General features: G+C 36.1%; 1 protein-coding gene and 1 long non-coding RNA gene across 5 annotated transcripts; both read right to left on the bottom strand.

Annotated features, from left to right (window-relative positions):
* Nucleotides 1-7,356: 7,356 nt before the first annotated feature.
* Nucleotides 7,357-8,327, bottom strand: LOC149418129 (uncharacterized). Its single transcript, XR_016303130.1, has 3 exons — nucleotides 8,231-8,327; nucleotides 8,072-8,143; nucleotides 7,357-7,733 (listed from the first exon to the last, which is right to left on the bottom strand). It is a non-coding gene; the product is annotated as an uncharacterized LOC149418129 (long non-coding RNA).
* A 32,822-nt stretch (nucleotides 8,328-41,149) lies between these two features.
* On the bottom strand, nucleotides 41,150-141,844 carry Mekk1 (mitogen-activated protein kinase kinase kinase 4). 4 transcript variants are annotated; one of them, XM_089639666.1, is made up of 29 exons: nucleotides 141,563-141,844; nucleotides 99,877-100,003; nucleotides 80,408-80,517; nucleotides 79,353-79,495; nucleotides 77,261-77,548; nucleotides 75,759-75,919; nucleotides 75,251-75,369; nucleotides 70,390-70,580; nucleotides 69,714-69,856; nucleotides 68,909-69,457; nucleotides 68,695-68,809; nucleotides 67,315-67,490; nucleotides 66,683-66,842; nucleotides 64,986-65,153; nucleotides 61,752-61,888; nucleotides 59,296-59,454; nucleotides 58,121-58,268; nucleotides 55,909-56,070; nucleotides 54,220-54,815; nucleotides 53,217-53,298; nucleotides 51,253-51,399; nucleotides 50,173-50,269; nucleotides 49,725-49,909; nucleotides 48,950-49,117; nucleotides 47,319-47,502; nucleotides 46,275-46,397; nucleotides 45,696-45,796; nucleotides 44,998-45,177; nucleotides 41,150-41,897 (listed from the first exon to the last, which is right to left on the bottom strand). In XM_089639666.1, exons 1-29 carry the CDS (start codon nucleotides 141,567-141,569, stop codon nucleotides 41,874-41,876), a joined length of 4,950 nt encoding a protein of 1,649 aa, XP_089495792.1. In that variant the 5' UTR covers nucleotides 141,570-141,844; the 3' UTR covers nucleotides 41,150-41,873. The 4 variants fall into 4 exon arrangements, with proteins under 4 accessions (XP_089495792.1, XP_089495789.1, XP_089495791.1 ...); XM_089639663.1 differs by having other exon boundaries at nucleotides 41,151-41,897; nucleotides 99,877-99,990; XM_089639665.1 differs by having other exon boundaries at nucleotides 41,151-41,897; nucleotides 77,267-77,548; nucleotides 99,877-99,990.
* Between the last annotated feature and the right edge of the window lie 2,335 nt (nucleotides 141,845-144,179).

Below are 144,179 nucleotides of genomic sequence, written 5' to 3'. Positions count from 1 at the left end.
TTCATTTATATAGAATTACCAAAAATAATCCATTACAGTTTGAATTATAATATACCTTACTTTGTCAGATAGAGGCTTGTTTCAACTCCCGTCCTTTAACTTCCTTGTCTGATGACGTCAACGACCTACTCCCCCTCACCCCCAACCACTTCCTTATGGGCACTGAGGCTTCTATCATCCCTGAATTAGACGTCCGCGAGCTACCAGAGAACAGACTAAGCCAATATCAAAAATTAAATGCCTTAATTCAAACTTTCTGGTGTAGATGGAAACGAGATTACCTTGCTGAACTACAAAAACGGACCAAATGGCAGGCCAGCAGCCAAGAAGTCATAAAAAAGGACGATCTGGTCATCTTGAAGGAGGACAATCTGCCTCCTGCATTATGGAGGATGGCGCGCATAACAGCAACTCATCCAGGACCTGATGGCGTAGTGAGGGTGGTTACCCTCAAGACGTCCCAAGGCATTTTTGTGCGACCTATCACAAAAATATGTTTGATGCCAATAGAATCAAACCAGGATCTGCATCTCCCGACCAGGAAAACTACAGACCTTCCCAAGGTCACAGCCTAATGTAACCAGGGCTGAACCTATGCGACCACACAGGACTACTGACCATAGAGCATCGCTGTGGTTAACCGACCTTATATCCAGAAGCCACTGGGGCTTCCAGTCAACAAGGACCAGGGGTATTCGCTGCCTACCAGGACAGGGCACCTTTAATATGAGACTCAACCCCCTGAGTTAACATGTACCACCCTTGACAGGATGATCACCACTGGACCGAATTCAGAGTGAACGGTCTACACAGTGCAGTGATTACAGTGTTTTTGTGTTCTAAAAAAAAAAAAAGAGTCAAATATGATCTCATATAAAAAAAACAGGCTTCAGTTTTTGAACTGCTCTATACGGGAGCTAGAATATTAGTTAATTAAGTGATCTATATGTGTAAATGTTATTAAATTTATCAATTTTATGATTTAATAGGTTATGGGTTTATTAATTTTATGGAATAATGTGATTAATTTTACGGATTATGTATTTGTATGAGGGTTATTATATTTTTGATTGTTGTAAGTTATATTCCCGATCCCTTCAGGTTTAGGTAGTTTAGTTTTAATGAACTATTTTAATATTTGTTGAAAGTTTTTTGTATTGATATCAAAAAAAAACACAAGTTTTATTTTATCTCGGCGGTGGCAATATGTTAAAAATGTACAAGCTATTAGCTGAGTTCACAACCAGTTATTTTACAGGCTCCTGCCTAGCACCTAGCGGTCAGAAGTAAAACTAGGGCCTATAGATAAAACAGGTGTTTTAATTACCAATTGGCCTTTCTTTGACAGTGTTTTGTTTTGATAATTAGCTTGTCAGTGTGTGTTATTTGATTAGGTTATAAAAAGCCTCGCCGAGTGGATTTCTCACTTCTTCTCTCCAAAAAATAGTAACAGTCAGTCATTATGGTCAACTGACCGTTATTAAAAGCGTTTTACCCGGGTCGGGAATATTTTTTAACTCGTAACATTAAATAAAGTACAAATGCAGTTTTGTGCAACAAAAACTATGCGTCTGTTATTTTGAAGACTTCATCAAGCCCCAAACAATTCTCGTCAGACAGTTTTAGACAGTTTTTCACGTTTTGCCACAATTTATCACAAAAAAAAGGTTTTTCTATATTTCTTCATGTTTGAACACAGTTATAAGAATTTTCTAAAACTTTTCGGGTATAACGACGATTATACACAAAATATAGTTTTTTTGCAATTTTTGAGGTATTATGACGTTTTTACACATTTTTCATGGTTTTTCAAAAATTTTCAGTGTTTTACGACGATTTACGATGTTTTAGACAGTTTTTCACGTTTTGCCACAATTTATCAAAAACATAAGGTTTTTCTTTATTTTTTCATGTTTTAACACAGAATTAAGAATTTTCTATAATTTATCAGGTATAACGACGATTATACACAAAAATTAGTTTTTTTTGCAATTTTTGGGGTTTTATGACGTTTTTACACATTTTTCATGGTTTTTCAAAAACCTGCATTGATTTACGACGGTTAACTATTTTTCAGACAGTTTTTCATGTTATGCCACAATTTATCACAAAAACAAGGATTTTCTATATTTCTTCATGTTTTTACACAACACTAAGGATTTTCTACAATTTTTCAGGTTTAACGACGATTATTCACAAAAATTCGTTTTTTTTGCAATTTTTGAGGTTTAATGAAGTTTTTATACATTTTTCATGGTTTTTCAAAAAAATTCAGTGTTTTACGACGATTTACGATGTTTTAGACAGCTTTTCACGTTTTGCCACAATTTATCACAAAAACAAGGTTTTTCTATATTTTTTCATGTTTTAACACAGAAATAAGAATTTTCTATAAATTTACAGGTAAAACGACGATTATACACAAAAATTAGTTTTTTTTGCAATTTTTCGGAGTTTTATGACATTTTTAAACTTTTTTCATGGTTTTTCAAAAACCTTCAGTGTTTTACGACAGTTAACGATTTTTAAGACAGTTTTTCATGTTTTGCCACAATTTATCACCAAAACAAGGTTTCTCTATATTTTTTCATGTTTTAACACAAAACTAAGGATTTTTTACATTTTTCCATGTTAAAACTCAATTCAACACAAAAATCAGGATTTTTTACAATTTTTCAGGTTTAACGACGATTATTCAGAAAAATTCGTTTTTTCTGCAATTTTTGAGGTTTTATGAGGTTTTTATACATCTTTCATGGTTTTTCAAAAACATTCAGTGTTTTACGACGATTTATGATTTTTTAGACAGCTTTTCACGTTTTGCCACAATTTATCACAAAAACAAGGTTTTTCTATATTTTTTCATGTTTTAACACAGAAATAAGAATTTTCTATAAATTTTCAGGTTAAACGACGATTATACACAAAAATTTGTTTTTTTTTGCAATTTTTTAGGTTTTATGACGTTTTTACACCTTTTTCATAGTTTTTCAAAAACCTTCAGTGTTTTGCGACGGTTAACGATTTTTCAGACAGTTTTTCAAAAATTTTCATTGTTTTACGACGATTAACGATGTTTTACCAAATATTCATGTTTTACCACAATTTAACAGAAAACTAAGGTTTTTCTACAATTTTTCAGGTTTAACGACGATTATACAGATAAATACGGTTTTTATAAAGTTTTGACGTTTAAAGAACATTTAACACATTCATTAGGTTTTCTTCAATTTTTGAGGGTTTTATTACTTTTTTACACATTTTGCATGGCTTTTCATTAACTTTCAGTGTTTTACCACGATTTAAGATGTTTTAGATAATTTTTAATTTTTTGCCACAATTTAACACAAAAATAAGTTTTTTCTAAAATTTTTCGGTTTTAACCAATACTATCTACATTTTTACGGTTTTTACAAATTTTTTGAGGTTTAAGGAAGATTTAACACATTTATAAGGTTTATGTACAATTTTTGAGGTTTTATTACATTTTGCATGGTTTTTCAAAAAATTCTATGTTTTACGACGATTTACAATGTTTTAGATAATTTTGCATGTTTTGTCACAATTTAACACAGAAATAATGTTTTTTTTACATTTTTTCATGATTTGCCTCAATTTAACCTAAAAATAAGGTTTTTCTACAATTTTTCAGGTTTAACGACGATTATCTACATAAATACGGTTTTTATAAATTTTTTGAGGTTTAAGGAAGATTTAACATATTTATAAGGTTTTTGAACAATTTTTGAGGTTTTATTACATTTTTACACATTTTGCATGGTTTTTCAATAACTCTCAGTGTTTTACGACGATTTACAATTTTTTAGACAATTTTTCATGTTTTACCAGAATTTAACACAAAAATAAGATATTCTACAATTTTTCAGGTTTATATTATTTATACGACGATTATACAGATAAAAACAGTTTTTATAAAAATTTTGAGGTTTTATGTTATTTTTACACATTTTGCATGGTTCTACAATAACTTTCAATGTTTTACGCGTGTAATCGCAAGGCGAATCAAGAATGGACTGTAAAATTAATTGTGAACTTGAAGTTGACACAACGATGGTTAGAGATGGTGAACAGGGAATAAGGAAGGAATCCGACTTACCCCTTTTATGTTCGTCAACGATGTTGATGTTGGTTCACTCACAGGAGATGATCACAAAGAGATGTTCATCACACTGGCTTCATCAATAAACTGATTTGACAGTTAAGTTTATTGTTGTAAATGTCACACAAACGTGGGTATTGTCGGATAATGACAGGTACTTGTAGGTAATAGGATGGGAAAATATCAAGGACAATTTTAAAGGAAGATTGTTGCGTCAACATTTCCGCCCACCTAATTTTGGAACAAAATTAACAAACAAAAAATAGCCCCGGTACTGCATATGAGATCAATCAAAATATAATAAAAATTAGAAGACGCAAGCACACCGGCTGTCTTTTGGGTACAAATAGTCACGGACTATGTTATCAATCAAAAAAATAAAGAATACTATTATGAGACGCAAGCATATTGGCTATTCTCTGTGTATTTATCAAAAAAAATTAAAATAATTATAAAAATGAAAAAAAAAAACATATTAATAGAGCAACCTAGTACTTATGGCTCTATGATAAAAATGTTGCTGAGTATTGAAGTAAAATGAGTTATTCTATGGGCAAGGGACATAATTTAACCGCTGGACGGACAAGGCTGCCCTTATTTGTTTTGAGTGTGGCAACTCGAACAATATCATCCTTCCCCGGATGAACTGCGATAATTCGCCCTAAAGTCCATCGCATGGGAGGAAGTCGTTCGTCCTTGACTAGCACTAATTGGCCAATCTTTAAATTGGGTCGGTCGTTCAACCATTTTGTACGTTGTTGTAGAGTATTAAGGTACTCTACATTCCAACGTCGCCAAAAGTGCTGAGACATCTTTTGTATGTGTTGCCAACGACTTAATCGGTTTGACTCAGTATCGGACAGGTCATATTCGGGAAGTCCCAAAAGGAATCCTCCTATCAGAAAATGGCCGGGTGTAAGGGCATCGACATTTTCTGGATCGACCGATAAGGGGCAGACAGGGCGTGAATTAAGAATAGCTTCGATGGTAGTAAGAAGCGTGGTAAACTCCTCAAATGTTAGGGAAGTATCACCGACAACTCTTACTAAATGATGTTTTACCGATTTGATTCCGGATTCCCACAGCCCACCAAAGTGCGGACTGGCGGGAGGATTAAATGTCCACAGAATGCCCTTTTGGGCAAGGTAGTCTGAAATTACTTCACGTTGAGGTGAAGAATGAAAATATTTGAATACCCCAGTTAGGTATCGTTTTGCTCCTACAAAATTTGTGCCGCAGTCACTGTAGACCTCGGAACACAAACCCCGTCGATTAGTAAGTCGGGTTAAGGATGCGATGAAAGCATCAGTGGAGAGATCTGACACGACCTCAAGGTGCAATGCCTTGGTAGCCATGCAGATAAATAGGCATAAATAAGCCTTGGTGGTTTTGGCTCCACGACGTTTATGATCCTTTAGCAGAAAAGGTCCACCGAAATCGACGCCTACACGAGAGAAGGGACGACTAGGTTGGACACGAAAGGATGGCAGATCCGCCATCATAGGTGGATGTGCGGTGGCCCTAAACTTGTAGCAAGTGACACATTTTGATAACTGGGATCGAATGACGGTACGACCGGACATAATCCAATATTTGCGTTGAATAAGAAATTGGAGAGTACGCGGTCCGACATGAAGATATGCGCGGTGATAGTAATCAATTAACAACCTGGTCAAATGACTAGATTTAGGTAGTAAAATGGGATGTTTGATTTCGGATGGAAGTGCAGAATTTGTTAGCCTACCGCCCACCCTGAAAATACCATGGTAGTCAATCAAAGGTTTCAATTTTTGAAGACCAGAAGAACACATTTGATTAGAACTTAATAGAATAAGATCGTTGTGAAAAAAGACTTCCTGTTCGAGTTTAATCATCTTCATGAGTGCATTGTCAAGTTCTTCAATAGTAAGTACCGCATGATTCAGGCTCTTTTTCGCCGTTTGGGAAACGTCAGATAGACAATTTGTTTTGAACCTAAGTATCCAAGCAATGACTTTCTTTAATTTTGATAATGAGGAATACATCGCTATAATAGAAGATGATTTTAATTCTACACTAAAAACGGTAGGTTTCGGGGGTTGAATTTTCGGTAATTCACTTACTGGAATAGATGGTGGCCTCGCCATAGGCCAATCCTCGAATGGATTACGGGGCCATGACGGACCTGAAAGCCAAGATTGATGTTCTATAAAATGAACGGGAAGGGTACCTCGGGACCCATAGTCAGCACTGTTATCCTCTGAATTAAGGGCCCGCTTTCCGCGTGAAGAATTTAGATTTGGGCAACACCCTCAAAATAAACAATATTTAGTGTTAAAAGAATCCGACAGAGGTGTCTGAATTCGTATTAGGAATAATTTTGGGGATTATAATTTAAATAACGAAATTAAATTACCGACATCTATTGCAATTTTAGAAAAACAGAACCATTTTTAGTTAGCACCGAGCGAATTATAACGATGTCGAAATGAAGATGGTTCTCAAAATATGAGTTTTATTACGGATTTAATTAATTATTATTTTTTTTTTAATTTTACAAAAAACATTTACGAAAGTTATTTGAATAGGTATAAAAATTACTTTACTATACTAAAATACTATTATCACTTTTATAAAAGTAATTTATAACTTTTATAAAATCAATAAATATATTTTTACATCAATAAGGTTTTTCTTATATGGTTATCTTTATAGGGTGTCCGGGGGTAAAGTGCTCAAACTTCAGGAGGTTATTCTAAATGCTAGAAGAAGTAAAAATGAAATGGAAATTATTCGAATTTCCAAATTTTTTCCACAAAAATTTATTTTCCGTAGAAGAAATTGTTTTTTTTTCTAAAAAAATTAAACTTTTTTACTCGAAAACTATCTTAAAACGTTGGAATTCCAAAAAAAGTTTTTTTTTCTTTTTTACTTGTACTATCAATTAGAATCACCTCCCGAAGTTTGTGCACTTTACCCCCGACATCTTGTATAATATGCGCAATATAATATTTATACACGTGTAATATCTACTTTTGTACATTTATATCAATTATATACACGTTTACATTTTTATGCTCATCAAATTTATTATATTATAAAGATAGATAGAAAGATCCTTAGTGCTTCCCGAGGACTTACAAATCAGAAGACTTTTTTGTAAGTATTTATTTATTCATTTAAACAATTCAATAATTATAAAGAGTAATAAAACATGTAAGCAACATAAAATTACATTCTAAAATGTGAAAGGGGCTCTATTTATTTACATTTTTATGAAATTACTACTTTTAATAGTTTAAGCTTTCAGTGAACTTTCAATTTCATTTTTAACTTCTCTAAATATTATTTGTTTAAATTGTCAAATATAATTTAATCACAAACACAAGATTCACTCAAAATGAAAGATTGGTGGTTCTGAAATGTTCCCATAAATACGGTGAAAGAACCCTAAACTATAAACTTATTACCCTAAACATGCTTCGAGCGAAATGCGGATCTGGAAACCTTATCGTCAATCTGAGCAAAACATACCATGAACGTCAATATAGCAACAGCCTTTGTTCTGCTGCAGTTTCATTAAATGCCGAGAGATCCGTTTACAGTCTCCAAAAAGCAATACTGGGGCACAACCCTAGAAGCAAAGCAAAATGATTGGAATACAGAAAGATAAAAACACACCATTGTCAAAAATATCTTGGCCGTTAATGATTAAATAAAATTAGATTTATTCAGGAAGGCAAGCATTACGGTGATCGATGTTAAAAATCTAACATAGCCCTAGAATAACTCCAGTATCTTTAAGAAACCTTTCTCTTAAAGCTCAGAAAAAAACTTTCCATGACAGTTAGATATACCACTCTACAACAAGACCGCGTACGGTAAAACTGTAAAAAAAAAATAAAGTAATAAATAACAAAATAAATATTTCACAACACAATCATTTCATCGAAAATCTTAAATCCGTTTCACCTTTCTACATTTTCTATATTCTCCTTAAGAGTATAATCCTTAGATAATGCCTTTTCAGATTATTCGTGGAAGCTAGAAAAAAATAAAATCATTGATTATAACTGCACTTCAAGTGACCTTTTAAATAACAGTAAAGGGCTCAAATGATTTTATTATTACCTCCGTGCCTTTGCATCTTTACAAGACTTGGGCAAAACATTCTGTAGCGGAGTATAGATTTCACATCTGAAACATAATTAAAGAGTTTATTGAAAATAGAACACCAAGGTACGGTTAGTCAAAAAACGTACAATTAAGTTAATTCTGGGTAGAAATTGTACAGTTGACATTCAGGACAGGTTCACTCCCTCCTCCTCAAAAAGACCCTCTATACAGCATTCTCAAAGATGACACAGGCTCTGAGAGAAATTATTTTCTTCAGGGCCTCCTTCCGACATGAAAAATAACATCACTGAACTTAATTATATTATTGTAGAAAGCAATCACTTTGTGGTTTGACATATTTAATAAAATAAAATACTTTTTTGTTTTAAAACCACGATATTTATTAATTTAAGAACCGACCGGTTTCGCTTTACTTAAGCATCATCAGGTTACAAATTAATACTAAACAAGAAGTACATAATGTGTGCATATATATAACAAAATATAGAGGGAGACAACATGATACAAATATATTATAGAGGGAGACAACATGATACAAATATAAGCAACACAAAGACGGTCATAAAATACATTAACATAAGTGTACAAGTAATGGAAAACCGCTAGATAATTATGTAGACTAATGGGTTATACGAATAAATCGGGAAAAACAAAACATCAATAAAACCTCAATAATAACGGTTTTTTCCGAATTTGCAAATCATTTGATCGATAAAGATCATACATTCTGTCATAGCACCGGTGCTAACATCTTACATAAAAACGGGCATGGTAACAGACTAAACAATTTAGAGGCACTAGAAATTAAAAAAGCTGTAAAAACCAAAAGTCAGATACTTAATAATCAATTAGACATATCAAGTAGTCCAATATTAAGTCTGTTTCCAATAAACCCATAAAAAATTCCCAGTTCTCCTTACCTCCTTACCACCTTGCCAGTTGATGTTTTGTTTCTCCCAATTTATTCGTATAACCCATTAGTCTACATAATTATCTAGCGGTTTTTCCATTACTTGTGCACTTATGTTAATGTATTTTATGACCGTCTTTGTGTTGCTTATATTTGTATCATGTTGTCTCCCTCTATATTTTGTTATATATATGCACACATTATGTACTTCTTGTTTAGTATTAATTTGTACCCTGATGATGCTTAAGTAAAGCGAAACCGGTCGGTTCTTAAATTAATAAATATCGTGGTTTTAAAACAAAAAAGTATTTTATTTTATTAAATTATATTCCCCACAGTTTCAGAACTTTCAATAGCTTTTTTCGCTGGCCCGTTCATTATTTTTCTGGATTCCATGTTCGAGTATTGTTATTTGAAACAGGTGGCCCTTATTATTATTACATATTATATTATATTTCGGACATCGTTGCATTGTGAATCATTAGAGCAGATCTTAGAGTAATATTACTCTAAGGAGCAGATGTAAAGTGACGTGTGTATTTGTGTACGTAGAAAGTTAATTCGCAAATAAATCACGATCGTATAGGAACAAGAAAAGAGACAAGACAACAAGAAAACTAAATTAATAAAAATTTACCCCGTAATTTCTAATGCATTGGAATTAGTTTTATTTCCCAAAGTACCTATTCTGAAAAAAAAATAATAACTTTTTACTACACAATACATAAATAAAAATATGAATTATTAATTTTTATAGTAAATTATCGTTTATAATAATTATAAGCTTATAAATCAAAAATTGTATTTTTTTCTTCTCACCTATTAGATAGGATATAATTTTATGAGATAACATTTTTTCTTTGAAATACGGGATATCTTTCGTGTATTTCCCATCTTTAAAAAAACAATATTTATTAACTCATAAACTTTACACGCGTAAAAATTATCTTTATAAATTCAAATATTTGCACGTAATCGCACGTCTGTAGATCATAGAACGATGAACGACACGTCTGCCCCCAAAGCCCTCGAGTTGGCGAATGAACTTTTCAAATAAAGATAGGTTAATCTTCAAGTCGGAGCGAGCGCGCTATAATAAATATGATTTAAAAGCAATAGGCGTAAGCGACAGTTGTGAAAATGTTTAATAAATCACGGCGTATTTCAAAAATAGCAAAAATTACTTTTGGGGTCTATTGAGTAGCATTAAAAGAAGCATTGTGATTTTTTTCATACATATAACTTGTAAAATAACAGAAATAAAAGTGTTAATAATATTTTTCGGAGCATACTTTGCGATTTATTTCTATCGAGGGAATTTCAAATAATTACCGTTTCGGCTTTTGGAACAAATAGATACTATCTTAAAGAATAACATATATTTTTTTAAGAGCTTAAAAACTTCAAACTTTTAAGAAAAATATCTCGGAAATTGGATGAAATTCGAATAGTGGGCCCTTAACGTGGTTCCAAATTGCTCTTGGTGTATTGTCAAGGATCTGAACAACACGGTTCGCGACGAAAGTTTTTAATAAATGTGGTGGCGTCTTGAGCCAGGATAAGACAATCGTCGAGTCAGTAAAGAGAATAACATTTTTAATTTGCGTGGCAAAATGTACTGACGACAATATAAATTTGATAAGTTTTGATAGCAGCACAGCTGCACATAACTCTAGTCTAGGGATTGTTAATGACTTTAAAGGTGCGACCTTGGATTTGGCCATCAACAAGTGGCTGGAGTTATCGTTTTTAACAACTAAATATGTCACAGCGGCATAACCTAGTTGGGATGCATCGCAAAATCTTACGAGAATACAATGACTATCTAGGTTCGTATGGTAATGACGTGGGATTCGTAAATGTTGTAGCAATGGAAGTTGTTCCACAAAGCTTCTCCACGTAGAAAGGATGTGGAGTGGAACTTCGGAATCCCAGCCCACATTCAACTTCCACAATTCCTGCATAATCCTTTTTGCCGTGAAGATTACAGGAGACAACCACCCTAGCGGATCGTATATCCGAGCAAGGGTTGACAATATATTCCGTTTCGAATATACTGCCGAATTTGGTATTGAAATGTGATAAGAGAAATAATCAACTTCGGGATTCCAATACACGCCTAATATTTTAACATTCGATTGAGTTTTGTTGAAATTCATTAATGGTTGTTGAGTTTCAGAATCATGCTCGAGTAATTCTGAACAATTGCTTGCCCATTTGCTGAGCTCTAGTTTGGCTGATTTTAAAATGGCTACAATTTCATCCTTGAGGTGGCGAGCCGATTCAATGGAGTCCGCACCAGTCGCCAAATCATCAACATAAAAATTCTCCAACAGTGCCCTCGAAGCGGCAGGATAGCTTTTCCTCTCATCTCTTGCCAATTGACATAGAATCGAAATGGCCAAAAACGGAGAAGATGTTAAACCGTAGGTTACAGTTAGAAGTTCATAATCTTTCATCGGTTCATGCGGTGAATTGCGCCAAAGGATGTGCTGATATTTACGGTGATCAGGAATAATCAAAATTTGCCGGTACATTTTACAAATGTCGGCAGTAAAGACGTACTTATGAAATCTAAAATTTAATATCATGTATGGTATTTCTGTTTGTAGTTTTGGACCGCTATACAGCATGTCGTTTAATGACACATCGGAGGCCTTCGCAGACCCGTCAAAAACCACGCGAATTTTACCTTTTTCATTAATTACAGCGTGATGGGGTAGATAATTTGCCCCAGAGTGGGGTGTTACACATTTCATGTGACCTAGACTTTCATATTCATCAAGAAAATCCGCATAATTTGACGCCAATGTCGCATCCCGGTTAAAACGCTTTTCCAACTTGCGCATTCGTGATTCAGCCAAGCTGTAGGTATTCTGCGGTAAATGACTGTCCGATTTTAAAAGAATCGGAACCACATATCTTCCATCTGTCTGTCTGTAATGCTCCTTCTGAAATATTTCTTCCGCTTTGGTATTATCGGGGTTCAATTCAGAAATGACCGGAGCTTCTTCAATTTCCCAGAAATTTTTCATTGTATCATTTAATGACATGTCGGACAATGTCAAAAGTGACATTGGCGATGAATCGGTTGATTGACATTCAACTTTCCCGAGAATAATGTAGCCAAAAACTGTATTTAAAGCACTAGGGTTACCCCGAACGATATGCGATTGATCATCCAAAATATTTGGATACAGATCGGCGCCGAGTAGAAAATCTATTTGACCCGGCTGATCAAAACTTGGATCGGCCAACGTTAAATTGAGAAATCGCGATTTCACACTTTTATCCAGTGCAACAAATGGCATCCATGAAGTAATTTCCTGAATCACTATGGGTGTCGCGGATAACGTAAGTGCTTGCTGATTAACAGGTTTGATAACACATGATGTTATACCTGTGCATGAGTTGACAGCTGTCTGTCCTAATCCATTTAATGGAATATTATATTTTCGTATAGATAAACCTAGCCTCTTGGCACAACCCTAAGTTATAAGAGAGACTTGGCTCCCGTTATCGATAATAATTCGAATAGGTACATACTTTCCGAATTTATTTTGCATGTGAACAACTGCTGTGCTCAATAGTACAGTGTGTGCTTTATTCACATGTCCGTTTGACCTTGTGACTGCAGTCAATGACGTAGTAGTCACATTTTCACCCTTTGAGGGTGTTTCAAAATGCAACATAGAATGGTGTCGTTTGTTGCAAATTTTACAGTTAGACTGTGTTTTACATTCACCGAATCTATGCAACTTTAAACAGTTAAAACATCGATTTAACTCTTTAATCCGATTTTTCCTTTCAATTGGAGACATTTCATGAAATTTAGTACATTTATAAATGGAGTGATTTTCTCTGCATATAGCGCACAAGTCAGAGCTAGGACTTGCAGTCAATAAGGACTTTCTCGCAACCGACGCCTTTAGTTTAGGTATGTTCGTAGTGATTGGGTTTGATGCTTCAAGAATTCTAATTTGTTTTATTTTATAAATTTAATTTAGATTAAATTTGATAATATTATTATTAAGTTCTGCAAGTGTGTAAGTTTTTTATTATTGTGACAGCTGTTTCGGCTTACAAGGCCATTTCAAACTGTGGTTAGTCCACATTGAGACTACGTATTTATACTATTTCAAATGTAAATTTTGAAGGTGCATACATTGATTTATTACTGGTTACACCGATGACATGATCTATTGTTGGTTAAACCAATCTATGTTTTCCCCTCAGTACATGGTAATGGGTTCTTAATTATTTACTAATGACTTTATTGCTATGAATTATTTGGGTGCATTATAGCAAAACACTAACACTAATTAATAAAGTACGGAAAATAATTTACTCACCACTTCTCAGTATTTTCACAAAACCCCAGCAGTATAATGCACCCAAATAATTCATAGCAATAAAGTCATTAGTAAATAATTAAGAAGCCATTACCATGTACTGAGGGGAAAACATAGATTGGTTTAACCAACAATAGATCATGTCATCGTTGTAACCAGTAATAAATCAATGTATGTACCTTCAAAATTTACATTTGAAATAGTATAAATACGTCGTCTCAATGTGGACTAACCACAGTTTGAAAATGGCCTTGTAAGCCGAAACAGCTGTCACAATAATAAAAAACTAAAACACTTGCAGAACTTAATAATAATATCATCAAATTTAATCTAAATTAAATTTATTAAAAAAAATTAAATGGAGTTCTACGAATTAAACACAAAAACAATAAATAATTCTAATTTGATTGTGTAAAAATTCAAATAATTGAGATGTCTCCGGTAATTGTGTTCGCATAAGTGAAGTTTCGAATTGTCGTCTGGTGTCTTGATCCAGACATCGTACAATTATGTGGGCAACAAATTTACTAAATAAGTTTTCATGTTTCATTGCATTCAAGGCAGATAAATTCTCTTGAAAAGTATTTAAGAGATGTGTTAATCCGTTTATCGATTCATTAGGTAACGGTTTAAAATTCATCATCTCGTCTACATAAAATGTAAATAATAATCTACTATCTTCATACTTCTGCAGTAGAATATTCCAAGCTATTGGATAATTTTCGGCAATTAAAGGTAATGTTTTTACTAAATTCAATTCGGTTCCACGCAGTAACGATATTAAATGGTGGAATTTTTCAATGTCTGTGTACATCGCATTATTGTGTACCAAGCTCGCAAATAATGCATGAAAACTATGCCAATTTTTAATATTGGAATCAAAAGGTGTGATTTGAATTGCGGGTAGTTTTAAGTTGTTAATATTATTTGCAGAACTTGATTCTAATTTAATGTTTAAATTCTTACGGCTTTCTTTTTCAGATAAAATTTCAAAATACAAGACATCCAATTCCCCGGAAACTGTGGTAATCTCCGAACAATCGTCTGCTTTGTCTGATTCGATTAATATAGCTTCGATTTCATTATGTAATGACTCTATATCTTCTATCCATTCAGACACTTTGTTACAACGGCTTAAAAAGATTTCCCTTTTCTTCTCATCTTGGTCTAAAAAAGGAATCAATTGATGTGTAATTTGAATTCTTGCTAACATACGATCTCTACGAGCCTTCAATATAGCGACCTTCTTATCTGCCATTTTGCTCATTAATTTGTAAGAATAATGATTTTACACAGAAAACAGCCAATACGCAACGACAATAATAATTTTGAATCTAATGAATTTAATTTCTAATTCAATCCTGCTCGAAATGGACCAAATAATGTAATCGCAAGGCGAATCAAGAATGGACTGTAAAATTAATTGTGAACTTGAAGTTGACACAACGATGGTTAGAGATGGTGAACAGGGAATAAGGAAGGAATCCGATTTACCCCTTTTATGTTCGTCAACGATTTTGATGTTGGTTCACTCACAGGAGATGATCACAAAGAGATGTTCATCACACTGGCTTTGTAGCAGTGCGTACTTCTGGACGGGCAGTTCCTACCCGATATGAATAAACATTGGTCAACATTCTTCGATTGGCACTACTGCTTCGAGCTATTGGTGCGGAGCGCACTTCATCGACCTCAGTTGCTTGCTGGACTCGGGAGACTACGGTGTGTTCGTGCGACGCTGGAACAATGAGGGTCTACTTTGCAAATCACGAAAGGTCTTTTTCACTTATAACTTTTTAACAATGTACTTATAATTCAAATAGGGATTACTTATTTTAACTTCTTGCGAAGTTATTTTATAACTCGCTGGCGCCCGCTCAGACATTCCTTACAAGATTTAAATGTTTTAAATTCATTAATGTTACATGTTCGTTAGTCAAAATTTTATCAAGATGGCGTTAAACTCACGTACATTCTTGACACGCCCGGAGATAAGTTGTTTGTTAGAGTCTCATGTTCATTTTATTTGATTAAGTGTTTTAATAATTGTTTTTAATAAATTAGCGTCTGTTGATATTTAAAAAATTCTATTATTTAATCTTCCTTATCAGTTATCATCACTACCTACCTACATTGCGTTAGTGCGTGTGCGTAGATGACTAGATTATTGTATTTGGTAATTACCAATTAATGTCACAATCGATAGATCCATCATTAATTTATACAATTAATCTTTTCATCACCCATCCATTAGCAACAATGTTACAGCTTCATCAATAAACTGATTTGACAGTTAAGTTTATTGTTGTAAATGTCACACAAACGTGGGTATTGTCGGATAATGACAGGTACTTGTAGGTAATAGGATGGGAAAATATCAAGGATAATTTTAAAGGAAGATTGTTGCGTCAACAACGCGATTTACGATGTTTTAGACATTTTTTCATGTTTTGCAACAATTCAATACAAAAATAAGGTTTTTCTACAATTTTTCAGGTTTAACGACGATTATACAGATAAATACGGTTTTTATAAAGTTTTGACGTTTAAAGAACATTTAACACATTCATTAGGTTTTCTTCAATTTTTGAGGTTTTATGACATTTTTACACATTTTGCATGGTTTTTCAATAACTTTCAGTTGTTTACGACGATTTACGATATCTTAGACCATTTTTCATGTTTTGCAACAATTTATCACAAGAATTAGGTTCTTCTACAATTTAACAAGTTTTATGAGGATTTGACAAAATTTGCATAGTTTTTCATTAATTTTCAGTGTATTACGACGATTAACGATGTTTTAGAAAATTTTGCCAAATCGTCATAAAACCTTTGACATTGTAGAAAAACCTTTGATACGGTAGATCATGAAATACTTCTACAAAAAATGGAACATTTGGGGATAGTCGGGTAATCCTTAAATTTGCTCCGAAGTTACTTAGCTGATAGATTTTGCCTTGTCGATAACGGAGGGAACCTAAACGGCGTTGGAAAAATCACATGTGGAGTGCCACAGGGCTCGATTCTTGGACCTCTACTTTTCTTGATTTTAAATAAGACATCAACCGATGAAAATGCCCTTGCCGACATTATCAATCAATGTGCCAGTGAAACAGATAATATACTCACCTTAAACCCGACCAACTACTATGAAATTTCTCAAACTATTAGACAATTGCCCTCTCATTCGTGCAATCATGACAAAATTTCCTCTACTATACTAAAAACTGTTGAACCCTTTATAATCCATCCATTAGTACATATCATTAACCTCAGTCTCACTAAAGGTGAATTCCCAAACAAACTCAAACTTGCCCTAGTTCAACCAATTTTTAAGTCCGGAAATCCTTCTGACATAACAAACTACAGACCAATTTCTATATTATTATCACTATCAAAAATTATGGAAAAAATAGTAAAAAAAAGACTTATCGACCATCTTACAAAATATAACATACTCTCGTCAAACCAGTATGGCTTTAGAGAAGGACTAAATACAGATTCAGCTATTTTAGAACTAACATCACATTTAACACAAGCCTTAGACAAAGGTGATAAATGTTTAGCAGTATTTCTGGATTTAGCTAAGGCATTTGATACAGTATCTCATCCAATCCTTCTAGCCAAGCTCAAAAAATCGGAATAAAGAATAAGGCATTTGATTGGTTCAAATCGTACCTCACAGACAGAAAGCAATGTGTTGAGCTACCATCGCATAAACCATCCCACTCAACTAGCATTAACTTTGGTGTGCCACAGGGCAGTGTACTCGGTCCCACACTTTTTCTCATTAATATCAATGACTTATGTAAACTATCTATTATTGATGGCAATTTAATCACTTTCGCCGATGACACTGCCCTAGTACTAAAAAGTAAGACATGGGAAGAAACATATTATAGTGCGGATCTAACATTGCAAATTATTAGACAGTGGTTGGATGATAATCTACTCACCCTAAACATAACTAAAACGAAATACATAACGTTTAGTCTTAATATTCCGAGTCAGCCTTCAATCAATCGTACACTAAAAATACATTCTTGTAGAGATAACTCTAGTTGTCTGTGCAATCCACTAGAACGAGTAGATTCCATTAAATATTTGGGTGTAATAATTGACAATAAACTACGATGGGAAGATCACGTAATAAATGTTACAAACCGTATACGGAAACTGGCATATATCTTCAGGTCATTACGAAATATTCTAAATAAAAATACACTAAAAACGGTATACTTTTCTTTATGCCAATCAATTATATCTTACGGTATAGTAGTCTGGGGAGGATGCTCTAACACGATATTAGATCCATTAATTAAAGCTCAAAATTTGATAATGCGGACTATTTACAAAGTATACTATATTCACCCCACGAAGGACTTATTTAACGACCTCAAAGTACTCAACATAAAATCCTTATACGTCAAAAACATATCCTCCTACTATAAATTCAAACATACGAAAAAAAATATTTTTGAATCGACCCATAATACAAGATATTCCAACAAATCCAATTATACTATTCCCCCAATAAAAACCTCAATGGCACAAAGACAATTTAACTTTCTCGCTCCAAAAATATTCAATAATTTAACGTTAGAAATAAAATCAATAGCCAAATACGACAGTTTCAGGAAAGCGCTCGGGGATTTTTTGATGTGTGATTGTTATAGTGTTAGTAGCCTATTCCAAGTACTCAGATAGAGGTGTATATATTGTTTATATGCGTGAGGATGCGTCATATGGGTGTATGTATTTTTTTTTTATTTTATTTTTTTATATTTACTCCACACAGGAGGCCCTGAAGAAAATAATTTCCCTCAGGGCCTATGTCATCTTTGGGGATGCTGTGTGGAGGGTCTTTTTGTGGAGAGGAAGGAGTGAACATGGGTCTTGAAGAGTCCCATGTTGTAGGAGGGAGGAAACACAGAGGCCGGCAGTTCGTTCCACAGCCGAGCTGTTGAACTTAAGAACGAATCGTAGAAGCGACCCGTTCTCATGTGACAAGTGTCAACTGTGTACAAATGTTGGGCGCGCGTTTGGCGTGTATCCCTACTACGCACCGGTGCCGAAGGGATCAATGACGCTAGTTCCTCAGAGCATCTTCCATTGTAATACCGATAGAACAAGGACAGCATACCTACCTGACGCCTGTGCTCTAAAGATTGCAGTCCGTTTGTTAAGATTGGGGAATCTATCAAACGGACCGCCCGTTTCTGCACAGAGTCAAGGGTTTTTTTCAGGTATTTCGGGGCTCCAGACCAGAGATGGCTGCCAAATTCGACAGTAGGGCGCACTTGCGATTTGTACAGGGTGAGCAGTTGTGTACTATTAAAGTATCTGCGGGCCCTGTACAGTACGCCCAGCTTCTGAGAGGCCAACTTTACTCTGGCTTCGATGGAGCCCCCGTACCTGAGCTGGTCACTTATAGTTACACCAAGCATATCAATGGAAGGCCTGTTCGGAAGATTTCTTCCGTTGAAGGAGACTAGATTATCATTGGGATCCCTTTTAGACGTAATCAGACAGGATTGGGTCTTTGAAACATTAAATTCGACGAGATTATTTTTACCCCAGGAGGAAATACTCTCGAGATTGAAACCGTCCATTCTCTGCTTCAAAGCCCTCCGAGCCGTTGGAGTTTGTGTGCCCTTTGGGGGCTTGTCAAACAAAAAGCTATCATGAACTGTACTGTCATCCGCGTAACAATGAATCGGTGCACATGTCAAAAGGTCATTGATGTGCAACAAAAACAAAGTCGGAGACAGAACCGATCCCTGTGGGACGCCAGCATTTATGGAGTGCGAGGAAGAGGTGAAACCGTCAGCAACCGCCTGAATCGACCTATCCCTTAAAAAGTAAGCAATCCACGTACACAGGGATGCGGGAAGTCCGTAAGAATGCAATTTGTTGACAAGTCCTCGGTGCCAGACCCGGTCAAAGGCCTTGGATATGTCTAGTGCGACCGTTTGGGTCTCACCGTGACGTTCCAGGCACCGCCCCCAAACATGCGTCACATACGCGAGAAGATCACCGCACGAGCGGTTCCGCCGGTACCCGTATTGACGGTCGTTGATAATTTTGTTCTTCTCGAGGTATGTGAGCAGTTTGTCGTTGATCACACGTTCCATCACTTTGGACAGAACTGATGTGATCGCTATGGGGCGGTAGTTGGCCGGGTTGGAGCGGTCACCTTTCTTGGGAATAGGGTGAATTACCGCTTTTTTCCAACCAGAGGGCACAGTGCCACACTTCAGGGACATTTTGAAGAGCTTCGTCAAAACTGGAACTATTTCCGCAGCACACCTCTGCAATACCAGGGCAGGTATTCCATCAGGTCCACTAGCTTTGTTAACATCGAGCCCCCGTATGACGTGGAGTACATCCCGATGCCGGATCCTCAGCTTTTTCATAAAGAAGCCGCAGTGAGGAACCGACGGCGGAACAGCACCCCCGTCGTCGAGGGTCGAGTTTTCCGCAAACATTTTCCCTAAAAGGTTTGCCTTTTCGGTGGCGGTGTTTGCTAGTGATCCGTCAGGTCTGGTAAGAGGTGGCAAACTGGGTTTGCAAAAATTTCGACCTATTGAGCCCGCAAGCGACCAGAATGCTCTGAATCGAACACGACCTGCAGATCAGCTTTTTGCTGATCTGCAGGTCGTGTTCGAATTTTGACCTATTGATGATTTTCTTGCATTCCTTTGCCGATTTGTTGTATGCTGATCTGCTTTCGGGCGTTCGAGATGTGTTGTAGGCTCGGTAAGCCGCGTTTTTTCGTCGAACTGCTTCGGAGCATTGTCGACTGAACCACGGCTTTGAGCCCACACCAGTTTCTTTAGTAGTCGATTGTATGAAGCCATCCATCGCCGAATTGATGACTTCACCAATCTCCTGGGCACATCTTGAAGGGTCCGAAGTCCGAATACAAACAGCTGACCACGGAAAAGCATTGAAATGGGCCCGCATACCGAACCAATCTGCTGACCTATAGTGCCACACTTTTCTCCTCAGCCTCTCATTGGTTGGTCTGAGGCTAACGGGGATTTATGTCGTCACTAGGCAGTGGTCAGATGATCCCAGAGGCGCTGTGACGTCAATCTTATAACCGTGTGGCACAGTAGTTAAGAATAGGTCTAACAGATTGGTGCGGTGAGTCTGGACATCAGGAATCCTTGTAGGCTCCTGAACCAATTGCTCTAATCCGTAACAAATGGCAAAGGATTCCGCCTGTCGGCCAGCCGAGAACTTCAACCATGGTTCGTTATGAACGTTGAAGTCCCCCAGAACAACAAACTCGGCCGAAGGGTAGCGGGGCAAGAGATCATCAATAGTATCGCTCAAATGTTTGAAGAGCTCGGAAGTGTCTGATTCGCTATGGTTCGGTGAGCGGTATAGACATGCGTAGAATCTTGCCGTACTGGCAAGATTGACGCGCACCCACATTACGTCGAATCTGGAGTTTTCCAGACTCAATAGTCGCACACAGTTGACGTCAGCTCGACTATAGAGGCAGACTCCTCCTTTCAGTCGGAATTTGCTTGCGAGGGTAAAGCCCGGGCAGTCCAGATAGGAGGAGTCTGGCGGCTCGGCTATCTGAGTTTCGGATAGGAAAAGAAGGTTGGGACGTTCGGACAAAAGATGGTGATGGACGGAATTTAAATTTGTGTGCAGGCCGCGAATGTTGGCAAAATTTACCAACAGTTTTGGCCCGCACCGGGGACGCCTGCTACTCGCCGCTGTAAAGATGTTAAGTTTGTTTTTATGTATATTCATGATTTTAATTTTTTTTGTTTTTTTTGTTTTTAAGGGTATGAAGTGAAAGGAAGGTCTGGAATGGAAAGGTATGAGGGGTGGGTAGGAATATGGGGTTCAGGCTGTCCAGGAGCGATGAGCGTTTGGTTCCAGCCCACCCACTGCGGTGCTAGGCGATAGGCTGGGAGAGTCCGGCTGGAGAGGGCATCCAATGCGCCCCAAACGCTGCTGCTGGGTCCCCTCCGGTCACGAACCGGCACAACAGCAGTGGCGGGGTTTTTTCACTCGGTGATGGGGCAGCCCACCCTTAGTCGTGAGCCTGAGGGTCGGGCCCCTGTACTATCGAGCGGCCCGGACAGCGGTAACCGGTTGTAAAGGGTCTCCCTCAACCAGCATCTCCCAACCGGCCCGCCACGCAGAAGGTGGGCCGTCGCACCCGCCACCAAGACCCGGGCAAACCTTAACCCATGAACCCGGGCACCCCTGCTAAGTCACCAAACGTAGCGAACCACTTGGGGTGACCTGTGGCAGAGGTGTTGGTCATCCAATAAATGGTTCCCAGGGCGGCGGTACCCATTCCCGCCTACCAAATTAAAAATGTATACATGTGTTGTTATATGTATATAGGTATGTCTGCTGCTATATACACATGTGTGCTTGCATGCACACATATTAAAAATTATATATATAATTATGTACATTTTTACAATCTAATGCTAATTTACTTCTTTCTCCCTTCTAATTTCTATCTTCTACTTTTTATTACAATTTTTCCAAAATTTTAGCTTCATCTATAGTTACTAATTTCATATGTTTACACTAGATTTCATATTTCATACAAAGTAATTACACTCAATTGGTCACCATGAAACAGGCAGCCGCCTAGTATGGTGATTCATTATATCTACTTTATGTAAATTTCAAAACAATGTAACATGTATTAAATAAATAAATAAATAAAATAAAAATGTTAAAAAAACCCATTACCTTACTTTCGGAAAAAAAGATAACATGGGTATGAATATCATTCTTGGAAACGAAAAACTACAACATGTTAAAGTAACGAAATATTTGGGGTTACTCATAGACTCTAACCTTTCGTGGAACTCCCATGTTGAGTATGTAAAATCCAAAATTTCCCCGATAACCGGTGTACTTTATCGACTCCAAGGTGTGCTCCCCACATTTTTACTACGTGCAACATATTATTATTCTATGATCCACTCCCACCTGAGTTATCTAGTTAGTATCTGGGGAACCATTACCAAAAAAAAGTTCCGAAATACAAGTAATTCAAAATAGAGCCGTACGTAATATATATAATCTTCCATGGGATACACATGTCAAAGATATATACTCACAGACACAAATACTTCCTTTTACAGTCCTGCTAAAGTATAACATCACAACTGCCATTCTACAAATAATTCAACACTCCTCACACACCAACACTAAACCAGTCTTTAATTCTGACATACACCAGCACAAAACACGATCACAAAATCAAATACATTTATCGTCATCTACTTACACGACCAAATTCGGAATTAACTCCTTACTCCTCACTGCACATAAACAATATAACGCATTACCTAGTAATTTAAAACTTCCGGAAACGAACAAAAAAACATTGACAAAATCTCTTAAAAGCTATTTCCTTAGCAGTTTCATTAATGACTAACACAATCTTTCTCTGGAACTCCATAATAACATCTGCGTTTATTTATTTTAATGTATTTTATTTATTTGCCTTGTCCTTTCTAATGTTGTCTTTCCCGAAATGAGTTTTATAAATTGATTTTTGGAATAATACATTATTACTTTGTTATCATTTTGTAATGTATTATCTTGTAATAAAATAAAAAATCAAAAAAAAATAATGTTTGTGTTAAATTCTGGCAAAACATGAAAAATTTTCTAAAAACATCGTTAATCGTCGTAAAACACTAAAATTTATTCTAAAACCATACAAAATGTGTAAAAATAACATTAAACCTCAAAATTTTTATAAAAACCGTATTTATCTGTATAATCGTCGTTAAACCTGAAAAATTGGAGAAAAATCTTTTTTTTTGTTAAATTCTGGTAAAACATGAAAAATTTTCTAAAAAATCGTAAATCTTCGAAATACAAATATGGTTTAAGATTTTCACGGCCAAAAGTATTTTTGCTATTTGTTTTTGGGGTGTTATGCCGTGTTGCGCTAACTCCTTCTTTAGCCAACGTTTCGGACAGCATTCCAAGAACTATTGAGCTTAGCTCCATCGTCTCTTTTAATGGTTACGGGATTTTTATGAATTTCAATGGCCTCCGTAATCAGCCGTGCTCTATCAGTTTTGGGTCTCCCCAGGATTTCAGGAACAAATCCAAAGTAATGCCCGGTGTCAATCAAATGCTCGGCAATTGCCGATTTGTCAGGGTGGCCGAGTTTAATATGGCCATCGAAATACACTTAAAATAATTGAAAATTTATGCTTATTTTGTCGAATCGTCATAAAACCTGTAAAATTGTAGAAAAACCTTATTTTTGTGTTTAATTGTGGCAAAACATGAAAATTATCTAAAACATCGTAAATCGTCATAAAACATTGAAAGTTATTGTAAAACCATGCAAAATGTGTAAAAATAATATAAAACCTCAAAAATTTTAAATCGTCGTAATACACGAAAATTATTGAAAAACTATGCAAATTTTTTTCGTGATCATAATCGTCGTCCAAACTGAAATCAGTCATGAAATCTGCATTAAAGTGTCATTTTTTGAAAATTCATCATTTTTATGGGCGTTATTTGAGACTTGGGTTCGAACTTTAAAAGCCATTTTCTCAGACTGTTTGGTGACGATGGGGATGAAATTTTGGAATCGTGATCAGAATCATCGTCCAAACCGAAATCAGTCCTTAAGTCTGCAAAAAGTGTCATTTTTGAAACACATCATTTTTATGGGCGTTATTTGAAACTCGGGTTCGAACTTTAAAAGCCATTTTCGCAGACTGTTGACAGTGACAATGGGGATGAAATTTTGGAATCGTGATCAGAATCGTGGTCCAAATTGAAATCAGTTAGAAAATCTGCATAAAGAGTTTTTTTTTTAAATCATTTTCTTTAAGGGTGTAATTTGGGACTTGGATTCGAACTTTAAAAGCCACTTTCTCAAACTGTTAATAGTTTAATAGGCATTTTTTCAGACTATTTGGTGACAATGGGGATGAAATTTGAGAATCAAGATTACAATCCTGGTTCAAACTGAAATCAGTCAGAAAATCTGCATTAAGTGTTTTTTTGAAAAATCATCATTTTTAAGAGCCTAATTTGAGACATGGGTTCAAACTTTAAAAAACACTTTTTAAGACTCTATGGCGCCCATCATGCTGAAATTTTGGAATCGTCATCAGAATCGTGTTCCAAACTGAAATCAGTCACAAATTCTGCATAAAGTGTCTGCCAAGTGCCAAGTCTGGCACTATTGCAAGACTTGGGTTCGAACTTTAAAAGCCATATTCTCAGACTGTTTGGTGACAATGGGGATGAGATTTTGGAATCGTGATCAGAATCGTCGACCAAACTGAAATCTGTCCTGAAGTCTGCAAAAAGTGTCATCTTTTAAAAACTCATAATTTTTATGGGCGTTATTTGAGACATGGGTTCGAACATTAAAAGCCATCTTTTCACGCTATATGGCGCCCATCATGTTTAAATTTTGGAATAGTGATGAGAATCATCGTCCAAACTGAAATCAGTCAGAAAATCTGCAAAAAGTGTCATTTTTCGAAAAATCATCATTTTTATGGGCGTTATTTGAGACATGGGTTCGAACTTTAAAAACCATTTTCTCAGACTGTTTGGTGACAATGGGGATGAAATTTGGGAATCGTCGTCCAAACAGAAATCAGTCCTTAAATCTGTATAAAGTGTCATTTTTTGAAAAATCATCATTTTTATGGGCGTTATTTGAGACATGGGTTCAAATTTTACAAGCCATTTTTTCACGCTCTATGGCGCCCATCATGCTGAAATTTAGGAATCGTGGTTCAAACTGAAATCAGTCAGAAAATCTGCATAAAGTTTTTTTTGAAAAATCATCATTTTTAAAGGTGTAATTTGAGACTACGGTTAGAACGTTAATATATATTTTTTAATACTCTACGGCGCCCATCATGCTGAAATTTTGGAATCGTGTTCCAACCTGAAATCATTGAAGATTCACCCACCCTGTCCCACCCCGGTATAGGTGACTTAATGTCACCTCTTCGGAGCTCTCGCAAGAATCTAATTTTTTTTGTGAACGACTCTACATAATATGAAAAAGAATTTAAGAACCTTCAATGTCCCCGCATACAGTGTTAGGGGGCGGTATGCGAGCGCTTACAGGTAAATAACAACAAATATAAACTATATAAAAAAATAGTACCGCAGAACAGAGAAGACGTGTAACAGATCACCTGTAAGCATAAGATAAAGAAAGAAAAGAAATGTGGTTCAGCGCCTCACAGCTGGCAGTCCAGTGGGGGGAATTAGTGGTGGTTGGGAAGACTGAAACGGGTCCGGATGCTGCGCCTCTAAGCCGACCGACCCGGTGGTGCCCCGAAGAAGTGTGTGGGATGGTAGGGATTATACCCTAAAGACCTTAGGTAAGAAAAGCGTCGGGTAGTCGGAGGCAGGGCGGAAGGCACCAAGACTCGCATAGACGTCCCTCTGACCACCGTCCCTCCTCCGGGGTGGCGCAGATGTTTGGCGAGGTCCCACGACAGTAGAACTCCAGTAAAAGCGGTCGCGGCGACAAAGGCCCTTGATCCAACCCCGTAATGGGGAAAAGAAAAAAATAACACAAAACAAACAACGGAGTTCAGTAATCACCTGAAATACATTGCTGTAACTGAGGAAAAAGAAACAAAAGGTAATACAATACATAACTAAAAAATTAAGAAAGTAAAACGGGAAAAAAAAGAAAGTGTAAACCATGTTAGGCATATAATAAAAATTTGCAACAGTAGAATATTCAAACAGGAAAGAAGTAGCTGGATTGACTTTTAAAGCTGGCAACTAATAAGAGACAAAAACGGTTGGTGGCATAGTTAGAAATAAATCAGAACGAAAACATTTTCCTGAAAACAAGAAATTCAAAGAAAAAGAATAAAGTAAATCAGAGAAAAAGACAAAGAAAAAATAATTAAAAGTCCTGAAAACAGGAAAAGCATATAAGAACAAAAGAAAAAAAAAACAATAGAGAAAGGAAAATGTAAAAATGTAAAACGTAAAAGAAAATGAAAAGCATGATAATAGTCCTGAAAATAGGGAAAGTGTATAAGTACAAAAGAGAAAAATAATGGAGAAAAAGTAAACGAGAAGAAAAAAAAAAAAAAAAAAAAAATAGAGCAAAAAAAGTATAAAACATGTTTGTATAAGTAGAAACGTAAAGAATGTCCGTAGAAGAGGTCATACAGGGGGCAGTACACTTGGGTATCTGAGTCTGCAATTAATCAGCGACTCTAAGCTCGGACCATCTCTCGACCCAGATTCTTGTAAACTTCCTCAGGCACTCTAAATTCACCTTATTAGCGACAAGATCGGTGTTCCACACCGGTCTCATGATGACATCCAAACCATCGAGCATTTCCTCTCTTGCATCCATCATGATCTCACAGTGCCACAGAATGTGCTCAGCCGACTGGTACGTGTTCCCACAGGTACAATTTGGATGGTTAGACAGGGCGAGGCTGTAAAGCCTCCTCCTGAATTCTCCATGTCCTGAGAGAAGCTGGATTAGGTGATGGTCCAGATTAAGAAAGCCCCCTTCCATTCTGCTTTTAACTGAAGGGAAAAAGGAGAAAGTCCATCTTCCCGTACTTGACCTATCCCAACGGACCTGCTACTCTTTGAGCGACAGATCCCTCATCGTTCGGAGCAGTCCAGGGAGAGTTCCTGGTCCACCCGGTGTCAGGACGACACCAAGGTGGTTTGCCGGGGATCCTCGGATTAATCGCTGCTTCGCTAACACTTCCCTAATCTCTAGATCAATTGGTAGTACACCAGCCAAAATTGGCAAAGCGTCCGAGGCGACGGTTCGATATGCCCCAGATAGTGCCAGCAGGGGAGTGCGTTGACCCCTATTGAGAGCTAGAAGTATTAAGCAGTTATACAGGCGGTGCTCCCAAACAGAGGCAGCATATGAGACTTGCGCAACATATACCCCCCTGTAGAGAGCGTGCAGAGCCGGTCTGCGAAGTCCCCACTCAGCCGTGGAGATTCTTCTTAGCTTCAGGAAAAGCGCCTGAGCCCTGCTGGATACATCTTTGACATGAGCCAGAAAGGAGGACGATCGATTTAGAGTGACACCTAAGTATTTGACGTTATCCACAAATTTGATATTAGTGTCTCCCATACGGATGGTAGGGTTTCTTTCCTTACTGAAAGAACCCTTCATCAGGAGACCCATTGTCTTCTGGGGAGCGAAGGTCATTTTATTCCTCTCCCCTCATTTAAGGAGGGTGTCCAAACCTTCACCAGCCTTACGTTCAACTTCTCTTCTACTGTCCCCAGAGACAAGAAACATTTTATCGTCCGCATAGTCGATCTTTTTTTTATTTTATTTATTTATTCGAGACACAAACAGGATATTTATAAAACCATTAATTATGGTTTACAAAATAAAAAAAGTACAATTATAAATATCCCTAGACTAATGTGTCTGCAGCAATCACATTTGCACATTCTCATAAGCAAACATGTAAAACAATAACAGTATTTATTATACAAAACATAAAACTTAATTACAAATATTGAAGCACATAATAAGTAGAAAAGTTTAAAGAGTACATATTAAAATAAAATTCTAAACCACTAAACAAGTTTTTTATTTATTTATTTTCCTTTTTTTTTAAGTACAGAAATCGTGGAGATATTTCTTGAAACACGTTATATTATTTGCAAAAATATCTATGACAGTGTGTATTTTAGCAAGATCATTGTATGATCGAGACATTCTAGACATAGGATTAAAATATCCAGTGTTATTGGCAAAAATTTCGGTCCAAAATATGTTCATATTTCTAGTGCATTTGGGCCTGACGTAAAAAGTGATTTGATTGACTAAGTTACTATTAACACGATTATTATTGAGCATGATACATCCTTCAGGCAAGGGTAACCTAGAGGAGTCATCGAAGGTTATATTCCAAAATTCAGGACATAGGTTGGAGCCTTGAGGGCACCCCATATTGGCTTCGCGTTCAATAACGGTGTCGCCATGAAATATAATGATGGTGCGGCCCGATAAGTAATTGTCCACCGATTTAAATAAAAGTTTTGGGCAGTTCCTATTTTTAACCTTGATGCGTATCATGTCCCACCACGCGTAGGCACCAGTGATATTTACTTCGCGTTCTATAGTAAAATCACCGTGGGTTATCGAAACGGTTCGTCCCGACAGGTAGTTGTCAACCGATTTGAACAGGCGTTTTGGACAATTCCTACTTTTAACCTTTGTGCGTATCATGTCCCACCACGCGAAGTCGAAGGCACCAGTTATATCTAAGAAGATTGCAACTACATACCTCTTAGTACAAACCTTCACCCAATTAAGCGCAAACGACATGGCGTACACGGTGAATCTACAGGGGACGAAGCCAAATTGAAGATCGCTGGACGGGGAGAGTGATTGTCGTAGTCTATGCCGGATAAGTTTTTCCAGGATCTTGCCAAGCACTGGAAGTAAGGTAATGGGCCGATAGGCCTTGAAATCAGTTAGTGGCTTGCCGTCCCCCTTAGGTATGACCCTGAGCACGCCTCTCTTCCATTTAGAAGGGAAAACTCCTCTTCTCAAACACGTTTCCATCACTTGGAAGAGTTCCTCCCTAGCGTGGATCTAGACTTGCTTCGCTATCACACCATTAAGTTTGTCATGCCCTGGTGCCTTCCTAGGACCCAAACCCTTAATTATAGAATCAATTTCTGCTCTAGTGACTGGAATGACTCTATCCTCTTAGGCGAGGTCTCTAGGTGGAAGCCGTGCCAGGTGTCTTACCTGTTTATGGTGGTCACTTTCCCCAATTACTGATTCTACAGGAACTAACTTGCCCAAAAGTGTGTTGAGAGTAGAGGCCACGTCTATCGTCTCAGCGTTCCTACCTTCTGTGATCCCAATGAGACTAGACAAATACCGATCCGATCCATTTCCGGATTTTTCAATTGCGCTGTGGATTTCCCACGGGTTGGCGTTGCCCACATTATTAACCCAATTATTCCAGGCAGCTCGTTTCGCAGAAAGTACAGCGTGTTTAAAGGTTGCCCTGGACTTTCTGAGTTCGGCCCAGAGAGGGGCTGTCTCCTCCTCCGTGCAACCACCCCTCCTGGACAAACCCAGTGCTCTATAAGCTCTCTTATAAACCCCTTTAAGCGAAGTCAGCTCAGGTGACCACCACGTCGTCCGGATAATTGTCTTTGGGTTTGTTCTGCCCAGAGATGAGTTGGCCGCTGATACTACAGCCGAGTTGAAAAAATTCCCCAAATTGTCCGGATCGGTAGCTGCTACGTGGTGAAAATCCTTTAATGTATCTCGTAGAGCTTCCCCAAAGTTATCCCAGTTCGCCCTAGAGGTGTTGAAATTCCAGGAGGATCTTGGAGCTTCGGTTTTCTTGACACCAATCGTAAATGTGATAAGTCTGTGATCCGAATTTATTGCGCATTCGTGGACCATCCATTTTGATATCCTGGCCGCAACTGATTCAGAGCAAAAAGTTAAATCAATGTTGCTCTCTCCCATATGGTTTAAAAAAGTGAAAAACGAACTCCGTTCGTTGACGATACAAAGGCCTTGCGCAGCAATCAGTTCTTCGACGGCATCAGTCCGTGATCGTACTGAATGAATTTTATTATTGTCAAACCATAGTGGAGAGCGAGTATTAAAGTCACCTCCGATAACTATGTTACGAACTTTAAGCGCGTTTAGGGCGCGTGTCAGACTCAGGATATGTGGTCCTACCGGGTTCCCCCATTTAAAAAAAACTGAGATCAAATAGATCTCAGTATCAGCAAATGTAATACATACACAGGTTTGGTACTCATTGGATAGCCCGGCCAGAAGGAGGGGGCTAATCAACGAAGTGTTGACCAGAACACCCGCCCCCGGTAAAGAGCCGACCTCGAGTACCACCCCCGGAAAGTCAATAGGAGTCTTACCTTCCCAAGTGTACTGTTCCTGTATAAGCATGATGTCGATGTTTAGGTCAGACATGACCCGCAGCACCTCCAGTGTGGCCATCCGGGAACGTTGTAAGTTAATCTGACCTAGGGAGAGGAGATTAGCAGGAGCCATAGTCAGTCATTCTGACTTGTGCGTTGATTGCAGCCAGCTGTGCCGGACAGTCCCTATCCCCAGTAGGGTGATCAGCTACCTTCCTGAAACGAGTACAGGTAGCACAGACAGCGGGAAGTGCCTTCTTGGGGCAATCCTCATGACTGTGTCCCACAACGGCGCAGTGGCGACATGTTTCTTTATCCTGAGAGCAGGACTTACTGATATGGCCGTACTGTTGACACTTGAAGCATCTTGTGGCTCCTGTATAATCGCGAGTGCGACAGGCATTCCACCCAAGGAAGCACATTCCGCTATCTAGTAAGACCTTGCGAGCGGCTGGATGATAAGTCACCACCATATTCATGGTGGGAGTATCTCGTTTAGCGAAAAGCGAAACTCGTAGCATGGTCCGAAGGTGATCCTCCAAAGACAGAGAAGTCTGGCCAGATAAATTGTTCGCAAAAATCTCGGAAAAGAGCTCCTGATCTGCGGATTGTTCTCCTTTAGGCACATTATAAATTACAATTTTCGGAAGTCGGCCCAGAGGGTTGATCATCTTCAGACCACTTGCCGCGAGTTTTGCTTCGGCTTTCTTAATGTTCTCCAGGCCCTTTTTATCTTTGACTTGAAAAGCCATACCGGCGCCTTTGATCTTCCTAGATCGGACAATTTGGAAGCCATCCTTTCATCCCCAGTCAGAAAATCTGCATAAAGTGTCATTTTTCGAAAAATCATCATTTTTATGGGCGTTATTTGAGACATGGGTTCGAACTTTAAAAACTATTTTCTCAGACTGATTGTGATTAGAATCTTGGTCCAAACTGAAATCAGTCCTGAAGTCTGCAAAAAGTGTCATTTTTTTTAAAACTCATAATTTTTGTGGGCGTTATTTGAGATATGGGTTCAAATTTTACCACCCGTTCATCATGCTGAAATTTTGAAATCGTGGTCCAAACTGAAATCAGTCTTAAAATCTGCATAGTGTGTTTTTTGAAAAATCATCATTTTCAAGGGCGTAATTTGAGACTTCGGTTCGAACTTTAAAAGACATTTTTTAAGACTCTATGCCGCCCATCATGCTGAAATTTTGGAATCGTGTTCCAACCTGAAATCAGTCAGAAAATCTGCAAAAAGTGTCATTTTTCGAAAAATCATCATTTCTATGCGCGCTATTTGAGCCATGGGTTTGAACATTATAAGCCATTTTACACGCTCTATGGCGCCTATCATGCTGAAATTTTGGAATCGTGATGAAAATCTTGGTCCAAACTGAAATCAGTCAGAAAATCTGCATAAAGTGTCATTTTTCGAAAAATCATCATTTTTATGGGCGTTATTTGAGACATGGGTTCGAACTTTAAAAACTATTTTCTCAGACTGATTGTGATTAGAATCTTGGTCCAAACTGAAATCAGTCCTGAAGTCTGCAAAAAGTGTCATTTTTTTTAAAACTCATAATTTTTATGGGCGTTATTTGAGATATGGGTTCAAATTTTACCACCCGTTCATCATGCTGAAATTTTGAAATCGTGGTCCGAACTGAAATCAGTCTTAAAATCTGCATAGTGTGTTTTTTGAAAAATCATCATTTTCAAGGGCGTAATTTGAGACTTCGGTTCGAACTTTAAAAGACATTTTTTAAGACTCTATGCCGCCCATCATGCTGAAATTTTGGAATCGTGTTCCAACCTGAAATCAGTCAGAAAATCTGCAAAAAGTGTCATTTTTCGAAAAATCATCATTTCTATGCGCGCTATTTGAGCCATGGGTTTGAACATTATAAGCCATTTTACACGCTCTATGGCGCCTATCATGCTGAAATTTTGGAATCGTGATGAAAATCTTGGTCCAAACTGAAATCAGTCAGAAAATCTGCATTAAGTGTCATGTTTTGAAAAATCATCCTTTTTTGGGTGTTATTTGAGACTTGGGTTCGAACTTTAAAAGCCATTTTCTTAGACTGTTTGGTGACAATTGCGATGGAATTTCGGAATCGTGATCAGAATCGTGGTCAGAATCAGAAAATCTGCATAAAGTGTCATTTTTTAAAAATTCATCATTTTTATGGGCGTTATTTGAGAATGGGTTCGAACTTTAATAGGCATTTTTAAAGGCTCTATTTCGCAGATCGTGCTGAAATTTTGGAAAAAAGAAAAGAATCACAGCCTTTGGCGAAATCAGTTATAAAATCGGCATAAAGTTGCATTTGCAGAAAAATCATCAAAATAACGGGCACTATTGCAAGACTTGGGTTCGAACTTTAAAAGCCATTTTCTCAGACTGTTTGGTGACAATGGGGATGAGATTTTGGAATCGTGAACAGAATCGTCGTCCAAACTGAAATCAGTCAGAAAATCTGCATAAAGTGTCATTTTTTGAAAATTTATCATTTTTTTGGGCGTTATTTGAGACTTGGGATCGAACTTTAAAAGCCATTTTTTCAGACTCAATGGTGCCGTTCAGTTTGAAATTTTGGAACAGTTATAAGAATCACAGTCTCAAGCGAATTTTTTTTTTTTTTTTTACTTAGGTTTGTCAACAGTGATTCATATCAAAGCTCTCGAAACACAATTACATTAATTAAACTTGGTTGATACTATCACTAATTGCAGACAAACACAACATTTATGAATACAACACTGTAAGTAAAGAATAATGTACATGTATGCACCTACATGCATACATGTATACACACATACATACACTTACATATACATTTCATAACAGCAACAGTAATTATTTTTTAGATCAACACGATAGGTAGCTTTAAGTCTTGTTTACGTTTGATTTGAAGGTGGCCAATGATGACATTGACAAATCAATGGAATGACTTTTATATGTCTCGTTAAAATGACGGCACATTCTCGGTAAAGGTGAGTCATACCCCAGCTTAGTTTTATATTTTTTAATATGTAAAGGAATATAATGTATAAGTCGGGAACCAATTCTAGGAACGTTGAACATAATTTGATAGAGTAAAAAAGGGCAGTTTATTAGAGCATTAACAATTTTGAAAAGAAAATTTAAATCAATATTTAGTCTTCTTTGTTCAAGGGTACATTTGTACATTGTAGAAATTTAGTCTATCGGTGTAGTGAGGAAGTGATCGAGCTCGCTTATCACAATACGCTAGGTGGTACATAAAATGTTTTTGAACCCGCTCTATTCGCTGAATATGAACTTTGTAGGTTGGACTCCATATAGAACTTGCGTACTCCAACACGTTGCGGGTGAAGGAATTGTACAGCGTTATTTTTGATTTGGGATTCTGAAAATTTTTACTATTTCGTTTGATAAATCCTAGCATTTTCAGGGATCTAGAAATAATGCTGTCGATATGAGGTGTGAAAGTTAGTTATTTATCAAATATTACGCCTAGGTCCCGAATGGTTGCGACTTCCTGGAGTTTAGTACCGTCGATAAAATATTGAGTTGAGATAGAGTTGCGTTTCCGTGTAAAAGTTATGTGGACACATTTTAAAGAATTTAGAAACATTCTATTGTCAATGCACCACTTAGAAACTCTGTTGATATCATTTTGAAGAAGTATTGAATCAAGTAATGTGTAGATAATTTTAAAAATTTTACAATCATCGGCGAACAATAAAATTTCAGAATCCAAAATAACGTCGCACAAGTCATTTATAAAAACAAGGAACAAGATCGGGCCCAAATGGGACCCTTGAGGTACTCCAGACGGCACATCTAATCCTCTTGACTCATAGCCATCAAATACTACTCTTTGTTCACGGTCAGTTAGATAGGAGTAAAACCAGTTTAGCAAGGTACCATGAACACCCATGCGTTTTAGTTTATGTATTAATAATCTGTGATTTACCTTATCAAAAGCCTTGCTAAAGTCAGTGTAGATGCTGTCTATCTGTTGTCCTTTATCGACAGCTTCGGTTAAGGTAGTGACATAGCAAAGTAAATTAGAGGATGTAGATTTCTGGGAGAGAAATCCATGCTGTTTTGGAGTAATAAGATTTTTGAGATGATAATTCAGACTTGGACAAATTATTTTTTCGAAAATTTTAGCAAATGAACAGAGAATGGAGATGGGTCTAAAGTTTGTGACTTCAGTGAAATCAGTTTTATAATCTGCATAAAGTTGCATTTGTAGACAAATCATCAAAATAACGGGCATTATTGCAAGACTTTACATTTTCTAAGACCATATGGTCCCAAAGGGGATGAAATTTTTGTATCGTGTTCAGAAACATGGTCCAAACCGAAATCAATTTTCCTGTAGGGAAGATTTAACCCATCCGGATTACCCATCCATAAAGTCGAAAAAAAAAGACTTTGAATGTCATCTAAATGTTTTTGTTATTTGTTTTTGGGGTGTTATGCCGAGTTGCCCCAACTCCTCCTTTAGCCAACGTGTTGGGTAAAGGAGGAGGTATTTATTTTGATCGAGTTGTTTATTACCACCTTTTTTGTCTCGGTTGAGCCTTTCAAACTTTTGTTTCTGTCTTTTTTTATATTAACTCCACACAGGAGGCCCTGAAGAAAATAATTTCCCTGAGGGCCTATGTCATCTTTGGGGATGCTGTGTGGAGGGTCTTTTTGTGGAGAGGAAGGAGTGAACATGGGTCTTGAGGAGTCCCATGTTGTAGGAGGGAGGAAACACAGAGGCCGGCAGTTCGTTCCACAGCCGAGCTGTTGAACTTAAGAACGAATCGTAGAAGCGACCCGTTCTCATGTGACAAATGTCAACCGTGTACAAATGTTGGGCGCGCGTTTGGCGTGTATCCCGACTACGCACCGGTGCCGAAGGGATCAATGACGCTAGTTCCTCAGAGCATCTTCCATTGTAATACCGATAGAACAAGGACAGCATACCTACCTGACGCCTGTGCTCTAAAGATTGCAGTCCGTTTGTTAAGATTGGGGAATCTATCAAACGGACCGCCCGTTTCTGCACAGAGTCAAGGGTTTTTTTCAGGTATTTAGGGGCTCCGGACCAGAGATGGCTGCCAAATTCGACAGTAGGGCGCACTTGCGATTTGTACAAGGTCAGCAGTTGTGTACTATTAAAGTATCTGCGGGCCCTGTACAGTACGCCCAGCTTCTGAGAGGCCAGCTTTACTCTGGCTTCGATGGAGCCCCCATACCTGAGCTGGTCACTTATAGTTACACCAAGCATATCAATGGAAGGCCTGTTCGGAAGATTTCTTCCGTTGAAGGAGACTAGGTTATCATTTAGATCCCTTTTAGACGTAATCAGACAGGATTGGGTCTTTGAAACATTAAATTCGACGAAATTATTTTTACCCCAGGAGGAAATACTCTCGAGATAACCGTCCATTCTCTGCTTCAAAGCCCTCCGAGCCGTTTGAGTTTGTGTGCCCTTTGGGGGCTTGTCAAACAAAAAGCTATCATGAACTGTACTGTTATCCGCGTAACAATGAATCGGTGCATATGTCAAAAGGTCATTGATGTGCAACAAAAACAAAGTCGGAGACAGAACCGATCCCTGTGGGACGCCAGCATTTATAGAGTGTGAGGATGAGGTGAAACCGTCAGCAACTGCCTGAATCGACCTATCCCTTAAAAAGTCAGCAATCCACGTACACAGGGATGCGGGAAGTCCGTAAGAAGGCAATTTGTTGACAAGTCCTCGGTGCCAGACCCGGTCAAAGGCCTTGGATATGTCTAGTGCGACCGTTTGTGTCTCACCGTGACGTTCCAGGCACCGCCCCCAAACATGCGACACATACGCGAGAAGATCACCGCACGAGCGGTTCCGCTGGAATCCGTATTGACGGTCCTTGATAATTTTGTTCTTCTCGAGGTATGTGAGCAGTTTGTCGTTGATCACACGTTCAATTACTTTGGACAGAACTGATGTGATCGCTATGGGGCGGTAGTTGGCCGGGTTGGAGCGGTCACCTTTCTTGGGGATAAGGTGAATGACCGCTTTTTTCCAACCAGAGGGCACAGTGCCACACTTCAGGGACATTTTGAAGAGCTTTGTCAAAACTGGAACTATTTCCGCAGCACACCTCTGCAATACCAGGGCAGGTATTCCATCAGGTCCACTAGCTTTGTTAACATCGAGCCCCCGTATAACGTGGAGTACATCCCGATGCCGGATCCTCAGCTTTTTCATATAGAAGCCGCAGTGAGTAACCGACGGCGGAACAGCACCTCCGTCATCGAGGGTCGAGTTTTCCGCAAACATTTTCCCTAATAAGTTAGCCTTTTCGGTGGCGGTGTTTGCTAGTGAGCCGTCAGGTCTGGTAAGAGGTGGCAAACTGGGTTTGCAAAAATTCCGACCTATTGAGCCCGCAAGGGACCAGAATGCTCTGCTGCCATGCGGGTAGGCAGCCAGCTTTTTGATGATTTGCAGGTCGTGTTCGAATTTTGACCTATTAATGATTCTCTTGCATTCCTTTGCCGATTTTTTGTATGCTGATCTGCTTTCGGGCGTTCGAGATGTGTTGTAGGCTCGGTAAGCCGCGTTTTTTCGTCGAACTGCTTCGGAGCATTGTCGACTGAACCACGGCTTTGAGCCCACACCAGTTTCTTTAGTAGTCGATTGTATGAAGCCATCCATCGCCGATTTTATGACTTCACCAATCTTCTGGGCACATCTTGAAGGGTCCGAAGTCCGAAAACAAACAGCTGACCACGGAAAAGCGTTGAAATGGGCCCGCATACCGAACCAATCTGCTGACCTATAGTGCCACACTTTTCTCCTCAGCCTCTCATTGGTTGGTCTGAGGCTAACGGGGATTGATGTCGTCACTAGGCAGTGGTCAGATGATCCCAGAGGCGCTGCGACGTCAATCTTATAACCGTGTGGCACAGTAGTTAAGAATAGGTCTAACAGATTGGAACGGTGAGTCTGGACATCAGGAACCCTTGTAGGCTCCTGAACCAGTTGCTCTAATCCGTAGCAAATGGCAAAGGATTCCGCCTGTCGGCCAGCCGAGTCCGTTGGGCCTGAGAACTTCAACCATGGTTCGTTATGAACATTGAAGTCCCCCAGAACAATAAACTCGGCCGAAGGGTAGCGGGGCAATAGATCATCAATAGTATCTCTCAAATGTTTGAAGAGCTCGGAAGTGTCTGATTCGCCATGGTTCGGTGAGCGGTATAGACATGCGTAGAATCTTGCCGTACTGGCAAGATTGACGCATCTGTCTTGCATCTGTTGACTGCTTAGATCTCACTGCTTGTTAGTAAGTCATGTTGTCAACTTTTCTCCTGTCTTCTTCGGTAAGGGTTGCACTTAGGTGCAGATGTAGAGCGAAAAGGTCCCGAGATACTCCATCCAGCTCGCCTCGCACATTGTGGATCCTCCTCCTTATTAGCGCAGCCTCCGCTCTTTGGAATACTCTATCTGCTTTCCGGGATGTGATGTGTCTTTTTATTTGGATGTGTACTGGTACAATCTATTCTTCTTTACACCTCTTGAGAAAAGCAAGGCTGCCCAATAGATGGTTCCTTCTCTTTCTCAGATTCTCCAATCGTCGTACCAGTGTGTTTACTTTCTCCCGATAGAGGTTCGTCAAATATGATTTAAGATTTTCACGGCTTAAAGTATTTTTGTTTATTGTTTTTGGGGTGAACTGGAAAACAAAGATAAATTCCTGCCTTTTCTTGATGTGGAGGTGATGCGAAAACACGATGGTAGTCTAGGGCATACCGTATATAGGAAACCAACCCATACGAATCTGTACTTACACGCTGATTCGCTGACACCACCCAGCGCATAAGAGAGGACGTTGCTTTGACTTTGTTGAGGAGTATCCATATGTTGGTGACCCGGGCGACCAGAATATGTGAAGAACATAAAATCTTATGTGCACAATTTGACAGACAGAATTGCCAGGCTATTGAGAAAGGAAAGCATCAAGACTGTCTTCGGAACCACGACCAAGATACAAGACTTACTGAGGTCTGCAAAGACAAAGTTTCCTTTGGAAACGGATGGAGTGTATAAACTCAGCTGTTCCGGATGTGACAAGGTCTATGTAGGCCATACAGAACGGACTATTTCCAAAAGGATTTCAGAACACTTCAGAGCTCATAAACTCGGCCACCCTGACAAATCGGCAATTGCCGAGCATTTGATTGACACCGGGCATTACTTTGGATTTGTTCCTGAAGTTCTGGGGAGACCCAAAACTTATAGAGCATGGCTGATTACGGAGGCCATTGAAATTCATAAAAATCCGTAAATTTTAATAGAGCTAAGCTCAATAGTTCTTGGTATCCGGTAATTGACGGCTACACCAGAGCTAAACGAAGACAACCACTTTAAAAATTATATGTTAATGTTAGCTCAGAGGGTTGGAGCTGGCAACACGGTATCACATCCTCATACATAAGCTCACATTTCACCACAACCTTAGATAACACATCTGCCCTGAAGATGGACACTGCAATGCTGTCCGAAACGTTGGCTGAAGAAGAAATTAGCAACACGGCATAACACCCCAAAAACAAATAACAAAAATACTTTTGGCCGTGAAAATCTTAAATCATATTTGTCATCTAAATAAATAAAAATGTTTGTTTGTTCAAAAACTTAAATATCTGAAAGTTCTTCAATGATTGCTTTAAAATTTTGACATAATGTTCCATTCGAATAGGCATTTCTTTTTATTTACATATATTATATAGATGTCACCTGTGACAGGTATTTTTTTTTATTATAGGAGACGGTTGACGTAAGGTTTCCCCGTGAGAACTCAGGCCATAGGCCCATTGTGATATCTCCCATTTTAAAACGGGTCCCTTTTATAAAGTTCACCAGGGTTTTCATTGTCATGTGACAGGTAAAACCAAGTTCTTTTTTTAAAAACAGCGCTATCTGTTAGACGTAAAAGTAACACGCTCTAATGTTTCTCTATCTGCACAAGACTTGAGCCATAGAAAAGCGTGGCGGGGTACAGCTAGTTTTTAGTAAAAACTGGACTGGAGTTCCTTATTGAATGTTCCTTGGTTGTAAGTATACATTCGATCAGTACCATTGAGTTTGGGCGAGTGCACTGGTTTTTAAGCATTACTACATATTACTACTATTTATTCAAATTTTTACACTGTGTTTCAAAACTTTAAGGGATTCCATTTTTCTTCATATTTTCGGTGAGAATGTTAAATATAATAATAATAAAAATCGATTATTCATTAAAATATTTTTTTATTTCTCAATTATCTATGAATCATTTTACATTCGGTATATAATTTATTTATTCACTTGGAGTGAATAGCAAAACATAAAATCGCTTTTATGTGTGGGAGGTAGATTTGAGTGGCTCAATCTAATAAAAAGGTAAGTACTTTTTGTTCTCTTGACAGGTTTTTAAAGAGTATATACTTTGGAGGATAAGTCATTATTTCATTACTTTGTAGATATACCTTCCATACAACTCCTTACGTTCATACACACAATATGGCACTTATATTTAAATTTCTTTCATAATTCAATTGATAAAATATTGTAGACATTCAAAAAGTAAAAACCAAGCTTTTTTTACTATATTACATCTTATTTTCGAACTAGTCAGTAGACAATTTTAAAGATTTTGTTTATGGTTTTACTGAGGATATAACCTTCCTCCACAGGGATTGGATCTTAAACTATTGTAAACTTTTAAAATGTCCGTCTTTTAAAACATAAAAAATTTTGGTTTGACTGAGGATTGAACCATCCTTCCCAGTGACTGGAATCAACCTCGATAACAACTACGCCAAATGGGTATGGGTGGGTTAATTTCCACTTCCATGACTTACATTCATACAATTGGGTTTATCCCTGAAATTTAAGAATGCTCACATTTCTATGCAAAAATAGGCACGGGCGCCTTCAGAAAATCGGATCGGTAACACCAGGGCGATGTTTTCGAGTTGGACGCCGATCCAATAACGGATCAGAATCTATCGGGTGTGTGGACTATTTCAACATATTTATGGCACGAATGCCTCCCGATAGTCGATTGGTAACAAAATCGGCGACACCAGGGTGATGTGTCCGAGCCAGATGCCGATCCAATAGTCGGAACAGAATCGATCGGGTGTATAGATTATTTCAACAGATTTATGGCGCGAACGCCTTCCGATAGTTAGATCTGCCGTTATTATCAACACAAAAAATAAAAGTTCTTTTACATGCAAAACAATAATTTACAAGAAACAAAATAATGAAATTGTGTTAAAAAAGATGCCAGAGATGAGTATTATATAATTAATGTGTATGTAATTTAAATTTCATAATGGTAAAACAAATATTTCTATAAGATGTCCATTTGTGTTCAGAAATTTAATAAAAAAATGCTTAGATAAAATTAACACTTATTGAATACTGACAATATAACATTTTATATTTGAACAAAATATGCCATGTATACCAATAAAATTTCATAACTTCATTCACACAACATTAAAACCTTTTATTAATTTTTAAATTTAATTTTCTTTATAACAAAAATATTATTTCCATCAATCATACACAAAATATATCTCCATAGATAAAATGAATAGAAACATCAACACATTTAATAATAATTATATATTAAAATATCCTATAAACTAACAAATGCATTTTAAAATTCATTATTATAAATACAAAAATCATTACAAATGGAAATACACACAAGGAAATATTTAAATAAATACATAATAAAATATATGGATTATTTGAAAGCAGTCATAAAGTAAATATTATATCTAATTGAAATTGTCAAAGAACATATTATGTACCTACATTTTAAGTATTTATCTTGTATATTATTTGATTTTAAAACAGAACTGTCACAAATAAATTATATAAATGTCAAATTTCATTTTAATTGACTTCAATATATCCTAAAATAAATAAAAATCTGACATAACCAAAAGATTTTCCACAAAGAATGTAAAATTTTTATGAAATTGTAATTTGTAATATCGTCGGTGTAAGTACAATAATACCACAGAAAAACCATTTGTTAAAATATTCAAGGACAAAAAACTATCTAGGAATATACGCGCACTTGCTTGCTTATGTAATGGGGATGGTTCATTAGCGGTATTGACTTTAGCCGAGTACAAGCAGTCTATTGGTCAATTTCAAAATTTGAAAGCACCAATCACTGAGGTGCTGTTCAAATGAAAGTGATAAAAAAAAGAATTTTGAAATTGTTGATTATTATGCGGATCGAACTTACATAGACGATATATTTTTTACAGATAGCAGAAATATCAGAAGATGCTGCCAACTAGAGAAATTTTAAAAGCTGCTCAGTGAATCTCTTAGTTTCATATCATTCAAACATAATTTCTTATTCATTGGTACACACAAATAAAATACAGCAGAATTCAAATTTTCATCTAGTAGTCTTCGTGTTGATTTATCTGTAAAAAAATGAAAATAGACAATAGCTCATCAAGTATATTAATTATTTGTTATTACAAAATAATATTAATACCTCAGCCTAATTTGTTCACTTTTAGGAACAGCTCACAGGTCTCATTGAAATCATTGAATCTCCCTTACTATGGTGAGAAATTTGGTCTAAACAGTGTTAGAAAGAGAAAACACCACGCTTTATATTCAAATCTATAAGTTAAGGCGATGCACTACGTCGTGTAATATTTTAAATCGAGCCGCTATCAATAACACCCCTTACGTAGATGACGATAAGGTTTAAATTCCTGTTTAACACCATCCGCCTGTTTTGATTTATGCAAGAAAAATGGCCAAAAAGTAGTGCCTTTTATTTTATTTTGTGGATGTTCAGACATAAATATTTAATTTTTTTCCGATCATATTATAAATAACTTAATTTGCCACATTATAAAATAAATTCATAACCGAAAATGGGTTCGTAAGTAGGAGATTTTGAACTTTAAAACAGTTTTCATAGGCCTTATGCATTATTTTTTCTGGGCTTATAAAAAGACTTATCTAAAAAACACGCGATTATTTCAAAGGCCAAGATGAATTCTATATGCAGTATTTAATTAAAGTATCTGAAACATTTCTAGGCGACCAAATTTTCAAACCAAAAACACATGGTTTTACATTACTACGTAGTGCATCGCCTTAACCATAGAAAATTAAAATGTGCACCTCTATGAAATCAATGTTTCTGACTGCAATTTGAGAAAAATTTATGAAACTCTGTTAATTTTGAAACGACAAAAAAGAGGTGACATAATATATTTGTCTAATAAAATGTGTTTTTTTTTCTTTAGGAATAACTTTAGTTAGAAAAAATGTAGGTGAGCCATTTTTAAAACTTCTTTATGTTTGCATTCAAAATTTTAACATTCCAAAATATATATTTTTATTTCTAATAATAAAAATTTGAAAGCGTATTTTATCATCTTTAAAAAACAGTTTTAAGTTTTCAGATACATTCAAAAACATGCCATTTTTTTGGATTTTATTGCAAAGCTGAAATTTTCTGACCTGGCAGAATATACCCGAGGCCTGAGGGATTAAGAACGAGATATGGGAGAAACTGTAACCCAAGCAAATAGAACAATAAAAAACAGAACAGTGAAGAATAAAATCATTGAACGAGACGATAAGTATTAGTAAATCTCAATAAAACAGAAAGGACACAGAAAATAAAAAGGTGAGGGTTGCAACTGGGAATCGAACTCAGAACCTCTTTCTTACCGGGACAACACTACCAGTGATTTATTTTGATTAAGTCTTTTCTAATGAGGACATTCCAGATGGTTTTGAAAAAAAATTATTAAAATAATGAATATGTTCAGTCAATTTTTAATTTTGATCAAGTAAGTAATACAGTAGAACCCCGTTAATTCGAACCCCGATAATTCGAAAAAACGCGTAATTCGAAATTTTCGCAAAAAAAATTTCCGCTGAAAAATTTTTTCATACAAAATTTTTTTTAATTCGAAATTCGTTAATTCGTAATTCGAAATTTATTTTTGTCCCGCGCACGAAAATTTGTTCGTGTAATTCGAAAAAATTTGATTTTTGCGAAAATAAATCATAATATTTCGTAAATCTGAATCTAAAAGTCAGCCGTGGCGGTAAATCGCCGAAAAATGTATTTTTACGTGGTTATACATCGTCCTAATTAGTATTATTATGTTGTAAATCTGAATCTATTTACACTGAAATGTCATATTTTTTCAAATTTATTTCGAATATCCGAGTTTAAAGGGCCGAGAAAATACATTTTACGCGGATATATGTCGTAGTTTTACGAGTTTACGCCAAATATCTGAATTTAAAGGGTCGGCCACGACGAAACTCTGCCGCGTAATTTCGATTTACGCGTAAATATATCGTATTTCATCACCGCGACGGAAATCGGACGCGAAATTTCAATTTACGCGGAAATATATCGTATTTTTACTAACTTTACTTCGAATATCCGAGTTGAAAAAATACGGCGCGACGGAAATCGGCCGAAAAATTTCGATCCATGCCGAAATATGACATATTTTTACGAATTTACTTCAAATAGCTGAACTTAAAAGGCCGGCCGCGACGAAAAACTGCCGACAAAATTCAATTTACGCGGAAATATATCATATTTTTACGAATTTATTTCGAATATCTGAATTTGAAGAGCCGGCCGCGACGGAATACGGCCGCGAATTCTCGTTTTACGCGGAAATATATCATATTTTTACGAATTCAAATTCATTTACGCGGAAATATATCGTATTTTTACGAATATCTCAATTTAAAGGGTAGGCCGCGCCCGAAATCGGCAGCGAAATCTGGATTTACGCGTAAATATATAGCATTTTTATGAATTTATTTCGAATATCTGAATTTGAAGAGCCGGCCGCGACGGAATACGGCCGCGAATCCTCGTTTTACGCGGAAATATATCGTATTTTTACGAATTCAAATTCAGATATTGAAATAAAGGGCCGGCCGCGACAGAAAATTACCGCGAAATCTCGATTTACGCGGAAATATATCGTATTTTTACGAATGTCTCATTTTAAAGGGTAGGCCGCGACCGAAATCCGCAGCAAAATCTCGTTTTACGCGGAAATATATCATATTTTTACGAATTCAAATTCAGATATTTGAAATAAAGGGCCGGCCGCGACGGAAAATTACCGCGAAATCTCGATTTACGCGGAAATATATGGTATTTTTACGAATATCTCAATTTAAAGGGTAGGCCGCGACCGAAATCCGCAGCAAAATCTCGATTTACGCGTAAATATATAGCATTTTTACGAATTTATTGCGAATATCTGAATTTAAAGGGCCGGCCGCTACGGTAATCGACCGCGAAAATAAAGAAATAATTGGTATTAATACGAATTTACAACTAAAATACCACCCGGATTTGTAGAGGCGGCCGAGAAAATCGATTTTCGGCGTATTTTTTTTTTTTTTTCATAAAATTTCGAATTACGTGGGAATTCGTTAATTCGAAATTTGATTTTTGATGTCCGCTGGATTTCGAATTAACGAGGTTCTACTGTAGTAGTTAAATGTTCCAACCTTGACAAAGTGGTGATGCTGCAGGGTGTCGATGGTAGCTCTCTGAGTGGGGTCATGCTGGAGGCAGTCGAAGCAGAAGTTGCCCCCCTCGGGGGACAGCCAGGCCGGGGGGGTCGGGCGGCCCCCCATACCCACCACAAACATTATCTGGTAATTGGAGTCGTATTCGCTCCATGGGCGCTAGAACCATAAACAAAATTGTTAATATTTTTCTATTTTATGTGAGACCGCGCAAGAAACTGTCTGGAATCAGTGAGACTACGAATGAAGTATGTTGAGGGTAAACAAGGAGGGAAATAGTAGGTATTTTTTAAATTTTATATTATAGAAACAAACAGTACATGATTTACAGAGATGAAACAATAAACAGGAATAAGATATTTCATGTTGGGTACCAATTATATGTTTCTTTGTAATGTCTGTTAAGTGGTATGTTTATTCCTTAATTACCAGGTGACGTGTGTAGTTTGTAGGTGTGTGTGTGTGACGTGTGTAATGTATGTGTGAGTGTTTGTTTGTATGTGTCTGTATGTATGCGCATTGAATAGTTTAAATTATTGGCATGATGCTACGTTTACTTATTATGTATAAAAAAAGGTAAGATATTACTTATTATGTATAAAAAAAGGTAAGATATTACTTATTATGCATAAAAAAGGTAAGATATTACCTATTATGTATAAAAAATTAATAGTAACCTTTCCAGTAGCCATTTCGACAACCACACAACCAAGAGACCAGATATCAGCTGCCCGCCCGTGGCCCGAAGTCTTCATGAACACTTCTGGCGCCATGTAAGCTGCAAATAAATTCACAAATATTATAATTTGTTTATGTGCATATCGCATAAAAGTCTGCTCCCACTCGTCTGGAGACCGTCATCACCAATAATTGTAAAAATGAAGGTAGTGGGAAGGGAAAGGAAATTAAGAGGAGGAAGGTGGAAAAATACCTAGCTATTCAGATCTGGACAAAGCCATTTCAAGCCACAATCATTTCTGAATGGTGGTCTTACTCCAGGGCGATACTGAAGAGCATCTTCCACTCTGGAAGGAGCTGCAAATATACTATACATTATTTTAAATGAATAAATTGCGAAATAACACAAATTAATTTTAAAAATTGACTTGTGTACAGCAGAATTTAAACCTGCAACTTCCGAGTTAGTCGATAACCTTACCTGTCCACGACGGAGCTTGTATTAATTAACTCCATTTTGCCCTAATTGATTACTAAACATTTTTGATCTTTTATTGAATTGATAATTAATTGCTTACCTTGTGTGCCGACGTATCCCTGCAATTCTCCAGGCACCGTTGTGTGGGCACGTATCTTCACTGCACAGCCAAAATCGCCCAGCTTCAGGCAGTTGCCGCCCTCGGTGAGGAAAATGTTACCACCTGCAAAAAATCAATAAATTAAATCTTAAAGTACTTCCACAATTGGAATTTGGAAAAATTTATTTTGTGTATTTTAAATCTGCAGCCTCCAAATCCACAGCCGAGGAGCTTCTATTCTGCCACTGAGTTTGTCATGATAATCTAAAATGTAAATGAAAGGATAAATACAAATTCAAATACATAAAATATGTACACAACTGCTATACAGACGCAAAATACACGCCGCCGCCTTCTTCTTGGGGGAAGGATTTGCAATTGAAACACAACTTCACGAATGTCATCGGACAACTGACTGATTGGGCCAGTTGTTTGCGTATTTATTGGGTTAAAATTCAACAGTTTCTACACCTGTTAATGTGCAGCAATTATTCTTATCTCTAGGTGACATTTCACAAAAGCGGCGCTATACAAATTGTCCAATAAATAAATAAACCAAGAAAAATAACGGAATTTTAATTACTACAGTTAAAGTCCATTTGACACAAGATAAATGTCCGGTGATAAACCTCATAAAGGATTCGGCATGGTAAAATGTGTGATAACAGAAAAATATTAATTTCCTTAATTATTTCAATTATTATTTAGGTACATCTATCTGCTGTCCAGTACGCCGAGATTGATGAAATTTTGCACACTTGACCTTTTAAAGTAAGACGAAGGGTAAGACCGTTTCATAGGTAACTATAAAAAATCATGGGACATGACAAAAACTGCAATATATAAACTTTGGCAAAATTTCCTATATATGGGAACAGGCCAAATAGAACAGTTAAAAAAGAAGAGGAACGCTGTTAGGTTAGGTTAATTAAGGGGGGCATCCTCAATACGATTGTGACCATACCTATAGACCCATGCAAGAACTTGCAGTTTTATTTTCGATTGTTTAGTAATAGTCATGTAAAAGAAAATGCTCATGCTCACTTTTGATATCCCGGTGAGCGATAGCGCGCACATGCAGCGCGCTCACCGCGCAAACCAGCTGCCCTGTGTAGCGGCGGATCAGCTGTTCCGGCAGTCCGCCTTCACCCCCTTCACCCTGCGTGCCCGCTATCAGCGAGTCCAGGGAGCCCTCCACGCACAGCTCCATGAAGATCAGCATCTCCTCCTGGGGACGGAGTATTGGAGGTTAGGACATTGGGAAGGAAATAAAAACCGAGAAATGAAAGAAATCGTGTCCACGATCCTTAGGGGGTATTTCACTATGTCGGGCTAAATATCTGAATAGCTATCCGTTGGCTGGCTTTAAAGTTCAGAATAACTTCGTTATTCAACGGCGACCGTTTCACCATTGTTTCGAGCTGCCGGATAGATAACACTCGAAATAGTCTGGCAACATCGCAAAATGTTTGCAGTTACTCCATCTACTGCCACGGCTGTCATGCGTCACAGTCCGCACACCGCAAAGTGTGCATTTTTTTGGTTATGTTATGTTGATTATCAGGTCATTTTAGATAGATTCGTCTCGAATTAATACATTGTTTCTTATTTTGAACACAATCAAATAATTCAGGATGGATCATACAAGCATTCAAATTCATTCTACAAAATTCGACTCACTTCTCAGCTGTTAAACTCGGAATGTTTTGACGCCATCTTTGATTCGAGGAATAGCGCCTAACGTGAAGTTCGAGCACTGATTAGTCAAATCTAACTTTAACCCGAGCGTTAGCGTTATTCAGATATAGTGAAAACGAAAAAATGACTAATCCGCGGATTAGTGCTTGGTCAGAACATAATCAGAGATAGTGAAAAACCCCCTTAGACTTAATTAGATATTTCGAATTAATTAATTCATCAAAGGCGCGATCAAATGATTTCGTTCCAGCATCGAGAAACAAAAGTTGTCAGTTATGACTAATGACCTTATGAACTAATCAATCACTTTTGTGTCGAAAAGCCAATGTTTGTTAAAGTAAATATTTCAATTTATTAGTCTTTTTATCTTTTAGGTAGCCGTCTGACGTTTAGGAATGACAATTCATAAAGACATGCACCAGTATTTCCAGCATATATGTATAGAGTTCTAATTTATTGCATTATCAATGTTGGTCTGGATATTAACAGTTTGACCGTGCTTGGGATATCCGTATAAAATCATCGGTAGTTACCCCTATCGAACTGATATTGTTTCAGTGTTCTAGACCCCTAGTCCTATTCTTCTACATTACTGTCATAATAAGGGGATCTAAATAAATTGGGTTAAGAACACCCTTGTTCTTCATTTCTGTCATAAGGGGGTAACCAAAGAAAGTACCATCACTCTTCTTCTACGTTTACACTCTTGTCTTGCATGATAAGGGGTAAACAAAAGAACATACCATCACACTTCTCTTTCATCACTGTCATAAAAAGGGGTAACCAAAGAAAGAACCACTATTCTTCTTCTGCATCATGTCATGATAAGGGGTAAACAAAAAAAAATACTATCACACATCTTCATTTCTGTCATAATAAAGGGTAAATTAGGATTATCAGGTTCTTAGAATTGTCACAAGCATAGTACAATAACTAATAACACTGGGTAACTGGTAAAAGAAGTGAGGTCCACTAACTCTGTGTATCTCCACTCCGTAGTAGCGCACCAGGTTGGGATGCACCACCCCCTCCAGCACCTGCAGCTCATTGGCCGCCCTCTCCACGGCCCTGCGGTCTCCCAGGCCCAAGCTCACCTCCTTCATGGCCAGCAGTTGACCGGACTCCGTGTTAACCACGGTGTAGACCTAAACAAACGTAATTTGATTAGCTCATTGACATTGCTAGAACACAAGCAAGTGGGTGAAGAAGAAGACATACTCACTTGTTGTGCGCAGTAAGGGCGTGATTTATTAGAAATTCGCTAGCCTTCGATAGTGGCTTGCTATGACACACTCGCCTTCTGAACCGCGCTTCATTCTGGACAATGCTAGGGAACGGTTTTTCGTTTTTGGTCGAGAAATAGTAACCATATGCAAGAGTAGTGGACTCTCACCAAAAACTTTGTGCAAAAAAGGCCATCACTCCTGGAAAGATAGTATCCCGTTGATAAAGTTCACCAGGATTGTCTTCGGAAGTTCGGTTCACCTAGTTCCACAATGTGTCTTCCCAGGTACCTGAGCCTTGTTGACATCAGGGAGGGACATTGGCACCATAGGTGAATTGGATTCTCTTCAACCTTTTCACATTTCCTGCATCTATTAGTTCCAACAGCTGCATGTGTCCCTGAGGTGATAGTGTCCTGTTAGTAGTCCTAACAGTTCCCTCAGTGAGTACACCATCCATATTGAGTAGTTGCCTTATTCGTCTGGTCTGTTTATGAGTACTTTGGATTGTCTTATTCTGTGTACATACCTTGCCAAATCGCCCCTGACCAATTTTGATGCCGCGTTGCCACTTGAAGGTAACAGGCCGTGGCCTAAAGTGCTCTGCGTGCGTTGCTCCTTGCCGCACGCTTCCTATGACTCCGGCCCTGCGTAATGCCGAGTCTCTGGTGCAGTCCAATTCGCGTAGAGCGGACACTGTCTTGCCTTGACGCACTGCAAATAGGAAAAGCATATTTACAGTGAAACTCTTATAAGGTTTTCGAGGGTTTGAAAATAATAATTCTTCTGTGGAACCTTTTATAACACAGTTGGTTAGGTTCGAAAATCAGTTAATGGATTTTGAATTAACGAGGTTCTACTGTATTAAACTATTTTCTTTATTTTTTTTTTATCTCAACTCCATTACCAGTTTTTACATCTAACATGTTCGTTCATTGGGACCGTTGAAATGATTAACCAATAAAATAATTTCATACCTGTTTCAACTGGACTGGGTTGTGCCGTCAGCAAAGAAAGATCTGGGAAGGTAGTTGGGGGTGAAGAAGCCATCAATGGACGACTGGTCAATGGATGCTGTTAAAAAATAATTAATACTTATTGGTAATTTAATCAAAACAGTTTACTGTTTCCCCCATTCTCATGTAATATTTTCTTCGACAAAGGTAAAATGATAAGGTAAATAAGTGTACAGTGAGGTGAAAAGTTATGGTGAGACGAATATGCGTACGGAAACGTAAATAAGCGAACGGTAAGGCAGATAAGTGTCGGGTGAGGTAAATAAGTGCACAGTGAGGTAAATATGTATATTTTAATATGAACCAGACAGTTTGTGATGTGACTTTAAAATTTAAAACAATAACTTCGTAAGCATCGCTTTTATCGCGTTTCGACCAAGTAAATAAGTAATGGTGATATGAATAAGTGTATGGTAAGGTAAACAAGTATATGATGAGGTAAATAAGTGCATGGTGAGGTAAATAAGTACACTTTCATATGAAGCGATACTTTGTGATGTGACATGATAATTTAAAATGAAACAATAACTTTTTAAGCATATTGTTTATACCTATTGCCGACCAAGTAAATAAGTGTATGGTGAGATGAATAAATGTACGGTAAAGTAAAAAGTGTATCATAAGGTTAATAAGTATACGTTACAGTAAGGTAAAGTAAATAAGTGTATGGTAAGACATATAAGGTCCAGTTGAAAGGTTCACGTTAAATGTCGATTCAACGTCCGTTTCGCCTTTTGAACAAATTTTGACGAGCAGAAGAAGTCAACTATCATGTTGTTAAGCAGATAAGTGTATGGTAAGGTAAAAAAAGTGTATAGTTAGGATTAAGTAAGTGAGTGAATGTAAGGTAAATAAATACAATTAGTGAACAGTAATGAAAATGAGCCTACGGTAAGCTAAATAAGTGTATCATAAGTTAAATAAGTGTGGTAAGGTATGATGAGGTAAAATAAGTTAAAGTAAGGTATTATGAGGTTAAGTGATGTAGGGTGAGGCTAAGCAAGGTGAGGTATCGTAGTAAGGTGTATATTCTAGACTTACTTGTGGATAGTGTATGGAAGTTCTAGTCCTCTGCGGTGTGGGCACGCTGATGGCGCCGGTGGGCGTAGAGATGTTGCTGGAGGCAGAACTCATTCTAGAGGAGCCTATCACGTGCGATATGCAACTGTCCATCATCGCCTTCAGCTCCTGAGAACATCAACATCAAACATTAACTGCTTCACTCCATAATCAACTAATCAATTTATTTATAATTCCCAAGACATTATCCCTTGCAACCATAACGCAGTTTGAGAAGGATGAACGTCCGCCCAGCTCACCTCACATTCCTTAGGACATATACCGCCCAATAGCCCACTTATGAAATCCCAAATCGCCGGTCTTACGTTACGCTGGTTTGAGATCCCCACACCAGCCCAATTGGTTAACTCTTTGCACGCGGCCGTATCAACTGTTGTTACGGCAAAAAGTCTATACTCACACGCGGCTGTATCAACAGTTGATACGGCAACTTTCACGGCCGATATTCCCGCTCTCTTTCGTCATAAATGTATTTCTTGCTCACTTGGACATTTGTAGAACTATCACGATGCTGACATCTACAAGAATTACTCAAAAATAAAATTGTATTTCATAAAAAAAGATCGATAACCAAGTGCGCCTCTTCGCGCCTTTTAGTCCTTTAGTTTACATTTTTGTCAACGGATGGCGTTAGTACTAGTTTGTCATTCACAACTTTTCATAACTAAGAATGATAAGTGATCATGGTGTCCCACTTGTGTCTATAAACACAGTGGCCTAAGTACACACACACCGAGAGTGGTTTATTTATGACGCCGAGTGAATGGCGGGACCACATTCAAAAGATACGGTAAGTCTTTGTATGAAATTTTATGTTTTTGTTTTTATAAACATCTAAGAGTGTTGACACACGAGGATTTGTTTTCATATTGTGGAGAATAATCTGTTCTGTCTATATAGTCCAATAAATCATGCCAGAATGCTATAATTTGACATTTAATTGCGTGCATAGGTATTTGAAAATATGTACCGCGTACGGGTATAGATAAAACGGAGCAAATTAACGCGTTCAAAAGGTCTCCAATCGATAAAATGTGTCCACAACAGAATTTTTGCTCTCATAATTATTTATTTTATTTACATACTAGCTGAAGTCGTTGCCCGGGCTTTGTAGACATCCGGGCATATGTAGATAGTAATATTCCTATTATTTTAAATGTGAAATGTGAAAAATTTTATCAAAAAGTTTCAAAATTCTACTTTAAGGGATGGGGGTGAATTTTCGAAATCTTATGTTGTTTTGAAGGTCTGTATGAAATTTCATAATAATTCGAAATCTCGGAATAAAACTGTAGATTTATATTTTTAAAAAAACTGCTCTAACCAGTAGAACGCCGATGGGTCTCTGGAGAACATGCGAGCATTCTAATATGATCCTTGTTAGAATAATTTGAGATGCGATTTTGACCTTAATGCTTTGAAAAATGTATCAAAAACAAAATCAGCATGGTTTGGGCTAGTAAAAATTTAGGTTCCACTAATATTTTTCTGTTTTATGATTCGAACTTCAACAGGTTATGGGGGTGGGAAAAGGGGACAGGGATATTTTTACGAAATTTCGTGCAGACAGTGACCTTCCTATTGTTTTGAAGGTGTGTGCAAAATTTCATCAATCTCAGAATAAAACTGTAAATTTTAATAAAAAAACAAAGCCAGACGCCGCTCGCCCGCCATAGACACTCTTCTTTGTGTAAATAGATAGACATATAGAATGTGAATAAAAAAAAATTATGAGAAAATTATCCAAGGTAAGAAAATTTCAATTGTTTCAAAGCAACTTCAGAAGTTGTGTAAGGGGAGGCTGGACCTTTTATGAAGTAGCGCAGGTCGGGACACCTGGAGGTACATTGTTGAGGTGATGAGTCCCCTACCCAAATAGGACAAGAGGAGGAAGATGGGATGAGACACTAAAAATGTTAACTTACATCAAATTCTTGGTTTGTAAGATGCTTCGTATGTTGAGGATCACAGGTTAGCATTAAAAACTCTAGTCCATGATTAGCCCATCTAAAAAGAGACATGTATTATAATTTTGAAGGCTGTCCGAAATGTTCATGGAAAGACAAGTAGTTAACCTTTATGTACCTGAAGGTAAAAATTTAACATACAAACCGAAGGGGGGTCAATAGGGTACCCCATTAAATCAGAGAGCTACCTTGACTATTAATATTCCTTTTTTTGCTATTATCAATAACACTCAGATATTAATTACTATTATTTTATATCCGGACATCGCCCAGCAGTCAACCTTTAAATTATGCAAAACTGCAAAAGAGGTGGTACGAAAGCGAGTGTGACTCAAATAGCTCGTTCAGTAAAATAAACAATTTCTATTACGGCTACACTCCAGGCTTGTTTGTGGCGAGGAAAAATGTTCAAAAGAAGTGGGGACATGAATGGGGAAGTCACACATCGTGGAAAAATTCGGGGGGGAGGGGAAAAAAATTTCATCTGAATTTGATATCTTAAAAAATAATAACAGAATAATTGTTTTTTAAATGCCAGTGGATCAACCAAAAAAGTTTCTAGTTATATCTAAATTGTAGAGTTATGTGATTTAAAAAAACAATTTAGTTATCGCACAAACCTCTCGTTTAGGCTAGCATTACACTTGTAAGTTTTTTCGTAAATTTACGACTTCTAGCCAATGGGCGCATTGGATTTTCAAAATGCAAGATGCCCATTGGCTAAAAGTCGTAAATTTACGAAAAAACTTACAAGTGTAATGCTAGCCTTAGAGTAAGTATATTACCCCCTTCGGAAAGGTAGTGTTAATAATAATGTGATAAAGGAATTTTTAAACCAATACTATCTTGCAACCGAGAGGTCTATTGGAACCTCTCTTTCTATTACATGCATTATTTATCAGAAAGAGAGGTTACAATGGATCTATTAGCGATACACCAATAGATATTTAATATATATTACCTCGGTCGTAAACCTCGTCCACGTTCGCACCTCGCCATCGCAAAGTTCATCCACTGCTTTGAGAATGTAACCAAACTTCTCGACACCATTTCCTCCCAGTCGCAAACTTTAACGTCAGTTTTGGCACTTATTCCATCTTCATCTTCAGCGTTAGACTTAACCCTGTTACATTCCTCGCACCCTGGTATTCCGTTTTTAAAATCGCTCATCTTTAACTCGGCGAGTGAAATTCCAGAAGCGGTCGAGTCAAAACTCGGGAACTTTGTACCTCGCAAGTGATTGTTTCGGAATTGTTTATAACCGCCGCGGTATAAATTTTTTGAGAATGAATCGAAGTCTTTGGAGAATCCTTTGGATAGTATCTTTGGGTTTGTCGGGGCTACTGGATAAGTGAATTCTTGGTTTGTGGCGGTCGGGGTAAAAGCGCTGAAGGAGTAAAAGTTCTCATCGATGGACGTGTGATTGGTTTCATTGACACTCTCGGCCCTGATGAGTTTCGGTCGCCTGCCGTGTGTGAGAGAGTTTCGAGCGCACGGATTGTACGAGGATTCAGGGAGGAGGGTGTCATTGATGAGGCGGCACATTTCTTTGTGAAACTGCGAACAAATATAAGTTAAATTTATTTATATATTAATACCCTGTTTAGGGGCTTTCACATATGAATATTCAAAATAATACAGTATTTATCATACATAACTAAACTGCCTCAGAAACAATCTTTTGTATTTGTCAAGTGATAAATTGAAGATGTCCACTGACTAGGTATAATTATTTCCCTCCATAAGTATTCTGGGCAATGAGAAATACATATGGTAGTTAGTCCCAGAATTTCTGCCCCGAAATACATCCCGACTTCTAGTATTATGTAGTGGGATCCGAAAGCTAGTCAATGCAAGCAATTTTGGATCAAATTTATACATAAATACCAAGTCAGCGAAAATTCTTCTTTCCAACAATTTAAGCATATTCATTAATTTAAAATAGCGTTGTGTAGTTCAATAAAATTGCTGGAATACCTATTTTAAAACTTAGAAAATGTAAGAATTTATTTTGTATTCTATAGCTTGTACATGAATATTGTGATGTTGGTTTCGAGGCGGGAGAGTCGTAGTCAGGTTGGATTCTAACAAAGACAAAATATAACAGTATAATACACAAAATATTGTTGAAATTTCTAGTTAACCTACATAATTATAAATCCCAACATTAATTAGATCCTATGTAAAGAAAGACCAACAGAAATGTATAACTCTTGATACTAAAATATTTTCATGAAATCAAGAGCGTTCGTTCTGGAATAACAATTCTAGTTGTCTCCATTGATCTCAATTATAAAGCAGAAATCTATAAACTCAAGAAAGTGAGCTCTGGCATCATGAAATTAAATTTCTAGATCGGGAAGAGCAATTATTTCTAGCCAGCACATCGTTTTCATCATGAGCTTTATAGCTTGAAGAATTTATTGATAATTTAACTGTAAAAAAATAAGTTTTATCATTCAATGCCGGTCCAACTGACACCAGCAAATTCAAAAAGTCCACAAACTTATGTGAAATTTATTTCGAGAAACACGAGATAAGTCTAAAGGATAAATTGAGGGACAATAAAATGATATAAAATAACCCGATTAAAAATAATTTTTAACTATTCATTGATAGTTAAAAGATTATAATTTTTGTTTCAACTTACTTCAAAGCCAAATTTAAAGGCCTGCGACACAATCTCTCGGGTGCGCGACTGCACGCTGGGTCTATCCGCTTCTTCCAGCTCCAAGAGTCGCGTGCTTGACGTTGTCTCCTGCATTCGGTCGATGGTCCAGCACAGAACATTTTGCACGAGAGCCATTGCTTTCTAGAAACCCAAAACATTTTGTCGTGGTAATGAATAAAAATTATTTCAAAAATGTTTCGCTCATTTAATTTTGTAGATTCCATGACAAAACAGAATGTTGAAGCAGGGCTAGTAAAAACGGTGACTGGCGCCAGTAAAAATTAAAAGGGAGCTGTGTTAGGTGTTATCAGCACCCGGACTGTTCCAGATGCACCTGCACAGGGCCGGCCCTGCGTTGAAGTGAAAAAAAAAACAACAACCTACCTATTCTTATATCATGTTCTGCAGTTTTTGTACTAGTTTACTGAATCGATCACAGCTGGCGGCGGGTATTACCATTAGTTTTCGTTAGACATTCAAACTGAGGTGCGCGCGTGCAGTTATCTGTTTCAACTTTAACCTTTTCTCTGCGGGAGACGCACGCCTGCGACGCACTGTACATGCCCTGTACGCGGGTGGCACATAGGTGCGACGCAAAGTTTCTTCGGCGTTATGGGTATGAAACATGCTTGGGCACGGTAAAAATTATACTCCTAAAAAATCTCACATCTTTACACTACTGACATCTTACGATATTTATCCATAATACGTATCCTAATCATCGATACAAAGATTTGAAGGGATCTTCCAACTCAGAGCGAAAAATGAATCAGTTTGAATTCTTCCCGCGTCTTTACACAAGTTATTGCGCATGCGCATTTTATAAGATTCTCAAACAGAGACGCTCGCCGTGTAGATTACATTGTTTTATCGAATTATTGTTTGCTTTTTCGTGGATATGAACTATTTTAATTACAGTGTACATTCATCTGATTTATCATATTTTAAAATAAGTTCAGTTACATACATTCATTCAAACTATTGAAGAAATATACAATTTCGTCAGTGTTAGATTATTTTCAAATAAAGATACGTGGTTAAAACTTTTTTATAGTGAAAAATCAAGTGTAAAGTTGTACAAGTTTGACTTTTTATCAATTTTTGAAAGTATTTTTATTGCCAAAATACAAAATGTCGGGTCGTGGTCTTAATGACGAAGAAATATTTGGTGATACTTTAGAAATAGATTCAGATTTTGAAATTAGTGACAGTGACGTCGATAATAATTGCGAAGCTGCTGAAATACATGAAAGCCATGATTCTGCCCTTTATGCGTTGAGAACTGTTTCAAAATCACGATAAAAAAATATATTAAGTGATACATATTTACGGTGACATAATAACAGAAAAATTATTTCATTATTTTTGTAAATTTAAGTGTAGTTATTTTTTATTATATGAACCTTTTTAAGTGTGTCAATATTTCATGTATCCAGTCAAACGCGACATCGCACCCATAAATAAACCACTTACATCGCACCACAGTTGAAGAGCTCTACTCTGGTGTGTTTATAATCATGTGTATCGTTATCCTCATGGCCGCCCGGGCATACTATATCAGTTACATTATGAATATATACTTCGATTTTTTATCAAGTCCCATTGAAGTTCGGAGTGTTTATTTATACTTGAGAAGATAATTCAAGACATAAGCGACGTATTTTTTAAAACAAATTTTAAAATCCATGCGTGATTATTGTTTAAAGTCATAAATTAGATTACTGATAAATAGCCCCGCGTGTGAACGAAGTGATACAAATTAATGACGCATAGAAAAGGTTAAACCTTGAACCGTCCTGTGAAAAAAGTGCAGACTCTTCGAGAAAAATTAAAATTTCCCAAAGTGGAAATAAATTCTGCACAATCGCTACATGTTTATTTAACCACATTAATTTATATGTGAAATACTTTTTTTTACATTAACCCCCACAGGAGGCCCTGAGAAAAATAATTTCCATTACCAAACGCAGCGAACCATTTGGGTTGGCCTATGGCAGAGGTGTTGGTTATCCAATAAATGGTTCCCGCGGCGGTACCAAAACCTGCCTCCCAAATTGTTTTCCGATGTGCACCAGTAGCGAAGGGATCAATGACGCTAGGTCCTCGGAGCATCTTCTATTAAAATACTGGTAGAACAAGGACAGCATCTGTGCTCCAAAGACTGCATAAGTTAACAACGTAACAAGCTCACATATATTTTCTGGCGATAGTCTCTGAAGATGGCGTTATGGTGCAGATGTATGGAGACTGTCCTGGCAAACTGTGCGGTGCTCAAGGTCCTCTCCCGCTCCTCGGTCAGCAGACACTGCATGTCTCGGCAGACGCTGAGTATCTTCCATCTGGATTGGTGAACACTATATGTAAATATCATTATAAAAATAACCCTAATCTGGGTACCAGGACATAAAGGTATTGAGGGCAACGAGCGGGCTGACGAACTAACAAGGAAAGAGGCGAAAGCACCATTTGTAGGATCCGAGCCGGCTGTAGGAGTAGCAGCTTGCAACACAAAATTACTTATTGATAGGAGGGTCAAATCCCAGCAGAAACTACTCGATATGGACAGAAACTCGTTGACGGAACTGGTAGGACTATTAACGGGACACTGCCATCTCAGGAAACACATGCAGATATTGGGAGTGGAAAACACCAACAGATGCAGGAAATGTGAAGAGGATGAAGAGACTCCAATTCACCTATGGTGCCAATGTCCTGCCCTGGTGGGAACTAGGCGCAGATACCTGGGGAGACATACAGTAGAACCAGAAGACATAGCCGCATACCCAATAACAACCCTGGTGAACTTTATTAAAGGGACTGGGCTGTTGTTAAAGGATTGAGGTAAAATGGTAGATAGCACAATGGGCCTATGGCCTAAGTGCTCACGGGAACTACGTGTAAACCGTCTCCACCCTTTAAAAAAAAATATATATATATATATCATTAATCCTTTGAAAAACCAGAGGATAGTCTGAATTCTCGACACATCAGTTCCAATTTTGAAATTGAGAATCAAAACAATTTTCTGTTAAAATATTATATTGTAACGGGCAGGTATCATTTACTTTATCACTTGTATGAATTCTTCACACAATCAGTTCCAATTTTTTAAATTACACTTGAATTCAAAACAAATCTGAGATCATTGAATCAGAGTTACATCACAGACAAACAACTGAAATTAGTATTTTTTTAATCAATTAAATGAAACACAAACACAATACATATAAGTTAAATAAAATTTATTTGCACATGCTGAGATTGGAACTCGCAACCTCTGTATTCGTAGTAGAGAATCTTAACTGTTCGGTGATGAAAGTCGTAAACTATGTTGAAATATTAAAACTATTAATTAATAATTTTTACTTGATGGAATTGTGAGATTCAATATCAGTATCGCCCTTGAGAGATTTCCTCGTCAGGTTATCGGCATCCCTCCCCAGCTCTGTCACTTCCTTCCCCAGCTCCGTCACCCGCTTCTTCAGTCTCTCCGCCGCTCCGTCCAGCTGCCTGACTGTCAAACAACTGAAAATAATACAACAGTTGATTATTAGTTTAATTAGCTAACAAACCATTACATTATTTCACCGCAGGGGTATGCAGAATTGATAGACCACCACAACTCTGTCTAGGCATACATTCCTTGCTTCATTCAATGTTCATAAATTGTATATACATATTATCTACCATGAGTTGTTCCCCCAGAACTTATTTTATAGAGAAATGGTTTTTTCTCCCTCATATTAAAAGTTACAAAAGAAATCTGTTTCTAATCATTGAAGACAACATTAACGACTCTCAAATGAAAGATGTGAAACAAAAAAGACAGAAAAAGATTCAGTTGCATCTAGGAATTGAACCTAGGAACTATTCATTGCCAGGTAAGTGCTCTGACCACTGAGCTAATTTGACCATATCAACTTAAGTCGATTTTTGGTTAAGTCGTTAGAATCGTTTTTAACGGGTAGAATCTTGCGATCATACATAAAGAGGTGAGCAAAAAAATATTATATATAATAACATTAGGATATATTATTTTGTTGAAAAGCGAATAAAAAATAAAAAATAAATAAACCATTGGTTTCGAAACATGTCGATTATTTTGATTAAATAGTGGTGTACACAGGGTGTTTCATTCCATGTGCCGACTAGGAATACAAGACAAAATATTATTCTGCAATACATACACAACCAACTATCAGATACACTCACTGACCAATAGGATACATGTTCTGGGCAACAAGTTTGGGGGTACTATTGATATAATTATTGACTCCATTTATGGAATTAAGCATAATCTATACCAGCACTTTGTTGAATCCTACAAATAAGAGTAGCGTTGGTTATGTAGTTTTAGTGTTTTGTCTTATATGTAGTGTTGTTCTAATTTCTATTTTAGTTACTCTTTCGTTTTACTAATATTGTTTCATATTTAGTTTTTTTAAATTTATTCTCATTATACTTGTAATCACAATTTTACATTTGTGTATTCACAGATCTATTTTGTACCTACTTTAATGGAATACATCTACATACTATTAATATTTCCTATACAGGGTGTATCGGCACTAACCCGACAAACTTTAACCAGCTATTCCTTAGCACATTTGGAGTAAAAAATGTTATGGCCACTTTGCTGTCCGGTAGCATTTTTTTTTCAATTAAAAACAAAAATATTTAAAATTTCCACACTACATCACTGTCATTGGCATTGCGTTTCGTGTTCAACAGCTGTTATAAGCAAGTATGTCAAAAAGCGTCTTTGCTCTTTCGCACACACTAAATAATAATAGTTAAAAATGAGACGAATGGTGCCGTGCCATTTCGTTGTGATTGTAGAAGTTCGCCAATATTGGTACACACGTGCATTATTCAACGGAATTCGAATAAAATATTTGCCAGATGGGTTTTCAAACTTTGACAAAGTATAAAACAGTGGTGACATGTGGTGAAAATATGTTTAATAAATTTTTTATTAAAAAAAAAACGTTACCGGACAGCAAAGTGCACATAAGATTTTTTACTCCAAATATGCTAAGGAATAGCTGGTTAAAGTTTGTCGGGTACGTGCCGATACACCCTGTATAATACAGATAGTCTCCAATGTACACTGCATCATGTATCACTTTTATGTAAAAGCCTTTTAAGGCGTATAAATAAATAAATAAAATTAAAATAACACCACAAAGTGAATTTGCGATTATTGAAGAAAAGAATTAAATGTTATTGTTAATGTACCAAATCCACACGAAAAGGAAGCACGTTTTGACGTTGCCGATATGCAACGCTGGCGTTTAACGAATCAAATTTTACATTGCTGGCAAGCAATGCTAATGCAAGAGGGTTTTTTTTCTTTTTTCAAATGTTTCTGGCTTTCACCTTTCCAGGGTGTTTTAGGCTATCATTTCAAATTATGGAGAGAGTGAAGGTGAATTTATATATTAATTTTGTTTAGATTGGCAAATTTCAAAATTTTATGAAAGAATGGAATCGAATTCAGACTTAGAAGAGATGAGATATTGAATGGAGGGGAGGAATTTTAGATAAGGCTTGATAGAAGAGCGGATATTTGTTTAGAGAGGGACGACCAAAAAAATATGTGATCTAAAGTTCCAACTTCCATGCAACAGAATGTACTATCTGAGGAGTCAAGCAAGTGAATTTTAAAAAGGTGAGAGGGAACGGAACAATGTCCAATTCTCATTTGAATAAGTGTGGTAATTTCTTTTTTATTTGGAATTGAGGGAATTGATCTAAAAAAATAATTTTACATTAACATTTTGATGGTTTCAAATTATTAAAAAAATTAGGATAGTGTTTACCAGAAGGTCAGTGGTGCCAAAGTGGCCGCTGGTCGGAGACTCCTGGCCAGGTAGCTGTTGAAGGTCCACTCTGCAGCCAGGGTGGCCCTGGGCAGGTGCTCCATGCCTGCCCAGTCAGATAAATACGACAGGTACAACTGGAAAATATTAAACTCTTGATAAGGTTTGAAGGTAATTCGACTAAACAATCTAAATTATGGAAGACTAACCTTTTGGCTTTCCTAAGCCAATCCTTTCTTTATCATTAGGTAAGAAAGAGGGGCAAATTAAAACTGATATTTTTTTACCTTGTTTTAGGCCTCCGTGATTAAGCAATTACGATCCACGACTACGAATCCGGAGGTTGCGGGTTCAAATTCCACCATCAGTTAGTAAATTTTATTTATTGTTTTTAAGCAATAATTATTACCCTGAAACACCTATATAAATTGAAACAATATTATGTTTATTTTTATTAATAAAAAAATTATGTAGGTGTTTCAGGCTAATAATTATTGCAAAATAATAAATAAAATTTACTAACTGATGCCGGAATTTGTAAAGGATACAATTTATAGCATTCCAAGAGGTATGGACTGTCAATTTAATGATAGTTCATGATTTTAAAACTGTTACTTGAAGGGTCCCATTTCTCCTAGATTGGAGACTTTCGTAGTGCGTTTCGGAGAGCAAATCTATGTGATGCATAAATCGTGGGTAATCACCATGCGTTCTCATATAAAGATATCTTAGAAATTTTTTTGAATGTTCTAATAATTCTATGTATTTTTGCTCGTATGCGGCCCAGACAGCAGGAGCGTAATCATATAATAGTCAAAATATTTCACCAATAAATATCATTTCCGAATTGGTTCACGAATTTTTCCAATTGACATAGCAAATCCAGCATTTCTTTGTACACTAAACCACGTCAGCAACGCTTTGTCAACATCAGGAAGTATACAAATTTTTTAGTTTCCGTGATGTTATTTTTCAACGAAGAAAAATAAACAGACTTATTTTTCCGCAATGTTGATGCCGTTGAAGGCGACAGAGAAAACTTCTTACACATGAAATTTTACTGCGCCGTGTACCATTTCTTGAATAATAACGACTTTATCGAGAATTTAGAGACATTTCAGTTCTTGTTAGCGGACATGTTTGCAACCGAATTTATTACTGATTAGAGATTTGGTTTCACTAAACTTACCCTGTGAACAAAAGTACTCACACCTGCCTACGTGAACATTAAAATTGTGGTTTTTAAAAGAAATCAGGAAAACTGGAGGCAAATTTGACATAGAGTAGTAAAGCAAAAGAAGTTCTAAAAGGGTAACAAAATTGGAGAGCCAAATTTTGGTATGACTTTGATTTTATATGACACTTTTACATAGTATTGGATAGAAATGTTTCTTAGAGTGGCAACTCGAGGTCATCGTCGTAACTGTCTGGGATTATAATCCGTCCCTAATGGCATTTGAGGAGGTCTTATTTATGACTTGTTTAGAGAATAGGGTTTTTTTCAGACACAACTATCTACATATTTAGAAATTGTGTTGGCAAAATTATTTGAAAGTTATATCAACGAAACTACCTCGTTATAACAGCAAACGATTATATGATAATAAGTTTGAACTATTTCCATGATAGTTATAACCAAGTTTTAACATTTCTAGTACGTTCCAGAATGCGGTACTCTCAGTATCGCCCTGGAGAAAGACCAACATTCAGAATGGAAGTGTCGTGATCTAAGAAAGCCCCCCAATATTTTGATTATTATTTAGAAGATGGTCACCCTTTATTAAACAGCAACACCGGCCGCTCGAGTCACAAAAGGTCCGACCGGACACACTAGCGACTCAAGCGTCATTCTGTTCTTGGGCGTCCAAAAGCCAACACGTCGTTACCTTTGTAAAATCACTTTCGCTCTTAAATGTTATACATAACCTTCCGTTGAATAAATAATTAAACGTGGAAATTTCTTTTACTACTCCGAGTCAATGGCCCTGCTACCACGAGTAAGTATTCATGGCGATCTACAACCCACATCCTGAAACTTCCACAGAAGCATTACTTGAAATGACTTTAGCCCTGTTTGGTGACCAGATCTGAATAGCCTGGTACTTCCTCACCTTCCACTTCCCTTCCTAACTATCTTCAGCATCACAACATACCCAAATTGGGGATGCTAAGTCTCACTGGCCCCAAACGGTCGGGAGCAGTTGGTTCTCTGAGCAGTATGCTAAACACACATAAAAATAAAAACTTGCAATTCTCAGAGTTAGTTTTCAAGGTGCTCACCATAATTTTTTGTTCTAATTTTACTCTTCGTAAACTTTATCAAAATTCATGTGCTGCCAAAAGGTAAAAGCCACGAATGAGGAGTCATTCTGAGTATAGGGCTATTTTTCTGTAACTCTATGCAATCCTTTTGAAAATATAGCATTCCATGTTCGTCCATTAAGTTATGTGGGCTGTTTTGTAAGCTTTATAGTGTCGCGATTTAAGACACAACTGATAAACACTTCCATTCGCAACATAGAATATATATCTATCATTTATCCACTGGAGCGTTCTGCTATATAATCAATTTCAGCCTTGAGCACTCAGAAATTTTTAAGTGTTTGAATTTAAAATTTCCCGCCATCTTCAAAAAAACTTATATCTCCGAATTTTAATATGGAGACATATAAACTGCTTAGAGTGCTAAAGAGCCATCGAATGCACCTACATTTGATAGTTTATCGCATAAATTTAGGATTCATGAAAAAATTATTTAAAAATCGTTAAATTTATAAAGCGTGAATTCTGCTTATTATTTACTTTAAAATTGCCGTTTGTAGTACTTACTTGGAGCAATATTAAATATTATGACTTCAGTACGTTGTCTATGGCCTAGTTCATAAGCAGGGCTATAAATTTAAATACTAACCCTCATTTTTTAATAGGTAAACACATGATTAATGATTTGTAAGAAATAATATTTCAATAATTTCAGTTCATGGAATGTCAATAACAAATAAGAAGAGATGCGAGACATATTTTGTTGAGTGTAAAACCACTAAGTTAGCTTTATTATTAATCGATGATTTCCAACACGCTAGAGCTTAAGCAATAATTCCAATTAATGTTCCAAAATATCTCAATTCAAATTGCCCACATTTTGCTCAAATAAGGTTCCGTAGATAAGATAGAGAGATTCAAATTTAGGTATTCTTTAATAGAAATCATCTATACAATTATGAATGTATTTACCTTGTAGACTTCATCCAGCGTATTATCAAAGGTGGAGAGGACTGTATTGAAGAACTTCCTGCAAACTGAGACGTCTTCTTCTACCATCAACGCTGTTTGCGAATGGCGGACGAAACGCGCCCTTATGCGCACTGCGATCGTTAAACCGTCACGCAGTTCACTCATTAGCTGGAATACAAATAAACAGTCATAAATAATAGACATCGGATTATAATATATGCACTAACTATACAGAAATATATGCCTCAATTTGCAGTACAAAATCTGCCCATAATTTTTTTTTTTTAACTGTAATACATCTATATTCAAAAGTATTGTAGCGAGAGATTTATCTAGATTGTCTCGCTAATTGTAAACAATACGACCTACCTATCTACTTGCGAGGAAACTACCTACTCGCGATGTCTAGAGTTATGACAATATGATATACGATATGACAATACGTTGCGAGTTGGTCTGGCACATTACGCCAACTCATTAGAAGGTTCTAGCCTGTTGCCTAGGAATAATAGCAGCGGCAACGAAAGTTCCAGTAGGACCCAGACTGAGCGAGTTGTCTCCGTTTTACTTGCGATCTCGCTTACCTACTGATGACGTCGGCCGGTCTGTATAAATAGGCCCGACGCAGCGAGCAGTCAATTAACAAGACTCAACGAGTGATAGGACAACATTCCCGGCTCTGCACGGATTCAACCATCGACTCCATCAGGATATCATCATAGCGCCTTGGCCCCGGCCACCGTCCCTGTCCAGCGCTACACCAGATCACAGCGCCCTGGTTCCAGCTCATTTGACCAGCGCTACATCCGCGCACCTAGACCACGCAGCATCCTCCCTGGTCTATGCACCTCCCGTACAACCGCCTACAAGGTCCACCGTACCTTCGGCTTTCCTGTCAGCACTGGAGTACCTGAAGACCCACGTTCTTCGTCAGTTCCTGACCGTCAACGAGTCCGGTCACCAGCAGCGGCGTCGACTCACTGACCCGCGCTTGACCAGCACATCACCGCCTACATCCGGAGTGTTCAACATCGGTCCTAAGTCATTTCTCATCACGGCAACCTGACTCATTAAAACTCTGTGACCTTCACGCTGTCTTTCATTTCGTGCCACCTAACCAGATCCAAATTTAAAACTTAAAAATATTTTTATGGTTTGTCTGAGGAACTGGAGTCGACAAGTCTACTAACCGAGCCAAATCCCGATTGGATAAGACCGACATTTATTGTATATATTATTAACTGCTGTAATGTCATTGAATTTCAGAGAAATGCATATATGTGCGTGATTGTCACCAAAAGTTGATAGATTGCATTGTCATTAACAACGAGTCTATCTGACGAGTTTCAGCTCAAACGGATTTCGGGAAGTGGGTTAATTTCCACTTACAAGATGTGCATTCATTCACAAAAACAAAAGAAAAATTCAAATAGATATACATATTTTAAAACAGGAAAATGTCTTATGGGACTAATAGTGCTTCATGGGGAGGGGGGGGGGACAGCAAATTTCAACCAATCATAACCCCAAAAAATTTCTAAAAGGAACCGGTTCCAAAAATACCCCTCAGAAAAGATAACAATATCTAACATTTCTAATTTAACCAGCTCATATTTTGAAGAGCAAAATATTCTAGGAAAAAATAAGTTTTCAAACAAAAGAAAGATAGTGAAATAAAACAGGAATTTGGAACTTACCTGTTTGACAGACAGGATGGAAGGTTTGTCAGGTTTAGTTTCCAATTTCATTGACAAGAACTCGTGAATGTTTTCCATTGGAAGGGTTGACAGTAAAAGGAACAAACTTCGGTAGGAAGGAAGCTGCATCTCAATCGTTTCCTTTGACCAGGCTCCAAACCTAAAGAAAATAAAAAATCTTAACTTCCATGTTACTTTTATGCATTCTATTTTTTAAATGCGCTAAACAGGAGATATGTTGATTTTGATAGATGACTTTCTAAGTAGGTACCTACTAGGATTTCATTGTATTTTTATGTGTTCTATTTTTTAAATGCGCTAAACAGGAGATGAGTTGAATTTGATAGATGGATAATTAATAACCAGGGAAAGAACATTAGGAAAAGGTTTGATTTTGTTTGGAGGTTATAATTATGTGTTGTGAAAATGATACCATATGTTTATTTTGAGGAGAAGCAGATAAAATGTTAAATTATTATTTGAATCAAATGAAATCTGGAATATTGTGCTGAAGAAGTCAAAAAAGTTATGCAGAATTTGTTGTATTAACCCGATAGTCTATTTTCTTTAGAACACAAAAAATGTTGCAATGATAAAAAAAAATTCTTCAATGGAAAAATAAAAATGTTTACCTTCTCAGATCGATATACTCCTTCTTCAATTCCTTGATGTTCACCTCACAGCGGGAATGCCTTTCAAACTCAAAGTCCTCATCAGAATTATCGTCTTCCTCCTCGTTGAACTCAATTGTCGGATTTGGATCCGTGAGATCATCGTCAGATTGGGATTGATCAGTCTTTATTACATCCTGTAAGAAGAAAAAATATAAGTCATTAATTTCTTTCCTTTTTTTGGTAGGGGAACCATCGTAATTTTCCCTACGCACCCCTGTCCTGTACTACTACAGAGGGCCCGGTCCACAGTAGGTGTAGCCTCTAACTGGATGTCTTCCCTCCTGAATTGCTGCCAGTATATTATGCAGAAGTTCTCTATTTCAGATAACATCTACTTTGTGTCTATTAATACGAGGCGTATCCAGAAAGTAAGTTTTATTTTCGACATGTTGGCTACACTTACCTTCCTTACTTACTTCCCCTCCGCAACGAGACCGGTTCAAGGTCAGTACGTTGAGAAGTGTCGACGCGACAACACGTTTCGTGAAAAATGTCAATCCAATCTCCCGCCAAGTGCGAAATACGCGGCATCATCCGTTATCTCGTTTGGAAGGGAAAACCTCCGTTTGAGGTTTATAATTTGTTGAAAACTGCATATGGTGATAAAGCTATGAATCGTACGAGTATGTACAAGTGGTATCGCGAGTTTAAAAATGGTTCTCACCTCTTCACCCTCCGCCAAAAAGTTCAAAACCACAATTTCAGCCAAGAAAATTATGGCATCCGTGTTTTGGGACTGTCAAGGCATAATTTTGATTGAATATCTGCCTCAAGGGGAGACAATCAACTCTGCAAGATACTGTGAGACCCTAAAAAAATTGCGGAAGGCGATTCAAAACAAGAGGAGAGGCATGCTGACAAAGGGAGTCAGCCTGCTGCACGACAATGCCAGACCACACACGGCCAACGCAACGAAGGAACTGCTTGCTTCGTTTAAATGGGATGTCCTAAACCACCCCGCGCATTCCACTGACCTAGCACCTTTAGATTTTTATCTCTTTACCTCCCTGAAGCTGTACATGGGTGGAAAAAGGTTTTTAACCGACGAGGAGGTAAAGGGGGAGGTGGAGAAGTGGACGAAGGGGTTGGCGGGAAACTACTTCAAGGAAGGCATCAAAAAGTTGATACCCCGCTTCACCACCTGCATTGAGAGGAATGGCGACTATGTCGAAAAATAGCTTACATATGTACTACGGTAACCATGTAATTTTTATGTTTCAATAAAAAAATTTGTAACCTACAAAAATTCAGTACACTTACTTTCTGGATACGCCTCGTAATTACTATTTTCACTAATTAAGACGCCCATCTTCTATTAACACACTAAGAAAAACCTACCTCCAATTTCTCCAACGTCATCCTAGTTTTCTTTAGAACGACCAGATGCAATTTCTCAAGAAAGTAGAGTGCTCGACGAATGCCTCGAATCTTGAGCGTTTTCTCAATATAGTCCCTGTAAAAAATACCACAAACGCATCAACAAACAAAGCCCACCACATAGAAAATATTTTTAAAATAAATCTAAAAAATTAGCAATGTAAAGTATTCTTACCTATATGGAGAAGTCTGATCAGGATAATACAGTCTTAATTTTGTCAATTCCGTCAGGTTTCCGACTTCAAACACGTTGAACATCAGATGGAACGGATTAGTATCTTCTCCCGTTTCCGGAACCGAAGAAACAAACCCACTCTCGTTAGAGTTGACACTTCCGGCTGAAGAATCGGCGCTCTCGTACGGCGATTTCGTTGCCACATCGTTATTATGCGGTAGAATCTCGTTACTCTTGTCGAGATCGCCTTCTTGAGTTTTACCATTGACATACAACAAGTTCATGTGTTCCGAACTTATTCGAGGACTGTCTATGACGTCTTTCGATTCCTCGTGTTCGAGATCCGTCAGCATTACCTCTGTCGATTGTATTCGAGTTATTTCTATCTGGACATCAGAGGGATGTTTCGAATCTGCTTCATCTTCTGAACTAGGTTCGACAGTTGATTTTTCGTTGATGGTCTCGTTGTCAAATGAGGAGTTTGTGTCAATGTTGAATTTTACTTTTGACTGGCGGTTTATCTCGCAGGATTCGTTAGAAGTATTACTACTGTAATTTGAAAGATTCAAATAAATTTGAAAATTATTTGAAATAAATAATTTATTTAAAATAATAATTAGTGTAAATCTGTAAAATGGTACAATGCGCCAATGGAATCAGCCCACAGGCAGACCGATGGATGTGATGAGGCCAAGAGTGGATAGAGTGAGTGGAAGAGGATTGAAGCAAGCCGGGAAGGCCCGAGCTTTTGAAGAGGAGGCTATATTCACTCTAGGATGTATGAGGAACATGGAAGAACACATACCTTCTACAGCCATCGTGAGCCTTGACGACTTCAGTCTTATTCTTGGAGAAGCTCTTGTTCCACTTGGTATTGACTAGCATCTTCTTGATGATGAGCATCAAGAGACGCTGGTGATGGACCATGTTGTACCATAGACACATAGCCTGAAACAAACAAATATGTAAGTTACATTTTTACTAAAAAATATGATTTCACGAGCCGATGGAGTCAACCCGAATCTTGAAGTGAGCCTCTTAGGCTGGGAATACACAGACAGCTACAAGCAGTCGATTTCGACAGCTTCGAGCAGTGACAGAATTGTTCGCATAGAAAAAACATTACCTAGCAAACACCGCAGTTTGTGTGTTTCTATTATCGACTGCTTGTAACAGTTTGTGTATTCCAAGCCTTAGATTGCTAGACGAGATGTTTAACGCAATAAATGTTCCCGTGTGTCAAATACTAACAGTGTACAAATGTTAGGCATGCATTCAGCGTCTCTTAAGGGTTTGCACCGAGGCTGAAGGGTAGTTCTTTGGAGAACCTACTACTATAGCAAGTCGATGATAATTATTCAGAATCCAAGAGATCTTCAATACGGCCTTCTCGGTCGAGTCCAAGCAGCAGTTGTTGCAGAAGTATGGCACTGGAAGTTGAATTACACCGTGATCAAGACAGTAAGAAAGCATCCACTAACCTTGGTTTTGTTCATGAAACCCTCGCTGAGCACGAGAGGGTGCTGCGCAGCCATGGCCTTGCTGGAAGGGTACAGCGCCTCGGCTTCGGCCAGGGAGTCTAGCAGGGCCACCACCTGCAGCATGGCCTTACCGATGGCCTGCGAGCAGTTGTTACAGTTGATGCAGAAGCACTCAGTCTTGCCATTGGTGGCTGTAAAGGTAAGATCTGAATTATGCAAAAGTTTTAAGCAGAGCTTATTAGCAATTCAATTTTATTTTTGATTATTAATGTACACAGGTTTAACAAAAAATAAATACCGACAGGCCAATAACGGTGTAAAAAAATATTTAAAAATAAAACAATAAGGGTCTTACTAATTAAAAATCACTTTACAACTGTTAAACGGTGTTTTTGTTACACATTGTACACTGTTTTTTTAGAATTATTACTAATAAAAATGTCTCGCAAACATTGCATTTTTTCAGACGCACACGCGCTACTTTTACGCATGTCGCATAAATCGAATAACTGTGTTGGTTTGTCATGTGTGATTACAATCATGTTTTTAATAATTTCTATTCTAATGGCCAATTCACTATTATATTAGTATAATTCAATATATTTACTATTTATTATTGGTGTTATTTTTGTCAGTTTTAATAAATTAATATTGTCATATCTGTATCTCAGAAGTCAAAGGTCGGTTGTCACATTTTTTAAATTGTTCAGGAGAGAGGAAATAGTAATTTTTTTCCTTTGAATATTGTGGGGATACCAGACCTTTTATGTTGACCTAACTTAGTTTCACATTGTCGTAGGACAACCGTCTTTATACCTCTGTGTAGATACTGAAAAAACTATAAAGGTCTCATACATAACTCATTCTCACAAAAAACTGGACAACCGACCTTTGACTTCTGAGGTACAGATATTGTCTTTTCGGAAAAAGCAAGGTTATTTCGTATTTATTTTTTTGTAACTTACTTTACCGTGTGAATTTAATAAAAATTCCATAAATCTTGTTTAATAACATAAATGCCTTATGCATGTGCAGGTAAATACAAAGTTTAAAAAAATCAACATTTATATTGATGACAAAATGGATCCAAAATGTTTTTGGTTTTCTCTGGGAATCATTAGTATAATTTTTAATAATTCTTAATAGTATGAACAAGATATAAGACGAAGTAACAGTTATATTGCAAAATCCTTAAATAAAATGACTGTGTGTTTTAATTCTTTGAAATTTTTAAGGTTTATTTTTCAACTTTGTTCAAGTTTGAAATTCAAATATTGCATATTTTACACATTCAAGCCTATTTCAAATACAAAAATCTAAAAGTCAATTTTATCTAGTTGCTAAAATAGTATTTGTTTTTACGACATCTTTAAAATGAAGAAATGTATAGAACATTTAAAATACCTTGAAAAATTTTGAAATTCATTGAAAACTTATTATTATTTCAAGTTTATACAACAAATAAACAAACCCCTTTGACTGGATAAGCAATATATATATATACAGTAGAACCCCGTTAATTCGAACCCCGATAATTCGAAAAAACGCGTAATTCGAAATTTTCGCCAAAAAAATTTCCGCAGAAAAATTTCTTCATACAAAATTTTTTTTAATTCGAAATTCGTTCATTCGTAATTCGAAATTTATTTTGGTCCGCGGTTCGTGTAATTCGAAAAAATTTGATTTTTTCGAAAATAAATCATAATATTTCGTAAATCTGAATCTAAAAGTCAGCCGTGGCGGTAAAACGCCGAAAAATGTATTTTTACGTGGTTATATATCGTCCTAATTAGTATTAATATTTTGTAAATCTGAATCGATTTACACTGGAATGTCGTACTTTTTCAAATTTATTTCGAATATCCGAATTTGAAGGGCCGAGAAAATACGTTTTACGCGGAAATATGTCGTAGTTTTACGAGTTTACACCAAATATCTGAATTTAAAGGGTCGGCCGCGACGAAACTCGGTGACAAAATTTCGATTTACGTGAATGTATTGTATATTTACGAATTTATTTCGAATATTTGAATTTAAATGGCCCGCTTCGACGGAAATTGGCCGCGAAATCTCGATTAACGCGTAAATATATCGTATTTTTACGAATTTATTTAGAATATCTGAATTTTAAAGGACCCGCCGCGACGGAAATCGGACGCGAAATTTGAATTTATGCGGAAATATATCGTATTTTTACTAACTTTACTTCGAATATCCGAGTTAAAAAATACGGCGCGACGGAAATCGGCCGAAAAATTTCGATTAACGCCGAAATATGACATATTTTTACGAATTTACTTAAAACATCTGAACTTAAAAGGCCGACCGTGACGAAAAACTGCCAATAAAATTCGATTTACGCGGAAATATATCATATTTTTGCGAATTTATTTCGAATATCTGAATTTAAAGAGCCGGCCGCAACGGAATATGGCCGCGAATTCTCGTTTTACGCGGAAATATATCGTATTTTTACGAATTTAAATTCGGATATTGAAATAAAGGGCCGGCAGCGACGGAAAATTACCGCGAAATCTAGATTTACGTGGAAATATATCGTACTTTTACGAATATCTCAATTTAAAGGGTAGGCCGCGACCGAAATCGGCAGCGAAATCTCGATTTACGCGTAAATATATAGCATTTCTACGAATTTATTGCGAATATCTGAATTTAAAGGGCCCGCCGCTACGGTAATCGGCCGCGAAAATAAAGAAATAATTGGTATTTATACGAATTTACAACTAAAATTCCACCTGGATTTGAAGAGGCGGCCGAGAAAATCGATTTTCGGCGTTTTTTTTTTTTCCTTCATAAAATTTCAAATTACGTTAATTCGAAATTTGATTTTTGATGTCCGGTGGATTTCGAATTAACGAGGTTCTACTGTATATATCTTTCCATGAACTATTTTATGTCAGTTTTTTTAAGTAAGGATTTTACATACACTGTCGTTTATCAATTGAACAAAATATTCACCGAGTTTTTTAGTAAGACAGTAAGTATGTAAAAGAACAAGAAAAAACCGAGCGTAAAATAAAGTTTGAGTCAACTGAAGTCAAGTTAAAGCAAAAGTTTAAAAAAAAAAATTGGGGATATTGCTAAATATGTCCGGAATCTTTCTACTACAGTGGATGTTATATTATATATTCGGCACATTCGCAGAAGAGGTTGGGATCAGGTTAGGTTGGTTCTTTGAAAATTAATATGGAAAGCTTCGGAGTTTCTTAGTATACAGTGATTGGTATTGATTTTGCCAAAAGAGTGTTTATTTTCTACATAATTACATATTTATAATTTTGAAAAGAAATTTTCCCTTTTTATAGTAACACATTTCGGCCGGGAAAGATAGTTCTACCCGTTCGGTCGATTTATTTTTATTTTAAAGTATTTTTAGAAATTTATTTTCATCCCTTTCGTTTACATCGGTATCTCAACGAAAGGATAGTATATTATTTGGTAGTGAAATAATTCAATTCCTGGAATGAGGGTTTTTATGACCGTGAAACCCAATTTGAATCTCTTTCTCCGTTCCGCACCCACTCAACTCCTATGTGCATGCGAGCGAGAGATTTCGGGCGTATTTAAAGAAAGCGGGTAAGAGCAAATATTCAGAGATGTGCTTTATTTCAAATAAATCCATTTCAAATGGAAATTCAAAATGCAAAATGGGTATTTTCCATTTCGCATTTTAAATGCTTTTCTATAAACCATTTTGCATTTTGCATTTTAAATGCTTTTCTCAATGCATTTTCCATTTTAAATGCTTTTTTGCAACATTCTTCCTACTATCTCCACTCATCTGTTTTTCATAAGCCCCAAATATCAGTCGGTCCTCAACCTCGCTATGAGAGATAATTTACATTTGTCAAGTTGCTCCCTGGTAGGAACCCTGATACCATTACAAAAAATACTGAACATGGGGCCATGACGCTGTAATATTAAATGTTGGATAGCAGTTACTATGTTTTTACGCTGGCAACATTAGTCCCGCGCAAATTTTTTGCGGTTTCATAATCTGTAGTCGTGGTGTTTTTGGATTTACCATCACGTAATATGTTTGTTCTACATTGATGTCCATTAAATGACAAAATTGTTAAAAAATTCTATAATTATTCTAATTGTTTGACCTGAGAAACCATTTTGCATTTTCAATGCATTTTGAAAATAGGTATTTTGCATTTTGCATTTGAAATGCTTTTCTAAAAACCATTTTGCATTTTCAAATGGAAAAGTTTTGACCCATTTCCATTTTGCATTTCAAATGGTTTTGGGTAACCATTTTGCACATCTCTGCAAATATTACATACAAGGATAATTGAGTTGCATTTCAAATAATATTCGAGTTTAGTACTTTTATAGCTTGGTTATGCTGAGTTAATATGTAGAAATTTTTATTAAAATTTTTTTGAAGATTCAGCGATTTAAAACAAATTAAAGAAATTTGTACGGGATCTTTATTTTCGCCGGGACTCAGCATTGCACCAGCGCAAAAAACACCTGGCAATGTGTTAAGTTGTGTCATATGAACAAGAAAATGAATTGATTTAATAAATGTGAATACCGCATATGAGTTCCAACTGCTTCCAACTATACTGAGCTTGAAAGGAGTGGTGATGGGAAGGAGGTGGTCAAGAGGAATAGGTAGAACGCATGTACCAATGCACATTTCATTAATGAAGACTGTCCTTACTCTGAAATGACTTTTTCAATTAAATTATAAGACCAAGAGTAAGGGTGGACCATTGCCAAAACGAAACTGGAAGCAAATGCTTCCCAGAAACTTGTTGCCAACAAATTGCTCATTCAGATGAGAATGTTAATTATATTGCAGTTATTTAAATGAGTTCATGAAATTTACCTGGTGTTATGTCTCCCTCAGAACTGCTTGAATTACCGACACCACTATCGCTACGCTTAATCAACGTTTGAGTAGACCAGATGGCTTCGCCAGTGCATTTGTTATCCGTGTTCACAAACCTAAACAAACAAAAAAACAATAAATACATAGTATAAAAAAATGTCTTTTTATCCAGCATAGATATTTTTTACTAACAATTTAATAAAAAACATAACATACTTGTCTATATGTACATAAAAAAGTGTCCTGGTTCGCATTTGATTTTTATACAAATCTACAGTTTTATTCCGAGATTGATGAAATTTTGCATACTTGACCTACAAAACAAGAGGTAGGTCACTGTCTATGTGAGAATTCGACAAACAACCCCCTTTTCCCACCTCTTAAAGCAGAAAAAGCCAGGGCAACGCTGGAAATTTCAGCTAGAAGTCCATAAGTATCAAAAGATGTTTTATATCCACCATACCAGATATTTTTACTAACTTGAATATTGAAGGAAATAACATACTTGTAGTCTATAATGTCCTGTAGAAGTGAGGGCACCTCATCTCTGCGTGAACAGAGGAAAGCGTCTTGCTGCGTTGGTGTTCGTCCGGCCTTTTTCGCGCACACTTCCAGCCATACGAGGTCTTTCAGTTCGTTCTGCCATGTGTGTTCTTCAACAGACATCTGAAATACAGACATAATTACAAGAATGAGAAGGAGTATTAGGTTAGAGAAGTTAATGAAGTTTTATTAGTAATGAAGGCCTCAATGATGAGCCTTGCTGAACACCGTAGCTTTAACTCAAGGAGATGAAGTAAAAGTGGTCACAACCAGATAATTTAAGGAACGACTAAATAAATAATAATAATTATTATTATTTATGTGCAAGTAGCATTTTTCTGATGTTGCTCATATCTTTCAGAGCAAGTTAAACAGTAATTGAGTTGTTTTAAATTTTAAAATAAGTTAATCCTTTCTTCTCTCCAAATAGACTCCAATCTTGCTTTAAATTGGTTCATATTAGTATCATCGATGACATGTTGTGGAAGTTTGTTCGATGCTTCCACTACTCTATTTGAAAGGAAGTGTTTCCAAGGATTGAATGCAAAAGGTTTTTTGTAAAAAAAATTTTAGTGTCCACAGAGATTTATATTTTTGTTGGTTAAGATTTTTTAGAGGCCAGTGCAACTATAATATCCAAATAAAATTTTGAAAGCCTCAATCTCCCCTTTCTTTTAATGTTGGAAATCTTAGTTTCTTGAGTCTATCTTCATATTGCCGGTCTTTCAAAGATCTTGGTGTTTTTGTAAATCATCTCTGTGCTCTCTATTTAAGATCAATATCCTTCCTGATGGTGGATAGACATGGCATAAATCAGAAAGATTTGAAGTCAAGGTGAGATTTTTATTTCTATTAAATTATACTACTGTTATTAAATTGTGTAAAAAATATTGTAACTACTCATATTCCCATGCAAGACCACTAGGGTGTTAATAAATAAAATATAAAGTTAGAAGGAAGGTTATAAAATTATAGGAATGTTTAAAAACTTAGTAACTAGCCGATTTTAAGAAGTTCAGATGCTTCCTATAAGCTTCATGCCTACCACGGTAAGTCTGGCAATTATGCTAAATTTACAGCGCAGCACGTATATGCTGAATTATTGAACATCTACTGCCGTATGCAGGAAAATATAATTAATGTATATAACCTCACCAATGCAATTTATCCCATCACCCAGCGCGTTTCACAGTGTATGTATTTCAGTGAAACTTCATGGAACACATATGCAACATTCGCATATTGGGTTAACTGCCGACGGATCACCAAATGAATAATAATAATGCTTGTAGATCAGGTTAATAACTAAATGTCACCATAGGCTTTTACATGCGTGTAATTAGATTAGCACACAATATTATATTATAAGCTGTTAGAAGTAAACAAGGAAAATACATTAAGTAAATTTTACATACTAAGCCAACACCAAGAAAATAAAAAGGACAAATACAAAACGGCACTAACACCCACCGTCCGTTTACAGTTCTTGTCCACGTTCCTCTCGACGTTGCCCATGCGTATCAGCATGCTGAACGTGGTGTGAAAGTTGGCTCGGCAGTCATCCATGGTTTCCTCGCGCTCACGGGCCATGAGATCCGCGGCAGACTGCCTAGACTGGCATAGAACCGACGAGGACTGGTTTTGGGGAAAGTCCTCATGGGAGGTCGATTGGGGTGCAGGGGGGCAGGATTGCTCGCGACCCGAATGCACCGGTTTCGACGAGAGCGACATGAAACGATTGCATGATTCCACCTGGAAAGAATAGAAATTCATTATTTTTCATTTGTACATGTATGTATTATTAACCCCTCTGGCATGTTCTGTCAGAATTTGTGTGCATTTCCGCTTTGGAATATTTCTGATAATATCCGAAAACTAAAAACTGTTTTGAAAGGTGATAAAATATGCTTTTAATTTTTATTATCTATCTATCTATGTTCTATATAAATATAAATGTTCGTTTGTTAAAAATCTTAAATCTCCGAAATTTCTTCACCGATTGCTTTGAAATTTTGACACAATGTTGCATTCAAACACACGTGTGTTTATATATACCTATATTATATAGATGTCACCTGTGACAGGTAAAAACACGCTTTTTTTGAAAAACAGCACCATCTGTTGGAGGTAAAAGTAAAACGTGGTATTGTTTCTCTATATGCACAGACAGACTGAGCCACAGCTACGCGTGGCGGGGTACAGTTAGTTATATACATAAAATTTTATTTATTTATTAATTAACGCCCTTTTTCGGGGCTTTTACATATGAATAATAAGAAATATACATTATTTATTGTACATAACTGAATTGCTTCATTAACAACATTTTATATTTGTTTAAAGATAAATTGAAGATGTCAAGATGTAAATTGAGGAATGTATGTGGTAGTTAGTCCCAGAATTTCTGCACTGAAATAAATCCTGACTTCTAGTATTACGTTGTGGAATCCAGAAGCTTATCAATTCTAGCAATACCGGACTATCAACTAAATCATTTAGAATTTTATATAGAAATACCAAGTCAGTGAAAATTCTTCCGTCTGACAATTTGAGCATATTCATACAAGTGACACAATAACAGAGTGTTGTATTATAATATGGGTTCCAGACAGGAGGATTGTACTCAAGTTGACTTCTTACATAGGCAAAATATAACAATTTAATATACTTTATATTATTTTGAAAGCATAAGTTTTAACTGTTGAGTAATGAAAAAAACACCCCTTTTATTAGACAAGTGTACTATAAATATTATTGTCACATAACGTGTTTTGTCATTTAGTAATGATAATTAATAAATTAATAAATTAATAAAAATTCAGTTTCATCGGAACCTTGGGGTTTCACAGAGGTGTACATTTTAACTATTTTATGGTTAATTTCTAGATTTGAATATAAAGCGTGGTGTTTTCTGTTTCTAACACTGTTAAGATCATACTATTATTATTATTATGTAATAAGCAGGCAGCATTCTGCTGATGCGCTCATATCTGATTTCACAACAAGTTTGACAGTAATTGGTTGTTTTAAGTTTGAACTAAGTCCTTTCTTCACTCCAAATGTGAATCCAATAGAGCTTTGAATTGATTTATATTTGTTGCATCGATGACATGTTGTGGGAGTTTGTTCCAAGCATCCACTACTCTATTTGCAAGGTGTTTTCTAGGATTAGATGCAAAAGGCGTTTTGGTAATTTTTTTTTGAGTGTCCACGGAGATTTATATTTTTATTAGTAGTGAAGATTTCTTGGATGCTAGGGCAACTGTAATGTCCAGATAAAATTTTGAAAGTCTCGATCAAGTCACCCCTTTCTCTTCTTTCTTGTAAGGTTGATCATATCATGACAGTAAGGGAGACAATGATTTCCATAAAACTATTGAGCTGTTCCCAAAAGTGAACAAATTGGCCAGGGGGGTAATTAGACTTCTCTATAGTAAATATGTGGGACGAAGGAGAGTTAGGACGACTAACTAAAATGGCTCAATAAATCGGTACTCGAGTTTTAGAAACAAGAGGGAAGAACCGTAATCCTATTTCAAATTGGCATGGTACTTACCAGAGTGGGAATATTTATCATGGTTGATACCCTGGCGGGCAGTGTGTCCAGGCGACAACTCTTGCATTTTCCGATGTCCAGTTTCAGGTCACGTTCGTGACCCCGCAAGAGTTTCAGGGAACGCCTCTTTGATTTAGGATCTGCTTTAAAAAGAGGAAGAAAAAAGCATAATTCATTAACCTCTCAGACATAGAATTTTATTTACTATGTGTCCCTTTGAGTACTGTCAGAACGTGATAATTTTTGTGTTATTTACGAGTTTTACTAAAATCTTCATAACTCACGTTTTGGGAAACGTAGTCTCATTCTAAAAAATGTTTTGAAAAGATTATGAAATCCACTATCGTATTGTGTTGTGTTATACGTAAATATTTGCGTTTCTAAATATACATTTTATAAAAACGTCAAAAATATGTAAAAATCGCTTACCATTATTTCAAAGCCTTGAAAAATGTACTTTTTTCAGTAGCATAAAGGAATAACACTTTATATAGTGAAGAAATATATTTAAAAACTATTAGTCACCTCAAAATATTAACCGTCCAAACTAAAATATTTTTAATAAATTATTTAGAAACGCAATAAATTATTAACGAACATCTTGACAGTTTCAATCGGCTTAGATAATGCACCTCTACGTTCCATAGATATCCTTGAATACAGACGCGTAGCGTTATTCATTATCGATACTCTGTTTTTTAAATCATGGCAATCCTTATACTAGTGATGGAAATAAATCAATTTTTGTAAAATCTCGCGAGTTTACGTGAAAAGACGTTCTAATGTCTTGACCGCTATTATCATATTTACGTCTTTTGACGTTCTAACGTTCTGAGTGGTTAATCAGAATTATTGACATTGATTTGGCACATGATAAAGGGAAAATTTATACCAATTTGAAAGAAAACTGAAGTAATACAAGACCTTTCGACTCTTAGGCTCCAGGGAGGTTGATATAATTGATTATATTATTTATGTCATTTTACACCCAGCAATGATTTTAATGATTAATAAATGTATTTAATCAAAAGGTAATAAATGATTGTAATTCGAACCTGATTCCAGTGTCACGGTGGGATCGAAGTCGAGGAAATTGTCCGTTGTGTTCCTCCGGGGCACCCGAGGCGTGGGTGGGGGGGGAGGTCCTTCTCCGGCATTGTAACTTCTGGAAAGAAAAAAAAAGTATTGTTACACAAAAATAAAAAAAAATTTCAAGACAAACATTCCGGGGTTACACATAGCCTGACAATATTTGAATTCATCCTACTACCGTCATCATAAGTAGAAAATGTAGCTTATGCAATGATGGAGGACTTAGCCAGGAGAGGAGTTGAACCCACAAGGCATTGGTGAGAACCAGACATATTCATCAATTTGACCAAAAACCGGTTATTTTTTTTATTTTTTTTTTTTTTATTGAATAAATAGTTAATACATATCAACAAACAAGTCCTGCTAAGCCAATTGAATTGGCTTGTCAACAGGTGCTTAAAGTTTAGTTTCATATACATTTTATAAGGTATAATTTACATCTTATATCTACAGAATCAACAATTTTTTCATACAATTTTTCATACATATTAAAGTAAATATTTTTTTTCCGATAGCCAATTTTTCACCATATTTAACCTTATTCATAGATTTACATTGCTTTATAGTGTCAGGTAATAAATTAAATATCTTCGGTATGTTGTATTCAAACGTTCTCTGTCCGTATTTATTATTAAATTTCGGAACTATTAACCCGTCATTGCGCGTGAATCTAGTACTGTATTTATGTTCTAATTTTTCTTTATGCTGCGGGGTAAATATATATTGAATTATGATTTTTTATAGCCTTAACAGGTAAAATTTTGGCACTCTGAAACAGCAACGTTAATGTTCAATCTTGGTTGTAACGCGTGTTTTCTAAATTTTTTTAAAATCCTAAAAAAAAACCTTTCACAATGATTTTTATAAAAGTTTTCCGCTCATCACTGTAGATCAGAGGTTCCCAAAGTGGTCTATATGGACCCCCAGGGGTCGATATCGGCATGTTGGGAGTCTATGTCAGCGAGAAAAAAATTTGGGGGTCCACGAGATTCAAATGGGGGTACATACAAGCGGACTCCCATTTACCTCAAGTCAACATTTAGGAGTTCCGTAAATGACACAATAGACTGAGAAATTACTTATTTGATATTTGTGTTTTTATATTTCGTAAAGTTGTTAATGGAGGTATATAAATAGAGTCTACGTTCCTTTTCTCGTCAGAATTAATATATTCAAGCAAAACATTGCACATTGGAAGCCGCGAATTTTCCTAGTTCCCCAACTTGTTTTTTGAAAAACGTCCAGGGTAATAATGACGTTTAACATTTAAATGCACTTCACACAGACTTCAAAACTAAGTTTGAGGACATTTTGACTATGGAAATGCAACGTTGAAGAATCGGATATCATGTGACAAGAAGAACTGACCGGAATAAGCACTGACAAAGAACTTAAGAGGCAGTTCTGTAGGGCTAGCTACAGAAAGAAATTCCCGTTGCTTATCCTGCTTCATTTTCATTTGGTGTAATACCTCACAAGGGTGCCCCTGTCTGCACAATGTAAAGACAGAGCAACTATACCGCCACCCGGTTGTTGGGCAGGCAAGGGAAGGAAATATTTTTACTAAAAAAATAAATGATTATCACATGGGACATTAATAGTTTTAAGAAAATTCAATATTCGGCAGGCAGGGGGTCTACGGAAAAAAAAAATTTGGCAAGTAGTCTATGGGGCAAAAAAGTTTGGGAACCTCTGATTTAGATAGATAACAAAACAAAAGCTTTCTATTTTTGAAACTGTTTTTTTATGGTAGAATTCCGTCATAATATTATGAATTAAAACTTTATAACTTTGTTGCCACTTATTTATTTAAGACTTAATTCATCTTCATTTCGCCCGTATTCATCATTATTTAGCCCATAAGGTAATAAACCACGTAGGTAAAGATAATACATATAATTTTTTAACACTAAAAAAGTAATTCAATGCAGCTAGTAATACAGTGAATACAAACATGTATAAAACTTTTTAATGCTATATTTTTACAGTAATGAACTGTAGTGAAAAATATTATGGTTTAAAAAAAATATATTCGTATAGATCAGTCATTCCCAAAGTGATCTTTATCAAGCCCCAAGGGTCGATTTCGATCCCTGGGGGTGCATGAGATGTCCTCTTAGGACAAATTGTATAATTATTCCTTGTTTTAAAAATATAAAGTTTATAATAATTAAGTAAGTAAGTATTTATTTACCTACTTACAAATCATACGATTTCGAAATGTTGGTATTGATTTATTAAATAAGAGTAAATTAGAAACACACTTTTTTGGAGACAAGGTCCACCATTCACAGAATTACTAGTATAAATAAATATATTCAATTTTCAGCATAATTATGTACTTCTATTAGGCCACTGTCTGATATTGCTGTATGTAAATTTCCATTGATGTACTTAAAATGCTATCACACCAGATTAATAATCATGATATCCGAGATATAAATACTTATAGAGATATTGAATAACTGGCACATTATGGGATGACATTATGTAGGTATCTGCTAACCCATAACTAACTGCTATACACATATAGAGATATTGAATAATTGGCACATTATGACGGGATGTATCTGCTAACCTATAACTAATTGCTGTACACATATAGAGATATTGAATAATTGGCACATTATGACGGGACATTATGTATCTGCTAACCTATAACTAACTGCTATACACATATAGAGATATTGAATAATTGGCACATTATGACGGGATGTATCTACTAACCTATAACTAATTGCTGTACACATATAGAGATATTGAATATTTGGCACATTATGACGGGACATTATGTATCTGCTAACCTATAACTAACTGCTATACACATATAGAGATATTAATATTTGGCACATTATGATGGGACATTATGTATCTGCTAACCTATAACTAACTGCTATACTCTTATAGAGATATTGAATATTTGGCACATTATGACGGGATGACATTATGTATCTGCTAACCGATAACTAACTACTACGTATATATTATAATGCATTAATAATCTGTTTTCCCAACACCGCACGCACAAACTATAAGTAGATCACAAATTTCAATCACTCTTCTAGCTAAGTCCTCCATCATTGCACAAGCAACATCTTAAGCTTTTTAATTAGAACATTTCTATTTTTCGTAAATTTTAAACTTAACATCCCTTTAAAGCGCATAAATTACCTGCCGTTAATGAATATTTTAAATATTCCAACTTAAATTATTAACAACTGAACATTTTTATTAAAATTGTTAAACTCTAAACTCGATTGTTGTGAACTTCTGCATTCAATAAATCAGCATGTACCTGTACCAACAACAAGACAAACAATAACATTCTATATATATATATATACATCTCATTCCAACTATTTTTTTTTATTGTTTCCATTCCCCAATACATAGACATAAAATAAATAGTTAACATAGGCTTGGTAACAAATATTTAAATAATATGGATTTATTTGACAATAATTTGAACTTGGCAAAGCAAACATTGCACATGCGAACTATTTCTAACTAGTTTATAAATTATGTTAACAATTTTGTACATTTTTATCAACATTATCATTGATTTGGAGGATGTTGGCAAATTATCTACTTTTACTTATTCATATTTTAACTTATGTAATGTATATGTGTGCATGTATGCGTATATACAGAGTGTCCGGGGTCAAGGTGCAGTAACTTCGGAGGTGATTCTACATGATGGTAGGAGCAAAAAAGATAATAACTTTTTCCGAAATTCCAACTTTTTTTTTCCATACAAAAAGACAAAGACATACCTACTAAAAATCCTTAGTGGAGGTACACACTTACCCATTCGCTGTGTGCTTGTCGAGCGCGAGACTGGTGATGTTGTTTATTATTTTCCAGTGAAGTTTTTGTCGTTGAGAGGTATGTTGTAAGTATGTTGTCGTAAATGTGGATTAAAAATCCTTACCTTTTTCACGGCATGAAACGATCATTGAAGTAATCAGCTTTCAGAAGAATTAATGAATTTGTTACGCAATGGTCGGCCTACAGGCCCTCTAACCCATTATCCAGTTATGTAACCCACATTTATAGTGAGTACATGTGAGGTATTGGTTTATAATATTTCTTTAAAGTGAACAAATCACAGATAATCTGTTACCAGCTGTAAAGCGCGGGAAGGGGGGGTAGAGGGTGTTAGTTCTAAGATCGGCCGGTCGATTTCAAATGATCCAAAAGCAATAATAATGCAGTATGCACACGCCGGCGCAATTTTTCGTTTGTAGCTGAAAAGAACATCTAAAAATTTTTATTTTTACTTCTACCATCATGTAGAATCACCTCCCGAAGTTACTGCACTTTCACCCCGGACACCCTGTATATTTGTATAATATATTTGTAAGTATGTAAGCATCTTTCTTTCTAATAATTGATTGCGATCCTCCTTGTTTTTAAATACGTTCTTGTAATTAAATTTATTATTACTGTAACTAACCAATTACTATTACACATAGAATATTGAGATGAATGTTGTGCTTACCTTGTTAGAAACATCATTATAACCATGTATAAATGTAAATTACTGTAAAAATTGTGTGATGTATTCTTTTGGCGAGCCAATAAATAAAAAAAACTTACCTGCCTATATTTTCCATAACTATTACATTTTATGTTACCTTTATTTTGTTAATTGTTATTTATATTCTACTAGTGGACCCCGCAATGCTACTGTATACCACAATGTTGCTGTTAAAAAAAATACATTGACTTTAATTCGACTCTATCTTATCTATTTCTATCTCTATCTCGATCTTATGCATTCCGGTGCAGGGATATTGCGTTAAGTATTCCTCGGGCGTCCCCGATTTCTTCTACCATTTAAACCACTCTCTAAACACTTCTGACACTAATAAGAACAAACAATAAAATTTTCAGTGATATCGCTCCTGTACTTTTCGAGTTTTGTGAGCGCAAACATACGCAGGCCGAATTTTTATATATTAACATGTTACTTATATTTTGTAATAAATATTATATTATATTTTCATTGTAATTTATTTTTTAAAAGATATACTGCATTGTACGTAAAATTCCTCTGGGTGTTTAAAATAAAATAAATAATAATGGTAACAGGAGTTTTTCAAGTAAGGTTGATCGTAGGGGATGTTAGCCTCTCTATAAAAAAAAGTATGCATAAACGGTGTCCAGAAACTTGTAGTATAATCGGGAAACTGAGGAATGTACATCACATAGAGAACCCAAAAAACATTTTTTTCAATCTGGGGGAGAGACTGTTTCGTTTATGTTAGCAAACACGGCGTTAAATGAGTTGTAATGTAACATGTAACGTACGTACCAGACTTACTCTTCAGGAATTCATACGTACGTACATTACACGCAACTCCTTGCGTGTATGCAAATGCTGTGTACGCTGACCCCAATGATACAGACACACCCCTCCAAGCATTTTGATACATATATAGTTTTTTTCCGCAACTAAAGCGTTAAACTTTTGAGTCAGGTCTACGCTTCAACTCATTTTAAAAGACACTAAACAGCTCATACTAATGCCTCAAGCGAACGATTTTTTTTTCAAAAATAACCTAAAAAATCGAATTTCAGACTCAATTTACTTGAAAATGAAGGCTCATATCAAAAAAAGTTATAGAAAAAAATAAACTCCAAATGTAATGTAGATTTACCAGTTTTCCACTTATTGTAACTATGAGTTTCCGGACACCAGTATAAGATATCATCAGATTATTGGTGTATGTTATGAAGTTAAAGGGAAGGAGACAGGGGAGAGGAAGTACATGGCTATTCAGATCTGGTTACCAAACACAGCTAAAGTCATTGCAACAATGTTTCGATTCTGAATGGTGGTTTTTCACCAGGGCGATGCTGAGAGTATCTACCACTGTGCAATAATGCATTGAAATCGCGATGCCTGGGTGAGATAATTTCTACTTTTATTTCCTAGGTTATGCACTTAGAATGGGTATTGGGGTTATTGAACCTGTCACATGTTTCTCACATCTCTTATTAACCTTTATGTACATGAAGGTAAAAATCATGAATCACCCGAAAGGGGTCCCTAGGGTCCCCCATATATTGCGGCGAGATTGTTGAGATCTCTTAATATTCCTTTTTCCCTTTCCAGTAACACTCAGATATTAGTTACTATTTTTATTACATCTTCCGTTTCAACCGGACAATGCCCATCTTTGTCCAGCAGTCAATCTATCTATCTTCTATCTATACAAAAAATGTACATGTTCGTTTGTTCAAAATCTTCAATCTCCAAAAGTTCTTCACTGATTGCTTTGAAATTATAACTCAACGTTGCATTCGAATACGCATGTGTTACACATTATATAGATGTGGCGCGAACGCGTGGCGGGGTACAGCTAGTCACTATAAAAGAGAGTAAAAAATTAAGCGTAACTCAAATACATATTATTGTAGCCCTTTACAATAAAACGCATTTTTTAAAGTAATTGGGATCTTATTTGATATCTTAGAAAATAGTAACAGAATAATTTTTTTTAATTGCAAATCGTTTACTGACTATTTTTTTCTAGGAACACCTTAAGTGTAAATGATATTAAAAAAAAAACTTAGACAAATCCTCATTTGGGGGGTGAATATTATACCCCAGACTGGTGCGGGAGGGTTAAACAAATTCCCTTATCCTAAAAAGGCTGGGTTGGGTCAATTAGCGAATATGGATATCAGAGCATAATACATAATTTTATTATTATTGGTTGTATAATTTATCTACGTGACATGAGATAATGCTCTACAAACAAGCCATTACATGCTAACTCAACCCATGATTAATGCTCTTCACTGATAAGACGCTATCACAAACGGGGGATAATTTAATCAATAATAATTTGTGTTAGACAATATTATAATTAAAATTGACAAGCCAACAAAGCCAATGAAGTATGTTGAAGTTAGGGTAACTTTTGATATCTGAACAGTTGCCATATTATATCGACCCATTTCAGTTTTTGATCAAACCCTGATGAATTATCAAGAATGAGGCACTTCTTCTACAGGGATACGCAGGTATCCAATACTTGACGATTGATATTCTTGAGTATCTTGGCGACTACCAGTAATACAGTCATTCATCTGCGCATCGATTCGTACACACATTGCAGACATTTTGTAAACTCATCGGCAACATCAGTTTCCCGCTACCAGCCGGGCGAGGTTGTTCCGATTCACGTCGTCGAGACTTTAAACATGATGTCAAATATTTCGTACAATGCGTGTGCTTTAGATCAATGCTAGGAAGACAACAGTCAACAAAAAATGACAGAATATAAAAACGACAACTGCAATAACTGCCGATTGTGAGTGAGGTTATGAAAGCATTCTAGTTTGACATTTTGAGAAATCAACAATGATTGGTGGCGATGTGGGTTTCCTGATTCCAGTAGTGATGTGTATGGAGTGAGCGTGACAATTTGTTTGTGAGTTAGTACACTACGTGAGTTAGTCAAAAAAATATATCAAAAATTTACAGCAATCTGAATTTCAACAGATAACAATCAGGGGAAATTTTGTATTTATTTATGTGATAACTACAAGAATCCCAACTGCCTGAAGATAGTGGAACACTATAGAATCCTTTTTTCTGAGGGTATATGGGCTGTGATGTGAGGCTGAAGGGAGAGAGAAAGGAGATTTTTCTATGTTTGTCCAGTACGTGTTTGGACACCATTCATCCGATTTTGCAGAAAATTTCAAAGTTTGTTTTTGTTAGTGCCAGGAGTGTTTAGAGAGTGTTTACAATGGTAGTGGGGGACGCTCGAGAAAGACTTAACGCATTATTTCTGCACTGGAATGAAATACAGAGTCGAATTAAAGTCTACATAATTGTAGTTTTTTAACAGTAACATTGTGGATTTCATGATACTACATGAAGGGAATGGTAGAAATAGTCGGGGATGCCTGAGAAAGACATGAATCAAATAATTATTTGCAGTAAAATGAGACGCAAGTAATGAACGAAGATAGAGGTGTAAGGAGAATGTATGACATGGAAGTGAATGGTTGAAGAGGTCGAGGACACCCGAGGTAGACATGGCACGATCAAGTGAAATAAATACTTATTACAATACAATAATATTATTTCCACCTTAAAAATACACCCAGTTGTCAGGTACCTACTCTAGAACTCACAACCTCAAAACTTTACCCCAAAACTTTATAAGGCCCCGAGCACCGCTGGGTACACATCAGCTAGTCCACTAATAACTTAGAAATTTGCCAATTGTGTTTTTATTTTGGTGACCTTGTAAAAGCAATTTAAAACAAAAACATTACCTACATAAGTAAAGCAATCAGATCCTTATCACAATTACTTGAACTTAATTCTGTGGTGAAAAATGACACAAAGTCATGTGCAACAGAAAAAGATAATGATGAATCAGTTTGGTACTTTAATAACCTCTGAATCAACAGCACGGGAAATTATTATTACAATTATTTATCACATAAATAAATCCTATCAAACATACTTATTTCGGTTGTCTGTGCTGTGTTAATTAGTCATGAGTGAAATGTTGGTCAATAAACTAAAAAATTCAAAATTGGAACTTATTGTATGAAGAATTCAGACAAGCGATAAAGTAGGTACCTACCTAGAATATTTTATAATATTCTGAATGCAACCTTAAATTCAAGTTGCGGACGTATCTGCCTATGCAACACATCATTCCTCCCGTTAATGAAAATGTAACATAACCCGTTTTCATCTCCTCTGGCAACTAGCTCAGAATCATATGGCGATGCCATACATAGTAATGAAAAATCATGTGTTTTTGGTTTGACAATTTGGTCGCCTAGAAATGTTTCAGATGCTTTAATTAAATACTGCGAGTAGAATACATCTTGGCCTTTGAAATAATCGAGTATTTTTTAGATAAGTCTTTTTATAAGCCCAGAAAAAAATAATGTATAAGGCCTATGAAAACTGCTTTAAAGTTCAAAATCTCCTACTTTCTATCCCATTTTCGGTTATGATTTTATTGTATAATGTGGCAAATTAAGTTATTTATAAAATGATCGAAAAAAAATTAAATATTTATGCCTGAACATCCACAAAATAAAATAAAAGGCACTTTTTGGCCATGTTTTTTTCTTGCATAAATCAAAACAGGCGGATGGTGTTAAGCGGGAATTTAAACCTTATCGCCATCTACGTAAGGGTTGTTATTGATAGCGGCTGAATTTAAAATATTACACGACGTAGTGCATCGCCTTAAATATATTGCTGTTTTATATTTACCTCTTCAGTCGTATACTCTGCCTTCTCACCAATTCGGGTCGCTTGGGTGGGGACTAAGGAGGTGAATTTAATTAAGAACATCTATTGATTATGAGTCTCAATTTTAATTGGGTTTGTCAAGTTTTAATACTAAATCTGAATTATACTTAGATCTACTTACATCTATAACTTAACTACATAGTCATATGGTTCGGGGTTGCTTCTCCACTATTCACATCGTCATTGTTCACTGTAACGACACTGTTGTCATTGAGTTGGTTCTGTGCGTTGGCCTTAGTAAGGCCGGAGTCCGAGGTGGCAACATCTGCAGTTCTGCAACTCCCGGCCGCGTCAGGTCACGGCACTTTCTTCGTCTCACGCCCAGCATCACGTCGCCGGGCGGAGGATAACATATCTTGCAAATCACTTTCTCGAACTTGACTGTAACTTTTTCATCCACCGCCCAGCATCACACTGCTGGGCGGGAAACGCCTACTTCACCACCACTACTGTCTCGGTCTCCTCTCTCTCCCGCCTCGGTGTTGACTATCTTCCTTCCGGAGCTCGCAGGACCTGTCGCTCTACCCCGCACTTCTCACTTCTTTCCGTACAACCCACGTCTGTCAACACTTTCTTTGTTTTTGGGCGCACACTGCGGGACACACTCAGTTTATAATTCAAATTTATTTGAGACGAAATTATATTTGTCGAGGTCATTATTTATCTTTATCCAGTATTTTACGGATTACACGACAACTACTATAACCTTTACTAGTTATAGTAGTTGTCGTGCGTAGATTCGAGAGCCATCTTACCCTTACACACTCAGTTACTACCGCCATCTAGCTTGTTAGAGCTACTAAATGACCATTTTAACAGTCACCAGGGTTCGTTCATTCGATGGTGATGTTTTAGGACATTTCCATTAGTCTGTATATTCTAGCAACTGTTGCATGTATTTTTGTTAGTTTATAAAACGGAGTCTTTGTCTTCTCGCAAAAATGAAAATTTTAGGAAAGATCGATAGTGGTGTTTGTTTGTTTAAACGAAATACTTGTTTTAATTACTGGCATTTATTACGCCCATGTACTAGCATTCGTCGCCTTTACTAATTGGAAACATGCCCGGTTTTTGGGTTGGTGGATCAGTAAGAGAGTACTGTATTCAATTATCTCCTGCTACCGTCATTATAAGTGGAAGATATTGCTTGTGCAATGATGGGTGACTTTGCTAGGAGAGGAATTGTATCCACGAAGTCTGTGGGACCATAGGCATTTGGAACTCATTTCATAATTTTTTTTTAATAAACTATTATATTTTTATCTAATTATTTGATTCCTTTATTTTGGGTTAGACACCATATCTCACAACCATACGTAAGTAAGTTTTATTTTCTTTAATATTAGCTGTACCTCACTACACGATGCTGTGGCTCAGTCTGTCTGTGCAGATAGAGAAACAACAGTGCGTGTTGCTCATACGTCCAACAGACGGCGCTGTTTAAAAAAAAAGCATGTTTTTACTAGTCACAGGTGACCTCTATATGATACAGGTGTATAAAAACACACTTGTATTCGATTGCAACATTGTGTCAAAATTTCAAAGCAATCGGTAAGGATATTTAAAATATTGAACAAACAAACATTTACATTTGGATTAAAAATTAGTTTTACACTGTATTGATGTATAAAGCAGAAAATCTTTTGGTCTGCCATTAGGATATTGCATAATATTTTTTCTCTTTCAATGTAACAATTTGCAGCTCACAAAACTAATTCCACGATAAAACCTATCAAAAAGTAAGTATTTTTATTTGTTAAATGAAAGACAAACATCAGGTTACGAAAAAACCTTACAATATTGAAAATCTCCTACTACCATCACAGTAAGCGGAAAATTTTGCTCGTGTTGTGATGGAGGACTTAGCCAGCCGAGGAATTGAACACACTATGCCTGGGTGGGACCCAAACGCAACGTCAACTCAGCCACCGACCGGTCATATTCGTAAGTGTTCATATTCTTTTTTCCATATTCTTCAATAAATATTTGAGTCAATGCTGCATAAGATAAGTAGGCAACACATCGCTCGCCATACACTACCAATCGGAATGTATGGCGAGCGATATGCTGAAATAAGCAAAGCCACGCAAATATAGCCCGCTTACAGAGTAGTCTGTCACAGGCTTAAGTAAGCAGTGGCTCTAATAGTAAGTATCGCTCTATGAACAAAAGTTGGCCGAGAGTAGTTTCGTTGAATATTTGGAAATGGCCATTTTATAATCATCTTCGCGTGATTTTTTGGGTGCACAAGTTCCTTACAAATTTCATAGAAAAATACATTTCAATCAGAAATTTGACATATTTTTCTAATAACGGTAAATTTATTTATTTGGTTCATTTTTCTTGCGTAGGCACAGCTTTTTAGCTTTTAAGGACTGCTTGTCACTGACTGGGTATATTAAACGACTGAATCAAATACCGATCTGTCACAGAAAAACCCCTGCTAAAAATAACAAATTATGAGTCGGTTATTAATTAATAATTATTCTGATGAAATTTCCCTTCGTAAATTACATGCAGCCATCAAATACCCATCGATCTGAATCAACGTGGGAAGCAAATCAGCATTCGCCCTGATTAGCCTAAGCGGCGAGGAATTTCATCATTGCGAAATAATCAGATGAGGCAATGAACCCAAAGTGGCCGCAAATTGATGGGGAATCATAATGTGGCGTTAGCGCACTGAACGGATGACACCTAGAAATGTGTCCTATACCGATTTGAAAGAGAACTGGTGTCGCCGATTTGCATAAGACCCTTAGAATCTTAGGCCCCAAGCTTAATTTTATTCTATAATAAGTAAAAATAAAAAAAATTGTCATTTCATAGTTAGTTGATATAGTATAAAATAATATTATACACAGTGTACGAAAACTCGTAGTACAAGCGGAAAATTGGTGAATCTACATCACTTTTTTTTCTTTTACGTATTCAATAATATTACTATTCATTTTACAAAAAAAAAGTTTATTATTTATAATTTTTATTATTTTTATATTTATTTTGTTTAACAATTTTTTTTTAATATAATTGTTTTTGGCTTTCACCCTTCAAGGGTGTTCTAGGCCTTCATTCCGAATTATGGAGAGATGGAAGATGAATTTATACATCAATTTTGTTTAAATGGGCAAAATAAAACAAAAATTAAAATGGAGTTTAAAAATTAAACTTGATGACAATAAATAATCTAAATCAAATTTGGAGGAGATTTTGACGTGCAACTTTTTTTGATTAGGGCTTTCGTTTTCGATAAGCGTTGAAAAGCTCAAAATTTTTTTAACCTTTTTAGTTGATGAAAACAATGGAATTTTTAAAAAGATTAAAAAATCATAATGCTCAGATCAAATAAAAAGATTCTATGCTCTCTATGTGATGCAGATTCACCAGTTTCAGGCTGTACTAGGAGTTTCCGGGAAACCTTGTATAGACAGTATGTTATCAGCACGTTCCAGAGTGGTAGATACTTAGTAATTCCCTGATGGAAGACAACCACTCAACGAAATGTAGCTTGAAACAACTTTGTCTATGGGTGGTGACCAGATCTGAATAGCTAGGTACTCCTCTTCCCCAGTTTTTCAGCTTCACAACATACAGACAGCTGTGACTCTTGCGCGTTATTCATGTACAAGAAAATAATACCTTTCGTCTCCGATCAATTTTACCTGAATTAAAGGCAATTTGACCTCACTCGGGGCATGCTTAGATACGCCCACACCACACTTCTGTAGGTTTATCTCTCCAGTGCGTTAATGCCACAATTTTTTATCTAGACAGCGCTAATGCGACTTCAATAATTCCCCAGCGCGAGATAAGGACTTGAGCAAACAACGGACGCCAGATTATATACCTGTTAATGAGATAGCGGAAAAAAGTGGGATGATGGAATAGTCGGAATTATTTATTGAGATTGTGAATCATTCGCAGGTCATTTTGTCATTTACATTCCGGTGAATCGTGACGGATGATGCTAATGAGATTGATTCCTTTCTTAAACAATGATTCAGTAAGCAAAAGAAATTTTTCTTTCTTTCGTAATGTGGGGGGGTAGAGAGGGAAACATCTAGGTTTGCGAGCCAGCCTAGGACGTCAGGAGTTGCCCTGTGGAACTAATCATTCCTGCAGGGGAATGAATAGTGCAGGCATTCCTTGACCACGTGTGCAGTGGTCTGTACTGCTCCGCTTTCACAAATCGCCGACTCTTTAAGGGTCTACCTATGCATCATATGAGAACAACGACTGTGGGAGAATTTAATTCTATTGATGGAGGACCAGAGTTTATGTGACAGTAAAAAACCCAGGCTGTCTCTCAGTGGGGTCGTGTACAAGATGGACATTTCTCACGTCAGCCGATTGCCACTCAAGTTTCCACCTCCTGGAGTGAGAGCTATTCGACGGAGCCTTGCTCCTTCCATCCAGAAGAGTTTTCATGCAGGATGAGAGACAACATCTTGATACTTTGCAGCGCTTTATTGTATGCACTCAGGGTTGCAATCTCTCGCCTGATATTTGGCGGAAATATGTTTGGAAGTATGGGGAGTCAAGGGAGAGGAGCAGATTTTAGCAGATGATGATTCGAATTGTGAAACAACTGGCCAATAATGAAATAATAACAGAACTTGAATAGAACCCTCACAGAACTTGAAAATAAAATTCGAAATTTGATGAATTGTTCAAATTCTGTGCAACAAACTGATTTGAAAAAAACACTGCGAGGACCAAACACAGGATGTACTCATTTCATCAGAGGTTACTTTGACTCATGCTGATAATTTTCCTTTCGCAAACAGAAATATTTGGCAAGTTTTTTTTAATACTAATTCTGCGATAAGAAATTGTACAAATAATACGACATTTATTCTTCAAAATACGTTAAGAAAATAAGCACAATGATGAGCTAAAAACAATTGCTACTTATTTTAAGACTTAGTGGAAAGAAAAGTGATTGTAATACACCTCCATTCACAAGGGAGTAAAAAGTTTGATTTTTTTGGGTTGGGGATTTGGCGATCGACCCAATGTTTTTTTGTTTAAATTTTTTTAAATTATTGTATAGATGAGGCCACCTCAGTGAAATCTTCCCTTGTGGGGCCTTCTGGGAACTAAAGGGGAGTGCAGAGGTGAGACGAGGTTCTCTTTCCTCTTGGGGACTTCAGGGAACCAAGGGGGATTGTATAGGAGAAATGAGACCTGGGAATACACATTGTGGAACCAGAAGAATAGCCACATATCCAATAACAACCCTGGTGAACTTTATAAAAGGGACCGGGTGACTGTTAAAGGAATGAGATAAAATGAGAGATAGCACAATGGGCTTATGGCCTAAGTGCTCACGGGAACTATATGTAAACCGTCTCCGATGTATAAATAAATAAATTATTGTACTGCAGATTAGTCATCCATTAAAGACTTTCTTATTTTAACATTCTTAATTTTTGGTGAGATAAGATACAAAAAAAATTTAAGATTATTTAAAGACTAATTAAAAAATATATCTATATATTTTAGTAATTTCATTCAATGGCACCACTCCTCATGTCATGGCTAGCCTGTGCTAGAACATCTGTTCCGACGGGTGGAATCTTGAACAAGTTATGGTGACGAATACGGCTAAAGTTTTCAGGCACGTTTAAGCCATAGCATTCCAAGAGGAATGTACCAATGGAGTTATCCACTATATTAAAACTATTAAAAGATTTGCATAACGTACGATTTCTAGGCTAAATTTATTCGTTAAGGCGATGCACTACGTTGTGTAATATTTTGAGTCGAGCCGCTATCAATAACACACCTTACGTAGATGGCGAAAAGGTTTAAATTCCCGCTTCACACCTTGTTTTGATTTATGCAAGAAAAAAACATGGCCAAAAAGTGCCTTTTATTTTATTTTGTGGATGTTCAAGCACTAATATTTAAATGTTTTTCGATCATTTTATAAATAACTTAATTTGTCACATTATAAAATAAAACCATAACCGAAAATGGGTTTGTAAGTAGGAGATTTTGAACTTTAAAGCAGTTTTCATAGGCCTATACATTATTTTTTTCTGGGCTTATAAAAAGACTTATCTAAAAAATACTTGATTATTTCAAAGATCAGGATGTATTCTACTCGCAGTATTTAATTAAAGCATCTGAAACATTTCTAGGCCACCAAATTTTCAAACCAAAAACACATGATTTTAAATTACTATGTGGTGCATCGCCTTAAGTTAAGTAAGTCCATATTATTATGCTACAGCTGACAGAATTTAAAATGTTTTGTTAATTTTTTTACTAGGTAGGTACATACTTATCTTAACAGCATCGCAAGAATGAAAAAAAAATGTTAAGGATTTTTACAGAAACCAAACACGAAAGAAAAAAAAAGAATATTCACTGGGCATACATACAATCAATTCTGTTTCTTCTGGACTATACTAAGCTAGTACTAGTGTATGCTTTTATAAGTAGCAATCAGTATTCAACATCATGCATGCACATCTCATAAAAAACTAAGCCAATAATTATTGGTGTTGACGATTAGTAATAAATAAATGAAACGATAAATGAATGCTGTAACTGATTTTGTCATAAAAAAGGCCAAATCAGTAGCAAAAGATGCTAAAAAAGGTTGCCATTTGATTGTAGTTTTCTCCTAGGTGTTTAAATGTGTCAGAACTGTGACTTTGGCACTGGGTAAGTCTGACTTCTTCTGAAGTACACATCATGGACGGTTCGAAGCAGCGGTACTGCGTCACTCCAGACCGCCGCAAATAAAAGTCTCACAATGGACTGCGCTGTAAACTATTACCTTACTTTCGGACTTTAGTTTTCTGCGTGGCGGCCTGGAGTGGTGCGTGGTACCGCCATTCCGAAGCATTTCGTGGCACTGTACAGGGGTGTCTTATGTGTATTTCTCCTTTTTCCGAATCCTGGGTGAAGTAAACCTGCCTGACTAACTTTGCCTTCACGGGCTGACAGTGCTAAGCCCCGCATTCGGAATTTCTACTGATTTGTAACATATTTCTCTTGTACATTTTAACTTCTTAAAAAAAACATATGTTATTTTTTAAGATACTAACTATACGAAATTGTAATTATATGAAATTCCCTCGATAGAAAATAATTACAAATTATGCTCCGAAAATTATTAACCTGTTAACCGGGCAGGACGTATAAATACGTCAAACTTAAACAGTATCGGGTACGGGTAGGACGTATGAATACGTCCTTGAAATATATGTTGCGCCTTGGAACGAGCGGTACGTATATTTCCGAGCATATCACACGGAAATTGAGTTTTTAATTTTTAAATATTTTAATTATTTAAATTCAATGTTTCTCTTTTATATGTGTGCTTTTATTTACTGTTCTGTAATTATAACCTTTTTTATATTTTTTGTAATCTAATTGTTTTTAAATATTATATTTTTTAATTCGATGTTTTCACTTTTTTTGATGCATAAATAAAAAATAAAAAAAATATGAAATTACGTCCACCGGGCGTGACGTATTGATACGTCCTAGTGAAGGAGTTCGCGCCCGTTATATGATGCGTAATTCAAAACTGAACTCCCCGGTTTACAGGTTAATAACACTGTTCTGTCTTTGTTCTGTTATTTAATACTAGCGAACCCCGCAATGCCTCGCTATCGCTAATGTCTTTCCCGTGCGTCTCCGACATCTTCCACCATTCACTACTGTATACCACAATGTTACTGTTAAAAATCTACATTACGTCGACTTTAATTCTACTCCATATCTCTGATTGCGTTAAGTATTCCTCGGGCATCGCCGACTCCTTCTACCATACATACGACTCTATAAACACTCCTGGCCACAGACATAGGAATTAATAGACGAGAAGATAATGGCGAGGGGTAAAATCAACTGTTGAAGAACGAAGGGGGTAAGGCTGACTGTGATTCGTCAATAAATCATTCTGACAGTAAATAGGCATCTCGCATTATAATATCACCATTTACTTCTTAAAAGTAAAATCTGCTTTTGAATGAATAGACATTTTTACATGGGAGCGCAAATTACTCGCCACGTTATGAACTAATTTGCGAAGTCCAAATTCGGCAAAGTAAGGCAGCTTCTATTTTCAGAGTCGTAGTTAGTTTCAGAGTATTTAGTTAAGACACTTTTACAAATGTTTCATAATTTACTTACCCCAGTAAACAACGATGAGCACACTTGAGAATCGCTACATTGTGATGTGATAGTATATGTTTCTAAAACTGATCCATATAATACGGTGTGAATAAGCTTAAAATAAAGTAAAATAATGCTTACTTATGGAATGTAATACGACAATTGGGTTTATTCTCTTTTTCACATCTATTTTTACAAGTTTTCATATCACAAGTCAACATTTTGCCGTGTTATTTCGTAAAATGAACCGATGATGCCTCGACCATGGTTCGCACAAGAATGATGACGTCACGTTTTCAAATTTCACTTGAGGCCATACACGAGCCCAGCCGGCTCCAATGGAACCGGTATGGGGAGTGGGGATAATACGCTTTTAATCACTTAGGGCAGGTCTACTAATATTCATATGTCTATGGTTACAACCCTCTAACATTTGTATTTACGGTGACCGGATAAATCATCAAAATGATAATTCATCACATCTTTAAAAAGTTATATAAAGTGATGAAACAAAAACTGGGTTAAGTAGGTTAGGTTAGGTTTAAATTTTTTTTTCATCGTTTCTAATGACTTTTTAAAGGTGTGTTGAATTGTCGATGTGTTAATTTATCATGGAACCGTATTTACATATGTATCTTCTTTTAAAATCATCTTCTTCTTCTTTTTACTTTGCTTATTACGGAGCCTTACAAGTAGATTAAAAGTGACTATAGCACTTGCACTAAAAAGAAGAAAAATAATGTACCAGAAGATTGTGACACCATTTTACAGAGCACCGAAAGTTGCAGGGATGTTTAAAGCTATTTTCCTTATTTCTAATCCACACAAAATATAGGAAATAAGTGTAAAGTTTGTATCACTGTGACCAATCCAAAATAAGATAAATTATCTACAGGGAGCACAGAAACTACTCTGGGTAACCTATTTGTGTTTGCCCTTGTTCCTAATCCCGACTGATTTATATAAAGTTGCAAAATTATTACGTTTAACATTTTAGATCACTTCTAAGTAAAAGATGTACAAAATAAGTGTAAAAAATATGGTTATTGTTTAAAATATGAAAAGTCAATTTGAATATCGGTGTGATCAAAAAAATTGTATCTTTAAATGTGTAACTAACTTCCTTATGAATCTGATGTTTAAAGGGTATGATATAAATTTTAAGTCAAAAAGAATTATCTATGTATTTATGTATTATCTCATAAAAGTTTTTAAAACTGTGTTTACTGAGGTCTTATGCTCCGCTGAAAACTTGAGATTATGCAATTGAAATGACAAGGCTGAAATAAAATAAGTGTGGCACTGTGACATCTCATGATCAAATTGATAACTTAACAATATCGGATTGATACGACTTAACTTGTGACGATTTTATATCCCGAGCATGGTTGCGCTGTCGATAGCCAAGCCGATATTGACATGAAATAAATAAGAAATCATTTAACGTTGGCATCTGTCTATGGATTGAAATTCGGTCAAATTAACGTCAAACTGCTTTGTAAAAATACAACTAAAATTGACGTACCAACTTTAATACGTATTGGCTATCCGCATGTACTTTTTGACACTAAAAAAAGGGAGTTAATTAATTAATGATGTATTTAATCACAACTTATTATATTTGAAAAACTATCGTTTCTCCAAGACTGAACCAATGTAACATCATTGGCCTGCACATATTCTCAGCGAAAATAACCGATTGACAATGAATATGACTTCTTTCAATTCTAAGAGCTTCTTTACTCACCCCCGTTCAATAATAAGCTCGACAAATGACATTATTCCAAAATATGTCTGTATTGACAGTTCACCGAAGTTTATCTAACAATTTTGAAGCCGTGCTAAAATTTGTCTATCAGCCGTCGGAACAATTCTTATCAATTGTTAACCGTGCTCGCAAATATCGCTAACTGAACATAGATGAAGGATTTAGTCAGTATTATATTAGTATAGAGTTAGCTAGGAGCTTAAAAGTTTAAAAGTGTATCTTACTTGTATTTCTCCTTGTTCCGGATCCTGGTTCTAGGAGGGGTGCTGCTGAGGTGGTCATACTCGGCAGATATGGACTCCAGACCTTTCCAACGACGCTCCACAACTTCACCGTCTCTGCAATTCAAAACTATTGTCAGTTCAAACATCATTGTCGCATTGATTTAACTGAATAAAAGGATGGGATGAATTGATGATATTGTTCTGTTCTGAGTGATACTTTCCCTGCATTATGATTCTTATGAAGAACCATGGGGAGATTCCGGTTCAAGAGCGCTGTACGAATATATAATAAATACAATCTAAATATATGCTATTACTAACAATAGAGTAGACAAACTATTATCAACTCGTGGCTAACAGATTGCATCCACTGGTTCGTCGATCACTAATACAAAATTATATGTACAATGAATGCATTTGATCAACAAACGTGATGCTGCTAATAGACATATATTACAATTTATTTACATTCTGTACAGGTAAATAATATAGATACTGGACCATATTTAACTGGGAGATCACTTGAGATTATCACTGTTCATTGTCTATTAGAGAAATGTATGTACAGTTCGCTAGAGGACATAATTTAACTATTGTTTCACACCAATGATTATTTTCTAGATGACATAATTTAAGTATTGTTTCACAGCCAATGATTATTTTCTAGAGGACATAATTTAAGTATTGTTTCACAGCCAATGATTATTTTCTAGAGGACATAATTTAAGTATTGTTTCACAGCCAATGATTCTTTTCTAGAGGACATAATTTAACTATTGTTTCACAACCAATGATTCTTTTCTAGAGGACATAATTTAACTATTGTTTCACAACCAATGATTCTTTTCTAGAGGACATAATTTAACTATTGTTTTACAATCAATGATTCTTTTCCGGAGGACATAATTTAACTATTGTTTCACAACCAATGATTCTTTTCTAGAGGACATAATTTAACTATTGTTTTACAATCAATGATTCTTTTCCGGAGGACATAATTTAACTATTGTTTCACAACCAATGATTCTTTTTCCATTTAATATTTTTTATTAATTGTTGAAAATATTTCACGCCAGTGATTGCTGTTACAAAATAGATTTCCTTTAATTATTTTTATGCCTATTAGTCTTTAACTAATGTTATACCAAGCCCTGAACACATATATAGCTTGATATACTTATCCCTGCAGGTGGCCAAAAGAGGAACCAACAAACAGATAACTTTATACGTAAATTTTTGTATTTAAATATGCTGTACAATAATCCCAACTGTACGGAGCCAATTGGACTATGGCATTCCCAATCAAGGTATGTTGTGAAGCTGAGAGTTGGGAATGGACGGAGAAAGGGAAGAGAAAGGTTGGGAAGTTCCTGGCTTTTCAGATCTGGTCACCAAACATGGTTAAAGCCATTTCAGGCTATGTTTCGTTTCTGAATGGTGGTTTTTCATTTCATTGACATTTTTGTACTCACAAAATCAACACAAAATGAAACAATTTTTAATAAATACTAGACCTACTTTCTGGACATATTTGTTGCCACCGGCAACTATGTATGTGCGATCTAATTCCACCAGTTTAAATTTACTCTCAGCTGTTAGCACTTAGCGGTAAAGAATGGGAGGTGATACTATTACGCAGCAAGCAGCAGAGGGGCTCAAGCATTATAAATTATAATTAAAGTGCTGGAATGCCAGCGAAGTCGCTATAAATGACATTTATTTCACTTGTGTCTGGATATATGGACAACACTAAAAATAATTTTTGATATGTAGGTACTATGAAAAAAGTAACTCGCATTTTATATGTCAAGGACATGAACAGGATGAAAATATCTTCAATTATATTCGATTAATATATTGAAATATTGAATTGGTAAAAAAAATTTACTCACTGAATGAAAGAATAAATAGTTCAACATAGTAATTTCGGTTGTCGGTGCATGGATGCATGATTTTTAAATTGTAATCCTGCGTAATTCGTGAAATTATTCAAGTTCAATGAACTTTCAATTTTCATAATTGGAACTGATAAGTATTATCAATCACATCAGACAAGCGGTAAAGTAGGTACCAAAGGCACAATTGTTTGGCAGAAATTTTCGTGTGACAAAGTCATCAAGAAATGGACATTCAGCGAGATTTTGTTTTTTTAGTTGAGAGGTTAAATGCCGATTCTAAGTCCGTTTCAGTTTTTGAACAATTTGTGATCGGCAGAAGAAAACAACTATCATGTTGTTAAGCTGGTCAGTTTATTAGAATTTGTTAGAAAGCTGAAACGCACTTAGAATCGGCGTTTAACGGGAACCTTTCAAACGTTACATTTGAATTTCCGCGAAACAACTGGGCCTAACATTCGAAAGCTAAATTTCTTATTTTGAAAGGCAATGATTTACAAATATTTGCAGCTTTACAAATCCGTTTGGTGACTTAGCAGGGGTGCCCGGGTTCGTGGGGTGAGGTTTGTCTAGGTCTTGGCGGCGGATGCTATTGCCCACCTACTGCGTGGCGGGCCGGATCGAGAGAGACTGTTTGAAGGAGACCCCCCCCCACCCCTAAAAGCTCTGGAAAACCTTTCCAGAACTTCCCGTCTTTCCTAAGATGACATAAGCATAGAAAACAATCCCTCAGGGCCTCCTGTGTGCAGCAAATGTAAAACAATCCATATCTACAATTATAATATCCCGTGATTTTTAACGGGTCTGCTCTAGCGTATACCAATATAATTTTCCATCGGCCGCGGAAAAAAAAAAAAAAATAAAAACATTGTGTCCCTGCCCCAACGTTGCATGTTTTCACAAACATTTAGTTCAATGGCTCGAGACCCGCCTTAAGAGGAAGCTACAAGCCAAAAATGTGTATATTCTTGGCATACCTTATATTGTAGGTAATAGGCATTAAAATCCCTTAGCAAACGGAGTCTAGAAACGTTCGATTTCAAGCACAAAACTGGTTTTTATTTATTTTGTAAATCATTTTATAAGAAAGCAAAAAAGTTAATGAAGTGAAACTGTCACAGATAATCTTAGCTATAATACTGTATTTTTTAAGTTGTTTTCTTTACGCGTTCATACATTTCTATTGAAAAAAAATTTTTTTTAGTAGTTTACATTTATATTTTTTATTAAGTAATTTATTTTATTTATTCGCATTCTACTCAAGCGAAACGTTATAAAGATTAATTAAAATAGTGATTTAGCATTAAGATTCGCCTTAAAACCAACTTTTCCAGCAATAATAACATTTTGATGATTTATACGGCGCTGTTTTTAGTGAAAACTTACCTCAAGTGCGCTGAAATTATAACTACAATAGGAACAATATAATTTCCATGTGCGTACTTACTTACGAGTATGACAATTTCTATATAATATGATCCAATGATGATGCATGCGTGGAGAAAATTATTAAAAAATCTTTTCAAATTCAGACAAGCGACCAAGTATATCGACGCCGGAAAGGCAAAACGGCGTAACCGTCAATTTAGTCAAATATGAGTAAATCAGTTTTGATTAGAATTTTTGTCTGATAAAAACAGTATATCTAACTCTACTTTGACTAAATTGTCGCTTACGCCCTTCTGCCTCTCCGGCTTCAATATTATATTTTATCAGACGATTATTTTTATTCTATATTTGAAATGTGCTTCTGTTTAAACAAAATTTCTCAGTGTTCATCTTGGCAAGTCAAGTTACATACCCCCGTTATTTTTCACGAGTAACAAACAACCAATGACAATGTTTGTACATAATGTCAATGGTGACAACTAGTTTAGTATAAAACTAAACACAGAAGTAAATAATATATATGTAAATAACAGCTTAGAAACTTTTTTTCATAACTTCTAATGACTTTATATCACTTTTTAAAAGTGTGTTGAATTGTCACTGTGTTGAGTTATTATGGAACCGTAAAAGACTTGTTTTTGTTTCAAATTTATCTTAACTACAAACTCGCGAATTTGCAATACTTATTTATTTATTAACGCCCTTTTTCGGGGCTTTTACATGAGAATATTAAGAAATATACATTATTTATTGTACAAAACTGAATTACTTCATAAACAACATTTGTTTAAAGATAAATTGAAGATGTTCCTGACTTGGTATAATTGTTTCCCTCCATTAGCATTCTGGGCAAAGAGGAATACATATGGTAGTTAGTCCCAGAATTTCTGCACTAAAATAAATCCTGACTTCTAGTATTACGTTGTGGAATCCGAAAGCTTATCAATTCTAGCAATACCGGACTATCAACTAAATCATTTAGAATTTTATATAGAGATACCAAGTCAGCGAGAATTCTTCTGTCTGACAATTTGTTTCATCACTTTCCAAGACTTTATATAACTCTTTAAAGATGTGATGAATTATCATTTTGATGATTTATCCGGTCACCTTTCGAAACATAATACATTATTCAATACAAACCGATACGACTCTAGGTATGAAGAAAAAACAATAGAATATCTTGGAATTTCCAAAGAAAACGAAAGCATTATTTTCGACTATTTGCCATTGAGAATTTTATTGCTTATACAACTACTATTACGTTGTGATAATGTTTACTAAAAGAAATATATTTTCGGACTGGATTTCCGGCAAAGCAACAAGCGACATGTGCCACGTGTTCAATTATTTTCCCTATATGCGTACATCAATTATTTTTTAAAGACCGTTTGAATAAATATTATTGGTAACGATGATTTATTTTGTGCTAGGGGCTTACCGCTGATAGCTCCGTTACAACGTACCACATATCTTATTCTATTTATACAAAAAAAAGTTTAAAAGATTTGGGTGCCGCCGCCCGGGAACCATTTATTGGATAACCAAGACCTCTGCTACAGGTCACCCCAAGTGGTTTGGTACGTTTGGTGATTTAGCAGGGGTGCCCGAGTTCATCGAATGAGGTGTGTTCAGGGCGGTTCCATGATAAATCAACACAATGACAATTCAACACACTTTTAAAAAGTGATATAAAGTCATTAGAAACGATTATTATTAAGTTAAAAGAAATTTTACATTTCACTTTTTTAACTTAAATAAATACATACAACATTAAATAAGTAGTTTTCTAATATTGTTCTAATAACTTGAGATTAATTTTTTTTTTAAATACATTTATACTCTCCGTTTTAAGGTTATCTGGAAGGAGATTGTATATTTGTACACCCTCGTGGCCAATACCTCTTTTGCCACTTTCAGTCCTTACAGTATTTGTGTACAATTTGTTATGTTGCCTAGTAAATGTTGTGTTTGTGTGTATGAGTCCATTTTGAATTTTGTGGATTAGGAGGCATATATTATGTTATATTCGTACAATTTTCTTATTTATATTATTATTTAACCTAACCTAACCTACTTAACCCAGTTAATAAAGTTTTTGTTTCATCACTTTCTATGACTTTACATAACTTTTTAAAGTTGTGATGAATTATCATTTTGATGATTTATCCGGTCACCGTTCAGGACACGCCTGCCATATAAAAGTCAAATGACGGTAATTAACACGCTGGATTATCTCGAGTAATAGGCTATGAAAAAGAGACATAGGAAAACCCGTTTAGTCTTCTATAGTCCTCCTTTCTTCTCGCTTACTTATATCGTCACTTTCAATACACTAAAATACAGAAATACTAAATTACCATAATAGAAATCTTAGTGCAAAAATGCCAAATGAGGTAATCGCAGAATAATTTAGCAATGATGAATATTTAACCCTGAAAATATGCATAAAACTTATGAATAAATTTAAAGTTATATTCCAACAGTTTGTAATATAAAGTTTCCAAGAACCAGAATTTCGGTTCTCAGAAATCTTATCAGACTGATTCGATTTTCATGGTTCTTACCAGAAACTACGTCAAAATATCTATCAAGCCGAGCTTAAAAACAACTGAAATACCAGCACCAAATCACCATGGTGGCTAGTAGCATAGATGCATGATAGCGCTTTTCCGTTGTACTTGTTACATTGAGAGTTAAAAAAAAGTCTCAGCTATTTTCCCAGCTAATTTCGGCCTTCAAATGTGTAGGTAATGGTCCCCACCGTTGCAACGGCAGTTTTTATTTATTAAAAAAGACGCCGGGAGTTTTTCCACGCACAAATGCTATGAACAGAGCGTTACTGAAAACAGCCCTGAAGTAACAATTCCTCCAAATTTAGTGTCTAATTCAATATTTAATTAAAAAGGGTGATCGGATTACTCAACACAATGACAATTCATCAACAATGACAATTCAACAAAATGACAATTCAACACAATGACAATTCAACACAATGACAATTCAACACAATGACAATTCAACAAAATGACAATTCAACAAAATGACAATTCAACAAAATGACAATTCAACAAAATGACAATTCAACAAAATGACAATTCAACACAATGACAATTCAACAAAATGACAATTCAACACAATGACAATTCAACAAAATGACAATTCAACACAATGACAATTCAACACACCTTTCAAAAATCGTGAAAAATGATTAAACAAAAAGTAGGTTAAATAGATTACGTAGGTTAGGTTTATAGTTTTGTGTTTTTTCATCGTTTTTAATGACTTAATATCACCTGTTAAAGGTTTGTTGAATTGTCAAAGTGTTGAGTTATCATGGAACCTTTAAAAATATAAAACTGTGAACAGCAGACCTCGCATCCAAAACGTACGTTTCTAATTTTCTCTTATCTAATAAATCGAAACCAACATTTCCTCTGAAATCTTAATATTTGTATGTATGTATAAAATTTCAAGTAAGGAATTATTCAATTTGTCCAAAGAAACGTCACTATCGCAATGACATTTTTTAAATCTTTATTCAGGAAGGTAGGCATATATTTGTGGTTATCTTCGTGTACAAAAATAAAAATCTCGTTTATTATTCACAATAAAATGCTGGCGATATTTAGGTCAACTTGGCTGACGGTTTGGAGACGGAATACTGGTGAGTTCCTTCACGCTGCCGCTTTTATAAGTTAAAGAAGATTCTAGAACAATTTGGTTACTATGTAAAATTTGCCAAACAAAAATGAAAAATAATAAAAGAACATCCAAGAATCTTGTTTGGAAAAAATCGAAACTTCTGGAATTCCGTTCAAATGAAGTAGTGGCGTACCACTACATATTAATAATGGTTACTAACCATACGAAGTCATACCATGGCACAACACCGCCAAATATCTTGGAGTGACCCTTGACAAAAAACTTTCCTGGACCGCCCACATTTCAGAAACGCTTAACAAGGCCAGGAAAACCTCTAGTGCCCTCTACCCCCTCCTTCATGCAAACTCAAAAACCTCTCTTTACAATAAACTCACCATCTACCGCGCTAAAATCAGACCTATCATTACCTACGCCTCCCCCATCTGGGCCACGGGGAACACCAAACGTCTGGAACAATTCCAAAATGCAACGCTCAGACGATACACCAAAAGTCCATGGTTTGTCAGAAACTCGATAATAAATTCAGGCACGAAAATCCCCCCACTTAGGAAACACATAGTCGATCTGGCCAAAACTTTCTTCAGCAACCTAGCATCAAACCCCAACCCCAGCATCTCTAGCCTGGGTAAACCCAATCCAAGCGACACCCTCTCCAAATACCCATACCCCATCTCCATTCTACTCCCCCCCTAATGTGCGGGCTTAAAACAATATTATATTTTTAAAAATAAATAAATAAATCACACATACCAAAAAAAAAAAAAAACAATCTCACATCACTCAGTCGCCTAAAGGCAGCCCGCACATAGGGCACAAAACCCCCCCTCCAGGTACCTGCGCACTTCAGACAACGAGAAAAAAAGCTCCTAACAAGAGACTTTGCACCTCGGAAAAAAAAAAATCCATTAGATATCATATTGATTATTCAGATTTGACAGCTCGTAGAAGCTCGTTTTCACGCTCACACGAACAGCGGAATAAAAATGCAGTATCCATAACGGCCACCATCTTTAAACCGGACATGGAACGTACAAATAAATTTACAGACAGAAATCAGTGGGAATATTGTGGTACTTTTTAAAAAAATGGCATACCAAAGGCGAGCCAAATGGCAATGGTTAATGGCAAGCCAAATACTAAGTTTGGTGATCGCGCTTTCGGAGTATCTGGGCCGAAAGCTTAGAATAAACTCCCTCCGGAACTAAGATCCATAACAAGTCCAACAGAATTCAGGTCTAAACTAAAAACTTACCTTTTTAAGCTGTCGTACCCTTAAATTAAATATACCATTCCTAAGAGAAAGTCCAGTTATATTCAATTTTCCAATTATGTCCTAAATCTAAAGTATCTAAATTTCGCTAATAAACAATTATATAATGTTAATTAAGTTATTGGAGATAAATGATGGACTCGCCGAACGTCACAGCAGTGCTGCCAGGGTCTCTTATCTATCTGAGGTGTCAGCGCTTTATTAGCAGCAGAAACACACCTGGACGGATGACGAACCTCGTGCTGGCACTGTTGGTGGATGCGGTGGACTCTCTCGCTGCAGCAGCTGGTCCAGTTTCTTCACCACCAAAGATTCTTGCTGCAGAGTCTCCATTTTCTATCTTCGTTGAACGTCACAGCGGTGCTGACAAGGTCTGGTATCTGTGAGAGGATATTGTGTCATCGCTTTGTTAGCAGCAGACACATACCTGGACGGATGACGAACCTCGTGCTGGCACTGTTGTTGGACGCGTTGGACTATTTCGCTGCAGCAGCTGAACCAGTTTCCTCACCACCTGGGATTCTTGCTGCAGAGTCTCCATCTTCTAACTTCGTGTCACCTGTTTCTGTACTTCATTTTACTTAACTTAAATTCAGTTTTATTTTTGTAATATTTATATTTTTGTAATACCTGCATCAACTGTAAAGCGCCCCTGAGGTGATATCTCACAAAAGCGGCGCTATACAAATTGTCCAATAAATAAATAAAGTGTTAATCTCAAGTGACCTACCAGGTACGTATTGTACTGTATATTATCTCCATAAATAGTTAAGTAATAAAGTAATAACATAGATCACTGTAGAGATGTATTATAAGTTTGTACAGCGCCCTTGGGGCGATTTTGCACAAAAACAGCGCTATACAAGTCATCCAATTATTATTATTATTATACAGAGCTCCGGGCCAGAAAGGACCCTTTTTCTTTCATCATGAATGAAATTAATAGGTCGTTGAAAAATAGATGTAATTTAAGTTTTGTGAAAAATTATTTGATATTGGGGTATGTTGCGATGCTGAAAGTAGCGGGGAACGGAAAAAGATGAGAGAGAGAAAGATTGCGAAGTACCTGGCTTAACCTAGTAAATGTTTAAACTCATTTCAAATTTTCAATTAAGAATGTTGATCTTTAACCAGGGTGATACTGAGAGCATCTTCCACTCTGTTATTTTTTAACATAATATTTACGAAGCAGGAGTATTGTTGTGCCCCGCCCAAGTTCGGACCCACACGGGCCGCCTCCGGATAAATGATATTAATTCTATAAATAGTCGTGGAATTTTTTGGCTTGGGTGAGAATGTTGATTATTGAGTATGACGTCCGTTCAAAAAATATCATAGCTATCGTAATGGAAATTGGTGGAACATTATAAATTACATTGTTGTGCCCTTGTTTTTATTTTTTACTGCGCCAATAACACTATATTTATATTATATAAATACAAATGTAAACGTTCGTTTGTTCAAAATCTTAAATCTCCGAAAGTTCTTCGGCGATTGCTTTGAAATTTTGACACAACGTTGCAATCGAATACGCGTGTGACAGGTAAAAACATGTTTTTTTTAAAAAAAAACAGCGACATCTGTTGGAAGTAAAAGCAATATGCGATATTTTTTATCTATCTACACAGACAGACAGAGCCACAGCGAAGCGTGGCGGGGTACAGCTAGTACTTTTATAAAATTTGTTTTTAAGACCCGGCATTCCGAATTTCTACGAAACTGTAAGGACGGGTTGTTTCGGAGAATTTGAACAATTCTTCAAATTTCAAAGTTAATTTTCAGATTCTGTGAAAGATTTCTACAAGTTCTGTTATTATTTCAGTTCTGTTAAGCAACTAGCCTACGATGATATAATAACAGAACTTGAATAGGACTTTCACAGATCCCGGAAATGAACGTTGAAATTTGATGAATTGTTCAAATTCTCCGAAACAACCCGTCCTAAGATATTTCTCTTGGACGCTTGAAGTTTTTAAGTTCTTAAAAAATGTTATTTTTTAAATAATATCTATGTTTTTTTTTTATTAATTTTCGTAAAACTTCAACTGAAAATGTAATCTTTTGTAATCATATTTGTTTTTAATTTTTTTTTACTTCATTTTATTTGACTTTTCCCCTAAGAAGGAAATGAATAGGTACCATGTTATGTTTAATTCTTATGGGAAACACGGGCGCAGAGAAATTGTAATAATAGATATTTTACTGTTTGCTGTCCGTTGCGTTTGCGCAAGAATTAGATTATAAATTAAGCAAGTAGTGTACGTATGCAAAGACAGAGTTGTGTGACGGTCTATCCTCTCTGTGTACTCCTCTGGGGAAATGCTGTGATATTTAAAAGGCTGTCTGTACAAATATTTCTGATGAAAACTCGCGAAATATCTCCGCATATATACACGGTGTCCGGAAACTCGTAGTACAAGCGGGAAACTGGAGAATCTACACCACATGGGGAACCCAAAAAAACATAAAGTTTTTTGATTTGAGCATTTTCAAAAAAAAAAAAAAAAAAACCAAAAAAAAATATTTTTTGGCTATTTTAGGGCTAAAGTTTTTTCTGGTGTTTAGGGTTGAATAACAGATGTTTTAACCCTGCAGAGCAGAAATATTTTATGATTACACCGGGTTAAATGAAGGGTGATTTCAAAATAATGCTTCAAATCCGAGTTTCTTCATTTTTTTTACTTTCAAATAGTTTTAATTAGTTGGGTACTTTGATCTTCAGTAATAATTTATAAGAATTTGATTAAAAAAAAATTAAAAAAATTAAAAAAAAATCAACTTCAAATTCGATTTACTCGATAACGAAAGCTCAAATAAAAAAAAAGTATACTACAAAATCGACTCCAAATGTGATGTAGATTCACCAGTTTCCCGCTTGTACTACGAGTTTCCGGACACCCTGTATAAGGTGGTGCAAAAGTAATGTCATAATATGAATTGGCTGCCATTTTTTTGGAAATTAAAAAAAATTAGGTTTTGTTTTCACTGAAAGCTTAGTTGAAGGTGTAAAATTGATGACATTAAATGACCACCTCCTGAGTTGATGCACATTTGTGCTCTTTTTACGGCATTATGAATTGTTGCTCTCCAAACGTCTGGCTCCAAATTGGTGATTTCTTCTTCAATGTTGGCTTTCAAGACTTGCAAGATTTATGGCTTGCTGTGGTAAACGGGAGATATCAAAAAGCCCCAATGCAAGAAGTCTGGATACGCTCAATTGTTCGCGCACATGGAGCAGGACGACGTGGAAAACAACGACGAAACTCACGCTGCGTTAAAACAACAGGGCGGAAATTGGTCAAATAAGCAGTAACAATAATAATAATTGCTTGTTGTAAACTAATTCTCTATCTGTCTACAGCATAAATGTCAAAGCGTTGTTAAATTGTTCGCGCACATAGAGCAGGACGACGAGGAAAACAACTACGAAATTCACGCTGCGTTAAAACAACAGACCGGAAATTGGTCAAACAAGCAGTAACAATAATAATATTTGCTTGTAACTTTAACTAATTCTCTATCTGTCTACAGCATAAATGTCAAAGCACAATGAAATTTGATGCCATTTGCAAAAAATATGGCACATTTACATTATGAAATTACTTTTGCCCCACGTTGTAGACGCAAACTCGTCCGACTACATAATTATTATGATAAACATGACACGTATATGTACATAATCCTGAACATATTTATCTAGAGATTTAAAGACAGGTGAATGATACGTATCTGAATACATATTTAATGTATTCCGTACCATAGCGATCGAGGCAGGTAACAGACATTTAATTAGAAATAAAGTTAGGTTAAATTAGAATGACAAATAACTACTAATAGCGCTGAACTGATACCAGTGCTCGATTCGCTTACTTTGCAAATAATGTTTTGTTAGTGACTACTGCGTTCAGTCCCGCATTAATTGAATTACCTACGTTCACTAATTCGTCAAAGTCTTTGTCCTTAACAGCCCTCTTACTTACCTTCTTCGAAGCACACAAACTAGTACACTTTCTCGAGGGGAGAAAATTTTTTTGCACATTGGAATAGTAAAAATTAATCTCGAAATTTTTTTATTTTATTTTTATTGGTTTTTATTATACGTACATGTGACATATTATTTATCGTGTTACAATGTAAGATTTCTTATGTTGACATTATTCTTAACATTTTTAAATATATGTTTACACAAAAAATAAGATTAATCAATAAACAAGAGTAATTAAGGCGATGCACTACGTCGTGTAATATTTTAAATTGAGCCGCTATCAATAAACCTTACGTAGATGGCGATAAGGTTTAAATTCCCGCTTAACACCATCCGCCGGTTTTCGTTTGTGCAAGAAAAAAACATGGCCAAAAAGTGACTTTTATTTTATTTTGTGGATGTTCAGGCATAAATATTTTTTTTTTTTCGATCATTTTATAAATAACTTAATTTGCCACATTATACAATAAAATCATAACCGAAAATGGATTCGTAAGTAGGAGATTTTGAACTTTAAAGCAGTTTTCATAGGCCTTATACATTATTTTTTTCTGGGCTTATAAAAAGACTTATCTAAAAATACTCCATTATTTCAAAGGCCAGGATGTATTCTACTCGCAGTATTTAAGTAAAGCATCTGAAAAATTTCTAGGCGACACATTTTTAAACCAAAAACACATTATTTTGAATTATCACGTATGGCATCGCCTTAAATACATGGTGTCCGGGTGTATAGTGTGCTAACTTCGGAAGGTGATTCTACATGAACGAGAAGTAAAAAGATAAATAACGTTTTTTGATATTCTAATGCTCATTTTCCCATGCAAAAATATATTTCAATAGAAGAATATTTTTTTCCCATATAGGCAATTCATCTTTTTTACCTAAAAACTACCTTAAAACAGTAGAATTTCGAAAAAAATTAATCATCTTTTTTACTTCTAAAATCATCTAGAATCATTTTGCTCGTCATATTATTCAACAAGATAGTGTTACTATTATGTAATTGTGTTACTATTAAGTATGTATTTTGTAATATTACTTAATATTACATTGTAATTGTGTACATGTTTGATAATTTGAAACCTGTGAATTCGACTGTCCCAAAAGCTTACTTCTTTATAATGTAATGTATTTTTTCAAAATAAATCATCCCCCGAAGTTAGCGCACTTTACTCCTGGACACCCTGTATATCCACTGTTATAGCCCCATTCCTCTTGTCAGGCTACGCTGTGCAAGAACATCTTTTCTGCTGCGTGCTATCTTGAACAAGAACTATCGTGACGACGCCTATTCACTGTTCAGGCACGTATAAGTTTTAATGGAGTAAAACTAAGTATCGTAAAAACTAGGCTAAACCTATTCGTTACACCATTTAAGATGTCCCGAAAGTCTACATTATCCCTGATAATAACAGAACTTCCAAGCAATATTCGCAGAACTTGAATTTTATCTTTGATTTTTGATGAATTGTGTTTAATTTTGTAAATGATAAGTTCTTAATAATTCTGGATACAGTCGCCATCTATGGATTGTTTGAACGTTCTAGAGCTCTAACCCTGTCGATAAACAGTTGCTTCTTTTTCATTGTGTATGTCCGAATCTGTCAATAGTGTCAATGGTTTAGTATTTTAACCTATAAAGGGACTTAGGGAGTTACCAGTGAAGTGTTCTTTCCTTCATAAATTTATTACAGTAAACAGTGTTTATTTGTACAAGGGTCGGGCCCGTTATCAATAAATTGTTATTGTCAACGTTGATATTATAAAAACCATGTTTTGTGATTCAAAATAAAAAAGTTAAAATACGCTCCAAGTGTTTCCAGTAAAGTCCATAAAACAGAAAAATATACATTCTGTGAAATAACCTGTCCTTAGTTTTCGACCTTCTTGATAATTCATCTAAATCAACAGTTAATCTACATATTGAGCTATTTCCCAACGAATGACAAATTAATTAGAAAGACCTTGGCGTTTCGATTAATAAAATTATCATTTCGAAACGGATGCATCTAATGTCGATTAAGCCGCTAGTGTGAGGTAAATCGTTTTAAATATCAGCAATTCTATGGATCTCGGGATGGATGGATTCTCAGAAACTTATTTACAAAAGGCAACTACATATAGTTTCTTATACAGCTACTTCTTTATGTTTCTAAAAATATTCTAATATTTTGCTTCCAGTCCAGTTCCACGTAACTTGGCTCATTTTAGACATGGAAATAATGAAAGGCCACGCAGGCCAGAGTAAAAATAGTGTAGGCAATCAGAATCCTTATGGCGGCGTAACACTAATAACGGGGGTTCGTCGAGGTTCACATTTTAATTAATTCCGACGAATTCGTAACGCTAATACATATATTTTTAGAGCAATCCGTACGAATGTAAGTTATTTATATTTAAGGTTAATAAAAACCGTACCGTACAATTAAAATATATATATTTTGTAAAACGTTTTAAAAATTAAAATAAACGTTTTTCAACTATAAAATAAGATTTTAATTATAGGGATCTCTCTAGCAACATCTGAGATTTTAATAATACGTTCATAAGAAATAAATAAAATAAACCCCACGGAAAGATCAATTTTCTAAGCCTGCTAGGACATATTTCACCGTAGGACCGTCCATTACGCCGGGCCGCGCGTCGAATATTGTTTTACACGACTTCATCACTTACGTCGTTAAGATTCCCACTTTATTTTAGAGATTTGTTAGGGCAAATTCAACTGTATGTCTGCCCGAAACACCAGGGCCGCGCGTCACATATTTCTGCGCATGGCTTCTTCACTTACGTCGTTAAGATTCTGACGTTATTTTAGGGTATTGTCTCGTCATAAAAGTGCACGTGTTCCCACGTCCGATAGCTCCCATAACTTCTACTCGTCATAGTACATACAACACTACAGCAGCAAGTGGCGGTGCTAACATTTAAACAAAAATACCTAGCCGTTGGAAATTCAGTGTAGTTAACACATATTTGCGCTAACAGCTAAACAATATGAAATCCTCAGCACGGGAGATCCCAGTAAGGATATCATTATATCCATTTGTTACAAAACAAAATAAGATAATAAAACACTCATTATTAAAATCAGCCAGGTAGAATTAATTATAAATCACTAGCTGACGTGTACCCGGCGTTGCTAGGGGTTATCCTTAGGAGATAGACATATACCATCGTGGACACAGACATAGGAATTAATAGACGAGAAGATAATGGCGAGGGGTAAAATCAACTGTTGAAGAACGAAGGGAGTGAAGCTGACTGTGATTCGTCAATAAATCAATCTGACAGTAAATAGGCATCTCGCATTATAATATCACCATTTACTTCTTAAAAGTAAAATCTGCTTTTGAATGAATAGACATTTTTACATGGGAGCGCAAATTACTCGCCACGTTATGAACTAATTTGCGAAGTCCAAATTCGGCAAAAAAATTCGGTTCTATTTTCAGAGTCGAATATTTCGTTTAAGTATTTAGTTAAGACACTTTTATAAATGTTCATAATTTACTTCCCAGCAACCAACCAGCTTTGTGTTTCGCGTCCAGACATGTTTCTACAACTTATCCCTATTATACGATGTGAATATGCTTAAAATAAAGTAAAATAATGCTTATATATGGAATGTAATACGACAATTGGGTTTATTCTCTTTTTCACATCTATTTTTACAAGTTTTCATAGTACAAGTCAACATTTTGCCGTGTTATTTCGTAAAATGAACCGATGATGCCTCGACCATAGTTCGCACAAGAATGATGACGTCACGTTTTCAAATTTCACTTGAGGCCATACGCGAGCACAGCCGGCTCCAATGGAACCGGTATGGGGAGTGGGGATAATACGCTTTTAATCACTTAGGGCAGGTCTACTAATATTCATATGTCTATGATCGTGGACTTTTCTGTAGGTCTTTTAAGACACACAATTCCGTAGTACATTATTTTGATGTATCTCATAAGGTTTAGCCAGCGTTAGCAATGTAAGCACCCGAAAATATTTTTTACGACTTGATTACAAAACATCAATTTTTCTCTACTTTCTATAAATATAATAAGCACGTATTATTTATATTTAAACCTTTTGGAAGAAGTTCTCTAAATGACAGTGAAAATACTCAAAATCAGTTGAGAGTTTGGAAGAACTAAGCGCACAAACAGACAGACGCGGAAAGTGACTTTGTTTTATAAGATTTAAGCAATAAATATTCGCCTGAAATATCCATACAAATTGAAAATATCTCCCCGAGTAAAATTAAATGCCGCTGACGAGAATTGAACTCGCACCTTCAGATGCCGATCAGGTGCTCCGAACCACTAAGCTACGTCGCCTTATTCCCAACCCGCCAAATAATTCAATATGCAATAGTGGTTACATGATAACTCCGCAAAATGACAATTCAACACACATTTAAAAGGTGATATAAAATCATTAAAAGTGATGAAACAAAAACTAGGTTAAATGGTTACATAATGTAACCTATTTTTTGTTTCATCACTTTTCATAACTTTATAACACTTTTTATAGGTTTGTTGTATTGTCATTTTGATGAGTTATCCGGTCACCTGTAATAGTATATCATTAAAAAATTATTGCTTATTATATGTATATTTATTTTTGGCGGGTTGGGAACAGGACGACGTAGCATAGTGGTTCAGAGCACCTGACCGGCAATCAGAAGGTGCGGTTTAACTTCGTTGGGCGGCATTTATTTTTAATCGGGAGATATTTTCTATTTGTATGGCGAATCAAGGCAATTGATAAATAAGTCGAAATAATCCTTAACAACATTATTTTTCAACGCTTAATCATCATCAACATTAACGGCGTTGACGTTTTTTTATTGTCAACTAGCAGCTACGGCACTATGGCAGTGGCGGTGCTATATACAATGTTATTATTATAATTAAGCTGGGGGAATATCGACCCGCGCATATTTGCGCTATTTATAGAAGAAAGTCCAACGCGACATACACCTAACGCTGTAATACTTGTACAAAGTGTTCGTACGCAGGGACGACCCTGAGTCAAATGGACCAGCTACTTTTGCGCTTATAAAATTTTTAAATAATTCTAAAAATTTTAATAACCCCACACAGGAGAGGCCCTGAGGAAAATAATTTCCATCAGTGCCTATGTCATCTGTTTGGAAGCTGTGTGGGATAACTTTCCGACAAGCGCCCGTTACCAGACCCTATCAAAGGCTTTGGAGATATCCAACCCGACATACAGTTTGAGTTGCTCCAAACGTTTCAAGTACCGCCCCCAAATATACGTTACACAAACGAGCAGGCCTGCGATTCTGGAGTTAAACGATCAATCGTTTTCGTATGCGCCGTCTTCGAGTGAAAAACTACTAGTCGTCGCGACTAACTTTTTCGAATGTTTCAATTTTACGTATTCTTGAGCGTCGAACGGTCGAAGTTGATAGAAGAGATGATTATATTGGCACCCCTGTGAATATTGTCTATGTTCCTGATGTTTTTGGGATTTCTATGGTGTGACTGTCAAACAGACAATAGTTATTCGTTATTCAAAACAGAAATGGCTGCGGGTCATATTACAAATTGCCAAAAGCAACTCTTAATTAAGCTTGTAAGCTCCGATAAAGACGTAAGTGGGAAATTTTCACCCACTTTTACATTTGCGGAATCCGCGCGGTAAAACAAAAATTGACAGCTAGACTAGATTTTGACAGCCAATTCCATAGAAACGCCAACAACCTACCACTCGCTGCCCTGTTTCTACTGGTTGCACCCAGTAGATGTTGTGTGGAATGACTTTTGACGTTTGGCGTCAAAGTATGTACCTTCGACCAATTTCGGGAATAGCAACGACGACCAACGTACGTACTTTCGACGGCGATTACGAGCGCCCTCGATTCAGGAATAGAGCCCCTGATCGCCGCACGATCGGTGTCGACGAAATCCATATTGCCCATCGCTTAGGATGTTGGTTGTCAACTATATCATACCCCAATTGAGTATGCCATAGTCTCACTGGCTCTAGACGGTTATAGGAGCAGTTGGGACAGTTGGGCGGTATTCACATAAAAAACAATAACTAATAATACAAAAGTATCTACAACCTTGATGGAATGTGATTTTCTGCGTTTTGTTTTGGTGTAGCCTTCTAATACTGGATACCACCCTTCAAAGAAAGCCCACCATTCAGAATCAAAATTAACTAACCGTTGGTTCAGTGACCAGATCTGAACAGCCAGATATTTTCCACCTTCTTGAAATAAATTAAATGATTTTAAAAAAAAAGATAAAAATTCTTCATGACCTGTTAAATATTTATTATGTAAACAACGTGCTGACGTGCTGACACCTGCCGACAGGATGACTCACACCTTTCGAACAGACTCTACAACAAGGGTGGCCAACCCGCGACCCGCTGTTTGTCTAGTTGTGGCCCGCGGAGTATATGCACACATTTTTTGCTTTTAAAAAACAGCAAAACACATTCCAATGTTCGTAGTTCGTATCATAACTCGTATATGGAAGTATCTCAGTAGATTGATTCAACTATCAGTACAGCGCGCCTTGCGAGTATTGCGCTCGTGACTTGGGTGTACTTGAGTTCTAATATTGCAAAAAATGTCATTTTTGATGTTGTTGTATCTGAAAATTATTTTTTTTTTTTTCGAAAATTAGATTTTTTGTATGAAGAATTTCAGGAAATCCGTGTAATCACGGCCAAATTTAAATTTCCTGAAAATCTTTATACAAAAAATCTGATTTTTGAAAAAAAAATCGTTTTCAGCTACAACATCAATTATGCCATTTTTTGTAATATTAGCACTCTAGTACACCCAAAAGTCACGAGCCGCCACTGACTGCGAGTCTTTCAAGTCTGTAAGCCGCAAGACGCTGAGAAGAGTGTTCCTCTAACCGAAATACGGATTATCCGCAAAGCATATGCACCAGACGAAATGAAAAAATGTGGAAAATTTTTCGACAGGGAATTCTCTAGCTACGTGCGAAATACTAGGGAACAGGTATTTGGACTAGGCATTTATTCGTACTTGTACCAGTTGTTCCAAGTATCAGGACGTGCTAGTACGACTCACCTCTAGTACGGCCCGGTAGAAAATCTAATTTCTAAAATCTAGCCCAGCTGCTGAAAAGGTTGGCCACCCATGCTCTACAATGTCGAAACGATATAGAGACGATAAAAATCCACATATATTATATTATGTCAATTTGTAAATTTCTAATGCTCAATGTGCATGAGGCGAGAGTTGGTTTGTGTGACATTCCGGATGCAATCCACAGAGAGTGCTCATTAAAAAAAATATATGAAAGGGAAATATACCTATGTTTGATATTTTTTTTACATGTAGCGTAATCAGGGTTGACCCTATACCCATATGGCCAACATATAATAAACAACACGCATTGAATCGTTTCAGAAAAAAAAATTACAAAATACAAATCGTACAGTCGATTTGGTAATTATCTCGATGCAATTGTATTTTTCAAAATTGATTCATTGAGTGTACGTAGAACAATGGGTTTTTTTTTTTTATCTCGAAAAAAATTACGATTTATTAATATTTTATTTTTATGCTGACGAATAATTTTTGTATAACGATTTAAAATGTGTCATTTTTTGATTTTCCGCCAAACAGCACGTGTATTCGGCGTAATTTCGGCGAACCTTATGATTCCAGAGATAACCTAATTTTTAATGTCAGTGCCATTTATTTTAAAAAATGATGACTCCTTCATTTGTACACGCAATTACTTCATACGAAATTTTAAAGCATAGTAATGATCAGCAGAATCCATTTGTAGCCAAAAAAAATACCCTTGAAAATTCAAGTGTCTATGTCTATGAAAGGCGATTTTCAGCCCACTGTGCGCCGGGCGACTTTGGTGACAGCCATCTTACCTGACATAGTGTACGAACACAAAGAACGCGTGTTTCGGCTTTCAGATTACCAGCACTCAGTGCCTGAGTCCGCTGGAGAAGATAGGCGCCGAGTTGTGGACACATAGAACGCCGGTTAAATCCGCGCCATTTGCGCGGTAGCCTGATAGCAGCTGTCAGGTTTAACAAAATGTCAAGCTCGTCGGAAGAAGATTTTTTACTTTTGTAGAATTCTTTCTTGAAATTAAGCAATAAAACAATTGGTATTCATCCAATTAATAGTAGTAGAAAAAGTCATGGTCAATTTATGAATTTTATTTATTAATGAAAGATTTTTTTAAATATACCTTATTTCACTCGTGACATTTGAGGTTATTATAAAATTTTCTTAGTTCATACCGTTTTCATTCATATCCTTACTGATTTCTTTCCAGCACTTGTCGACAACATTTCTGTTGCTATGTAAACTTCTTTTATCCCAGATCGGCGATTTGTTAAAAACAGCAGCAATTAGTAAGTCGCTCATTTTGACAGGACTTGTTTATTTATGTTTTGACACTAGCTTCCAAAACAAGCTTCACTAACCGGCCGCACCGGCGAGTAGGAATTAAGAATTCATTTCGGTAAAGCTTCTCGGCGCGCCAGCGCGCGGACACAAATCTGAACCTGCCTTCACTATGTGCGTTCTCACACGTTTAGATACAAACATTCTTGTCGGCGCGCCTGCGCCAGTCGGCCGCTTACTCGCCGGCTAATCTGAAAGCCGAAACAGGCGTTCTTTGTGTTCGTACACATTGGCGGTTTCTATGTCATAATGACATTGGAACCGTTTCAGAAAGTGCGGTTTTAGATCGTTTTTAAAATCAATAATTATGAATGAAAATATTAAAATTACACATTTTTAGCACAGTGATCAGAATTAGAACACAAAACCTTTAAGTCTTCCACACCTTTTAACGGTTTTCAATAATTGCGAAAATACCCCATTTGCAGATGTTGCTATGTAAAATCGTAAACAACATTACCGACTGTCCTGAATTGAAAGTGTATATTGCGCGCAATATTTTTAATAAACACTGTAAAACAAAAACAAATTAAAACGCCTTATAAGATTGTGTTCAACATATGATAGCATTATCTCTGATGTACATAGGTATCTCCAATTGTAAAGAAAATAAATATAAAATCTTGTTTTAATTATATATGTACATATATGTAATACCTAGAAGGTTTAATTTTTAAATACGCATCCCCTAACAAACACGGTGAAATATTACGCGGCGCGTAATGTAAGAATAATGAAAAACGGTAATTATTACCATGGCGTTTATTTGGTTAAAACGGGCTTAAAAAATGCGTGGTTTTTATATATATTTTCGTTATCTATAATTTCAGTACGTAAAACGTAAGACGAGCCATTTTTTATGTTCGCATTCAAAATTTTAAAATTATATGTATATTTTTATAATGATAAAATTTAAAATCAAATTTTATCACCTTTCAAAGTTAGTTTTTAGTTTTCATATACATTCAGTAATATTCCACTTATTTGGATTTTATTGCAAAGCGGCAATATTTTATCTTCTTTATCAGCTGTAGGCAGACTGATAGAACCTAAGCGCAAGCCAAATACTAAGTTTGGTGATCGCGCTTTCGGAGTATCTGGGCCGAAGGCTTGGAATAAACTCCCTCCGGAACTAAGATCCATAACATGTCCAACAGAATTCAGGTCTAAACTAAAAACTTACCTTTTTAAGCTGTCGTACCCTTAAATTAAATATACCATTCCTAAGAGAAAGTCCAGTTATATTCAATTTTTCAATGAAGTCCTAAATCCTGTATCTAAATTTCGCCAATAAACAATTAGATAATGTTGATTAAGTGTTAATCTCAAGTGACCTACCAGGTAAGTATTGTACTGTATATTTTGTCCATAAATAGTTAAGTAATAACATAGATCACTGTAGAAATGTATTATAAGTTTTTACAGCGCCCTTGAGGTGATTTTGCACAAAAACGGCGCTATACAAGTCATTCAATTATTATTATTATTATTATTATTAAAATATGGCTGGGGACTGAAGAGTTAAACCAGGCTCAAGGGCGGCTTTACCACACCAATCTATTTAGTATAATAAGGAAATCTATAATTAGTTATTTCTTTTCTGAAGTCTGAAATATGCAATAGCAAGAAATGCATCTGTGTGAGTAGGTACTGCATCATTCGACTCAACTCTGGCTGTATAGCTAATACCTGCATCTTTTCGAATAATTAATAATAAATAAAGATTAAAACGGAGCTCTCAGCGGCAGAACTAATTTAATATATTTTCTAGCACCCTGATTCAAAACATGTGCATTGATTTTCGTCGTTTTTGACTTTTTGTCAATCTTTATGCTGATAATAATAATGAGATAACTACCAAACTTTACTATTTTTATGTGAATACCGCATAAGGATTCTAACTGCTCCCAACCGTCTGGAGCCAGTGAGACTATGGTATTCCCAATTGGGGTATGTTGTGAAGCTGAAGGTAGTAGGTAGGGGAAGGAGATGGTAAAAGGGAAGGTGAGGGATTACCAGGCTTTTCAGATCTGGTCACCAAACACGGCTAAAGCAATTTCAAGCATAATTTAAATTCTGAATGGTGGTCTTACACCAGGGCGATACTGAGAGTATCTTCTACTCTGGAACGTGCCGCAAGTGTACTATATATTATTTTAAATAAATAAATTGTGAAATAACACAGAAAAATCACGCCAGGATTCGAACCCGCGATCTTCGGCTTGCTAGTCGAGAGCCTTACCCCTCGACCACGGAGACCATAAATTTTAGAAAAATGTTTACTTTCAGATAAGTGTTTTTGACGGGTACAAAATAGTAATAGTACTAAAATTAGTTACTTGTTATTTCGGTCACGGAAAATTTTTGGAAAATTACTTACATCCGGACGAATGATTTTATGATTGCCATGTATAAGGTTAATCGTCGGGAGCAATTTTATATAATGGCATAGAAAAACTGGAAGAATGTAATCATATATTTTTTTTATTTGATTCAAAATTAAAATAGTAATGTAGTTTGCCAAACTAACAATTAAAATAGTTCTTTGGATCTAGTTTTGGCTACCTGTACAGTATATCAATATCATTACTTAGTCCCAGAGTGGTAGATACTCCTAGTATTGATCTGGTGACTCACCACCATCTAAAATCAAAACGTTGCTTTAAATGGCTTTAGCCGACTTTAGTGACCTGTTTAGTCAGGTTATTCCCAACCCTAAATCTCTTCCGTCTCCGTCCCCTCCCCACATCCTGCAGTCACACAAGATACCACAAACAATCCCATAAAAAGAGTGCCTAACCACACCTAAATAAAAATCGCATAAAAAGATTTCCTAACCTAACCTAATAAAAATCCCATTAAAACAGTTGATAACCTAACCTAATAAAAATCCCATTAAAAGAGTTGATAATCTAACCTAACATAATAAAGATTCCATTAAAAGAGTTGATAGATAACCTTACCTAATAAAAATCTCATAAAAAGAGTTGATAACCTAACCTAACCTAATAAAAATCCCATTAAAGAGTTGATAACCTAACCTAACATAATAAAGATCTCATAAAAAGAGTTCCTAACCTAACCTAATAAAAAGAGTTCCTAAAATCCTAATTAAAAAAGACTTAATAATCCTAATTCCTAAGCCTAACCTAAAACCAAACCAAAATCCCATAAAAAGGGGTAGTGCATTAATTTGCTTATTATTCGGACACCTGTACACAGCGCACAACACAGTACAGACATAACTATATTACCTAATTGCGGGGAAACTGGACAATAGCGTATTTCGACTGCTTCCGAGTCGTAATTACGTATATAATAAAGTTTTGACCTTGACAATGACAACAGGCATGCGGGTAAGTACTAACTACTCGTATGTTGTAATCGCATCGTTCAAGTAAGAACTAAATACTAATTGTACGGAAAGAACGCAGCAATTAAATTACATGCCAGGAACGCGATAAGATTTCCCCAAGTAGACGATATAACAATAAACTATATCGGTGTATGTAAGAACTTTGTTTGAGATGGACACGTGTGATTTTATCAATGGCGTCTTGATGCTGTTTAATCCAAAAAGAATTTAATTCGAAAATTCAATCTTTTGTATTAAGATTTTCAGGAAATTTCAGTTTAACCGTGCGTTTAAAAAAATACGTTTTTGGCTACAACAACATCAAAAATAATAATTCGGCTACATTAACATCATTTTTTGTAATATTAGCATTCTAGTACACCCAAAAGTCACGGCTCTCTGCGTTTTTTGACACGTATGAAATCAATTATGAAAGTAAATACTATGAGCAGTCTCACTTTAAAACTTTCCGATGTGCAGCATTAATGGTTTGCTAAAAAAAAAATCCACCTACATTTTTTTGGAATAACTTAAGAGGAAGCTACAAACCAAAAATGTGTACATTCTTGGTATACCTTATATCGTAGATAATAGGCATTAAAATCGCTTGACAAACGGAGTCACTGTAAATAATTTTATAAGAAAGCAAAAAAGTTAATCAAGTGAAACTGTCACAGATAATCTTAGCTATAATACTGTATTTTTTAAAAGTTGTTTCCTTTATGCGTTCATACATTTCTATTGAAAAAATATTTTTTTAGTAGTTTGCATTTATATGTTTTATTGGGTAATTTTTTATTTTATTTGTATTTTACTCAAGCGAAGCGATAGGAAAATCTTAAATTATTCTAAAGCATAATTTTTGGTGTTCATAATGTACACCAATTCGTCATAAAGATTAATCAAAATAGTGATTTGGCATTAAGCATCGCCTTAATAAGTGAAACCACAAATTGTAATATTTTATCATTGAAGACAATATGAAATAGAGAAATCAGAAAAATATTCGGTAGTATTGAAATAATCCCAGGACCTCAGCTTTGCCGGGGCTTTGTTCTGCCACTAAGCTAATTCGACCCAATCTTCTTATGTAGTAGGTATTCTAAGATAATTATTATGCAGAAAAAACTAGGAATGTTAAGTGTGAGACAGCGAATAATTTACAATACCATAATATTTATATTTAAGATAAAAAATGAGATGCTCCCGAAATACATGTTTGAGAATGCAAATTTTAATTTCGCGACACATGGCTACCCCACGAGAAACTGTAGAGATTTTAGACTTCCAAAAACAAATTTGTCAGGCATCCAAAATAATTTCATTTTAAAGGATTTCAGATTTATAATGAATTACCGACAGATGTTAATGAAGCTAAAAGCCTTGCTCCTTTTCGTGGGTTATGCATAAATACTATAAAGAATAAGTTTTAGATGTATTGTAAAGTGTCCTTAATGTCATAGAAATAAGTTGTTAAAAAGTTTATACTAGATATATTTGTAATTTTTTTATGACAAAATAAAAACTTGAAAAAAAAACTTCAGTAATATTTAACTATCACACTTCGACTAAAAACTACCAAGTTTATCTTCATTTTTCTGAAAGCATCTTTTTACTGGCTGCTATCTTTATGTATGATTGCAAGATTCCATCGAAATAAAATGCAATCTAGATAGTGTCTTGGATAAATATGGGGCCGTTCAAGTACTATAGGGGGGCAGGGGGGTCTTTGCTTTGCTTATTTTTGATGACATGGGGGGTGGGGGGGTCGAGATTGTGATTACGTCAGCACTGCTCAGCAGTAGTTATTTTTTTTTACACATTGTCTATGTTTGAAAACCGAATACATATTCGGGGATTCCCACAAATAATTAATACGTTTAGGTACTCGCTTAAAAAACAGAATACATTAACAGAAAAATGCATATAGGTACCAATTTTTACGTAAGCATGGGAGAGGGGGGGTAAGAGCTTTGCTTACTTTTGGTGACAAGGGGGAAGAGGGGGTAAATAATTGTAATAAATCTGCTTACGTAATACTTGAACGGCCCCTATATGCATTTTTATCATAATGTGCGACATCTATTGACTTTTTTTAAGGATTGAATATTTTTATATTTTGGAATGAGTAAAGCCTCAAATTGTTATATTTAATCATTAAAGACAATATTAATGGCTCTCAAACGACAAGTGTGAAACAGTAAAATCTGTAAGAGTGTTTGTGTACATCGAAGTGTAAATGATTTCATCTTTGTTCAAAAGATGAATGGGGTCTGAACGAGAGAAGTAAAAGAGGAAGGTTGGCTATTCAGATCTGGTCATTAATCATAGCTGAACCCATCCTAAGCAACGTTTTGCTTTTAAATTGGTGGTCTCTCACCAGGGCGATTCTAAGAGTATCTTCCACTTTTAAACTTTTAAAACCCCTGAATTGAGTCCGTAAAACTAAATAACACTCATTACATAAATTACATACAATTATTTTTCTAACTCTCTCATTTCTTGATCGTTTTCTCTTCTAAATAATGGTGTTTTTCACCCACTTTAATCCACCTGTCAAAACAACCGCTTTGCTTTTGTTTAGTACCCTTTTAAAAATGAAAGTAAATACGTAACCCAGTTTCCTTACATTGAATAATGTGTTTAAGTATTAGGTTACTGCGTGAAACAAATAATAATGGTCAAATGATTTCCACGAGGTAGATAGAGTACCTACTTACTGTACTTTGGTATATTTAAAGACGGGTATCCCACACTAACGCGTTTTCCTATTTTCACAGCTTACACGCAATGTTTATCTACTAAATTAAATTTGCAACAAGCTGGAAAAACAAAGGAACTAGAAGTCACTTTTAGGTATCAGCGTGTTTATCATCGAAATACACCTTTTAGAGCGAAAAAAACTACCAAAAAATCAACACATTAAAAACAAAGTTCCTTTACTATAATAATATAAGTGTTTACTATTTTTTTTTAAATGGTTTGACAGAGGATTGTACCTTCCTTCCCAGAGATTGGAGTCAACCGCGCTAACAACCTCGCCAAATGCCGACCGGGTAGGACCGAAATTAATTTCGATTATTATTAACTGCTGTAATGTCATCAAGATTCAGAAAAATACGTATATGTCCGCGCGTATGTACGTGATTGTCACCATACTGGAATAGGTAACTTAAAATACAGGGTTTTCCAATAAGAGGTGATATTTTGAATAGCCCGCTATTTCGGTAGATGTTACTTTTGAAGCTGTCATTTTTTGACATTTGACAAGTAGAAACTACGCCATTGATAAAAATGGAACGATACACGCTTCAACAACGCATTGAAATTATTAAAATTCACTTGAGTGAATCAAATGCAAATCATCTTGAGTGATGAGGCCCATTTCCACCTCGGTGGCTTCGTCAACAAGCAAAATTGTCGCATCTGGGGCTCGGAAAACCCAAGAGTTATTGTCGAAAAGCCTCTCTATCCTCAACGTGTGACTGTTTGGTGCGGTTTATGGTACGGCGGAGTCATTGGACCTTACTTTTTCGAAAATGAGGCTGGAGCAACAGTTACGTTGAATGGATTGCGCTATCGAGAGATGATTAATGATATTTTTTATGGCCGGAATTGGATGGTATTGATCTGGACAACGTTTACTTTCAACAAGACGGCGCTACGTGCCACACAAGCAACGAAACCATTGATCTTTTACGATTGAATATCAAAATAACACCTCTTATTGGAAAACCCTGTATATGTATACTGTGTACCTACCGATAAACGCCATTGCGCGTATGAATCATAATATGCTAGAAAGACTCGTTTAAATACTGCGAGTAGAATACATCTTGACCTTTGAAATAATCGAGTATTTTTTATGTAAGTCTTTTTATAAGCCCAGAAAAAAACAATGTAAACTGCTTTAAAGTTCAAAATCTCCTACTTGCGAACCTATTTTCGGTTATGAATTTATTGTATAATGTGGAAAATTAAGTTTTTTATAAAATGATCGGAAAAAAAAATAAAATATTTATGCCTGAACATCCACAAAATAAAATAAAAGGCACTTTTTGGCCATGTTTTTTTCTTGCAAAAATCAAAACAGGCGGATGGTGTTAAGCGGGAATTTAAACCTTATCGCCATCTACGTAAGAGTTGTTATTGATAGCAGTTCAATTTAAAATACTACACGACGTAGTGCATAGCCTTAAATAACAAACCTAAACGATTGAACAAAACATACACTTTTCAAAATCATTCGGGGAGTTTTGAAAATTATTCTTTCCAATAAAAAAGTTAAATTTTTTTAAATCAAATATAAAAATTTATTCGTCTGTCAAAAATGATTTTTTATCAATTATTGCTCAACAAAGCTGAATGCTTTTTTTTGCGAACATACAGATAACCATTGGAGATAATGACCCACGTCAAGTCAGTACAAACTGTCAATGCGCAGTCCCGGAATTGAACATTGGGTAAATAACGTAATACGATACGTAATAACCTAATAACCAACTAGGAAAGGGCTTCAATCTATCGTCATTTTATTTTATTTCAGTGACGTGTTTCCTATCTACGTCATCTGGAGTACAATGGGTTCACCGCACTCGGGCGGCCGAACCAAGGGACGTCCCCTAGTCTTCAATTTATATTTATTAGTAGGTACATAAACAGAATACGTTACGTGCGCTGACCCACGCCGAAGAAATACCGCCTCCTCGTTCGCAAGTTCTCTGAGTGTGATACGATAGTTCTGCAAGACCAAACCCCACACTTGGGCAGTAACATATTTTATGATATCTTTCACTGATGTGTGGCTAATGGCATCCCCTAAAACCTATCGGATCTTGTGTATGGTTTCCGCTAGGCAAAGTGCGGCTCTTTGGCTCCTTGAATGAGGCTCTGGCACAAATATCCACGGGCAGCAGGTATAAGCAGGTTTCAGGAGTTTAGGAGTTTAACAGCAGAGCGACCTTAGTTAGGGTTCGTCAAAAATCCTCTTAATGCTAAGATAACTGTGTTGAAATTTTCTCCTTTTGGCATTGCCATTAGTAACTTTTAAATACAATTGCAGGCTTTAAAAAACAAGGACATATGGCGCTCTAAATTTCACGTTTTTGTATTGATTTTTAAATATTGGAGAAGAACAAATGTGATCTTAGTTCACAACACAAGTGGTCTGTTTGAAAGACCTAGAGAAGGAAAAACATGATCATTTTCAACGCCAGGAATAGTATTCCTGATCCGGACTCTTACAATCAGCTGAAAAAACTCGCGTTTGCTGTTCTTTCCCTTTTTGGTTCTACATATTCATGCGAACAATCTTATTCAAGGATGAACTTTATCAAGAGTAAACTGAGAAGTCGTCTTATTGATGAGAACCTGGAATCATGCCTAAAATTAAAAACAACTACATACAAACCTGACTTACTGAATCTTTCCAAGGACATTGTTCGACAAGTGTTTGTTAGTCATTGTCATGATTTAAATTTATGCATACCTTAGTTTCATATTATTGTTTATCAACGAATAAATCTGTATTAAGTGTGAAATTAAGTTTTATTCAGTGTACCCGTAATTTAATGAAGGTCTAAAATTATAATATAGGTTTACTAAAATCAAAACAGAATTGGCTCTGAGAATTTTTGTTTAATCGTTGTAATGTACATATTTGGCTCTTTGGCCAATAAGTTTGCCGACCACTGCACTAGGGTATCGCCAAGCTTTTGGCAAAATTCGAGACAATATCGTTGCTCAAATCATTCCGTCAATTCGCCACTATTGAGAACCCGACGGGCACTCACTATCTTTGTACAGTTCCTCACTCGTAGGCTGACGACCAGCGAACAGCGGACTTTCTAAGTTTTCTGCACACGGGAAAAAAATCACACACGATCATGAATGTCCCTTACACACTACACGTCTCCACCGAAGGACAACTCCCGACCTTCACATTTACGCATTTGAGGGTTGGGTATGGGTGTATATTGGATAACCAACACCTCTACCATAGGTCACCCCAAGTAATTCGCAACGTTTGATGACTTAGCGGGAGTGCGTGTTCAAATATGTATATAATAAGCAATGCGACCAACAGTTACCAATCTTTATGTTTTAACGCTTTATTATTTATTAACTACATACATGTATGTAATATTTTATGTAATACGTTTGATGACTTAGCGGGGGTGCCCGTGTTGGCTTGTTCAGGTCTTGGCGGTGGATGCGCCTGACCACCAGCTGTTTGGCGGGTCGGATCATGAAAGGTCGGTTGAAGGAGACCCTTTGACTTCTCTAGCCGAGCTTTCTCGATTCATCGCCTTGCGCCGCAGCGGAAGGAATGGATCATGGATTTATACGTCCGTTACTCCTGGGTACATTGACCCACGATACCATTTCAATTCAATTTATTATTTTTAAAACATTACAAAATTGTTAATTTTAGTGCGTTTTTAAATAAAAATGTAAAGAATAATTATTATATAGATTTAAACAGTAGGTACTACTACTAGTATAGTTGACATGGTGACCGGATAAATCATCACAATCATAATTCATCACATCTTTAAAAAGTTATATCAAGTCATGGAAAGTGATGAAACAAAAACTTTATTAACTTGGTAAAGTAGGTTAGGTTAGGTTAATTTTTTTTTCATCGTTTCTAATGACTTTATATCACTTTTTAAAAGTGTGTTGAATTGTCACTGTGTTGAGTTATCATGGAACCAATTGACATACCCTCTGTTTATACTAATACACGGAAACAACGTACTGATACGAATTACTGTTATTTTATTAAAAATCTGAACAAATTATTCGTTTTTCTGTTAAAAATGGGACTGCTGGCCTTTAACGAAGCTACTATTAAATGATTAACACCGGCTGTGCCTACACTAAGGAACTGAATATAACTATGAAAAATCTCTTATCTAATATATAAAAATATTCCTTGCAGTGCGTAGAACAAGGCCCAGCATTCTCAATGAAGTGCTAAAAGACATCTCAATGTGAGCATGAAATGTCAGCCTACATGATTCCAAGATCCTTAATGGTGGAGACACGTTTTATACTACGGGCTTCCATTGTAACCGTTTTACCATCCCCAAGGATAACACAGGCCCCGAAGGAAATTATTTCCCTTGGGGTCCACTGTTTAGAGGTAATGTAGGAAAAAATCTCGTTTTTGATGAACAGAAAGTGATTTAAACGCAGCTATCTCCGGTTTGCCTGTAATAACGAACATAATACCTATGAAAAAAATAAAGGGATTCAATAAATTTGTCCCCATTTCGTGTGACGTGTGTCCAGTGCGTCAGAGCGATAAGATTTCCGCTATAATAATTCTCACACAGTGACCGTGACCAGGGTTGCCAATTCGTGGGGATTACCCCAAATTGTGGGTAAATTAGCTGGGAGAACCTTTTTGTGGAGACCGGGCAATTCTTAATTAATAATAATAATAAAAATAAATTTATTTCACATAAAAATGATACAATAAAACATGCGGAAACTTTGACTAGCCAACTAGGAATGGATCCTGTTTTAGGCCAGTCAAATTGACAAGTTTAGTTCATATTATAATTTAGTACTTAATATAAAATAAAACCGGTAAAGTAAATAACAGCCAGATAGTAGTAATAAAAAGACAAATCACCACAGGAGTTGTAAGGTAGAAAAAATGGGAAGGGTAGTTTATAATATAGTTGGAAGATTATCCAATCATATTGAAAAAAACATTTGTGAGAACGTACTTTATTTAGATATCAATAGCAGCAAACTTTAAAAAAAAATCGATTTTTAAATCCAGAACGAAAAATAAAATGATTAGAAAACAAAAAAATAAATACTAATTTTGAATTGAATTTTGTTCCATTTTGGAAGTAAAGGAACTTGTTGGGAATTTGAACATCTATTGTTGGTGTATTTTAGAAAATATGCATTGGCTACCCTGAGGCTAAGGACTCACGGAGCGATTTTTACCCGCGCCCGCCGCGGTTGCGGGCCCGCAGCCTCTGTAGAATGCAGATATTCATGTAAAAAATTAAAGCACATTTCACGACGCGTTTTACGCCCGCGGCGTGTGCGATTGTTTGCGGGGCCCGCTGCTCCCGCGGTCATCTTGTACCGGCGGCGCGGCCGCGGACCCGCGGCCGCGGCGGGTTGCCCCCGCGCGCTCTGCGATCGGTTGGCGGTCGAGTTGTGGAACTCAAGTCTTGCAACCGCCCGTCTTGCGATAATCAACCGCCAAGATTGCGGGCGATAACCGCGACCGCGGCGGCTGCGTCACCGCAAAAAAGAGCGGTCTCGTGAGTTTTGGAAATAAAACTCCATTCCGCCACCGCAGCGGGCGCGGGTAAAAATCGCTCCGTGAGTCCTTAGCCTGACTGTGACAGTAGTTAGTACCTAACCGCGTAAAGTGTGGTGATAGTAGGTACTGACTGACAGTGTGACTGCGCAGTGGTGTGCGGTGGGAATGCGCTGACTTTATCAACTAAATCTCATGTATATATATAACCTTTTATCATGCTCTTATCGGTTCTTTTTCCGGAAACGCTATTTAAAGAACGCGTGACAAAGATGTACGAATGGGCAATATGCGGTTTTCAATGACTTGTCATATTAGGAATAAAATACACGGAGAAAACTTACTTATATGAAATACTGTTAATTTATTAAAAATCTGGTCAAATTATTCGTTTTCCTGCTAAAAATGGGACTGCAGGCTTTCATTGAAATAATTGACAGAATTCGTAACAAAGTATCAGTCAAATTTTTTATTAGTGTTGATGCAAATATTGATATTGTCGCATTCCGTCATGATATTTATTAGGAAAAGAACACGTGCTCTCGGTGTATTCTGTATGACAAATACATTTTATCAGGAAATTGCCTTCACCGTCACTTTTTTAACAGGATCATTTCTCCGTGTGGTTTAAAACCACCATTCAGAAATGAAACGTTGCTTAAAATGGCTTTGGCACTGTTTTGCGACCAGATAGCCAGGTACTTCCCCTCCTTCCTCTCCCCCATCTCCTTCCCCTCTCTACTATCTTCAGCCACACGATAAACCCTAATTTTAACGCATTTTTTAGGGTTTTTTACATGGGAATAGTTTATAAAATGATATGCAGTTATATTATTTGTGATGTTTGGTAATAAGTTGGGTTTTCAAGCGATAGATGGCAATAGTCATAAAGCTTACTCCAGAGTCCGACAGATGTCGCTAGAGTGTAGCAATTGCCTGTGGGATATTATTGACAGACAACAAGCTTCTAGAAACAGAGAATTACCAACCCTCGGGTAATGAACAGTGTAGCTAAAATCCAGACTTATTTATTGTAACGTAAATAAACGCAATTATAGTAAAGAACCTTTTAGTTTATTCAAAGAGTTCCCAACACACAAATCTGCAAGTAATGCAGAGATATAACACGGGTTTCATTATTTTTCATACATAACATAACATAAGTGCTCCAGCAAAAATTAATATATTGAAGTGTCCACTGAAGAATTTACACAATTTTATAGGGCAATGAGGAGTACCTATTATGTTAGTTAGTCTCAACTTTTAGTAATTGGTATTGTTGGAAACTTATAAATAAAACTTTAAAATAACGTAATGGAGGGTATAAAAATTATAAACACATGTAAAAATGGTTTAAGAGCTTATTTTTAAATAATATTCAAGTTTTAATTTGGGAGGCGGGAACTATTTATTGGATAACCAACACCACTGTCGTAGGTCACCCCATGACAAAATCTAAACGTATGATCTATAATATGTATATCGATATAGTACAACCAATGAAGCCTCATTCACAAATGAGTTTTTTATTAGCGCGATGCGGGCTTTGCTCGTCTTTCGGTCATTCACATAGAGCGTTGTTTGCTACAAACACAGTATCCGTTTGACATTGACTTTCTGAGTACGAAATGCCGAAGTTTTCATCATGTCAGATTTTCGAGCAACCAGAAGGTGGTATTAATTAATTAAATTGCATAGTTGTTTGATTTAAAAAGTAAATATTATTGTATGAGTCAATAGTCGGATCAGCCCCTGCAACAGAAAAGCTTTTAGAAGTGATCTAGACAAAACAAAACTGCTGCTATAAAATAAAATACAAAAATAAAAATTTCGGGCTACGAATCACGTGTACAATTTACAATTTGAAGTGTTGTGTAAATGCCCGAAAACAGAAGTTTTATAAAGGTCAGAAACAGTGACAAAAAAAAAATTGTTACGAAATACAGGGTTTTCCAATAAGAGGTGTTATTTTGATATTCAATGGTAAGAGATCAATGGTTTCGTTGCTTGTGTGGCACGTAGCTCCGTCTGGTTGAAAGTAAACGTTGTCCAGATCAATACCATCCAATTCCGGCCATAAAATATCATTAATCATCTCTCGATAGCGCAATCCTTTCACCGTAACTGTTGCTCCAGCATCATTTTCGAAAAAGTAAGGTCCAATGACTCCACCGGACCATAAACCGCACCAAACAGTCACACGTTGAGGATAGAGAGGCTTTTCAACAATAACTCTTGGGTTTTCCGAACCCCAGATGCGACAATTTTGCTTGTTGACGAAGCCATCGAGGTGGAAATGGGCCTCATCACTCAAGATGATTTGCATTTGATTCACTCAAGTGAATTTTAATAATTTCAATGCGTTGTTGAGGGGTGTATCGATCCATTTTTATTAATGGCGTAGTTTCTACTTGTCAAATGTCAAAAAAGGACAGCTTCAAAAGTAACATCTACCCAAATACCGGCTATTCAAAATAACATCTTATTGGAAAACCCTGTAGTTACATCGGTTAGTTGACCAAAAAGGCTAGTAAACGCTTCCTGTTTAATATTGAAACAGTTTTATGATTATTCCAAATCCCAGTTCCTACTCAAATTGCCTTTTTCCTTGTTTTTTGTTCAGTTCTTAAAAGTCTTATCTTGGAAGAAAGAAGATTTGAAATGAAATTTCGAACTTTTGTGTTGGTTGTGTAACCGTTTCGGTAAATACTAACGTTTCCGGGAAAAAAATAAGATTAAATAATAATTCATTGTTACAGAAACTATATAAAATCAAAATTATAATAAATAAAGAGCATCACGCTAAAAATCGCACTTAGCGAATACGGCTTCAACATTCCAATCAATTGATAAATAATTACTAACGATGTCGTACTCCAGATAAATAAAAGGGTAATAAGAAACAAATCAATCTCGAATATGAATGAAATAATATTGTAGATTACAGTATTTTTTTCAACTGAACGCTAGTACAAACGTGCATGATAAAATCATGTCATAAAGTATTACGATTACCTTTGGTTCAAATTCACGATTCGAGGTCTACTAACCTCCGTTGAAACAGGTATTTCTATATACAAGGTGCAGCAAAACAGATAGTGCAGTTTTGAAGGGCGGTACATCCCGTGTGGTGAGGGTAGAAACCTGGGAGGGGTCTCGTTGGGTCGTGCATTTTTCAGTCGTTACCATGGTTTGGTCCGGACAACGCCGGGGCTTCGCCGTTCGCACGTTTCGAAATTGGCCGTTCTTTCGTTGCCGGTGTATTGTGTAAACTACACTATCTGTTTCGCTGCACCCTGTATTTTGTATCGTAATACTTCAGAGAGGAATGGCACTCAAGTCAAATGCTTACATTAATTTCTCGTATGGGCATAGCAAAATTATAATTGCAGATTGTACGTGCATACGTATATAATACATTTATTAATAATATTACAAATAATGTTAACGATTGAATGCGTGATAAATGCACTATTCTTGGAGTGGATAGGCCAGCAATGACATCCCGCGATCTGCGGGTGCATGTCGCAAGCAACATTTGGCTACAAAATAAGAAATTATCATTGAGATATTTAGTCTATATTCTTTACAAAATCACTGTAAAATTTTGTTCTAGTGCGGGAAGTATGAAGGGGGGTGTGGCGGCTGTCGATGTCGCCCGAATCCTTCCGACCACGAACGAACTCAACGCCCGAAACATTTGGATTACCGGGGCGCGCGCCAAACCTCAAGCGCTCCTTGTTAAACATTAAACATCCAATTTACACGACTGCTGATTATGGTAAAACCCTGTTTACCGATGAAAGGTTATACCATTGCTTTCCCTATCTTTTCCAGTACGACTTGTACAAGATATAAGCGTGCTTGTTGGTATTTTAAAGCGCCGGAGACCTGTACCTGGCGAGCACTTGTAACCAGAGATGTGCTTTATTTCAAATAAATCCATTTCAAATGGAAATGCAAAATGCAAAATGGGTATTTTCCATTTTGCATTTTAAATGCTTTTCTAAAAACCAATTTGCATTTTAAATGCTTTTCTCAATGCATTTTCCATTTTAAATGCTTTTTTGCAACATTCTTCCCACTATCTCCACTCATCTTTTTTTCATAAGCCCCAAATATCAGTCGGTCCTCAACCTCGCTATGAGAGATAATTTACATTTGTCAAGTTGCTCCCTTGTAGGAGCCCTGGCAATTTAGTGATACCATTACAAAAAATACTGATTCAAAAACTGAACATGGGGCCATGACGCGGTAATATTTAACTGCTAAGTTTCTATGTTTTTACCTTGGCAACATTAGTCCCGTGCAAATGTTTTGTGGTTTCATAATCTGTAGTCGTGGTGTTTTTGGATTTACCATCATGTAATATGTTTGTTCTACATTGACAAAAATGTTTAAAAATTCTATAATTATTTTATTGTTTGACTTGAGAAACCATTTTGCATTTTCAATGCATTTTGAAAATAGGTATTTTGCATTTTGCATTTGAAATGCTTTTCTAAAAACCATTTTGCATTTTGCATTTTCAAATGGAAAAATTTTGACCCATTTCCAATTTGCATTTCAAATGGTTTTGGTACCCATTTTGCACATCTCTGCTTGTAACTGACTGAAGCCTGTGGTATATCACAGCGGACAATGAACCGATGTAAGTGGCCCATACTTCGAACGCCAATATTGGCTCTATCTATGTACCTCAATGGAAATTATAATGATTGTGGTAGGTATAGGTAGGTACCTAATTCTTATTTGAAACTTTTAGCTGAGAAAATCCCGCAATTCCTAAACGAATCTCCCCGTAGTGTTGATAGTTGGCAGTGCCTATTTTCAGATTTCTCACACAAGGTATGGCTGAATATAATATATGGTTCTAGGAAGTTTTCAATTATCCTATCTGAAACACTTACCGACTCGCTAAGCGGCCCCTCATGCAGAAAAATGAGTATCGCTGATTTATTAAACTCCTGTTATAAACGGGAAAGCAGGCCGTTTCCTAGTAAAACTTTAGTACTTTCCGAATATATTGGAACACGTGTTCATGCAACTGCGTTTGCACTGTTAATATACAGGGTGTATCGGCACGTACCCGACAAACTTTAACCAGCTTTTCCTTAGCACATTTGGAGTAAAAAATGTTATGGGCACTTTGCTATCCGGTAACATTTTTTTTCAATTAAAAACAAAAAATTATAAAATAATCCACACTCCGTCACTGTCATTGGCATTGTTTCTTGTGTTCAACAGCTGTTATTAGCAAGTGTGTCAAAAAGCGTGTTCGCTCTTTCATACACACTAAATAATTATAGTTAAAAAATGAGACGAATGGTGCCATGCCATTTGGTTGTTATTGTAAAAGCGCGCCAATGTAGGTACGTACGTATATTATTCAACGAAACTCGAATAAAATATTGCCAGATGGGTTTTCAAACTGTGACAAAGGATAAAACAGTGGTGACATGTGGTGAAAATATGAATGATAAATTTTTTATCAAAAAAAAAATGTTACCGGACAGCAAAGTGCCCATAACATTTTTTACTCCAAATGTGCTGAGGAATGGCTGGTTAAAGTTTGTCGGGTACGTGCCGATACACCCTGTATAAAGACGAAATACGAAAATATAATGATTTTTTACTAACACACGTTACGACGCGTCGCATTAGTACATTCATTTTTTACTAATAGTTTAACATTAATCTGTCAATTCATTCGTTAAGGGCCTTCGGTCCCGTTTTTAACAGGGTTACGAATAATTTGACGATATTTTTAATAAATTTGCAATATTTTATATCAGCATGTTTTCTCCGTGATCTAACGTTTTAAAATTAGGTAAATTGGCCCTTCAGCTAAAAAGGTTGCGAATCACTGGAATCGGATATTTTCATAAATGAAGGACACAGTTAAAAACACTGATCAGAAAATCAATAGAAGTTTCATCTATTTGAAAGAAACCCGATTTCGCCAAATTACACCTTAATTAAGACCTTTCAACTCTTGGGTCTAAATCAAAATTAATTATAAATTGTTAATCGTTCCGTCATTGATGTGATTGAAAATTGCTAATTGATCGTTTACCGAGGCAGTTAAAGCGATTGACAATAAATTCATACTTCCCATTGACGGGAGGAATGATGTGTGTTTTGAATTGAAAATGTTTCAACAATTTCAACGGAAGTAAGATAAAAATGATCGCACTTCAGGCACACGTACAAGCTGACAACACACATCTATCGGTTTATTATATCTCCAGTGCATCCACCGTATGACCGTATTCAGTTCAGAATTCAGACAGAAGTCGCTTACCCTAGAGGGGAATTCCAGTACTGATTGCTCAATAATACAGAACGTTGCAATACGATGAAGTTCGAATTATTGTGCAAACAAAATTATTAGCGACAGAATTTTAATATTAGTTTTACAGCGAGAGACTTTAATTAATTGAAAAAAATATTTTAAAAGGTCAAACAATATATTGGACGAGTCTCTAATTTATGGTAATTGAAGTACGTAATAATTGGTCATACTGATAATAAAATTAGATAGACATAACCAAAAAATTCAGTGGAAGTCTGTCTTTCGGCAATATTGGTATGACCAAGGCACCTAAGAGTGAGATTCAAAGTAGTGACAGACCACGCAAAGCTTTTTTGGGCGAGACCTATACAGGTTATATGTTGAGGTGTCACACTACGCTATAATCTTCCTCAGGAGAGGGAGTCAGATCAACTGGGGAACTTCCGCGGAATATCATTTATTTTTATGGGATCTTTCATTGACAGGTGAGAACCGCGTGACCACTGCGCTCCGTAAATTGATCTGACACATTCAAATATAGCCTGGATAGCAGATCAAGGCGCATCATCGTAGTCACGCCCATACTTATAACACGTTATCTGTCGGGTGTGACGGGATTGTATGGAGAGCGATATGGAGTTATATAAAAGGCTTTAACGCTATGATGCGTATAGCATAATCTGTCACTCCCTTAAACGATGAAAGATCGGCCTATGGACGAAATCCGATGTAGGGCAGGACTATGGGTCCGTGATACGAACAGGACAGTGGGAAGACAAGGAGATGGATGTGACCACAGGTCAGCGGACAGTGGCGGTTCTTCACGGGGCAGATATTCCTAAAACATACCAATCGAAAAAAAATCGAAGCTTTGTCTTGATATTAACGAATTATTTGGCAAAGGTACTACTGTCCATGGAGAAGTTAAAATAAAACAAATTATTGATTCGCTCAATGCATAAGATGTAGGTACAACTGTTATTCTTTATTTTATGGTACAGCTTGACACGCTGAAATTTGGAAGCAGTCAGAGAAAATGAACTAAGCTGGGATCCCACCTGATCTATTCTATGATCTATTTCATAGAACGAATCGTTTTAAAATGGAAAGGAATTGTTGCGCATTCAAACTACTTGTTCTATTATATGTTCTACGGTCGATTTTAGAATAGAATGTTGAAGTTGATTTAACATTGCGTTTATATTTCTATCGGGCGTTCTATGGCATAGAAGGCGTGTTTGTATTTACATAATTACAAACAGATTCAATGAAATAGATCTTATCTTATCTATAGATAAGGTTGAGTTTACGAACAAACTATTTTTGTATTCAAGAAAACTACACTTGTATGTAAGAGAGGAATAAATTAATGTAATGTGTGAATGTAATACTGGGTTCACACCTTATATAAATAAATACTAGTCAATGGTCATTTCATAGAACAAAAGAAGTACATTCAACTTTGGGTTTCTATGGTACAGATAGCCTTTACTCTCTGATTTCATAGATTCTATGAAATAGATCACAGAATAGATCCCAGTGTACGTTTACTGACAGAACAGTCTCACAGCTCCCAGACACCATGCGCCATACGCATCATGGCTTGGTCTATTTCAGCATATCGCTCGCCATAAACTACCAATAGGAATGTATGGTGAGCGATATGCTGAAATATAGCGCGCTTATAGCGTGGTCTGTCGCAGGCTTAAATCTCCGAAAGTTCATCAACGATTACTTTGAAATTTTGACACAACGTTCCATTCGAATAGGCGTGTGTTTTTATATACCTATATTATATAGATTCGCAACGCCGCTTGCAGTTGATTCGTTCCTTTCCCGTAATTCGTGGTACGGTTAGCGTTTCGGTTCAAAAATGTATACGTACCCAAATATTACAAAGTTTTCGAGTACAAAACACGTTATAATTTATAATATCTAGGTAATTAATAAGAACGAATGGTGTACGACTGTACATTACTTTTTATCAAAAATCCAAATTCTATACATAGGTACCTATCATAAAATAAATGCTGCTACAGATAAGAAAAAATGGCGGCTTGTTTTTAATATGTTTACGTTTTATGATATTGGTGTTTTCCTGCACTTGGAAATAATCTTAATTTAACTTGGTTTAAAAAATGTTACGTCAACCAACATTATGGCGGGACTTACCGAATTCTGCGTATTGGAGATACAAACATTATTATTATTATTATTATAAGACACTGAATGATTCAAACTTCAAAAACGGGAGGCCAGGTCAAGGTTGTTAGTGTCAGATTTTGTTTATTTTTGTCTGGGTATTTATTTTCCTCCTGCTTGAATGCCGTTTTACACCTGAGTTCCCTTTGGAATTTATGTAAATTATCTATGAAGAGCGACAATAACAAAGCGCGATTTGTATGCTGGGGAAGACCCAATTGTCCAACTATTTCCACTAACATTAGATTATAAGTAGTTACTATCATTAATATGCAGTTATATTACAAAGTATTACATTATTACAAGCGGAATGTGGATCCGTCCTCATTATCAAACTATAGGGGAGTTCATAAATAAACCACTCACAGGGAGTTATTTGTTGAAACTTGAATTATTTACCTATTTTCTCCAAAGGGACGGTACCTACCTTAAAAAGGGAGGTACTAAGGTTCCACCTAGGGATACCATTCCGCCATGTAAATTGAATTGTATTTACTATCCATCATCTACATTTTACGCTTGCAGGTTAAATTGTAAATTGTAACTAATGTACTTACTTTTATAATTACTCAAGAGTTGTTTACAATGTAAACGAGAACTTCATCGATTAGGATAACACTTTGAATTATAATAACCATAATTGAAGAGGTCCGATCAAACAACTAATGTAAACAAAGTTGTAATCGTTTTGAAGAGCACTATACTTAGATATAAAAAATATAGAAGTTTGTATTAATTATTACGGGAAAATCTCTCGAAACAAAAGTGCAATTCAACAATAGTCTTGTGTTAAATATCGATAGAACATCACAGCGTACATACTAATTACACCTTGTGACAGCGATGTCAATGATACCTAACATTTACCTTATTATAAGATAACTTACATGTCATCGTCTTCGGAACTTTGGCTCGGGCTGTAGTTGATCTCGAGTCCTGTTCTCTTTTTCCAGTTGGCGTCGGCCATTCTGGCACTGTTTGTTTTTATTATCACCTCACTTTCCACAATAACTCACAGATCACGGCATCAACAACACGAATGGTAGCAACCATGTAGCAACTCAAGTAACATTTTCGAATTCAAAACACGAACCGGTCGCAGTAGACGGAGAGACTGGATTCGGAATAAAACTGTGCGCAAATCAAAGCCGCAAAGTGCGCGCGCAGTACTAAAATATCTAAAATGACATCGGCTATCAGCTGGAATCCAACTGGAGGCAACTTCACTTCGTTGTTCAACCTCTTTAAGCCCAGAAAAAAATAATTCGATTTTTTCAATAATGTTTATATATCCAAGAATGCTGGTACACAAAAAATATTGTTAGTAACAACTCTTTTAATTTTAATTCTGAATGCAAAATGTTGGCTCGCCTCAGGTTATCTATTTTTAGCAAGGTATTTTATTTTTTTTGTCTTAAAAATGTTTTTTTTTCAATGTTGGTTTTGTATGCTAAATAATTATTGTTTAGTGATTGTAAAATAATTTTACTATCTTTATGTCATTTTAGAGTTTGTAAATATTTACAAAGTGGTTTGTTCATCACAGTAAACATTATTAAATTCCTACACAACAACCTCCGACTCGATATGTTCAATATGATCAACATTTTCAAATGGGGTATATTGTGTTGATTGATGTATTTTTTTAATTTATTTTTTGCCAATTAGATGTAATGACATAATAACGCATAATCGGCAACCGGGGAAATTTCCGATGCCGACGACGAAAATGAATTGCATGGACCTCTCTCTTCGGCTATTTTTTATATGGTTATACTCTCTCTTCGTTAACTATTCTTCTACTTCCCCTTCTCTTGACTGTTTTACAGAACAACTTCACCCACTCACTGACTCTGATGGTGCTCCAGATAATCAAACTGATATGAAGTTCAAGACCAGCTAAAAAATCAAGCCAAAGACGTTTAACCAACTACAATTTTAAAGGATTTATAAATTTTTACTTTCTTCCAAAAATAATTCAGATGATTTTGACAGATACTAGAAAGTAAGTAGAATCGCAAGAAAAATTAAAACGAAGCGCATGCAGCATAAGAAGGAAAATTAATTTAGCGTTGACCAAATTATGATCCCGTATAAATAAAGAAAAGCAGGGAGACTAGGAAACGATTTTTGGTATAATGTATGATTTTATTCGGAAAAACCCGTGAAATCGTTGATTATTTTTTTTTTAATTAAAAGATGATACATTGGCATTTTTGAAATTATTAGTAATAACCACGAGTACGTATTTTTTCCAATTTTTCATTTATGTCTAATTCAAATTAAACTTAGATGCTGTATTAGGTAACTTTGGCAATTTTCATTGTTGTAAACATAGTTTTTCTGAAAATGGCAGTTTTTTTTTCTATTTTCCTCCACTTATTTTTGACCCAGAAACCCAATTTAGCATTCAAATCATTAAAATTTCATTTTTGGCATCTTTGCTAAGGTTAAGCTCTTTGAATTAACCGATAAATGTGCGTTTGAAGAATATATGACAACTAATTAGGTATATTTGTGAAGAAGCCGAAGACGTTAAAGAAAACTGCCTTTCTTCTCTCTGAAAATGTTCCGTCCAGTTCAAATCATTCAGATTTTTTCTCTTTCAATATACGTATGTTGATGTAATGTGTGTGCTGTAAATCTTAGGGCATTTTGTTTACATCAATTAAAATTAAAATTAAATCGTGCAATAATTATTAAAAATTAGCTACATTGGAAGAGAATAACAATGACCTTATAATCTGTGATAGATTGAATAAATATTAATAATATTGGCAATATAAATATGACGGGTTCAAATTCGTTAGCTGGATTCTTCTGTTTTCCATAGATTTTTATATTACCGAAATCTGTCATTCGTTTCGTAGTGGTGACCATAATCAAAACAACATTTTATAACCATTCGAAAAATGTTTCGAAGTAAAAGGTGCGGGTTTTAATAATTTTCCTTCCACCACAGAGTAAAGAATTTTGAGGTCAGTTTATCTAACATTTTAATCGAGGATTCAGACGTTTCAATTTTAGTTGATCAACTCGACACCTTAAGTATGTTGACAAGTGTGAACCTTCTGTCATCAAAAATGATCAAGTTTTTAGTTAGAAATCTTGTCGTTCAATAAAAGTTGATCAACTAAAAGAGAAACATCTGAAAACGCTATAACCAACAACGAAGAAAATTTTCACGAGGGGAAGACGTAATAATTTCTCCGTTCTTTTTTCTATTTTAATTTCTTTACTTAGTGAAAGAATTGATAAGATTTCTGAATTTTGTTAGGAATTTCATCAGTAGCGCAAACGAAATACCTGCATTCTGAAATTCGAAGATTGTGGGTTTAAGCTCAAACCTTTGAAGAAAGAAATCTCAGAAATACTCAATAAAAATGACGAAAATGACTCAAACATGCGTGATCTGAAGACCATACGATTCAACGACGATAATGATTCATTATAATAATTCGATTTCCAAATAACCAGTGTTGAATGCAGGGTGTCCTGGGGTTA

The sequence above is a fragment of the Hesperophylax consimilis genome, chromosome 14 (genome assembly GCF_061612785.1).
Source record: "Hesperophylax consimilis isolate HC1 chromosome 14, BYU_Hcon_1.0, whole genome shotgun sequence".
NCBI classification, from domain to species: Eukaryota; Metazoa; Arthropoda; class Insecta; order Trichoptera; family Limnephilidae; genus Hesperophylax; species Hesperophylax consimilis.
The sequence above is the reverse complement of the archived record's forward strand: the minus strand, read 5'-3'. Positions and strand labels throughout refer to the sequence as shown.

Excerpts from the sequence above, each read along its gene's own strand:
- Mekk1 (XM_089639663.1), bottom strand. The coding sequence starts at position 141,642 with ATGGCCGACGCCAACTGGAAAAAGAGAACAGGACTCGAGATCAACTAC. Across the intron at positions 65,154-66,682 it reads CCATCCTGTCTGTCAAACAG|CTAATGAGTGAACTGCGTGA; the intron begins GTAAGTTCCAAA and ends TTTGTATTCCAG. Across the intron at positions 56,071-58,120 it reads ACTATCGCCAGAAAATATAT|AAAGCAATGGCTCTCGTGCA; the intron begins GTGAGCTTGTTA and ends TTGGGTTTCTAG.